Source organism: Ptychodera flava, chromosome 2 (genome assembly GCF_041260155.1).
Source record: "Ptychodera flava strain L36383 chromosome 2, AS_Pfla_20210202, whole genome shotgun sequence".
Classification (NCBI taxonomy): domain Eukaryota; kingdom Metazoa; phylum Hemichordata; class Enteropneusta; family Ptychoderidae; genus Ptychodera; species Ptychodera flava.
Genome location: NC_091929.1, coordinates 45,489,274 through 45,626,524, shown reverse-complemented (window position 1 = coordinate 45,626,524; position 137,251 = coordinate 45,489,274). Strand labels below are relative to the sequence as shown.

Sequence of the window (137,251 nt, the reverse complement as noted above, 5' to 3'; positions counted from 1 at the left end):
TTATCAATGATTGACCATGAAATGTCAAAGTCTTGTCCCATATTTCTTAAGTTCCATACATATTTTGATAACTCGGTGTCGTTTTTGTATCTCTCGTTGCGGAACGACTTCATGTGATTAGTGTAGCGCGTCTTGAAGGTGTTATCAGTGAGGCCGATGTAAACCCTCTCTCCGTTGCCCTCCGTTGATACGTTGGCCTTGTACACCACGCCTTTGACTTGACAGTTACCTTTCAAGGGGCATGCTGACTTAACCCTGCAATTGCAATCAGCTGGTTGGTCCTTACGCTGTTCTCCGGAGATTACCCTCTTATTGTGCGATTTGATTATACTTGCCATATTCCTCATACAGCTATAACTCACTTTAATTGTGTTTCTGTTGAAGATCTTGTGAAGTTTAGACCCCTTTGGAAAATATTTATCGACAAGTTGGAGAAATTTCCTGCCGATGTTTGTTTCCACGTTCTTGCTGAAAGGGGGGGTTGAACCACGTGATATGACGCTTCCTGTTATTGCTTCTCCTCGCTGATTGGTTGGTCTTGGTGAATTCAATTTGTTCGGTGTAGCCGCTTGCCTTTAGCGCTGTATTGTATCGCCCTTTATATTTATCAAAGATGCCCTTATCACTAGATATTGTTGAGATGCGTTTGCTTATTGCGTCAGGTATGTGATTAATAATGGTTGGCGGGTGATTAGACTGCTTATGGACATACATTGTTTGGTCGTTCGGTTTACGATACGGGTAGAACTTGCCGTCGTTCAGATTAAATGTCACATCCAAGAAGTTTGTAATCTTCTGGTTTGTCTCGATCGTGATTTTGATCGAAAATCACGATGCATGAAACTTAAGTAATAGATTTCATCACTTTGTACTTGAAGTAATCTGTTTATTTATAACGCTCTGCCTTTTGCATTGAGCACTGTAATTTCCCTCGAGGACATCTGTATACTTCAGTATATATATATATATATATATATATATATATATATATATATATATATATATATATATATATATATATATATATATATATATATGACCTACGCACTGAAACTTTCAAGCCTTTCACCAAACCAAACAACATCCCGCTATACGTCAACCACAGAAGCAACCACCCACCCTCCATAATCCGTAACATACCAGAATCCATCAACAAACGATTGACCAGCATATCATCAGACAAACAAACATTCAATTCAGCCATCACGCCATACCAAGATGCACTCAAAAAGAGCGGCTATGACCACCACTCACTTTCAAACCCGTACAACAACAGGAAAAACGCACAAGAACACGAAACATCATATGGTTCAACCCACCGTTTGACAATAGCGTCAACACCAACATCGGGCGCAAATTTCTACATTTAATCGACAAATGTTTCCGGCACGATCATCCACTCAGGAAGATATTCAACAGGAATACACTCAAACTAAGCTACAGCTGTATGCCGAACATGCAAAGTATTATCACTTCACATAACAAATCAGTACTTGCCAAAGAAATGGAAAACAAGAACACAACCGCCACCATCGCCAATAAAGAATGCAACTGCAGACAAAGAGCAAATGCCCATTGCCAGGAAAATGCCTCACCGAGGGCGTGGTTTACCAAGCAACGGTCACCAGAGAAGACAACAATACACACGCAACATACATCGGCTTGACGGAGACTCCATTCAAAACAAGATATAATAACCACATACTATCATTCCGCAACACAAAATACAGAAACAGCACCGAACTGAGCAAGCACATCTGGTCACTGAAAGATGCAAAGACAGAATACAGGATTGACTGGAAAATAATAAAGCAATGCAATCCATACTTCAACGTCACAAAAAAATGCAATCTGTGCCTCCACGAGAAATTCATACTCCTCAGATATCCAGAAATGTGCTCCCTCAACAATAGAAACGAATTAGTATCGACCAGCAGACACAGGAGAAAATTTCTCTTGTGCAGTCACTAATTATTCAACCTTTTGCAACAGGTGTCAACAAAAACAAACAATCGTTTCCCGCCCAAAGTTTCAGTCGATCACAGCCACCCGATGAGTGTAGGCGGCTCTGCAGCCTATACGAAACAAATTTGTAGTGGAAATGTAATATTTTAGATTATCCTGATCAACTCAGTTGTGTGTATATATATATATATATATATATATATATATATATATATATATATATATATATATATATATATATATATATATATATATATATATACAAATTCGTTGATTGCACATTTACCCTTACTGTTGTATTTGCGCCATTAATATACTGGTATGATATAATTTTATAATTTTGTCATAAGTTTATGCATTTCGCGAGTAAAAAAGCAAGGAAGCCTAGCAACAGGGCAGGAGCTACTGATGATAATGTTTTCAATATTCCTATACAATTTATCGAAAACATTTCTTAACTTGCTGTCTCCTTACAGCACGCTGAAATACACAATACTCAGTTAGTCGACAAAGCCTGTTTATATAAATATTAGACTAGTAACAATTAAGTCAGAGTCGGACTGAAAGTAATTTGTCAGTGAAAGAAAGCACAGGCTGCGTTGGCAAGCGGAATACTGGACAGTTAAACACGCTGTATGAATTGAACAATAATATTTTCGAAATTATCAAAGTTAATACAGCTACTGCCCTACTACGGGCAGTGTCACTGTCACTACACACCAGCAGTGACAGAGATAGCTCTGACTCTGATGTAGTTGAAGAAGAATTCGGGTGGGTAATATGACATGAAACATCTACTTGTACACAAGATCAGCCAGAGAGTAACACATAGAAGACTAGGGGACTAACAGTTACCATGGATTTTTGAATTCTGGCATATGAGAACAATCAAATATTAAAGGAAAATGGGGTCGGTTTTCTTGATTTTCTACAAATGTACCATAAAAGTCTCAGTTTCTCTCAAATCACTGCAAATCAATATATAAAACCATTTATTTCAAGTTCATGCAGTGAATGAAATTTTGACATCTCATCGTAAAGTAACACAAAAGTAAAACTTTGAATAGTAAAGACTCTAATTTTAGTTTAAAAAATATGAGACTGAATGGAATGAATATTTTATACCAAATTTTCCACTATTACACCCAAAATTGAGAGTTTGAGAAGTTTATTTGATGGAATATTTTAATGTTCCAGTATTGTCAATTTTGTAAAACTTTTTTATAGTAGCATCTTGGTCATATACATCTTGTAATTTTGAAAATAGTTTTGGTAGGTCACTGCGTTCAGTTTTTCACAATTTGGCAAAATGTACCCAGGAATTCACTTTTTGCGTATTTTCAAATGATCGTCATCTTGTGTGCTCTTCAGAAGGTGTCATTTACCTGTGAGAGGTGGATAAACTCAAGACGGATTAGATTGATAAATCCAAAAAATTCACTGACGCATTTAAAAATGATCATCTTTAAGAACTCCCCTTCGGAATATGGCTCTACAAACTGCTGCTAACAGGTAGTGTCGAACATCAGCGAGCAGAACTAAGCAATATATGTTTATTTTTTCTGTGCGTACATCTCTAATAAATACACGGCGATATGATAATTTGAAGAGGGGACTTCAAAAAGTTCGATAATATAGATGGGGGGACTTGAACATTTTCGATTATATTAAAGGGATGGGGTCTGAAAAAAATAAGATTTCGATCGCGATCCCTCCAGCCCCCCGCCCCGCAATCATTTGTGAACGCAGCATACATTGTTATATTGTTACCGATTTTGCAGATGTTCTTGCTCGAGAGCTGGTCTCCGCTTGAGACATCCTGGATTATTCCATTTAGTAGTTTTGAACCGCTGTCGTCATTTTTTAGCTTTATAATTTCTTGCCACTTTCGAATGATTGCTTAAAAGTGGAGTTTAGCTTTTGCAAATAGTTTCCAAAATCTCCATTTGTACAATGTATCATTCCATTCAGTATACACTAAGTATACATTCAGTATACACGTTTTTTTCTTTTACCAATCCTAGTCAATTCGGTGATGATGAAGAAGCAGAGGTTTGTTCCATCCATGTAAATTTCGTGATTTTTTAAAATTTGATTTCACACATACTATTCAATATTATAGATCATTTCTGCATGTGCGCAACAGCGATTGAGTCACGTCTCGAGTCAGAACATTTGTGCTATACGTCTTTAATACCTTGGCTTAAAAGAAACAGACATTGAATCAAAAGAAATTAAATAACGTCTGAAATGCACAAATGTTATCCTCTGTTATGGTTGATGACAAGTTCTAAGATTTAAACGATACTGAAGTGTTAGCTTTAAAAATCATTGTACGCTTCGAAACTCCGTCACAAGATGTTATGGTAACGGGCTATACTTGAAGGTGTTCAGAATACATAAAGTCTCAGCTTCTCACCAAGGTCTCCCGATGACTGCAAGATTTTTCATTTCTCTGAAAGAAAGCAGATTTTTAACATTTTACGGTAGATATCTCAACCCGTTAGCACATGTGCTGTAAAAAGAAGGAACGTGGCACAGCAACTTATGCATATCAACTCCTTACGCTAATATGATGTCAACACACATGCTACTGTGTCGTATTACATAAATGTACAAAGAAAAATCCATTTCCCTTGAAATTTAATGATTAGCTTGTGACAGTAGACCAGACAAGGCGAGGAATAAAGGGAACGGGGTGTAAGGCAGTTTTAGCTGTTGGGAAGGGGGAGCGAATATTGTGAATTGGAGGGAAAGCTTTTCAAAGCGTTCCAGGAGGCCATGAAAAGAGCTTTACTTCCACTTCCAACATGTTATCTTAAATTCTTTACATGTTATATTTATGTTTTGAAACAAAATATGAACCGTTGGTTATTTTTAAATAGGCTGGTGGTAGAACGCGCCTCGGGAAAAGTTATTCGGACTCTAAAACTTTTACAATACATTTTGGCCTACCACTTATTGGGGCTCAATTTGGAGCTTATTCAAATTAAGTTTCTATGTTCGTGTAAACTTAACATTCTATTTTTCAACATAGAGTTAACACGCGTACGACGGCCATCTTGCATTTTTAGTGTCGGGCCATACTGGTTAATTTATTTCTCTGGTACTACATTTTGCATGGTGATCCCTTGATTTCGATAGGGAGCGGTATAAAGTTTGCTTGAAGGAACTTTTGGACAAAAGTTTTAGTTTCGAACAGTGTACTGCCTTGAAGGGAAACGGTCGTCGGAACTGCGCCTGTGCAAGTTTCTTGTTTACAAACAATGTATTTCGTGCTTGATATCTAGATGCACCTCATTATCATAGCTGCAACATTTAAATTATACGATGTAGATTATAAGACACGTTTTAACTTATATCAATCACCATCGTACCTTTGACACAGTTTTTGCATTTGTCGTATGGTTCCCATACGATCGTTGAGTGCAGTTCCGACGACTGTAATTTTGTAAATTTGACATCTACACGTAACCCTAATCGCTGATACCTTCTAAAAATGGCTTACAAATTCTTTCATTATTTTTCCTCGGCGATCGATTAAAACCCCTGTCAAAGACTATCTCAGAGGTTCTCAAACAGAGCCGGGGCACATTGCTTGGATAGTATCGACAAAGACTGTTTTACGAAAAAGGTTTGGTCGGCAATCGAGGGCTCATATTTAATTAAACATGATTTCCTATGGGATAGTTTCAGTTATGGGAGAGGCAATGAATACGAGCATGAAAGTCATGGTAAAAGAAACAAAAAAGAAACAACAACGCAAATCGCTACATCTAATGATAATCAGATTGATAGAGAACGAAGGTATCTTTATTTTATACTGATGAGGGCAGTCTCTCACCTTCAGTCAGAAACCGATCTAGTATTTTTACTACACTGCCAATACCACAAACACATTCATCATCATCATTGCAGGCGTCATCGAGATCAACACAGCCATCTTCTACTTCAGCGCAAACAATTCCACCATCGCTACACACTGAAATACAATGAAGGAACGTGCATTTAACGGGGGAGTCTTCCTGCCAGTGTCTGTGCGTATGTGACCCACATAACGAGTATGTTGCTATGCACACCATATCCCGACATCCCTTGTGCATATCTAAAATTTTAAATTGGTCGAGGCTGTACTTAAATTGGTGACTATGGTCGAAGAAGCTCCATATAAACGAAGTGAAGAGACCAAAGTTCATTTGTTAAAGTCGTGGAGTAATTTGAAAGATACCGATCTGGTCATCAAGAGATGAATTTGCTTCACAGTGAGAAGGCATTCGTCGCCAATTTGTGGAAAGACGCAAAATATATCTTAAAGATAACCACGCAGCCGCAGACGAGACTACCCCCTCCCTTTAAATTGTTGAGTTGGATTTCTCGTAGTTGCAAGGTACATTAGGGTTCATGATTTTTTGACTCCCGTGTGGCTTTTAGGTTATGCAGTCGAACAGGAGATCTGAAAAATATTATTTTCATATTGACACAAAATTTTATACTGTTCAGAGTAAGATACAAAAATGAAATTACATCTTTTCAAGTTGAGCTTCTAGCTGAATTCGTGTTTTGTGTCAAAAAGATGTCAAAAAGATGAAACTTTGAGTCGAAAAGATGTCAAAAATTGATACACTTTTTCTATGTTCTTTCCTGAGTATTTATTTTGTCCTTAGTACAAATTTGTCAACAAAACAATATCAGTTGCATAAACATCTTAATGTGTTTTACAATGAGTTGTGATTTAGAGCACTATAGGTATTTACCGAAGCGTCTGGAGGCGTACAATTGTAGGAGTAACTATATCATTGATGTTATTTGTCTTTGGGTTTCGTGCATAAATGATTTATACAGCATCGGAGTTTGCCGTGTATCTGTACATAGTCTGTGATCGAAGGTGTTCGATTTGTTTGAACAAGGGTTCCGCTTGTCTTTATCTTTCCTTGCCATAGCAAAACGTGTTTCTCCAAAATGAGAGAAACTTTTCACGACAGAGATAAAGCGGTGTTGCCATCTACATGCAATACAAATGCTACAGTAAAGAACACTCGTATACTTGTCGTTGAGTTCTACTTACCATCAAAGCCCATGCTGAAGATTAAATTTGTGGCGACATATTTTTGGTATAGGCTTGCGCCCTTTAAATCAAGTGCACCTAGAATAAAAATTAAGAAATTTATCGGATTTAAGTGGTTCCAGTATTTGATAATTTGAATATAACATTTCAGAAAAATGCACTAGTGTATCGTATGTCAACGAAGCAGAGTTATAAACAACACGAACAGAAATAATCACTGTTGACTGAAACGAACTTGACACACTTTCTCCATAGTGTGTGAACGTTATTAATGTAGAATGCGCCTATTCGCAACCTCACCTTTTACACTATAATTTTGGTCCACTGCAAATGGGGTACTTTTTAAAGCTCTGAAGTAAATTAAGTTTTCACTTGTGTATTTTAGTGACAATAGAATATTTATTTTCTACAGAGATTGTGGTCATTTTGAATTTAATGAATCGGTAGATATCGCATAATGTTTCTTTGGTGCAGGTGTTTCTATGGTGACTTCTTACTGTCATTTTCCAAAGGAAAGTTTTAAAAGTTTCCTTGAAGAAAGCTTGAGCAAAAGATTGTTTTTCTATTACTATCTGAACATGTACTTAAGCATTATTTGCTAAAAAGTCATTTTTGTAAAGATTCGTTCAATGTTCATGTATTTGTTAACCAAAGATTAAATTATTGGTAGATTCACCTTTCAGCAAGACATGCTGTCGTCAAGTTGGTGCATATTAATGCAAATTTACGCAAATTATTCCGATTTCAAGGTTTCGTTTTTCTCCCGTTTTCAACATTTCAAACATATAACAGCATTCATGCTTGGTCACATTTCATTCCATAAATTCGTTTGGTAGGAAGAGTCATATGAATTTCCATTATCATGAAGTTTATAACTTTTTGGAATGCCTGGTTTTCAGTTCATGTCATTTCAAAAATTAGCATAGACAACGAAAAACAAACTGTGCTTTTGTTCTACATATTCTACTTTCAAATGAGATATTAAACCTTATGAAGTGGTGTCAAGTTTTTTTTAACTAAATTTATTTTTATTATCAACACCTAAAATGAGGCTTTCAGCCTGAAAATTTCTTCTCATCCTTTGAGTAAGCTAGTGCTACCTTACCGTGTAAAAGTTAAGATTCTCTGCTTTTTGAAAATATATAGTTCGAGGTTGTTGTCATGTCATCTTTAGAGAGACATTTTGCTTTGAAAAACTGTGAAGATAAACACATACAGTCACGTGTAAACTAAATATGCCCATATATGTTCAAAGGGCTTTCCTTGGTATTCAAAATGCCCATGTGAGGGCGTTTTTTTTTAAAAGCGGCCACCCGCTTAAAATCTGTGATTGGTTAGATTTTCTCTTTCCATGGTAACAGTGACAGTATACCTTTTTATGCCACGCAAACTTAGACATTACTTTCAATTTGAAACATGTAACATTTACATATGATTGAAACCTTACCTTTTTCCAGCACCTGCACTGTGGCATCCAAAGAGTTACAAACAGATGCAGCTCGGTCAGGATCGGAATCAATCGGTGTGCATTCGCTATTGCAAGTGCGCGTCCAGCACTCTTTGATCCCCATACAACCTGCTCCGCAGGACTCGGGTATTGAATCACAAAACATATGACCAGCGGTTGAACATCCTGAAAGAAAAGAATACATTCTTCATAAAAGTGCATTTGTATCCTTGCTTATGCCTTCATCATACGTTATATATGTCGATTTTGTATCGAAATGATTTGAAACAAATATAAAAATATGATACATTCTTTAGGAGACAATTACACATTTTCTTAAGCACATTTGGTTATAATTTGGTTATATACCATCATGTTGTGTTAGCAGTATCCATTCTATTTGCAAAAACAGCACACCTCTTAAGGTAGAACGCGCCTCGATGACAGATATTCGAACTTTCAAACTTTTTCAATTCTTTTCTGATCTACTATTTGTAAGGGTTCATTTTGAAGCCCTTTGAGAAAGAAACACTTTTACCGTCTTAGTTTTTTGAAAATAGAAAATTTTATTTTTCTTCATAGAGTTAACAAAGGGATGCAGCCATTTCGGTAAATCTTGGGTAATTTGTTTCTCTAGTACAAAAATTTGCACGATGACACCCCACCCCCCCCCCCCCCCGATTTTTATTCTTGATTTTGAAAGAGAATGGTTGAAAGATTCCTTGATGAGGAAAACTTAAGCGAAAGTTTAATTTGTATAATTTACTTTCGAGGCGCATACTACCTTAAGTTCACTGAGTACTCCTGTCTTGCACTCAACATGACGTATGCTCTAGATTAGCGTGGTATTGGAGGTTTAAACACAAATAGCCGACTTGTGAAACAATGCTATATTACAGTCCTTTACTTTCTAGTTTCTCAACAAATCCTAATGGCCTGAGTATAATCTAGTGTTTTAGATTTCAAACCAGAAGTCTGTACTGTCAATCTGAGGGAACGAAGCGTTTCATACTAAAAATGTGTGAAAATTGGTACATTACTTACTTTGATCCTCGCGCTGGAAACCTTGAATCATATTCGCCATTTCTGTTTCACTGATCTTGATGAGGTCCTTGGAGAAGTAAAAATTTGTATAAAATGAGATCAAATCTATACCGTGATAAAGAGCTGGTGCCTGGTTGAGTGATGTGTTCCCGACTACATTCCAAACTAAGCTGGGACCGTACAGAGGATTGCGATTTGTAATGTTCTTATATTACCATAAGATAATTTCCAGATTATTTCCGATAGTATCAACAATGCAGCCGAATTCTGGGGCAAACGTTACGGTTTGTAACCAGGAACGTGTAACAATTATGTATGAAGTAAAAATGCAAAATGAAAACGATCTAAAGACACAGAAACAAATGAAACTGTCTACATATACCGAACAACTTCACTACCTGTTCGCTAAATTTGAACACATGAGTTACCATGTCACATATGAATAAAAGTTGTGTCATAAAGTTTTCCATTGCTTATGAAGTACATCTTAGAACTACCAATATTTCAAAGTGTGCGAAAATAGCCGTTAGGTCTTTTCTTTAGAAAAACTAAGGAACTGGCTTACGTGCAGTACTTACAGCATTGATGCTAAACCCCATCGTGGCAAAAATGATGACGACTACTGCTAGACGAAACATGGTGACTGTTCTGACGGTTGCTCCCTTCAGATCTGTATGAAAGGTCCGTACGTATGATTTGGCATTTAAGGCAAAGGATGACATCTAATTGGTGTCATTGACTACTATCAGATGATCATTGGGTAAATTAAAATATTGAGTTCACCAATGACCGATAAAGAGCGGTAAATTTTCCCCTGTATAATTTGTATGAAAATTTTGTACCGGCTCTGGGAAATACAGAATGAAATTTTCGGTTGTAGTAAGAGAAAGAACGAGACATCGAAAAGAATTGCAAAATGTTATCGACATGTAAGCATTTTCTAAATACCAATTTTAGTGGGTCAATTTACGTGTGTGTTAACAGCTGTTTATTTGAAAGATATAAGCCTTGTCTATTTGTATCATAAATTCCTAACAGTTACCTTTTTTGTTGCATGCCATACCGAGTAATTAATTAACTACACAATTCTTTAGCTCTTGACACCACTGAGACTATAGTTACCTCTTTCAAATACACAGATATCTTCGCCTACAAAATATATCGTGTTTACATTTATTTTGTTCTATTTTGAGTATTTGTTGTTCATTAACCACCAACAAAGTCGATGCACCTATAGTTGAAAGAGTTTAAAATGACCAATGTCTGTGACAGCAAATGTTGCTCTTGTCAAATACAGAATACAGTAGACTCCTCAGGAAATGCATTTAGAGTTGCAATCTGCCGATGTATATGCCATATGTCAGGGTTTTTTTAAATTACCAGTCCCAGATTAAAACAATCAACAGATCAGGAAATAGAGTTTTAATGTTTTCATTAAAATGTCTACATGTTATATCCGACATGGCTTTCCCCAAATGAGCTATTTCGCTTTGATGCACAACTGATACGATGAAACATGATTAATGAGACACGTGTAATACAGAAATGTACACTGTTCGACAAATTGTTTCTCCAAAGTCAGACACATGTCAAATAACTTTCCATCTAATAAGGATTTATTTTGAGACTGTGATCTTGTCAAATACTAATATGCAATAAAAACTCTGTATTGAGAAGTGAAATGAGAGAGAGAGAAGTTATATAGACTTTTCCTGCCAGACAGTATCACTTCCCCACTAACCAAGTCAGTAAAAAGCGGTATTGAGCCAAAACATGACGTATTTTAACCCACTTGGCTTGGTCTATTCTAGCATCTTTAGTAAAAAAAAATCAAGTTTACAGTATTTATGTTTTCAACAGCCTTCAAATGTACAGTATTATGTTAAAATACACCATATGGAATATGTTGTGTTTCATTAATTTTAACCATCTTGACCTGGTGGTGAAATATGGACTTGGCAGGAAAAGGGTTAAGTTAGTATGCACCTCGAAAGTGAAAGACTTAAACTTTTGCTCAAACTTTCCACAATGAAATTTTCAACCATTCTCTCAACAAATCAACAGTAAAAATCGGGGGTCACCGTGCAAAGTTTTGAACTAGCGAAACAAATTACCCAACATTTTTGATATTTGAAGTTCAAAATGGCCGTTATTCCTGTGTTAAATATAAGGGTGAAATATTAAATTTTGGATTTTTGAGAACTAACACGGTGAAAGTCTTTTTTCTTCAAGGGCTTTAAAAAAGCCCCCACAAGTGGTAGATCGGAGAAGAATTGTAGAAATTTGAGAGGCCGATAGTCTGTCCCCGAGGTGCGAGCTACCTTAAAGATCTCACACAATGCACAGCTTGCATTTTAAGTTCAAGCCTTTAAGTTTTCTTGATGAGGTATGCAAGGCACTCTAGCAATTAAACCATGAGTTTGTGTCACAACCGTATACCCAAATGCAAACCGACTGGTACAAATCGAGACGTCCCTTGACGCATATTGGATCAAACTATGAGGAACACATTCAAGATTCTTTACGTTTCAACCTGCCCACATCTCGATAATCGGAGAAGCAATCGTGGTAGTGAACTGTGCTATCGTGTCGCCCAAAACTAAAACATTCCATTGTGTTTTATGCACTCTGCAATTATTTTAGATGTGGGGGAATTTTGATATATAGCAAACAGTCAAGCTTGTCACATTTGAGATTGCAACCCTAAATTTTGCATTTAGAGTAGCAATCTACTAAATATATGCCATATCTCAGGGTTTCTTAATACCAGACACAGATTATAATAATCAACAGATCAGGAAATTGAGTTTTAATATTTACAATAAAACGTCCACATGTTATATCCGACATGGCTGTCCCCAAATGAGCTCATTCACTTTAATGCATTACTATGATATATGATCTATGAAACATGTGATATACACTAATGTACACTGTTCGACTAATTGTTTTTCCAAGGTCAAACACATGTCACTTTTCATTTAATTAGGGTGTATTTTCAGACTGAGCGTGATCTTGTCCAATATTGATGTGTTATAAACACCCATTATTGTGAAGTGAAATGAGAGAGAGAGAGAGAGAGAGGAGAGAGAGAGAGATCTCACATTCATAGCTTGCATTTTAAGTTCAAGCCTTTAAGTTTTCCTTGATGAGGTTTCCAAGGCTCTCTTACAATTAGACCATGAGTTTGTGTCACACACGTGAGCCCAAATGCGAAGCGACTGGTACAAACCGAGATGTCCCGTGACGCATATTGGATTAAACTATGAGGAACACTTCAAGATTCTTTACGTTTCAACCTGTACACTCATCAATAATCGGAGAAGGAGCCATAGTATTAGTGAAGTATACTGTCGTGTCGCTTCCATAGTGTTTTATGTACTCTTCAATTATTTTACTTTCGGGGAATTTTGATAATAGCTAGCACTCAAGCTCGTAAAATAGTAGGCACAAAGAGATGTTTGCATTGACCGGTGGATTACACGACGGATATGTGCGGATAAATTGATTGAAGGATGGATGGTGTTGATAGATTAAAAGACTGATGATCTGATGAATGGATAAATGGATGGATTGATGAACACTTAATAACGGCATCAATCACTAAATCGGTGTTCCATGTGAAAATCATTGTAGTTTGAAAATTGTCAAAACACCTTTATCGGACATCTCCCATGATTTGGTTGTAATTATTTTATATAAGGTTCTTTCATTACCTTTATATGGTGTCGTTAAAATATTCTCCTCAAATATTGTATATCAAAAGTCTTTGAAATTTGCTGTATTGGACTCTGTGGACATATAAAACTAGCAATTCGGTAGTTAAGGAACGTTTTGCAAATACGATTGCCGATAAACGGACATGTGGTGTGAAAGTTTGAGGGATGTGATCATTCGAAGTTTTACTTTTGCTGAAACTCATAGGGACATTTGGTAACTTTTGTATTGTTGTTGTTTTTGCTGACACCGGTTGTACACTATGAGCTTGAAAATTCGTGGAAAGTTTAAAGGCTTCTCTCATTAATATTTGTTCAGATTATGACAAAACAGAGACACCTTGAGCATTCCGTCTTTAATTATTTTGGATTAATAATGACAATAGCATATGGCAAAGTTAAGATGTCCTCTTAAAATTAATGGTTGAGTATGATGAAGATCTGATGAGATTGAAGTAGAATGTCATTAATGACGTTGGTCAAATGTAAAGGCTGAGTATTAAAACATATGAGATCTGACCTAGCCAATATGTACATAAAGCATATGTCTGTCCATTTATGACTACGCTGCCGAGAATAGAATACACTTTGAAGTCCAAAGTTTTTTTCTATAAAACCCAGTCACGCTCATACGATCGATATATCATCGTCTCACTATTGTTTGTCCAAAAAAGGGAAGTAAACGTTCGGTTGAAGAACACAGATCTGCATTGTGGATCTTGTTTTACAGGTAGTGCCAGAAGCTTGGTAGCGGGGCCCAATGACATCACTCAAATCATAATCGCTTATGGAAGATGACTTTATTGCTATAAACTTCAAAGTAAATGGTGTGCACCAACGAAAGTGTTAACGAGACGAAAACCTTGGGACATTTATTAAAACTCCATAAGCTGTATCTTTTGCCTTTTTTCAGAACTTTTGTTTTGTGGTTTCCGTACACTTTCTGCATTGAATCTTCAAAATGTAATTTAATGCCAAGTATTTAGCATATCAACACAACCTATATGAGTATAATCTCAATTGTTCTTGTTGAAAATTGTGTTCAAGTCCGGACTAGAATTCATTTGTAAACAATAAACAATGATCACTACACACATACAAGCTGTGTTGACAAAAAGAATACTCGAAATTTCAGCATGACAAACGGATTAGGGTAAAGAAAATAGCACAAGCATTTGAAGATCGCTGCTCTTATATCATGAAAGTCTTTCCAATTTCAGAAACATTCGGTGCAGGACAGCATATACATCGGATGATGATGACCAGATTGACTGAGGAAATGTGGAATGGTAGCTGAACTCCAAATTTCCTTTACCTTTCAGTAAAACGGACCACCCTCTGCAAAACAAACAATAATGAAACATTTATACATGAACCATGTCATGCTGTATGATCACAGGATGACCCAAGTAATTCATAACATTAATGTTCTATATTTCCCTTCACAGAATATTATAAAATAGGCTTTTCTCTAGTTGTTCATTGTTTATGTGGCATATTGAATTTGTGTCGTTAAATTCGTACCGATGGAAACAATTCCTACATAATTAGCTGTATTTAAAGGCTACATACATAAATAAGAAATAAACCAAGATCTTGTTTGAAGAGGCTACCCCTTCAATACACAATATAATTTGTCCTCGAAAGCTTCTCACCTGGGGTCAAAAACAGTTTCATGGCAAATACGGTTTCCTGTAATCCACATACGCAGTCGTCCCCGTCATCATTGCAGGCGTCATCGAAGCCAACACATCCCCCTTTCACTTCATCGCAAACAATGCGACCATCACCGCACACTGAAATGCCAAGTGGAAAGGTTCAAGTATATTGGGGACAGGAGTACATAGTACAATCAAAATTTCCAGCAGCGTATGACTTAAAGCTAACTTTTCTACTTACCATCAAATTCATTAGTGAACAATATTGAAGTGGCAACGTACTTTTGGTACAGGGTGGCTCCGGTCACGTTAAAATCAATAACGCCTGTAAAATAAATAAAGTTAGGGTGTCTGGAAATCATTATAAATCCTATTACACACTATTAGGTATTATGAAAATAGGAATGATTTGATACAATTATCAGATAGTTGATTTCATGCGCAATGTTTTTGATCGTAGTACGTAGCTTGTAAATATTTCGAAAAAGTTTTTATACACAAATCTGGAATAATGTATACACGAGATGGATTGGAATCAACACAAATAAATTCAAAAATATCATTATTAGGTGAGTTAACTAAAATTAACAAGACCTTCTACTTAAGAGAGATTACGAATATTATATCTAGAGGGGTGACAATAAGAATACGGTGGTTTCAATCGTTACGTGCAGAGAAAACGAACAAAAGGGTGAACTCAGCAGTTAACGTTTAAACAAAATTTATTACGAAAATAAAACTAATTGCTAAGTTAGGGATAGAGTACAAGCTTTAAAGTGTACAGACTACTTATCTCAGCTGGGACGGCAAGCTCCAGTCTCAGAGTTGTAACAGTCAGTCGGATGAATGAACAGTCCTTTGGCTTGCAGGCTTGAAGCTGCACAAAGTCCACAGTATAAATCCAGCGTTGACAGTGAAGGTCTTGAAAAGTCTTGAGAATGACTACTGCTGGAGTTTAGTAACACACAGTGACACGATCCCAAAAGTCTGACTGGAAGCTGAGCACGTCCCTTTTATAAAGGCATATAAGAACAATCTAGAACTTTTATTGACATGCTAATTACTGTTCTAAAATTATCTCTCTTACACAACTAATCAACTTTCCAGAACATTCCAAACATGACTAATTGAATTCAAGGTTGTGAGGTCATTAAGGGCAGTGACCTTGAGAATGTTCTAGACTAATTGAACTCAGGTCATGATGAGTGTGGGGTAAATGACCTACATAACACACCCCTCTTCAAAAAAGAAAATTTTTCAAAGAAAAATCTTTCTTTTACAAATGTAATCTTGAAAAGGATTTAAGTACTCAAAATTTTTTTTTAAAGTAAAATTTCTTGAAAGTGAACAACAATAAAATTTCTTGAAAGTGAACAACAATAAACTCTAAATACGAGAGAGACAGTCTGCAATTAATTGTCTCTGCCTTTGATATGTCTAATTCAAGATTAAACTCCTGTAACATTAAACTCCATCTTAGCAATCTCTGATTTTTGCCTTTAAATTTCTGCAGAAAAACAAGAGGGTTGTGATCAATGTAAACCACTATTGGCTGATTTGAAGAAGTAACATAAACTTCAAAATGCTGTAAAGCTAATATCAAAGATAAACACTCTTTTTCAATTGTAGAGTAGTTTCTCTGGGATTTGTTAAATTTGCGTGAAAAATAGCAAACAGGATGATCTACACCATGACTATCCTCTTGCAATAAAACAGCACCAGCAGCCGTATCACTAGCATCCACAGCTAATTTGAATGGCAAAGTGAAATCTGGTGCAGACAACACTGGAGCACTTTGCAGTATGGCTTTAAGTGTATCAAATGCCTGTTGGCATTGCTCTGACCCAAACAAACTTTACTTTCTTTTTAAGTAAGTTAGTCAAAGGCTCAGTAATTGTGGAGAAATTTGGACAGAATTTTCTGTAGTAACCAGCCATACCGAGAAAGCGCATCAGTTGTCGTTTGCAGTTTGGTATGGGAAAACTTGAAATGGCACTGATTTTGGCATCAACAGGTTTTACCTCACCCTGTCCTACAGTATGTCCGAGGAAAGTCACCCTCGCCCAGCCAAACTCAGATTTGGCAAGGTTGACAGTCAACATTGCTTGCTCAGTCTCTCAAAGAACTTCCGCATGAGCTTGATGTGTTCCTCCCAGGTGTCACTATACAGGACGACGTCGTCAACGTAAGCTGCACATCCGTCTAGCCCGGATATGACGTCGTTGATCATCCGTTGGAACGTTGCCGGAGAGTTCTTCATTCCGAATGGCATCACCTTGTACTGGAACAATCCGTCTGGTGTAACAAAGGCGGATATTTCACGAGCACGATCCGTCAGAGGGACTTGCCAAAATCCCTTCAGTAGGTCAAATTTCGTCACATACTTGGCTTTTCCCACTCGGTCGATGCAGTCATCAATCCTCGGGATTGGGAAAGTGTCTGTCTTTGTTAAAGTGTTGACCTTCCTAAAGTCCGTGCACATACGATAACTGTGATCTGATTTGGGAACAAGTATGCACGGCGAACTCCAGTTACTTTTACTGGGTTCAATAAAGTCATTGTCCAGCAGGTATTTGACTTCTTCCTGGAGATATTTCGCTTTTGTTGGATTCAGTCTGTATGGATGTTGTTTTACAGGCTTACTGTCCCCAACATCAACGTCGTGATAGATGACGTTTGTCCTCGTTGGAACATCTTGAAACAGGTGTTTATATTCGTGGAGCAGTTCTTTCACCTGTTGTTGTTGTTCTGGCTGGAGGTGTGCCAACTTTGTAGACTCCAGCTTCTCCAGGATTTCTGAGTTCTGAAGCTTGACCGAGCCCAGCTTTGAGTTTAGAGTATTTTCACTCAAGTCAGTTTCAGTATCACTATCTTCATAATGGTTTGAACTGACTGCACTGACAGGCTGAGTTATAGTAGGATTATCCCTATCCAAATATGGCTTAAGCATATTTATGTGACATAGCTGTTTTTGTTTTCGCCTGTCAGGTGTTATTTGATGTAATTTAAATCACTCAATTTCTTATCAATTAGGTATGGCCCAAGTAACGAGCATGGAGTGGTTTGCCAGGAATTGGAAGTAGAACAAGAACTTTTTGACCTGGTTTAAACTTCCGTTTTGAGGTGCTTTTTCATATTTGGTTTTCATTGACTGCTGAGATGACTCAAGATTTTCTCTGGCTAATTCACATGCTTTAGAGAGTTTTGTACGAAAATCTGACACATATTGCAAAATATTCAGACAATCATCATCGTCTGATAGGAATTTCTCTTTAACGAGCTTAAGTGGGCCACGGACTGTATGTCCAAATACAAGCTCAAATGGGCTAAAACCAAGAGACTCCTGAATTGACTCTCTAACAGCAAAGAGCAAAAAATGAATTCCTTCATCCCACTGTTTCTCTGTGTCAAAACAGTAAGTCCTAATCATGTTTTTCAAAGTTTGATGAAATCGCTCAAGAGCACCCTGACTTTCTGGATGATAGGCGGATGACCTGTACTGTTTAATGCCTAGCTGATCCATTACTTGTTGAAAAATACCAGACATAAAGTTGGAGCCTTGATCGGATTGGACACATTTAGGGAGGCCAAATAAAGTGAAAAATTTGACTAAAGCTCTCACTATAGTCTTTGTCTTTATGTTTCTCAGTGGTATGGCTTCTGGGAACCGAGTTGATGTACACATAATTGTCAACATGTACTCATTTCCTGATCTTGTTTTTGGTAGGGGCCCAACACAGTCTATTAGAATCCTACTAAATGGTTCTTGAAATGCAGGAATTGGCTGTAAAGGGGCCTTTGGAATGGTTTGATTTGGCTTTCCTACCATTTGACATGTGTGACAAGTTTTACAGAAATGTGCTACATCCTGCCTGAGATTAGGCCAATAAAAGTGACTGAGAATTTTATGATAAGTTTTCCTGACTCCTAAGTGACCAGCCCAGGGGGTTTCATGGGCCAGGCGCAATATTTCAGCACGGTAGGGCTTTGGAACCACAATTTGATGTTTTATAGCCCAATCGTCATCAACCAAAACATCTGGAGGTCTCCATTTACGCATGAGAATACCAGATTTTGTATAATAGGAAACAGAGCTATCTGAAGTTTTATCTTCATCATCTACCCTGTCAAACAAAGACAAAATATCTGGGTCTTTGTGTTGTTCTGCAATGAGATTTGATCTAGAAAATGTCTGACTTTGGTCAGCAGAAGTTTTACTGGAAGTTTCAAATCCACGAGGGATAACGAAATGATCCGTGTCAAACACCTGACTGAGAAAGGTGTCATTTAAGTCAACATCTGTGACATTATTTTGAGAGTATCTTGATTCTCAGAAGTTTTCTTTGACATGGCTCGAGTAATGGCACATGAAGGAAATAAATCGGGTATCTCTTGTTCAATTGGCTCTGGATCCTGATCTAAACTAGGATTATCAGTCACAAGTGGATTAGTAATGACCTTGTCCCCAGCAAGGTCATTTCCAAGAAGAAGGTGAATTCCTTCAAAAGGCAAAAAAGGCCTAATACCTAAAGTCACAGGTCCAGAAACAAAGTCCGAAGACAAATAGACATTATGGAGAGGAACAGGAATGTAGTCATTACAATCTACCCCCTTAATAAGAACTTTAGAACTGAAAATGACTTTTCAGAAAACGGCAGGGTATCTGCCAACAAAAGAGACTTGGATGCCCCGGTATCTCTTAAAATTTTGACAGGGGTAGCGGAAGAGAAATCACCAGAAAGTGATATAAAACCATCATGAATAAATGGTTCGAAAATACCCATAATGCTATCTTGAGAAGAATTGACCTTGACCTCATTAATTGGGGATGAGAGGGGTTTAACCTCAGAAAATGTGTTACACACATTATTAGACTCTAATTGAGTTGATGAAGAAATAAAGCCGGTGGGCTTAGATCCACTTTGACCACTTTGACCTTCACGTTTTCTTTTCAATTTGAAACACTCTGACATTAAATGGCCGTCTTTCTTACAATAATTACAAGAAAGTGTACCGAACTGTTTGTCAGAAGGAGATTGAGACTTGGGATCTGATGATGTGGGAGTGTTACTTGAACTGTGTGAACTGCTGTCATTTGATTTCCTACTCTCCTTTGAGAAATTCTTGGATGGAAAGGAGGAGTTAAATTTACCTGCATTGTTTCTGTATGAAAAGGACTGGGATGGTTTGCTGAGAAATGAAGATTTGTGGGTCAATGAATACTCATCGGCCAAACGTGCAGCAACCTCTAATGTATCTGCCTTTTGTTCATTGATAAACGTCTTGATATCACTCCGGATGCACCTTTTAAATTCCTCAATCAAAACAAGCTGTCGTAATTTGTCATAATTCTGACTGACCTTTTCAGAAGAGCACCAACGATCAAACAGTTGTTCTTTTGTTCGAGCAAATTCAACATAGGTTTGATCTTTCACCTTCTCACAATCCCTAAATTTCTGACGGTAAGCTTCAGGCACCAACTCATAGCCCTTGAGAATTAATTCCTTCACAGAATCATAATTGAAGCCTGCTCTACTGACAACTGAATGTAAATTTCTCTGGCTTTACCCACCAAAGCACTCTGCAAAAGCATAGACCAGGACTCCTTAGGCCAATTCAGACTCTGAGCAATTTTCTCAAAATGAAGGAAATATTTATCAACATCCTTTTCTTGGAAAGGGGGAACTAACCTGAAATGCTTAGTGATGTCAAACTTGTCTGAAGGGAAGAATTTTCCTGACTGTCCAAGCTCTAAACGTTTTATTTCTACCTGTAATCGCTGTTCTTCTAATCGCAATTCTTTTTCTCTCTGTCTTTCTTCCATTTCTAATCTTTCCTGCCTATCTTTCTCTCTCTGTCTTTCTTCCATTTCTAATTGCATTTGTATTTTTTCTTTTTCTAATGCCTGTCTCTCTTTTTCCATTTGTAATTCTAGTTTCTTGATCTCCAAATTTGTCTGCATTTCTAATTCTAATTTTCTGAGTTCAGAGGTAGACTCGGGCTCATAATCTTTCAGGGTGGATTCCTCAAATTGGCCTAAATCAACTAGATGTTTGGCAATACGGTACTGTATTTCCCTCTTGCGCATAGATCTTTTGACTTCTACTTTGAGGAAATTGGCCAGTGCAATGAGGTCGTCTTTTCTGAGGGAATCAAATGTGTCCTGATCAAGGTCATCCATTTCCTCTGGTTTAAATTCCGCCATGATTAAATTTCGCTGAGTTCACAGTATACAGTAGTTTTGAAAAGGCTGTCAAAATGTTGTCAAACGGCTCAAAATATTCGTCTCCCGGACGAGCCCCCAATTTTGTTACGTGCAGAGAAAACGAACAAAAGGGTGAACTCAGCAGTTAACGTTTAAACAAAATTTATTACGAAAATAAACTAATTGCTAAGTTAGGGATAGAGTACAAGCTTTAAAAGTGTACAGACTACTTATCTCAGCTGGGACGGCAAAGCTCCAGTCTCAGAGTTGTAACAGTCAGTCGGATGAATGAACAGTCCTTTGGCTGCAGGCTTGAAGCTGCACAAAGTCCACAGTATAAATCCAGCGTTGACAGTGAAGGTCTTGAAAAGTCTTGAGAATGACTACTGCTGGAGTTTAGTAACACACAAGTGACACGATCCCAAAAGTCTGACTGGAAGCTGAGCACGTCCCTTTTATAAAGGCATATAAGAACAATCTAGAACTTTTATTGACATGCTAATTACTGTTCTAAAATTATCTCTCTTACACAACTAATCAACTTTCCAGAACATTCCAAACATGACTAATTGAATTCAAGGTTGTGAGGTCATTAAGGCAGTGACCTTGAGAATGTTCTAGACTAATTGAACTCAGGTCATGATGAGTGTGGGGTAAATGACCTACATAACACAATCGGGTTCGAATTCACGTACGGTACCCAGTCAACTAGCGAAGAAGCCACGCTCGGCCAAATCCCCAATCTCAAAAAAGATTGGTATAATAGCCGAGCTAAGTCGTTACAATTTTTCTGACTGCGACCCTTCCAAACGCTATAGAGTTTGAGAAGCACTCACGCTCGCATTCTCACTATCATACACAGCACCCAAACTTTATCGAAGCGAAGCAATGAATACAACGCTTAAACTGGGCGAAAGACAGCCTCTGGGACAATTCTGTCCACAAGCAGAGCTATCAACCCAGAGTAGAAAATACGGTGGTTTCAATCGGGTTCGAACTCACAACGTGCGATACCCAGTCACTTAATCGAGTTCGAACTCACAACGTGAGGTACCCAGTCACCTTTGTAAAAAAAAGTGATCACAGCATGAAAGTTCCTGGGGTGCTTTTGTAAATAATTTACATTAAAACACCCATTGCCACACGAACTTTACATTTCAAATTTAGCTTTGCGGAAAGAGTCATAAGTAATGAAAGCATTGTTATTTTGTACATCTCTGTTTCTAAAATGCTCGCCACACATATTATTTCTGGTTAAACTCGTCAGTGTAAGTTTACTTATTAAATAAAAAAGATATTGACTGATTATTGTGGTGATAACAAGGCGGAGTCACTACCTTTTCAAAGTTGATTTTTAGGGAAAAATACATTTGCAGTTTTTACTAAAAATCAATCGCGGTGATATGGTATTTGTTTTATATTTTCAAAGTCAACATCTGTCAAACGATCTTTTGAGATAATATTACAGGAAAATGACGATATGTCGATTTTAGTTTCTGGCATTTCTTTTCCAATCTTATGGACGGTGCAAATTCTATACTATCAATGGGTAGATCCCTTCTCTTTCTTTCAAGACATTTAATTTGGTTTACCGATAACATTTTGGCTGTATTTACCTAACCAAATGAGGACGAAGTAGACACTTTGGCATCTTTTTCACGTCTATTTCTATATAAGACAAAAACTAAGACCAAATTAGTATCATTACTTTTTCTGGTACTCTTCATAAGGTGTACTTTTCAGACTTTAATTTTCCTCAACTTCGTGAAACTTAAAACAAATTGATTCGACTACGTATAATACGACTCAGTCGTTAACTTACCAGTCTTCAGTATTTTCAGCGTGGCGTTAACAGACTTGCATATCGAGGCAGAAATCTCAGAATCTTGGTTGGGACATTTTGAGCAAAACACCTCCGAGCAAGCTTGAAAGCTCATACATCCTGCGGCAACTTCACAAGCTTCATCGGTTGGTGGTTCGCAAAAGAAGTGGCCAGATGTTGAACATTCTAGATACATAACAGCAACGATGCCTTTCTCAGTAACACATAACAGAACATCCACAATCAGATTAGCCGCTTCGCATTTAAGGTAGAATGCACCTCGGGCACAGACATTTGGACTCTCAAACTTTTACCATTCTCTTCTGATATACCACTTGTGAGGGTTCATTTTAAAGCTCTTGGCTTAGTTTCTCGAAATTCGAATTTTTTTATTTTTCTCCATAGAGTAAACAAAGGGATGGCGGTCATTTTGAATTTCTAATATCGGTAAATCTTGGGTAATTTATTTCTCTAGTACCAAAATTTGCAAGGTGACTCCCTGTTTTTATTCTTGATTTTGAAAGAGAATGATTGAAAGATTCCTTGGGGAAAGTTAGAGCAAAAGTTTAAGTCTTTCACTTTCGAGGTGCATACTACCTTAAGGAAGTCTGCGCCTCGAAAATGCAAGACACACTTTTGATCAAACTTTCCGCAAGCAAGCAGTCAACCATTCTCTTTCAAAATAAATACAAAGGTTGCGTTTCCTAGTGTTAATTTTGGTACTGCGAAGACAAATCACCAAATTTTACTGATATGTGAAATCTAAAGTGGTTGATTTTCACAAAACTAAGCTTGTGAAAACTTTCGATACTCCACCAGCTTCAGACTAATTCCCACAAGACTAGTGGTAAACCAAAAAAAAATCGTAAAATTTTGAGAGTTCGAATATCTGTCACCTTGGTGCATTCAACGTTAAGTTCATTTTTCTACCACCATAACATGAAGCGCTGGCCCATGACATCGAATGTCGACTGTGAAAAGTTCAACCATCTGATGAAATCGTGAATTCATAGCCATGTGTGTTACATTGCAATCTACATAGTTGAGTGCGTGACAAATTTATACACTTACGTTCACCTTCTGGTTGGAACTTCTGCACAATATCTGCAAGTTGTTTTACGTCGACATCGATCATTCCCTTGGAAAAAGCACAAATAGTTCTTGAATTATTCTGGTCTCTAACAATCATTTGGCAAATGGTAAGTATTGAGGAGAGTTATCGAGTCGCTGACAAACGAATGTCAACATTCTAATGACTTTTATCATATATATCAAAAGATTAGCATGACAAAATCACCAAAATGTTGCCTTTATTTTGACATATATCTCAGGCATTTTGTCTATCTGTTACATGGTTCGAAATTTGCCAAACAAACATGCCACTATTAGCATTATATCATCAGCAAAATATAATCTAAAACAAACACTCACCGCTTTGGTACCAAGAACTGCTGCGGCGAAGGAGATGAAGGCTACTGTTAGGCGAAGCATTCTCATACGCTATACCAACTACCACCTGTCCTGGTTGGTCCTATGGATTCTACTGGTAAAATATCATATAATACTTGGTCCAGGTTGGACTGTGAATAATTATTATAAACTCTGATGCAATAATTCGATGGCAATTTTAGTATAATGTTCACGAGTGACTGGAAATTTGTTGGTTATATATTTCATCCGAAATTTAATAGACGAAATTTGAGCCTGCAAGACTATTGAGTTGCAATGATTAATACAATTTTGTAAGTACACATCACTATCCAGGATGTGGAGCTAATAGAATATTTAATATGAAACTCAATGAAGAGCAAAGAAAATAAACAAATAAATACAAGCAATTAAACGAGCAATGATAACATAAAAAAAACCCATTTAAATAGCCAACAAGTCAAGTGATTGAAACTTACCAACCAATACACACCATGTCGAAAAACAAGGTGAAGGCTATTAACTGGATAAAAGAACTGCATCAATAAACAAGGTAAACAAAACTACTCAAAGATTGGGCGAGGGGTCTCCGCCACGTTTGGGGTGCAAACATGGGTTTGCAGACCTTTGGAGAGCCCAAAGTGAAAGTGGTTCTGCTTGGCCGGTGGTGTCCACCTACTTAAATGGGATAAATGTAACGACCGGCCCAAGAGGGAAACAATTGAGCAGACTGGACGGAGAGACCCCCATGAAAGTGTTTGGAGGAATACGCGTTTTAAAAGAAAGTATGAATAATGGTGACGCTCACAGGCTGAGTTGACTCGCTCAGCTGGAGAAGATGGGAACTGGTAGCGCACAATAGTCAAATTTCACTGGATCGGGCTGGAGATGATAAGATGGGAACTCATGGCCTGAGTGACGGCAGCACGGCTCAGGTGGAGTTATGATCTGAGTTGACACGTGTCCCTGTATGGCCCCAGCATGGAATGCTGTGAAATGGTGGTGTGTAAAAGTGACATGAGTGTCTGTTTGGTCCGAAAAAGTAATGACAATAATACCCATACATAACACTACGTCGAAATTCGCAATGCGTAATTAATTGTCTAACTGGCTTGGCCGGAATAAATGGGTGGTGACTATCATTGCCAGAGTTGACTCGCTCGGATGAAGAATAAATGGGAATACACGGTCCGAGTGACGGCAGCAGAGCTTGGATGGAGTCATGATCTGGGGTTACAGGTGTCCCTGGAATTCTCAGCATGGAATGGTGCGAAATCGGGTGTATCGAGCAGTGCCAATGTGAAATGGTGGTGAATTTGAATGTTTGGGCTCCTGGTTGGGTAGCATACAGCAGCAATGCACTGCCCTGCTGGAATTGGTGATCTGGGCTTACTGGTACCCTGTATGGACCCAGCACGGAATGTACCCAAATGGTTGTGTAAGGTGGGTGACCTCGGCCTAGGTGGCATGCAGCAGTGCATGACCTGGTTGGAGTTTGTGAACTGGGGTGACAGGTATCCCTGTACAGACCAAACGTTGAACGGTGCAAACTGGTGGACAAAAAGTCCGAAAGCATGGCCAAGAATGAATTAACCTGGAGACTAGGAGCCTGAAATAAAGGCTTGGTGACGCCAAGTGTCGTGTGCAATAGAAGGAAGATTAAATAGATTATGCATACCAAGATATCTACGTCAGCATGTGTAAGTGGCTTAAACAGCTGTATTTTGCGGGGGGCTAGCTCTGTGGACTTACAAACTATATATGTGTTATCACACAAATTTCTCTTTAGTTGAAGGTACACAATTTTTTAATTTGTATACCTTCGACTAAAGAGAGATTTGTGTGATTTGTACACCTTCGACTTCAAAGATATGTCAAAACCATAAGGGCGTCTTCCATTTAGATCAATGATAGACAGAATGGTTATCATATATGAAAATGTAAAGACAAGTACAGAACACCAGATGATATCCAAATTGTTTTATTTTTTATTTTCATCGATTTACTAGACTATTCCGTTTGTGCAGCCAAGGTGTTGCATTAGACCATTTTGTTATACTTCTTATTTTTCCCTCGAACTATAAAAAATCCTATGGTATGATCCAGCTTTAATGTCTTCAGTGTGACATTATAAGTATTCCGTCTCCATAATAACAGTATGTATTCTGATTATTCGCAAATTGGTTACAAATGCATAAGTGCTAACCGTCTGATAATGAATAGTCAATGTTTGTCTAATGTCAGTTTAACAACTATATGTATGTGACAGTTTAACATTTTCTACTAAACTAATTTTTCACTGCAAAAGAAAATACTGCTAATGTCAACGATAAAATTTTGTATTTCATCTGAAATTATATATTGATATAGGTAATAAAACTTTTCAGCCGCAAATCAAATCTCATCAAGTAAGTTTGTTTTGTGACATTCATTGCACATGAAATTGCAATACTCATGTCTTATATATCACATATATTGACATTGACTAGGGTTTTCAACAATGGTAAAAATACTAAAAGATATGGCCTGTAATTTCAATACCGTTACAGGTTAAAAAACACGGCACAATATTATCTGTATCATAGAAACAACTTTTAATAGAGCTAAAATTGTGCGTTGTTAACAGTGGCATGCAAAAATCCTTACCAATAACCATAAAATAGAACTTTATATAAAAGCAAATCTTTGCTGAACCCAGAAATATTCACAAAATTTGGGGAATAAATATTTGAAGAATACATACGCACTATATAAAACTGATTAACTCAGATAATTTAAATTTTAAAACGCTATCTGTACTTGAACGGAAAGGTAAATTTAAGAAAAGCTATGTTCATGAAATGTTCATAAACAAGCGAACTAGAAATAGAAATAGCCTACATGGTAAAAGCGCTAATCTTATACAATGCCAAAAGTGACTGTCAGGTAAGTGTTCGAAAGAAATATTTCTTTGAAATGCTACTTTCCACGATATTACGACATTGGATCCTCATTCGTACGCTTCAAAACATTTGCCAGGACAGCATATCTATACTTGTATCGGACGATTATGACTGTACAAGATAGATTCTGAAAATGTGGAATGGCTGCCGTGCGAGCCAAGTTCCATTGGGCTACATTATGTAAGGCACGCCATCTGTAAGAAAACAGTCATGAAACACATATATATATATATATATATATATATATTATATATTATATATATATATATATATATATATATATATATACAAAGTACTTCAAGAATAAAGTAATGATATCCGTTAATAAAGTTTCATGCATCCTGCGATCTTCAGACAGAAAAAAGTGTCTAAGGCTCTGTCTGATATCATTACTTTGTACTTGAAGTAATTTGTGTTATTGCTTGTTACGCTCTGCTTTAGCGTCGAGCATATACATTATACGTTATATATATATATACGTTATACGTTATATATATATATATATATATATATATATATATATATATATATATATATATATATATATATATATATATATATATGAACCATATGTTGGTGTATTATGACAGGATATTGTTATTAATTCATAACATCAGTGCACATTTCCTTTATTTCCTTTCAGTAAATATTGTAACATAGGGTGTTTTCCGGCTGTTCATTGTCTCAGGAAAATTGAATATGTCATTGAATTCGTATCGATGGAAAAAATCCTACATAATTAGTAACATGTAAACGTTACATACATCAATTAGAAATAACTAAATCGAGATCTTACTTTGAAAACGCTACCCCTTCAATACACAATATCAATGTGTCCTCGAAAGCTTCTCACCTTGGGTCAAGGTCCTTGTCATGACATTGATGGTGTTCTGTAATCCACATACGCAGTCCTTCCCGTCATCATTGCAGGCGTCATCGAAGTCAACGCATCCCCCTTTCACTTCATCGCAAACGATGCGACCATCACCGCACACTGAAATGCAGAGTGGAAAGGTTCAAATATATATGTAGGGTACAGGAAAAAACAGCGCACTAAAAACGTCTTCCAGATTTTGACTTAAAACTAACATTTCTACTTACCGTCAAATTCATCATAGACCAATTTTAAAGTGGCGATGTACTTCTGCGTCAGGGTGGCTCCCTCAACGTTAAAGTCAATAACGCCTAAAAGATAGCGAAAGATAAGATACAAATAAACCACTGTAAATCCTCTTTGTTATTATAAGGTATTACGAATGGAGAAATAATAAGATACAATCATCTGATAGTTGATTTCATACACAATGTTTTTCATCCGAATGCAGAGATATGGAAATCTTTCAAATGTGTTTTATACGTGAATTTTGAACAACACACAAACGAGACGGGAACTGACTGGATACAAGTGAATGCACAACTATCATTTCTACCTTTACAAGGTGGACTACCTAATATTAGAAAGTATTGTTATATTTCTTAGAAATTCTGAATGTTTTATCTAGAGAGGTGACGATAAGAAAATCGACCACAAAGTGAAAGTTGCCGAAGTACTTTTTTGAGATAATTTACATTGAATCGCCCCTCACCACACGAACTTGAACGTTTACAATTTGCTTTGTGGAAAATTTAACGCTTTCACACAGAAAGAGCCATTAGTTACGAATATAGCTGTTGCATATTGAATCTTCGTTTCGAAAATGCTTTGCACATGTACTTTTCCGGATAAAAACCAACAGTGAAAGATTACTTATCCAATAACGAAGATATTGACTGATTCTTGTGTACAAAAAAGTAAAAAATCGCGGAGTGATCACTTTTCTAACAGTGATTTTTTCTAAGGAGCAACAGATGTGTCGTTCTAATTAAAATCATGCGAGGTGACAGTGACTTTTGTTAAATTTTTAAAGACAATATCTTTCACCGGATCTTTTGTGAATATTGCAGGAAAATGAAAATATACCAACTGTATTTTCTACATACAATCGTAAAGATTGTGAAAATTGTCAGTACTCTCTATGGGTACGTAGACTCCCACAGAATATTCTCCCTTCAATATGTTAGTGTTTTCTTTTATTTACAGATAACATTATGCCTTCGCTTGTATTACTAAACTTTATGAGCATGACGTAGACAGTCTTGCATCTTTCTGAACTCTATTTTATATTAGGCCAAACTTTATATCAGGCCAAAAAACACCGAATTTGCATTTTTTTCTGAACCTCTTCATAAGAAGCACTTTGAGAACTAAATATTCAGCCACTTGTTGACACTTAAAAGCACAGTGGCTCCCCTATATACAAGTTTGTCGTTATCTTACCAGTCTTCAGTATTTTCTGTACGGCGTCAACGTACTTGCATATTCTGGCAGCGACGCCAGGATCCTTGTGGGGACATTTTGAGCAAACCACCTCCGAGCAAGCTTGAAGGTTCTTACATCCTGCGGCAACTTCACAATCTTCATCGGTTGGTGGATCACAAAAGAAATGGCCTGGTGTTGAACATTCTGGATACATAATAGTCACGATAACTTTCTCAATAACACATAATAAATAGATCATCGACAATCGCGTAAGTAGTTTGCCCCTCGAAAGTGTGAGACGTAAACGTTTGCTCAAAAATTAATTCCTAAAGCAAACTTTTAACCAATCTCAAAACTGAGAATAAAAATCGGGGTTTATCTAGCAATTTTTGATACTTGAGAGACAATTCCCCAATATTTCGTGATATATGAAATTCAAAATGGCTGTTGTATCTCTATAAACTAAGCTGGTGAAGGGGGCATTTACGACGTCAGCTTCAAAATGAGTTCCTACAATCGGTAGGCCAAAAGAATATTGTCAAATTTGGGAATCTGAATATCTGTCCCTGAGGCGCTTTCTACTTTAAATTAAATTAATTTTGATATTCCCAAAACAAAAAGGGCTGATCCTTGATTTCGAAAGTCTGATGTTCGAAATTCAACCACTTGAGAAAATAGTGAAATCTCAAATTTTTGTACAATTCGATTTCAACCGTTCAATGCGTGAAAAATTGATGTACTTACGTTCCTCTGGTTCTTGTAACTTCTGCACAATACTTGCAAGCCCTTTTTCATCGACGGTGATGATTCCCTTGGTTAAGCAAAAAATTCGTGAATTTTTCTGGTATCCCCAATCATTTAGCAATTGATAAGTAATTGAGGAGTAATGAGTCACTGACAAACAAACGTCAACTTGCTAATGACTATTATCGTATTTATTATAGTCAGAAGTTCAACCTGACCAAATTACCGAAATTTTGCCTTGATTTTGACGTATATTTCAGGCATTTGTCCATCTTCTGTGTGGTTTGAAATTTGTCAAAAAAACATGCCACTTTCAGCAACATATCAACAACAAACGACAACCTCAAACTAACACTCACAGCGTTGGTACCGACAACTGTTGCGGCAAAGGAGATGAAAGTTACCGTCAGGTGAAGCATTCTCATTGAGTATACCCTCTGCCACTGCCGCTGTACATGTGTGGCCTATGGATTCCACTGCATATAATACTTGGTCCAGGGTTGAGTGTGTATGATTATTATCTACTCTGATACAGTAATTCGATTACAAATTGCACGAGTGACGGGAAATTTGTAGATTACATTTCGCCCGAAATGTAATACACGAAATTGGAGCCTGTGAAACTGAGCCTCACTAATCACACGATTAAAACAATGTCAAAACCACATAGGCGTCTACCGTTTATATGAATGTATATCAATCTTCCACTCTGAGCTTATATATCCCAGATATTTCGAAGTGACTAAGAGCTTCTTCTTCATGGATCCACTACAGTTACTAATCTCGAACTGCCACTGTCAAGTTCAGAACTCAGAAAGAATGAAGAAGAAGGGCTGAGTCACTTCGAAATATCTGGGATACATAAACTTAGAGTGGAAGATTGATATACACTAGTAAATTATTCACGATTGAGTTTATATGAGTTGTAGACCGGATTTTTATCAAATATGAAAGAGTAAAACATATACAGAAGAACAGACACTTCACATTGTTTTATTTTAATTTTCATTGATTGGATTCACCATTCCGTTTGAACACGCAAAGATGTCAAAACAGACCCTTTTGTCGTATTGCTTCTTATTTTTCCAGACTTTTTTCACGTGGTATGCTAATTCCTTCAGTGTGCCATTTTAAGTGTTCCATCTCTATGTCAACAATATGTGGTCATTCTCGTAGGTTTGACCGCATCTCGACCAAAATTGACTCGGCCAAGACCACCACCTACTGAGATAAACTCCGCCAAATATCTCGTTCCATCTTTCATAGCTAAAGAGGGCCAACTTGGCCCAATTCCAATTTTAGATTACAACGGCAGAGTAAGACATAAATGTTAGCCGAGTTACTGGTGAGCATGCACATGACAACTTAGTTTAACATTTGGGGAGAATCCGTGTTGCATGACGTTGCGTCGGTTTATTTAACGAGACCAAAGATTTGGTTAGCTGGTTGGAAAGTTCATGACCTCTTGTCCTATTACACCTAGATTCACGTACCCATGTAAACCTATGGGAAAAGGCGCTCTTACAGGTGTGTAATAAGTTGCCGTATCACGCCCAGGCACACTTTGCCCAAATAAGGTAGTGTGCGCGCTTTTTCGAACTTTTTCGTTGTCGTTGCTACGCGCGTTGCTATCCACGTACATTCCATTCGAAAGCACGTCAGCGCGAGATTCGAACCCGTTTCTATGCGCTTCGCTCGTAGTTTTGAAGCAAATTGTAGACAGTTCGAATCTTATTCCGATCAAAATTGGTTTAAAACAAGTGCTTGATAGTCTCCTCTCAATGTTTTGCTGAGAAAGTGTATTTTAACGAGCAGGATCAACTACTCATCTGTGCTCATTCTGTAGTGACATTGGCGTTCGCATAGAACAAGCTCGTGACGCGTTCCACAACAGAACAAATGACAACATCGTACATAATATTATATAGGGCTCAGCCCTTGGTGTCGCGCCAGGGGTTATTAAAGATTGGCAATGTTATTTGTATTGATTCATGATAAACTGTAATTGTTACTTCATAAACGTTTATATGACAACTACCGGTATGCCCAGTTTCCCTCTGATGAAAGCAGTTCACGTACGGTACACGACGTCAAACCCTGCAGCAGGGCAGGTATAGATTTTCTGTAGCGTGTAAAAATTTTGGACAAAAATTGGCAATTTTTACAATGATAACAGCCTATTGCGATAAACAAGGGACGTATTATGCAATCATTATCATTGCAGTGGTAACCGCACTGCCCACCTTCCACTTGCAAGCTGAAAACTATAGCGTTCCGTCTAAAAACTGGCAATTTTTGAATCTAATTATTGACACAGGGGGCGCTCTTCTATAATTAAATCCCAGCATTCTTTGCGTATGCCCCCGTTCATATGCACGACAGTTTTCTCCCTTTATCTATATTAACGATATTTTGTATCAGCGACAAGGTGCATAATAACATTTACTGGCTAATAAAAGAGGTATATTTTATAAAAGGCATGTTATATAATGGTAATTTGTTTCGTTTTTGTTTATTTACGAGTACTCAAAAAAAAAACATGGCGGCGCCCATGAAAGAAGGGTACACTTCCGGTTACTCGCATAGTATATTATGAATAAGCGCATGCGTAGTCAGTAAGCCGCTGGCGCGACTAATATAGGGCTCAGCCCTTGGTGTCGCGCCAGGGGTTAAGATTGGCAATGTTATTTGTATTGATTCATGATGAACTGTAATTGTTACTTCATAAACGTTTATATGACAACTATGCCCAGTTTCCCTCTGATGAAAGCAGTTCACGTACGTACACGACGTCAAACCCTGCAGCAGGGCAGGTATAGATTTTCTGTAGCGTGTAAAAATTTTGGACAAAAATTGGCAATTTTTACAATGATAACAGCCTATGGCGTTAAACAAGGGACGTATTATGCAATAATTATCATTGCAATGGTAACTGCACTGCCCACCTTCCACTTGCAAGCTAAAAACTATAGCGTTCCGTCTAAATACTTGCAATTTTTGAATCTAATTATTGACACAGGGGGCGCTCTTCTATAATTCAATCCCAGCATTCTTTGCGTATGCCCCCGTTCATATGCACGACAGTTTTCTCCGTTTATCTATATCAACGATACTTTGTATCAGCGACAAGGTGTATAATAACATTTACTGGCTAATAAAAGAGGTATATTTTATAAAAGGCATGTTATATCATAATAATTTGTTTCGTATTTGTTTATTTACGAGTACTCAAAAAAAAAACATGGCGGCGCCCAATGAGAAAGAAGGGTACACTTCCGGTTACTCGCATAGTATATTATGAATAAGCGCATGCGTAGTCAGTAAGCCGCTGGCGCGACTATTAATCCGCAAAGTTGCGTGGCTCATGTTTTTTTAAATTTACGCCCATAACTTTAACAAAATTTTATTGATAAATACTGAAACATATCACAACCGTTGAATAAGGTATATGATAAAACCTTTACGGCCCAGATACGGGTTTTGCGGACCTCGGTTGTACGGCGTACGGGCCCTCGCACGCTCGGGCCCTTCCGCCGTACAACCTCGGTCCGCAAAACCCGTATCAGGGCCGTAAAGATTATTATTCCATGCTTGCTGCATCCCTACCATGTCCATAAACAATGCCTTATTCTAACATCACTATGACTCAAACTATGCATAAATCAATGCCAACGACCTGAGAGCGTATATATTACCGTTCTGATTTTCATTTTTTACCAGTAGTCAAATGTTCTTTTGGGATGAAGTTGGTTTACGACAATTGAATTATACGCCATTTCGATATTTGGCTGGTGGAAATTCGTACTGTCGGTTTTTTGGGTCAAGTTGATCAGGGCTTATTTGGATTTGTCAAGAATAGATATCATAAATTTCTACATTCGATTATTGTTTTTTTCTTAAAGTAATTTGGGATCGTTTCATTGTGATGTTCACTTACGTTACAAGAGACGTGCGTTCATGAAATATCGGCGTCACTCGAAATGTAATATTTATCATCGTAAAGGTACACTTAGGCCTACAAGGAAGCAATTGCCTGTGTGTTTTTAATGCAAGCAAACTGTATTCAGTATCAAAATCTAAGTAGATATCCTCGTTGAAGTTTATATATGTTAAAATAGGATAAGTACAAGAATATTGTAACGATTTTACATCTAAACTATTCCGAACGACTGTCTGTATGTCAGCAATGAAGCCTAACCGTACTTCCTGGTAAAACTAGAAGCTATACATGGGTAATGTTTGTTAAAGGCCTTTGAAAATCATACCATGTAAAGGGGTTGTCATCAATCCCCGGTGTGTCTCGTGATAATGATTGTTGACATTGACTGTTCATGTGATTTTAGTTCCTTGTTCTTTGAAAGTTGTGCACAGTTATGTAATTTGTTCAATGATAAAGCTTATAAAAAACCTACCCCTTTAACCAACTGATCCATTACCATAACAAATCATAACAAAGTAATGGCGTAAACTTAACACTACGTTGGGCACTGAAAAACCCCCTAAGTTACCCAAGTGTTCTATATCTCCCCCCCCAAAAAAAGACACCCTAACTTACCCAAGTGTGCTATACTGTCTCATGTACTACTCATGAGACAGTATAGCACACTTATTATAAGTCCTAGCTTTCTGCACATTAATTTAAGGTAAAACGCGTCTCGAGGACAGATATTGGGACTCTCGAACTCCTAAAATACTGTTGTCGCTACCACTTAACTTGGGAGGGGTCATTTGAATCCCATGTAGTGACTACGAGTTTCTACGAGCTCATGTTTGTGAAACAGAGGAAACGGCCGCAATTTTGCTTTTCAAATATCGGTTAAGTTAACGAGTTAATTTGCTTACATAGTACCAAAATTTGCACGGCGACCGAAGATTTTAATTCTTGATTTTGAAAGAGAACGGTTGAAAGTTTCGTTGAGGTAATTTTGAGCAAAGTTTTGATTCTGAGACGCACACTACGTTAAACATCCCATATTCTTGTACAATATACATAAGTTAGGGATTCCAGGCAAACGATTCTTTCGTTAAACCAGTTATTTTGAAGGGTTAGATGGGTGTCAGAAGTTAGCAAATTTCAATGTATTCAATCGTTTCACGATATCTGAACGTTGCATCCAACATGAAATTTACTTGAAAATTAAGGAGAAACTCGCAACTGTAGGGTCAACTTACAGCCATTCTGTCTGTCTTAAATGAGTTTACAGTCCCCCTCCCCCGAGTACCTTGCGAACAAATGTTCATACAATTACTAAAGGACGTTTAAAACCTAAAGCTAACTTAAATCATACATCAACCTTAATGTACACATTTCTCAAGCAGTCGATTCACATTATCAACTCTCAGAAGGTAGATAAGATTTTAGGCTTCCAGTTGTTTTCTGTTTTTAGCATAATTATGCAGTTTGTAGAATAAATTATATTAAATGTTGCCTTAATGTTTCATCCATTAGTGATTGTAAAACCAAGCCTCGTTCGGTTTAAGGTGGCAGCGGACTGTAGTGCCTTCAGATACTCTCAATGGTAACGTATTTGTAAAGTTTACACCTCTTTGTTTACTTAACTGTCTTTCAAAACAAACAAGTTCAATTTTAAATCTACAATACCCAGATGTATTTTCTCTGCTGTTGCACACAGAGGTCCATCGAACCATTCTCCAACCCTACGTTTTCGTTTGTTTTAATGCAACTAGCTGTAAGTACATAACACAAACCCGACGTACGACATAACTGTACTTGCAAGACTGGTGTTATTACCCGTACTTGCATCATATTCAGATTGACAGCCAATGACTCGCTCGCATCAAAAGAGTCAGGGAATCAATATTCTGGCAGGTACATATGTTCCACGTTTTAATAGCTCAGCTCAAAAGCATACAATGAGATAAATGAACAGCTTCATAATAAATTCTAAAATAATGTGTCATCTCAAACATGCACGTTTCTATTATCTTTCCGTATTGCTAGAATTTCAAAATTCCACGTTATTCATTCCTCATCTTGTTTAGGGAACTAATGTATTGCCTGTGGATTCTGGCATTTTCGTTTAAAAAACCTACTACGCCTTCAAACTTTATCTGGTAATTTTATGGGAGTAATTTTATGAAGTCGTAAAGAATAGATAAATCCCTAGCGTCTCTCCTAGGTCTCGTCGACCATCGTAGTATATTTCATTACCTGCAAGAGAGTGGAAAGGAATGGTTTAGGATTTGAAGTGCTGCCGGTTGTCAGAAGCTGTGTGGATAGATTTTCAACCGACTAATTACGCTGTTGACATTTTCATAGAAAGGGATGAAGGACAACTGTGGACAAAAAAAGAAAAGAAAATGAAAATTTCATAAAAAGAAGGTGTGTGTATATATATATATATATATATATATATATATATATATATATATATATATACACACGAAGTCAGGAATCTGAGGACTGAGAATAACGGGGGTTGACGGACAGTTTATTTTAGGCTGAAGGACCGGTATAACTAAACGATTTTTCTCTGCAAATATTTTTGTATTACGTGTAACACTTGGTAGTCTAAGAAGACGTGTACCAGAGGAGGTGCAACACTTGAAAGACACGAATGACGATCAGCGACGCCGTTTTCCTGTGGGATTATAGCTCACCTGGTGTCAGAAACATTCTTAGGGCAGATACTACATAGTCTAGACCACAGACGCAGTCGCCCGTCATCATTACAGGCGTCATCGAAATCAACACATCCACCTGCCACTTCATCGCAGACAATGCGACCATCATCACACACTGAAAGGCCGCAACGGAAAGTATGTTCAAACTGATTAACAATATCGCATTTACAAATTAACTTTGTGTGAAAGGTTATTAAGAGACCAGTGCTTTCTCTTGACCATCACATTTTAATGAAGAAATAGCAAGTGTAGAATCAAATATATAATCATTTTTGAAGGGAAACTACTTTAGGACAAATTATGTACAAATCAAATAGCCTTGCACACTAAGTTGATTTCACTGATTCATATGGTTTCTACAATGTTATCTTGCTTGTGTCCTTGTATCAAATTTAATACAAAGCACTTTCTTCACATTGTTAACGTATTGATTATTAACCCTGGTAACACGTTCTGTATTATTTTACAATTTGTAGGTGGTATATAGTTGTTACTTATTGAAACGTAGAGCATATATTTACAAAGAGCTTTAATAAAAGTGCTATGTGGTGTATATTTATGGGGCTGCAGGAATGATTTACAAAACAACTAAGAGTGCCAGTGTATATTCGTGCATGCATAGCTATTGCTGGCGTCCCCATTCTTGTCAAAGAATCGTTGATATAATGTCAAACTCCTACTAAGCTAACGAGTGGAATTAAAGGCTTGGTCTGCCATCATATCTGCTTATTGCATTGACAATAGTGCAACGAACAAAGCGGTTCATGGCAAAAGGTGTCCGTTAACAGTTTCCGGGGAACGGCGTGTATGTGTTTTTGTGTTTTGCTTCTAGTGGGCAATTAATATTTCTACTCAGTTATCAACCTGGAAAACAGTCTAGCAGATAGGCAGAATTTAGGGTTTCGTCATTGTTAGCATTGTGGATAGTGGGTTAAATCATGTAACCTAAAGAGTATGGTTGGGATTTTCTGCTTTTCGTAAAGGTTCAGTCAAAATTTTCCCGCTAGTTGCTGGGCGAGTTATGATAGTCGGCAAGGGGGGAAATAATTCTCAACGTAGTGGCAGCGCAGTTGTCACAAGTACAGTTGACATTCCTCTCCAAAATTTCACTTTTCATTATTTAAACTGATTTTTTTACTAGTAAGTAAGTATCAATTTACGTGTATGAACACCTCTGGCTCGTTTCTCGAGATCGGACCATTGTCAGCTCCTGATCGTTGCAAAAACCCACTCAAAGAAATTCAAGAAGTGTTACCGTTGTGTATTCCGAAAAAGTGTGTCAGAGAAAGCGACATTGTATTAACCACGACTTACCGTCAAAACCCATGACAAAGAGGTAGGTAGTAGCAGTGAACTTTTGGTAAAATGTTGTGTCCTTGAAATCAATTAAACCTAGAATGAAGACAAGAAGCAACACACTAAAGGAATCGAAGTTTCCAAGGGCCGTAACATGATAGATGAACACAGCGATTGAAAAAATTAGTTTCACTTTTCCAAATGCAGCAACGGTACAGACATATAAGTCGACTTTGCACATTTTTCTACGTACGATATTATGTATGTGATGTCGGTAGGCCTAATATGTCGACATTTGGATGAAACCGAAGTCAATTTATCTCTGTAGGAGTCATTGTCATTTAATCTTAATACGGCCACAAAAGTCCATGCGTCCATCGTCAGGTCTTTGTACCAAATATTGTTACAGAATGTCTATGTTAAGTTAACGTCGTTTGATACATCTTAGGCTCATGGAATTACAACCTATTCATCAAATTTGTTTCAGTTCGTCGATTGATTATTTTGATTTTGCATAATGAATAATTCTGATGTTAGACATCTGTACCTACGTGACGCATTGATATTCATGACATCAGCACTGAATATGAAGCACTTGTCACTTGCATGCTCATTTCAACCTTTTTGTAGAATCTGCGACTTTTATTTGGATTGCATACATAACAAGGGATGAAGAAAAGCTGAGCAATTTAGAGAAGAGTACATTCACTTTTAACCAAATTAAAATATATGTTAATGGCGTGCATTCATTAAGAGGGCTAATTAACATGACAGGTTGATAATATACCTTGCATAACATTTTGCGTGTCAAATGTTCGGTCATATATAAGTAGATGTTGGTTGGAATAAAGAGGACTTCCTAATTTGCATATCGAATTAGCAATACATTACACGACACTCGTCAACATGCTTCGGATTTGATGGAGCTTTGTGCAGACATTAAGGAAGTTCGCACCTCGAAAATAAAAGCCTTAAACTTTCGCTCAAATTTTCTCGGGTAAACTTTCAACCATTCTCTTTCAAAATCAAGAATATAAATCAGGGGTCACTGTGCAAATTTTGGTACTAAACAACAAATTGTACAGTGTGTTATTTCTATGGGAGAAATTAAGTTCCCGATTTTACAAAACTAAGCCGGTAAAATCCTTATTTAATCCATAAGCTTCAAATGAGCCCACACATGTGGTGGGCCAAAAAATATTGGATAAGTTATTTGAGAGTATCTATCACCGAGGCGTATTCTATCCCCACATATAATCACACAAAACGATCTATGCATGCTTTAGGAAGTTTCTGATGAATACACAACAGTCATTTATGCCACCTTAATCTCACTGTAATTTTAATTTCTGCGCTGCGTCATGCCTTACCTGTTTTGAGTACCTTTAACGTTGCAACTATTGATTGGCACACACTGGTAAGATCAGCTCCGCTGAAAGGTTTAGGATCTAAGCCCGGGCAAACCCCTGTGCACGTTAGCCGCCAACATTTTTCTATACTCATACAACCTACTTCGCAAGGCGGTGTTGGCGTATCACAAAATATTTCGCCCTGTTTTGAACATTCTGAAAATGATAATAAATAATGATAATGTGAATCATCTGATGTACATAAGCCATGTTTAGGTAGCATCGACTCCAAGGGCCGACTTCATGGAGATAATGCGTTTTCGGTGGCAACAGCATATGACAATACAAAGACAAGGACAACAAAATATTATAAACAGGCTGATACAGCCCGGGACCGTTCCTCAACACATTCAGTAGGCCTAAAGTCCATATCCCACGTATTAGGAGAGTCTTTGAAAATAAATTCTCCAGAACATTACTTCACGGCGTCAAGTTGTTTCTTAAAGTAGAATGAGCCTCGGGGACAGATATTCGAACTCAAATTTCTACAATTCTTTTCTGATCTACCACTTGTGGGGTCTCATTTTAAAGCTCTTCGCAAAAGGAAAACATTCATTGTCTTAGTTTTTCGAAAATCCAAAGTTTTATTTTTATCAAACAGAGTTAACACAGGAATGATGTCCATTTTGAATTTCAAATATCGCAAAATGTCGAGTAATTTGTTTCGCTTTTTCCAAATTTTGCACGGTGACCCCCGATTTGTGTTGTTGATTTGGTAAGAGAATGGTTAAAACTTTCATCGAGGAAAGTTTGAGCAAGAGTTTAAGTCTTTCATTTTCAAGGAGCATACTACCTTAAAGCCTGTTTTCCCTTATTAGTATCATTCTTGTCATTAATCACGGCTGACACAGAAAACGTGCTCCACAGATAAATCTCACTGAACTAGGTGGCATCATGGAGGTAGTTTCCTGTAAAGCGACAAAGTGCTCCATGTTTTACAGAAAACCATAATTTGGAAATCATATGGACACAAAGTCTGAGGCTGTTTTTGTTGTTGTAATCCAAATAAGCTGTATCTGTTCACCGAAGTGATAAATAAACTCCAGATTCTCACTTTCTTCGGGCTTGTGTGTTTGTCCGCTAGTGCTTCCTGAGTGAAGCCAAACGTGACGTATATATCATATATGATCATAAGAGAGTCTTGAAAAACTTTGATCTTATAGAGAAGGAATCGAAATTTTTGGGGGTGTTGAGGAGGAGTTTGAAAAAAAATCAATCACGATTTCTCCAGGCCCCCCTCCCCCCCCCCCATTATTTGTGAACGCACTCAGCAAATGAATGAATTAATCATTGTAAGATAACATTACTTACGGTAATCTTCACCTTGTAAAGGCTGTATCATGTTAACAAGGTCAATTTCGTCCACTGCAATGAGGTCCTTCAAGAAGTATAATGATCTTATAAACAAAATATTCTTTCGACAGTGCCTTCTGAGCTTATAGTTATAGGTCTGGTATTACGCAATCATAACTTTGCCAAGTTTGTGAAGCCGTCTGCAGTGCAAGTTTGGTTTTGCAAAATGTAACTGTAGCATGCCAGTAGATTGTCAATACTTTAAAAACATTCAATTGAATTCCGCGACACCAGAGAGTACTTACGATGTCCTTATTTGGTAACATTAACGGTCGTCGGAACTGCGCCTGTGCGAGTTTCTTGTTTACAAACAATGTATTTCGTGCACGATATCTAGATGCACCTCATCATCATAGCTGCAACATTTAAATTATACGATGTAGATTATGACAGACATGTTTTAACTTTCATCAATCACCATCGTACCTTGGATACAGTGTTTACATTGGTCGTATGGGTCCCATACGACCTTTGAGCGCAGTTCCGACGACTGTATCCCTTTAACCGTTTACATGTACAACAAATCCGAGACATTGGTCATTGTGCAAGAAAATCCACTGAAGCAATGAAACTAGTCACCGTTGGCGTTGATCTGTTCTGGAACTTTACAATCACTCGCGACAGAAATCGTACGTATTTCACTTTTGTGTGATTATCTCTTTTGTGAAAACAGATATTGCAGCCTTAAGCCTATACACTTTCTACGTAATGGCCAAATATATTTTTTGTTGTGTGTGACATATGCTGCTATCAACAGGAAAATGTAGTAGGTATAACAATCAAAAACATTTCTTTGAAATGGGTTTACTTTTGAGAGATATATGATATTACAACTTACAGCATTGATGCCGGCACCCATTACAACAAGTATGGTGAAAATTGCGGCTGAACGATACATGGCGATGGTTTGCTAGGCTGTAATCTTCATGTGGCGTGTATATATGATGGATTCTACATGACATGTATCGCATTTATAAAACACCTCGACACTGAATTTAGCATCATTAAGTTTAAGTAGGTGTCATTTTAGATAAATTAGAAACGGATATATTACAGAAAATATACCCTGTACGTCTATTATCATTGCCACGGAGCAAATCAAGACCGGTACCAACCTTAAAGAACGATAATTCATTTTTTTGACTAGCAAATAGCACAGCAACATGCTCCGTCCATGAATACTTTAAGAGGAATTATCAATCTGTACCTATAGTCAGGGGAAAATAACTTTAAGGGGAAAGCAAAATTGCGGTTAAAATAAGGTGAGACGTTGATTTTTTTTACGCCAAGAGTTTCAAAATAAAACACCCCCAAGCGGTAGACCTGAAAAATTTTGGAAAATTTGAGAGTCCGAATATCTGTCTCTGTAGGTGCTTTCCATCTTAAATATATGAAACGATTAGTGCCAGTACCCTTTATAAACCATGTTTTAATATTTTGGGGCGTCAGTCGAATAATAAATAAAATCAGCAAGGTATAGAAGCGACCAATATGCATTTTCGTCGATTTTACAGAGTTTTCTCTCGACTGCGCGATTGCGCACATTGCGCATTTCGAGCCGTTGCGTGCCCCGAAAAGTTACTGACAGTAAATTGCGCACAAAACACAGCAAGCAAAGACGTCCACATATACTGATATATGAGGGTGACCAAAGCGCATAGTGTAGCGAACTGTGTGTATCAATGCTGGAATTTGATAAAAATTCCAGCTTTAGTATTGTGTAGGCACGCATATCGCAATGCAACACAATTGTTTGATCGGAGATCGGTACATATTTCCATGGATTTAAACCCCCAAATTCGGACCGAATCGGGTCCAAGCGAACACATACGTCAAATTCTGAGTCGGGGAAACTTGTGGGTAACAAATCGACAGAAGACAGAGATTGGCCGAGCACATCACAAGCTGACAAACATCTTGATATCGGTGTTAGTATGGGTGCTGCATGCGACATAGACGACGCAACTGAACTGGATGACGATCGTAATGATATTGGGAAGCACTTCCTAGGAAGGCAAAATCAACGTCAAAAGTGACTGCCCCTAGATATCAAGTCTCCCCCCCTTAATGTTGACAATGGGCCAGAAAGTGCCCCTTTTAATGAACGTGCAGGGAAAACACTTTTTTATCTGCCTTACGAATGGTGCACGACCACCCCGTATAGTCCTTCAGTCGCCGTGATGAGAATCCGGCTATCGACGTTAAATTAAGGCTATGGTGAAATTAAACACCATAGTTGTCTCTCCTATATGCAATTTCACTTGTTAAGTTAATGCACGCCACTGAAAAACAGATAATAGGTACCATGATTGGAACTTATTATGGAGAATTGGATCTTTTAACAGTTTAAATTTCTCAAAAGTCTTAGGTACCCTATAGCTGAAAGTTGCAATATAACAAATAGCCCATAAAAACAAGTTAATTGCAGAAAAGAAAAGCAGATGAGCATACATTTACTGATTAAAGCAACACTACTACACCGTCTAATTATCCCAAATTATGTTCCAGGTGTGTTAGGGTATAGAAAAAATGTCATGCACCACGTCATTGGGATCTGGTCAACACATAATAATGTCTGTCGAGTTAAAAATTGATAGTGTACACTCTAAACGAAGATCTCTTCTAATAGTCGCCGTTGTTAACGCGAGGATAGCGGACAACTTATATCAAAGGAAGCAAATTATATATTTATGCTCAGATAGTTGTACGGCGGATAGAAGTTGCTTGCACACGCACGGTGCATGATATGGATCTAGGGGCCGTGAAGCATTGATGTATTTTTCTGACTGATACCCTCCACACGTTGTAGAGTTCAGAAGCACTCACGCTGGTACACTCACTATCACACAAACTACAGGGAAGCAATGTGTCATCATGGTTTCATTTTCGGAGTTTTGTGACATACACAAGTGTAGCATATGGTTCATTAGCGCTCGAGGCACAAAAACCTGGACTAGCGACAACCTTTCATACCAGTCTTTCACTTCGATAAAAATTCAAAATGACTTCGATGCATAATTACACACGTTGCAAGATAAAGACGTACCAATGTGGCTGCAGAACTTAACCATTCAATGGCACAAAGTTATATCCTATTAGCTAGTCTCGGTTTGTACCTAAACTGCTTTGCGGGGCTCTCTCCGGCCGCGCCGCCCCTACTGGGGCGACCGGAAGAGAGCCCGCAGAGCTTTCTGGGTAACCGAAACTACCTATTAGCAGGCTATAAGAATCAAGTGTGCACTTACGTAAATAATGTTGATAAATGATTTTGACAGCTAAATATAACTTCACTTACGGTTTACTGTTCGCCAACATTTGCAGTCTTGTCAAATCCGTTTACGTCAGATGCAAGAAATCGTAATTACCAGTTTGTTTTGATACTCTGTCTATAAAACATGTAGGGCCCGTTCAGCATGTTCCCGTATGCGAAAGTGTATCTTGTTTTCAATTAATAAAAATGGAAAAAAATAACGTTCGAAGGGAATGATTTCCTATTTAAGTATGATATTGATTGATGCCATTTCCTACTAACTACTCTGCAATCATATTCAAACGCGATTGTCTGTCTCCTGAATATTGATCAAGCTTCAAATTTCGGTGTAAATGATATCCTTGAATTCACCCACACGCTCAAACTGTACTGTTGATGTCAAATCATTTACTTTAATGGTATTCAGGCCGAAAAAAACTTCACAAGTCTCCACGAGTGCATTACAGTACATGTATACCTATATTAAACTAAAATGTTCCTCGGGAACAGAGATTCAGATGCAAATGTTCCTAATTCTTTTCTAATCTATCACTTGTGGAGACTCATTTAAAAGCTCTTGAAAACAAAATAAATTCAACATCTTATTTTTCTGAAAAATCGAAAATTTTTATTCCCCCTGGAGTAATAATAATGATAACGTTTAATAATAATTTATTCCAATTACTTCGATCGGCTGCCTTTTGGCTTATTCAATAGCTTTAGAGTAATGCTCGGTGGAATCAGTTGTCCAAACAATGATTGCATTTGAAATGATTAAAAAGCAAACAGCGATAAATGGCCTGAACGAAGGAAATGTAAAGACGACATGAGGTAGATGAACGGCAGATTAGTGGTTTAAGTTATACTTAGCCAAATGAGCATCTAACAAAGCTGAGCTAGCCAATCTATCGGTGAATTGTTGATGGTGGGATACATGTGCAATATCATGCAGGGAGGGGTTAATTTGCCGTAACAAATTGAGGAGTATTTAATTAATTTCGGCACTTCTTTAAACTGCAGACCTTTTTTTGCAGTTTTGATCCAGTCAATCTTAACGGCCGGTTTATGATGCATTCGTTGAATTCAAAGCAGATATATCAAAAGAATATTAATTAATTAAATGATGCCAGAATTTAATCGTAGACCAATAGAAATATGATCGGTCATTTAAAAAAGACTCTGATATTCACTTTGATAGGCTGAGGGTTAAATTGCAGCAACATCAGAAAGTAGCAGATGAGCACTCGGACACTCGGACCATGCTGGGACCGATTTCTTATTTCACAGCGCCCTCACCGACAAAGTCAGACGAAACAACATCGACGGAAAGATGGCGGCTATGACATACGTCAACTGTAGCTCCGTTCCAACTTTATTTACATCGTAAGTTACAATATATTTTTGCTCCTTCTTTCATATAAAAACTGCAGAACACCGGTTAGCAGAGCATAAATTTGATGTCAACAATTACTGAAGCCTGCAGCTCGCCAGACTTGCCTAATCCATAGACCTACTTTTCCCAGTATGTATATTGTACCTGTAGCTCGCGTGAGTGTAATATTCGAAACTAAAATGCTTGTCGTTTCATTGTCCATCACCTACAAGCATAGGCAGTAGAGGGGGGAAGACCTCTACTGTCCATGACCTACAAGTCATTTTAATAAGTATGTCGTGTTGATACGTGTCAATAAAAGTACAATGTAATTTCTTATTTTTTCCTTGAATTGAAACAATGTGTTCCAGGGACATATGCGGCTATTTGCAAATGATGTCATTATTTTCTCAATAGTAACGAAAAACATATTTATCCAAAAATGTGGATTATATTTTTGGAAATAGAACATACCAGACCTGATAAACTGCTTTGTTACCATAAACACAGGGGGGGGGGGGGGGGGGGGGGGAAGACAATAGACTCAGAAACAAAGCTGCAAACACTGAAACAGCCATACATGTCACACTGACAAAATTTTTCCAAATTTCTAGCAGCAGTGTCTGATGTTGTGTGCATGTAGCTATATTTAGTAACACCAAAAAAACCTGCAACCACAAACTGCTCAATTTACATAAACAAAATTGGTGTAATAGTTTAATAAGTGTGATAATGATACTTTGAATAAGTTTCACAATTTCACAATTTCCCAAAAAATGTTTACAGAGGAAGACATTCTCCCCATGTGAGAGAAATCCTGAGAAAATAGTAATTATTTAATTCATCCATTTATTTGCTCACTAGGTCTCTTCAGTTTGTGGTGACTCATCTGCCTCAGTACATCACCGAAGTTGAAAGTCTGCCCTCTAGAGTCAAGGATAGGTTACTGAATCTTCTGAGCAAACGGGGCCTTCTCACAGATGACAACATTTCTAAGGTAAGAAGATCACAAGTGGTCCATTTGAAATCGTCTTTTCTGTCTTGTTATGAAGTTTATGTCATTACAGGCAAAATTTTAACCCTTTGAGTGCTGTAATTTTTCCCTCCAAAATTTTAGTGCAACATTTTACCAAGTTTTATTAATTTTGTTGTAATTATTATGACCGTTTTAGACCAAATGGACATAACATTTCATAGGCTACAGTTGTTGGTCAAAATGTTGGGGAAAATCTGAAAAAATTGTCTTGTTCTGAAAAAAATTGCCTGCATTGATAATTAATACTATATATTATTGCCTGAATTCATGGGTTTATGTGCCCGAGAGCAGGTGACAATTTGCCCAACGCCAGGAGGGCAAATTGTCTCCTGTTGCGAGGGCATATAAACCCACGTATTCAGGCAATAATATTTTTATTACATGCCTCTTCACAGTTAATAATATATGACCTTTAGTAACATGCAGGGCCGTTTCAAACAATTTTACCATTATCGACCAGCATCAAACAGATTTTACCGAAAGTCAAAATAGCAGGGCGCATGGATATTTTACATCTAGCGTTAAGCGTCTACTTTAACGTCGAAAATGTCGAAGAGCTTCACTGGACAGGGTAACCATGGAAACCAGTCAGTACATCGTTCAACGGCCCGCTAACATCCCGGATGTTCCTATTCAAATCAATGCACTGATTTGCACTCACATCGAGGCATGTAATAAAAAGTCAACAAAAATTGACTTTGGCACCCAAAAGGTTAATGAGCATAGACATGGGGTACTGTAAACCTTCCAGCCAGAAGCTAATGTTTACCAATCAATATGAAAATAGTTGGAAGCATATTTGTTTATTTGTTTTTAAATATTTGAGTGTCAGAAAATCTGTTGGTGATGCGCACTGCACGTATGATAATGTAAAATTCTGCAATTTTTTGCAGGTTATCCATGATAGAGTAAAAGTACTTGACTTGAGTGAGTGTGACGTTACGGATGACGGACTCCAGGCTATAACGCTGTGCAAACAGTTGAGAAAACTAGATCTAAATGCTGCCAAAGAAAACAGAACCTCTATCACCACAAGAGGTATGTGATTTTTGGTCCCACCAAATGCAAAAAAGGATTTCCTCAAATCTAAAGTAGTTTTACCAACTTTCTGAAAACGTTAATAGTAGTCACTTTTCATAATCATGTGTTTTTTTAGCAAAAACAATGAGGCCAGAAAGAATGAATTGACGTGTCTACTGTAGCCAATTTGGATTTTTTTTTTGAAATTGTGGCACATACCATATATAGCACTTTTGTTGCACATATTTTACAGATTATCATTTTCTTCAGGAAGCATTCAGAAATGCTCTACATGTGTTCTGTCAACACTGCCTGTTTCTATAATGCCTTGATATTGTGGACAGTTTGTAAAATCTAGACTCCAAGTCATTAGTTACAGTGCAACTAGAGGGAAATTTTGCTGGTTTGTTAAAAAAATTCGCTCTCCGCCACTGTAGCTTTGTCCAAAATAATCTGATGAACAATAATTTGTTTTTACCTGGCCTTATGTGCAACATATTGCAGAAGCCTACTGGTACAGTGTAGTGAGTGGAAAATTTTTTAGTTTACAACAACTCCTTCCTACATTGAAGGGGGTATGCAATAGCGTTGATTGCGATTTCAAGTTTGTTTCTAAATATAGCTGCATGCGCGTGAGTTCGGACAACGCTGCCTAAAATTCGGAGAAATTTTGTTGTTGTATGCACGGCTGTTGTTGCTGCTTGTAGTCTGAGCCATAAATTCATATCAATTAGTGTGACTTAGTAGCCATTGTAACATAAGCAGGTTTTGTTTTCGTTGTTTATGCGGAAAATGTGGAGAAATATTTATTTATGCACATTAATGAGAGAAAAATTGACATCATTTGCGATCAGCGCTATTAAGAATGTACCTAATGCTTTGGTTGTACTTTTACAACACTGTAACCTGTGTGTTTCACATTTACTGTAAACAGGTCAACAATCCCCATCGATAACTATGGGTTTAGCAGTTACAAAGTTACCTAGAAATTTTATCGGTACTGCTCCTGAAATTTTGAAAGAGAAATCTTTCTGAGAAATTTGGGCACAATCTCTCACCTATGCAAATGTTTACTTTTCATCCTTTTCTGCCCAAGGAGTACAGCTTGTAGCCCAGTCCTGCCCAATATTGCAGACAGTATACCTGAGAAGATGTCTCAACATCACAGATGATGCAGTTATCTCCCTATCACAATGCTGCAGGCAGCTGATGCTGCTGAACATCGGCGGATGTCGTCAAATCACAGATGCGTCTTTAGAAGCTCTTGGCAAACATTGCAGAATGTTGAAAAGTGTCAATTTCTGCAAGACAAAGGTACCTATTACTATAGTATCAGTGTTTAAGGTACCGGTAGTCCCCACCTCAATTTTCAAAGATTCAACTTTTTGCTCAAACTTTCCTCGAGCAAACTTTCAACCATTATCTTTCAAAATCAAGGGTTGTTTGTGATATACTTCAAATTAAAGAATTTCTTTTCTTACGAATCTTGAGCTTTCCTGCTCTTTCTCTTTTATTGAATTCATGTAAACTTTTTCTCCTCTTTGTAACCAAGGTAACAGATGATGGTGTAATCAGTCTGGTGACTGGTTGTTGCAAGCAGTCCTTGACAGAGATTCACATGAACCATTGCATCCGTGTGACAGATGAATCCGTTGAAGCTGTCATGGAGTGTTGTCCAAGAATTTCAATTCTATTATTTGATGGATGTCCGCTCATAACAGGTATACTGCATCTTCATAGGTCATTTCTTATTAACCTTTGACTACAACCTTTGACCCTTATACCGACAATGTTTGTTTGTCTGCAGAAATTTGACATTCAAAGAAATTTGAATGTTGTAAGCGACAGATTTTCAAAACTTTTTACCATATTTTGAGTTCTGTGGTGACAATACGATTGCTAAAAAAGCTTTCCCTGGTCTGTGAGATGACATAAATGTTATGACAACACTAGCTTGTCCGTCCTTACAGAAACATATAATTCTGCATGCTTCATGATAGAAACCAATGAGAGAATGGCTAATGCTAAAAATTTAGTTATTACTTGCACAAAGCAGCAAGTATGATTCCGTATGTTAGATCCAAACTAGACTGGCAGATCTGACACTCATGGATGCTGTCATCTTCTTACATGGAAACATCCGACAGTGATGGAATCTTGTTCCATACAGCTTTTTCAGATAGTACAGTCTCATAGATCATTATGGATAAATTCTTGTGCAAGATAAAAGCAACTTGCAGTTTTGTAAATTGTGTTAATTGCAGCACAAAGACCATAGTGGGTCAGAAGTATGGTTATATTAATGAGTCTTTGTGTGTTCTCTCCTGCAGATCGGTCAAGACAAGCGTTAGAAGAATTGAGTGGTCCTCAAACACACATGAAACAAGTAACTTGGACGATCTATTGAATCCCTCACATTGGTTTTCATCAACTGGATTTAATGAGCATGTGTTATTTACAGAGGATATTCCATTGTAGGCCATTCGTCGACAACCAGTGTCAGATTCGTGTTTGCTGTTGTGAGATGAATTGTTTGGAATTTTAACCCCTTTACCACCATGGTTTGGCCCAAACCTATTGTTAACAATAGGAAACATGGACCTGTTTACAAGGAATAGGGATGAACACGTCAAGGCCTTCCAGTACCTTAATGGAGAGCTGATATTGTGTGTGCCAAAATGCAATTTTCAATTTGCCAACTTTTCATAAGATATTGATCCGTCCATTATGAGCAAACAAGAGTTGATAAGGTTTTCTCATAGGATACATAATACATTTAACCACCTACACGTAGCGTACCTTTAGTCTTTGAAGTTCACTTTGAAGTACTGTGTTTCATGTATAATACATTCCGTTTGGTGTTTTTGCACATGCTTGATACCGGTAGGTCTAGTAGATATCTTGTGTGGTTGTATAAAGTGCTATATATTTTAAAGCTACAATTACTAAGAAGTTGCCAACAATATTAGGACAGTACAATTTTCTGAAAATGGCTTTCAAAACTAGCTACAAGACTCAGTTACAAGTAGCATACTTTGAAATCATAAAATTAGATATAGATTGAAAAATGTTCAACTGTCCTTTTAGTATTTCAAAGTTTGTTATTTAATGTCTGGTACTGTCACAAATCATAATCTTATACATATTTGAAGCATTTAGAAAGATCAACTTTTACACGTGGATGCAAAGCATATCATACAACTGTAGCAGCGCCACCAAGTGGTGTAAGTGTGTGATATTGTATGCGAGAGGAACAAGAATGCTGGCTGGTAATCAGCGGCTTGGATGGTTATATCTGATTGGTAGACTGTCATTACCAAGAGCAACTTAGAGAGTCTGGAACTGGGGCTACTCTCTACCTGATTGGTTGTTTAGAATTAATTCAGTCTGGACAATGAGTTGCAGCCGACCATTCAGCTAAAGGCTTCCGAGAAGCTGCTTATTAGCACAATGCTTATATTCACTTTTTCAATTAAAAGGACAGTAGCTTTAACTTTCCATGATTTTTTTCACTTTTGTATGTAGTCTGCAGTTTTTTTGATGTGACCCCCAAAAGCATATTGAGAGACACATCCTGTACATGAGTACATCTAAAGTACATTGTTATTGTCAACAAGTGTATTTTGGTCCAGACTAAAATTTAAATGTAAACAATAACTGTAACAATTGACTTACAAAATAAATAGAGCAAAACATAGGGCCAAAGTCCCTGAAGCTACTATAGACATGGATACAAAATTAAGTATTTCCTGACTCTATGAAATTATCTCACTAAGGTCATCCTACGGACAAGTAAACTAAATATTAAAGCTGTCTGACCAGCGGTTTTGAAAGAACAAGCAACTCAACAGTTGACAGAGCTCTGTTGTGTTATGTAGAGAATAACCTTTTGTGACACATATATTGATGAAGAAGGTGGATATCTTTGATTAACATTGAGTTCTGTTTAATAAGTTGAGACTGTACATACTCAGAGAAAGCACACTGAAGAGACAAAGGTTTGAAACTTAAGAGTTCAAGTCATCAAAAGCATTATAAGGAATCATGTTACACTTTCATTGCACTGTTTACACAGATTGCATAATTGCTATAAATAGCACATGAGGAATCTTTATACAGCCCAGCTTTACCATAAAAACCCTATCACTTTGACCACTCTTTTAATTGACCACTCTATTTTTTTCCTCAAAAAGTAATTTTATTTTATCCTTACCAAGTCAACCATAAATGGAAATTAGAACTTTTCTATCTCTATCTCTATCTCTATCTCTATCTCTATTGACTATTTTGAGCAATTTCTTTTAGATAACATACAGGCACAATAAATGACGGTTCAGAATATGTCAAAGTTGGGATTCAGGAAAGTTGCCTTTACATGTTTTAATCCTCCAAGATGGTAAGCATTTCACTATGAACTGTCAAAAAAGTTGAACTTTCTGATAATTCTACACTAAAATTATTTTGGCTTTGATGATTTCCTAATTAATTCAATTATTTAAAATCATATTAATTATTTTTTTCTGGGTGAATTGATAGGGTTTATACAGTACAAGAATTACATACAATGTAAGTCAAATTTTGACCAAAAATGACAAAAAATTCCTTAAAAATACAGATTTGCATATTTCATCACAATTTGAACAAGTCTAAGTTGGGTTACCCCTAGGGACCTGTATACCAAATAACAAAGCTGTCTGACCAGCGGTTATGAAGAAGAAGATTTTTTACCAAAAACACCTTTTTTGGCATTAATTTGCCTATTTTCAACAATATCAAAAAATAAAAAAATAGTTTCTCAAAATCATATTTTTCATCTACACAACAAATATCAAATCAGTAAGTACTGCGGTTCTCAAGATATTTGAGTGGACGGACGCCTCACAAACGGACATACATACATACATACATACATACATACATACATACATACAGACTGACGACGGACGCCGGACGGATACCCATCCCAATAGCTTCTATAGACTATAGTCATAGTAGCAAAAAATCATCAAAATGTACAGCTACCGATTCTGTAGAGTAAACATAAATACTCACATTGTAATGATAAATAAAAAGTACAAAAAAAACTTTATTTACATAGTGTTCAACTTTTAAAAAATAAAACAAAAATTATAAATTTTCTGTTCATCTAGTCAAAAAGTAACTTTTTACATGTGAAATTTGATAAATCATACAACTGCACATTGTATGTTGACAAAAGCAAACTGAAGATTTCACTTTAACATAGACAATACATCTTAACCACTTCAGGCCTGTCTTTTTCTGCGAACATACCTGAATCACATCTATACATAATGGTTCAGGTGAGAGGGTTAAAGGGAGGGTGTTGTGGGAACTCTGCTGAAAGGTTGCCAGGGACTCATACGACCTCTGTATCTAGGGTATGTTGGCAATTGATGAAAGTTAAAACATGTTTGTTAACAATGCATGTCGTAAAATTTAAATGTTGCAGCTATGTTGACATGATGCATGTAGACATCATGCATGAAATACATTGTTTTTAAACAAGGAAATCGCACACGCACAGTTCCGACGACCCCCTCCCTTTAACCATTGATAAATAATAAATGATTGATTGGTTATCAAAGTACAATCCTGTTATGAACTCACTATCTTTGCAATATGAATTTCTAACTGAACACAAGAAACTTTGCAGACTTCACTTTTCCCTTACTTGATTCAAACCTGATATGAAGTACTGGCATGTGATTTCCACTGCAACTTTGGTACTTTCAATGAAAAAAGTATTGTTTTCAAAACCAAATTCATAATTGCTTTACTGTTTTTCAGGATAACTTACAACAGACGATACAGTTCCACAATGTATACATCTACCTTCGAGATCAATAGAATTTTGTGTGCACTAAAAGCTGTACAGAGCGTCTGTTCCAGAACATTTACGGTTTCAGTGCATCCCATCCCCTGCTGCTGTATCTGTGTGTGTTCACTGTTGAATGGTTTCAAGGGATTTGTTGGACAATTAACAGACCATGCGTTGGGCTCTGTATGTGTAGCGCACAGGCTATACAGAAGCACTTACAAAGATAGCGTTCGACACTGCACTTGCACTATAAATCGAAACAAAAATTGTTGAGATTGCATGAAAATGGTCAATAACTCGGCCCATTTGATACCCAAGTAACAAATGTAAGATGTACCATAATACCAGAAAGGATGCACTCGGACACTGGCGCCACCCATCGCCCTTTATGATACGCTGCGCCAATGTCCTCATGCAACCTTTGTGCTATTTTAGTAATAACCTCATAGTATTACAATGCAGGTAATGATCGGTATTCAAACATGAAATTTCATAATCAATAATCCAATTTTCTCAATACATATCATGTGCTGCTTTCTCACACACCTGCTTTCACATGTTCAGACACACTGTCATTTCATTCATTTCATTTGAACGTTGCGGTCATAAACGTCTCCGAGGAAAAAACCTGGAGTGTTATTTTAGTACAGGTGCTCAGATGAGAATCCTAGATAGCCTTGTCTTCATTTATATTCGTAGTTGTTGATCAAAGTCTTCTAAGTTGATTTACACTGGCTGAACAGCTAGCGTAAGTGTCAGAATCTGAAACAGAAAATGGAAGGAATTGGTGATGCAAAGGAGGTCAAATGTAGTGACCTTCATTTGCCATGTTGTATTTAACTATCCACAGTTCCTTACAGAAATGGAAGAGTGGGGCGTTGTGAGGAGCGCCTTCAATTGACACATTTGGATACAGGGTAGTGTGTGACGATCACGGCAGCATTTCAGTTCCAAGACAATGCCTGCAAACTGTAATTCATCGCGTCAGGGTACAACAAATACGGCAGTGCATGCACGTAAACATTACTGACAATATCCAAACTTTATTACACTTTACATTGTGGACTTTTAAATCCTGTACATCATAGCACACATGATGTCAAAATTGAGCATGACAGCCTACCGGTACACTTGAGCCTATGCATCCCTTTTTACCAAGTAGATAGTTTCACCCATACTACAGCCAACACCAGGGTTATACCAAACAGAGAGATTACGAGGGTGTATAAGAGAATACTTCACCTTTGTGTTTCTGTTGAACTGTGCTCCACTGTCATCTTGGTTGATGTCATACGGAAGATAGATATCTAAATGGTAAGTGTTTGGATGAGCATGTAAGAGTATTCTGTCTTCTCCAAGATCTAAGGTTAGAGTTTTTGCTGTTTTCTGGAAGAAATTATCATATGAATATCAGATGAAGATTGACATGCACTTCAGAAAAATACCATCAATGTTTCACAAGCTTTGTATCAATCACTAGCCTAATTTTTGTCATGAACACAATAGTTTTCTTTAGGGTAGTTCTAATAGCCTTTTGAACCAACTGGACCCCCTAGGTTTATATTGATTTGTAAAATGGTTCAGAGTGGGTCTAATCTTCTTAAGTCTTGCCAAATCAACATAGTGCCTTTTTCTGGTTTGAACACTCAACTTCATGTCTTCCTCTTTGCATCGTCTAGGAACACCAATAATAGTCATAACAGTATTCCTAACCCTTTCACCCCCAGTTCCCTGTATACAGGTCCAAGATCACCATTGATAACAATGGGTTTGGGTGAAACCATGGTGGTGAAAGGGTTAAAGGAAGAATACGCCTCAGGGACAGATTCAGACTCTTAAATTTTACAATATCCTTTGGTTTACCACTAATGATTGCTTGTTTCAAAGCTCATGGAGTAAATAAGTTTGAAATAGGTCAGTTTTATGAAAATCAAAAATTCTATTCCCTCCAAAGAGTTAACGTTACACAGGGATGGCCGCCATTTTGAATTTCAAATGTTGGGAAATATTGGGTAATTTGTTGCTCTAGTACCACATTTTGCATGGTGACCCCTGATTTGTATTCTCAATTCCCAAAATGAATGGTTTGATATTTTTTTTATGGAAAGTTTGAGCTAAAGTTTAGGGATGTCAATTTGAGGCACATACTCCCTTATGGGACAAATTATAAAGTTTTAATGAAGGACAAAACACACTATTCCTAAAATCAAATAACCTCACTGGTAGTTTTTTAATTTTATAGCAAGAAACGTACCAGTACAGCTAGATTGTAAACCAAAAATTGCAGGACTGGTACAACACCAACAGGAATACACTGAACATTTGTATACAACATGAAGAAGTTTTATGACCAGATGGTGTCTGTGTCAAAATCCAAATTCAAAAAGGAATTGAGGATATTCCTCATAAAGACTAACCACATTTGGAAGCATGATTTCTGCAACAAGGAATTCTGGGTGACCTTCCGGTGGCTCTCGTAATATTTGAAACTCTGGCTCGAGTCCTTTGCTTTCATTTTGTGATTCTTCAACTTCTGTAATCAGAGATTTCTTAGGTTTGCTTTCCGTCCCCTGAGAGTCATTGCTATCGATTTCCTGGATTCTTGGTTTGGACTTGGTCCTAATGTTCTGTTCTGGCAACGTGCCCAAAAATTTTCTGTTTTTCAAAATAACGTAATCTGTAATCGTAGAAGAAATGAATTTACATCAAGCTTGAAGGTAAAAAGGGATAAAAAAGGGAATTTACATCATCAAGCTTGATGGTGAAAAGGATAGATACAGAAGACTGTACATGTAGGTTTACTGGTTTATCATTTCCAGCACAGCTGAAACAAGTTACAAGGTATTATAGATGTTCAACAACAGAAATTATATCATACTGGTATATTATGGTCATAATATACGATCTGATTGGTTGAGACACGAAAAGAACCATGGTATATTAGCGATATACCATTGCTGGAATTCGCGCGAGCTCTCAACTTGAGCAAAAATCCGTTTATGACGTTCCATGCCAGAATTTCAATACACTGTTATGATATAATAGCAGTAAAGCACACCTAGCGATGGTATACCACGAGATTTTGACCAGTTCAATTCATATATGCACTTGCTATCGCTTGTGCATATATGTCGTGAACTGGTCAAAATCTCGTAGTATACCATCGCTGGGTGTGCTTTACACACATAAAGGATATCTATATTTAAAGCACACTGAAATGACAGCATTTTGATATTTGTCCCACTAAGATACTGACACCTTGCATGTTTTACCAGTCTTGCTGGGTTGAGTATATTTAAACAACTGATGAGTATATAGCAAGGGATTTTGACAAGTGCAAAGTACATAAATTGAGTGAACTTGTCAGAATCAAATGGTATACCTTTCGCTGAGGCGGTTATTGCTATTACATGTACATCACAATGGTATATTGGAAGTCTGGTATGGAACGTTAAACAAGGGATTTTTCTAAAACAAACCATTCGTGTGTGTTCTAACAGTGCTATATTACTGGTACGATATAATCACACAATAAAGTACCCCCTCACAGACCATAATGGACGAAATTAAACTTTGCACAACATAATGTACAACATTATGTACAATATAATGTACATTATGGAGTGCAAAGTTTGCTTGAGTTCATAATATGGGCCAGGAGGGGGTACCTTATTGCTATTATTCTATAGTTTTGGCAATGCAAGTGAATACATTGATGTAGAAAACATTCCGGGTCACAATGCTGGATAAGCAGATACATTATCAGTAACAGGTTGGGGGGAGGACGTCACAAAATTCACTAATATTGACAAAGCTGTAATATAATTGTCAGTACAAGTATAATGGTTATATGTTGAACAAGTCAAAACTGAACAAAATGTAGCCTGAGATGGAAGAGTGACCTTTCCACCATAAGAATTTGTACATCCCTTTTACCACTATGGTTTGGTCCGATCACATTCTTTTCTATGGCAATGTTTGACCTTTACAGATGGAAATGGGGTGAAGGCGTTTGTGAGGGTGGACCATTTCCAAAGAAACATGGTTGAAAGTGTTAAAAATACTACTTTTAGAAACTCACGTTTGTCGAGTGTCATGTCATATTTATCTTCCAGCCCTTCCATGCACACAGTGAGGAAAAATGCCTGGAACATCATATCTTCCTTGATTTTCTCAAAAAATGTGGAATTAATGACAATATCATATGCTGTACAGCCCTTGCCACCTGTGAAAGAAAATAAGATTAGATGGTGTAAACTCACTGGGTAGTTTGTAAAAAATTACAAAATTTGGCCATCATACAGCTAGGATCCGCTTGAAATATTAAACATTGTTTGAGGTACCGTCAACCTCATTATAAATTGCTAATAACACTGCTGTTACATTGTATCATCACACACAAGAAAACTGAACATAGTTGCTGGTGAGAAGATTGGTCAGATAATTTCATTACATAGTAATTTTGAGATTTACACTGCGCCTTTACTGTATCTTTGAAGGGGCACGAGTCTTCAAACTCTGGTTCTCGCTTGAGTTCCTGTTAACACCGCATATTCGCATAGTGTTAGCACTTTGTTTTTCATTGAAATTTTGATCAAGTTCATCGATTTGAATTTAGATGAAGCTGATAAATAGCCTTCTCCTCTGAAATATTTGGATTCCATTGGAGAGTAGACAGCCCTGAAACTGAATTCATTTTGGAGCAAATGTTTTCCAGATGACAATGCTGGCTTTTTTGTGAAAGGCATTAATAACACTTGGACCCTATTATTATGAAGGGAGGGGGTTCATTGGAACTGCGCTCCAAGGTCTTATGGGACCCATAAACCCAATGTAAACATTGTATCCAAGGTACATTGGCAATGCAGGAAAGTTGAAACATGTACGTTGTAAAATTTAAATGTTGGATCTATGTTGACACGATGCATCAAGATATTATGTTTGAGCATGACACTGTTTGTAAACAAGGAAGTGGCACAAGGGCTATTCCAACAACCCCTCTCCCTTTAAAATGTCACTTGAATATACTGTAATATATTTCAAAATGTTATGGTAACAGGAAGTAGGGTACATATGTTGAATTAATTGCCCTTCATCATAGTGCCTTGAACACACAAAATAAAAAAAAGACAATGAAAAATTATGCTCTTGTTCCAATTTACTACCCTTACTGAAAGCAGAATAGTGTAGTGAGTTATTAATCTTGTATACATGAGTTTTGGAATGGATAGATAGAACAACATGAAACTTGAGAAATATAATGGAAATGGTCTGATATCTGAATTCCCACAGTTCATAAAATAATCTACAGAAAAGCCCAGCTGTGTCAATGCATTCAGATATGGACATGCAGGAAATGAAAGAGAAACATAAGCTCTCTAGTGGCTTTTATTTCACCATTTGAAAATGTTCATCTGAGATCAACAATTCTGAACTATTTTTGTCAAGTGAGAAGTTACAGGGATCTCGTATACTGGCTGGGACATGCTAGACATACACAGTAGACTTGCTTAACCCTTTCACCACCATGGTTTGTCCCAACTCCATTGTTTTCTATGGTAAAGTTGGACATGTACACAGGGAACTGGGGTGAAAGGCTTAAAAGGCTATTAGCTGTAGCTTTTGATGATTTCGTCGCTATTTTTGTTTTTGTTATCAACTAAAATTGCTTAAAATTAGCTTAAAATTGCGTAGAGGATTTCAGAACACCTTTTATTTACCAGTAGCTTGTCAACAAAATATCTATACTTGTAAAACACTCTTATTGTTTACGTTTCAATTCTGATCCAGATCAGAAATTTACTCATCAACATTAACCCTTTCAGGCCTGACTTTCTGGTAAAATATTATCAGAACTACCCCTATATTATATAGGAGTTTATGCCTGAAAGGGTTAACAATGCAGTTTACATATGTGCAAGCTGAGTTGACTAGCTGAATACTGTTTTTCTCAACGTGCTTTGGTGAGCTGAACAAACTGTTGTTGACACTTAAAACCAAAAAATAGTGAAAGTTATGTACAGCTACTGGCCTTTAAGAATAAATTTTCTTGAATCGTTGCGTGATAAATTTGGTGTTCTGAGACCACACTGACAGAAGAAAATCTAAAGGACTGATTCATATTTATGTCAGTTCCACCATTAATATGCATTAAATAATCAATATTATAAAATTGATTACATTGATATTTTGCACAAATGTTGTTCTGACTGAAATCGTGCAAATCCCAAGCTACAGTTATAAAAGTAGGCCAACAAAGACAAAATCTTGACCAAAATTTCTGTTGGGAGCAACAAATGCCATGCCAGCATTGTTAATTTAGTTAGGTACCTATGATCACAATCAGTGACATTCCTATACAACAAACTGGAAAGACTCAACACTGTTCTCATTGATCCATCTCTGCTTCTTATTTCAAGAAGTTTTTTTTCAAATATCTGACATGCATTCTATTTGAAGAAATCAATATCACCATAACTGCAATACTTGAACAGGCTTGCATTGATCAATATCACTGAATTGAGCATTATGTTTCCTCAATGATAACTAGCTCTTACAATGCATATCTAAACCTACTTGTCCTAAATGTTATTTAATCATAAAAGCAAGAGACGTCATGTAGCGTTAAGGTAGTAATGCCTCAATATTGAAGGGCTTAACTGTTTACTCAAACTTTCCTCAGGACACTCTCACTCATTCTCTTTCAAAATCAAGAATAACAATAAGAGGTCACTTCACAAATTTGGGTACTAAAGAAATAAATTACCTAAAATTTACCGATATTTGAAATTCAACCACTTATTTTAATTTTAGGCTGTTTGCCGACGATACAAACATATTTAGATCTGTATGTGCCCAGCAAATAAATTTGAATGACGTCACTTTTCAACTTAATGAAATCGACAAATGGTGTAAGGGAAATAAATTAACTATAAATGCAGACAAAACAAACTATATGATTAGCAAAACACCCCAGAGAAGGGTTACTTTTGAGGGTAACTTGCGTATCGGTACTACAGTTATTAAAAAAGTTTCTTCAGCAGGTTATCTTGGTGTAAATATTGATTCTTCTTTTTCTTGGAAATCACACATTCAGAGAATTGTAAAAGCTATTACACCGAAAATTGGTATTTATCTTGTTCACATTGGCAACCCAACTGAAATTTGGGCCGACGCAAAATAATTGTCCTTTTGGGATTAAATTTGGTCCGTGTCCACACTTACCGGTACCAGAATTAGGGCCGACGTAACTTTACCTTCCTTTGTGACCTCTGACCTGTCAAAGTTCAAAATGGCGCATTTGAATATGGCACGCTGTTTCTACTGTTCATGATTTTCCTGTGTTTTTACGCACAAGAAGGGCAAATATGACTACCACTCACCCTTTTAATCATCGGAGAGATCTTCACCATTTATTGGATGAGCATATGGTATATATAAGACCGCGGTGGAGAAATAACTAGTGCGCGGCATTTTTGACATGCCTCTCTAGTCTATTACGTGCACTGTGGAATCGAATGACATGGTCTCGTTTGCGGAACAAAGGTTGGTGGGAAGTTCAGCGTACATGGGATGATATTAAAATGTAAAGACTGGATTGAAAACTTTCGATAGGTGTAAACTTTAGTTTCAAACGTCGTTTGTTTTGTGCGAATAGTGTGACTAGTTCAACTTCGATCCATAGCGAAGGCCTGGTCAACTGGGACCAGGGCCGACGTAACGTGTCCACACTGGCGATTTGCGTCGGACCAAATTTTGCATCGGCCCTGAGTCGGCCCTGAACCCCCCCTTCTAACCGGGACCAAACTGAGTCGGCCCAGGCCGACTCAGCGTGTCCACATTGGTTTTTTACGTCGGCCCCGGCCCTGGTCGGGACCTGGGCCGACGCAAAGTCGTCAGTCTGAACGTACTTAATATTTCAAAAATTCGACATTTTGTTCCAAAATCTGTTCTTCTTCATATTTACAACGCTTTTATTTTACCTCACTTATCCTACTGTATTGAAATTTGGGGAAACACCTATCAGACTTACCTTGAGCCAATTTTCCTTCTTCAGAAAAAGCTAGTTCGCTTAATCACCTTCTCCGATTTTCATGCTCATTCTGAGCCTTTGTTCCGAAATTTACGTATTTTGAATATTTACAAGTTAGTAAATATTACTCATGTATGTTTATTTTTGACTTAAAGCATAACAATTTACCCCATAGAATTGATCGTTATTTTGACCTTGTCTCCCATGATTATCTAACACGTTCAATTACCGACAATAATATTTGAGCCCCACATACAAGACTTAGAATTATTCAACATAACATGACGTATGCAGTTACCAAACATTGGAATTCTTTACCACTTTCATTAAAGAAACTAGAATCCAGAAGTTTATTCAAAACGGAATTGCATTCTTATTTACTAAATTAATTTTACAAACTCTAGTGTCATATTTATTTTAGTGTTATATTTATATATTTGTTGTTGCTGATTGACACTTTATTTTTTTTTATTACAATTACCGCTCATTTGCTGACACCTGTCTGTCTCATATACGTACGTATGATTGCTTTGTTATACTTTTTCTTTGGAGATTTGGGCCATGGACTAGATTAGTCTCTATGGACTATTTCCATGGTCCTCACCAGAAACATTGTAACGAGGTATACTTTGACATTTGTTTTTGTGTTGTAGTTATTTTTTTCTTTCTGGTGAAATAAATTTGATGATTGATGATTGATTTGAAATTCAAATGGCCGCCATCCCTGTGTTAACTCTATTTTTTACTGCTAGTTCTTACAGACTCCCATGGCGAGACCTTGCAAGCATACCGTACTCAGGGTATTTGCATTAGAGCTTGTGGTGTATTTTGCGGCCTGCACAAGGGATGGCAGAATACACCACAACCCTAAGTGAAAATATCCAAAGTACCTGGCATGCTAAGATTCTTGCCACAGGGTTGTTTGTTTTTACCTATGTAACAACACTCAAACATTCAGAAAGTAGTGTATGGTACTACTTGTTTCAACATTTAAAGTTCAGCAGAATCATACCGGTATGTAACAAGTTCCTCATTTTGTGATCAGGTTTGATGTACAACGTTATCATTGACTTCTCATAGTTAAGCAACACCCTTGGTTAGGCCAAGAAAAATGAAAAGTTTTGTTTCTCATCCTCGGCCACGTCAATTCAGACCTGCTTTTTCTGCTCATGAGGAAATAGAACAGCTGCAGACGACCATTTTCAGTTTGATCATACAAAAGTAGTTGACAATGTTCACGTACATGTACATAAGAAGTCTGGATTACAAGTCCTCATTAACATAACTTTGTGGCTTGATGTTTTTGGTATTTGCACTCTACCGTAGTGCAAATACTGATGGTATATGCTCATTCCAGTGCAAGTAAACAGTGGTATATAATAATGACAATTTCATTATTTTTACACTGTGCATTTTAAATCTAAAGAAAGATCAAATTTTCAATAAATTTACTTACCTTTGTCAATTTCAGCATGTGGTTCACCTATACTCATGGGAATTCTGTAATCTGAAGACTCTGAAGCCAATATTTCTCTCAAGTCATCTTCAGACACCTCCTTAGGGGCTGGCATCTGTCCGTTATTAGAGAGTTATTAGAGAGAAAATATGAACATTTTAGCAGTGCCAGCTCAAAATTTGCAATTGCTAATTATAATTCCTTAACATAATAGGTTTCCTTGTTTATAAGCAATGCTGCATTAAAACAACATTTTTGTTGAGGGAGTTGTAATATTTGCAGAATTTCAAGTAATTTGTACAGTGTATAAAGACACAGAAACAGTGACAGAAAGTAAATGTTTTTGACTTCATTGTGAGACATAGAAGTAATAATAGTAAAGTTCCCCAATGTCTATCGACACAATCATATTTGAGGACGTTGGAAATTGTTACCAGGGCTCCTAAAACAAACACCTTTGTTCCTAAACCTTTAAGCGAAAAAACTGTTGTGAACTAAATCTTTCCATCTATATAAATTTCTCCACAGTATGTGGTTTTAAGACTTACCCTATCAGTTTTGCATATATTGATGAATATTTTCTCTCCTTGGTCATTTTTCGTCTTCACACAGAAGCCCGCTTCAGGCACAATAGTGTTGTACATGGGTACTTTCTCAGGATCAATTCCTTGAAGTTCACTTGCCTGCAAGTTTGATCAAAATCTCTCTACTTTAGTAGTGATGAATCTAGCATTATTTTCCTGGATTCTAAAATGCAGCTGACTTTAACGTCGCGTCCAAACTGAGTTAAAGGTAAACTGTCACCTGTTCCAATTTTGCCACAGTTACCATGGAAAGAGAAAATCTAACCAATCACAGATTTTAAGCGGGTGGCCGCTTTTTAAAAACAGCGCCCTCACATGGGCATTTTGAATACCAAGAAACGCCCCTTTGACCATATATGGGCATATTTAGATTACAGGTGACTGTATACCTTTAAACCACCAAGAAACGCCCCTTTGACCATATGGGCATATTTAGATTACAGGTGACTGCATACCTTTAAACCACCGTCACTCCGTCAGCGTGATACGAACGAGTTGGAAATTGTTACAGCAAAATTTGTTGGTACGAGTGTGCAGTTTTTGTCTATTTTACACACAATGTATAGAGATATACATATGCTGATAATGGATTTTGTATTTCACGAGAAAGTGAATGCAATCATAACCTGGGCCATGGAGGTAGGTACTACCTCCATGGCCTGGCCAACCTCCCCTACTGGCTGAGAATCGCCGAATCTGATGCGTGCACCGGCCAAGTTCACGACTGGCCGACATCTCTGGATACCGTGGCAACCCCAGGACATGCAAGAGCTCGTTGACACTCCGATCAGCTGTACGCATACTGTATAGTATCCATAGACACTATGACTCGATGCAGTACACTCTAATCTACATATTCCGGCATAAATTCACAGCATAAACTACCCAGTTCACAGCACGCCTGTGGGACTCAGACTCGGAGTGTGGTAGTACACTGGTACTGGTGGTACTGTAGCAACTACACATGTGTCGAGGGCCGTTAAAATTTAAATAAAGTTACTGACGTCAGACAGTTTTTGAGAAAAATGATAGTGTACTATATGTTCACTTTAGTGGAACATCCCAGTATAAAATACCTGAAGTAGTAATTGTTGGTACAACGCTTCTCTTTCTTCGTCTCTTTCGGTTTCCAACAAACTTGCATCGGAGGACGCCATCTTGGTCATAACTGAGAGTAACGCCGTAGCTTATCGATATTTCTGCGCAACAGACACCCTAACTCTACGTTTATTGTTGTTGGACATGATCGCGAGCGAGAGAGATAGCAGTGAAGCGCGAGCGCAATGGCGAGTACTGCGATATAGCCAACAACGTGCCCAACATTTTTGTCGTTGTACACCTGAGTTTATTACCACTGCTTACGATTTGCATACGATTATTTTTACAGTTTGATTGAGAACAGTTTTCCAACGTGAACCCTGCTGAAGGATAGGCCATAAGCTAATTACAGTTCCCGATTTAATGTTGTGTAAGACCTTTGTGCGCTACCAAAATGATTTAGAAGCGTCAGATCTTAAATTGATGAAGTGCTTTGACATGATGGGCTAACTGAATAACAGGTGAAATTCGTCGCCAACATATAGGCCTATATCCTAAATGAAATGCATATAGCCTACTTTCACAGTTTTCTTTGTAAATTGCAAAGTATTTACTTCAATGTCAAATCGTACGTACATTTATTACATGAAAGGTCTTCACGAAATACATTCTTTACATTTTCTGCAAACTTTTAACATTTATTACATGAAAGGTCTGCACGAAATACATTCTTCACATTCAATACATTTTTTCAATTAATGTCCGGACGAAATACGACCAACTATTGGACTTCGTCAGGAGGGCCAATCGGACTTCATCGATCGGGAGTTTGGACCGATCTTGCACGAACATGAAAACATTTTACGATCGAGGCTAGGTCTAGATGGACTTGCACGAAATACATTCTTTACATTTAATACATGGATTACATTCTTTACATTTAATACATTTTTCAATTAAATGTCCGCATGAAATACACTTAACTATCGGGAATAGACTTGGTCGGGACGGACGATCGGACCTCATTGGGAGTTTAAGCGGGCCTCGCGTGAAATATAGTCTTTACAATTTTAATACATTTTTTCGTATCAAAATGTCCGCAAGAAATACACGTATGTTGTACACAGGGGCCGTGGTTTCAATATCTTGATTTCGACGTGATAGGGAGGAAGTGGTGGGGATGCTAAATAATAATAATGTATTATTAACACTTCGTCGCGTCAAACTTGTTCCAATCATCGCTCCGAGGTAAGCTTAATGTACGCTGCGCTATAGGACAGTTTTCGCCCAATTAGAACTTTTACAAGCCCATCTGGACCCAGCCTCGATCTTATAATGTAATTCGTGCAGACCTTTCATGTAATAAATGTAAAACATGTAAAAAATGTAATAAATGTAAAGAATGTATTTCGGGCAAGCCCATCTACACCCGGCCCCGATCTTATAATGTATTTCGTGCAGACCTTTCATGTATATATGTATATATATATATATATATATATATATATATATATATATATATATATATATATATATATATATATATATATATACACACACACACACTCACACACACATACACATACATACACAAGATCAGGGCAGAGAGCAACACATAAAAGACTAGGAGACTTAACAGTTACCATGGATTTTCGAATTCTGACATATGAAAATAATCAAATATTAGAGAAAAAAGATGGGTCACCATGCTTGATCGTATACAAATCTACGATTAAAAGTCATAGTTTTTCTCAAATCACTTAAAATCAATATATGGATTCAAGTTCATGCAGTGAATGAAGTTTTCACATCTCATCGTACAATAACACAAAATTAATTTACTTTGAACAGTAAAGACTCTAATGTAAATGAAAAAAATGTGTGACTAAATGGAATCATTTATTTTTACCAAATTTGCCATTATTACACCCAAAATTTCTGAGATTAAAACATTTATTTGATGGAATATTTTAACCTTCTTGTCAATTTTGTAAAACATAAGTAGCATCTAATTTGTATGTATCTTGTACTTTTGAAAAAAATATTCGGTAGGTCACTATACTGTGCTCATTTTTTCATAATTTGGCAAAATGTAGCCAGGAATTCACAATTTGCATACTGTCTCATGATTGTCATTTTGCGTGCTCTTCAGCTGGTGACATATATTGACCTGGCCAGAGTTGGACAAACTTAAGTCGGCTTAGATTGATAAATCCAAAAAGTCCACTGCGATGCATTTAAAAATGAATCAATTTAAGAATTTGCCCGAGATCTCCCGAGAGTACTGAACTTGAAGAAATCGCATTTTTCGTGAAAAATATGAATTTTTAGCATCTAATTTGTGCACCACGTGTTCTTGACCCTACAGAGAACGCGGGGGCAAAAAAAACCCCGCATTCTTCTGCCGTATTCGATAACGGCGGGCCGCAATATCTTAGGCGATAGTCTCTCTAAAATTTCAGACAAATTCTTATTTTTGCGTAGTTATAGTGATTAAACTCAGGAATCGGGGATAGTAACTGCACCCCTCATAAACTTTGAAAACAAAGGTTTATTTTCTATGTGTTATTGTTTGTTTGTCTTTTGCTTGTTTTTATCTATATTTTCGATGTTGCCGCAGATAGTTATCTTTCAATATGAACTTTAAATGGATGATGATAGATAGATAGATAGATAGATAGATAGATAGATAGATAGATAAATTAGATCAGACGCTTTTAACAAGTATTTAAGAAATGATATTGTTGTGATGATATTCGAATATCACAATCGATTTGACAGTGATTTGAAACAATACAATGACCCTGAAGTAATGAGAACTAGACCGAGGCTGCACGTATTTGACTTTGCCAGCCTTGATTCGACAAATCGATAATATTTGGAGGCTGTTGTCGAGTACGTTTCCTTTCCTGTCATCAATGTATTTTTCTGCACATTTGACGGTTATCCAAGGATTTGACTTCAATTACTTATTCTCCAATAAATATGATATCCTCAAAATGTCAATGTAAGTCAATAAGCTATCATTTGTTTTTGTGTATGTAAATTACGAAATGACGGTGACGTCACTAGTCAAAGGTCTGGAGCATAGCTCCTGGTTTGACCAATGACATAGTAGTACGCAAACCATGTGAACAGTGACAACCAATGAGCGCATTGCATTGAAGTCGCCATTGGAAATACCTGGAGGATCTTGAATCCGCTCAATTTCCGTATTTGTCGCCGATATCTGTTGACAAAAAATCAAATTTCTGGCTACCCCTTCGCCAACTCATATCTTTCTGTGTTGGAAACGACCAATATCGACCTTCTGACTGACTGTCAGTGTTTCGTTTAGACGAATAATGTATCATCGAGAAGATCTGTACAGGTAAGCGGTTAACGTCAGGGCTTTCTGTAATCCATTCTCAAGATGGCGATAGTATACCGCTCAAATATGTGTCTGTGGTGCTATCATGTAGAAGAAAGCAACACATGTTGGTAACATTTAACGAGGATCATTCGATTCGGCTTGTCAAGTGTAAAACGTCGTGTGAGATAAGCGTCGTGCCGTCTCCATCGGCGCGACCTTACACAGTTGCTATTTTGAAATTGTTTGTGTTCTGTGAAGCGCCTGCATGTTCGATTCAACGTTTAAAGTTTAAAAAGCCGAATATTGTCGCACGAAAACTGCATCCTGTGAAACACGTGCAATATTGACGTGAATTAAAGCTTACAAGCTGATCTCAAACCGTATTTATCAGCCTATGAATAATGCTCTCACCGCAAACATACAGTGTATGTTCAAGCCGGTGATATTGTCACCTTCCAACTCAAAACATCCGTACGGTCGGTAGAACGAGCTTGTTGACTTTAAACTCAACACATCGAGTCACTTGACTTATTTTCAAATTGCATAAGCACCAAGGTAGGGTGTGCCTGCCCTGACGGGTCATCACGCCATGGTTTTGCAACTTTTCAATTGTAAATCAACTCTGTTGAGAAGGGACTCTAATTTTTGCCCATGGTCATTTATAAAAATAGCTGTGTCACGACAGTAAACCATGAAGTAATAATGTCACAGACTACACTGGTGGTTTCCCAGGCAACAGGATATACACCATAGATCTCATATCTGTAAACTAAGCGTAATGACCTATATTCCCAGGTCAGGTCGAACCAGGATACAAATTGAGAATGCCAGACATTAACTGTTTCTGTAGCCCCAGATGCTCTGCATGGACAGTGAACTTGCCACAGTCCCTCTGTGAACTTGCCCTTAAAAAAATTCTGTTCAACAGAAAGTTATGAAGGCTGCAGAACAGTCCAGATGAACTCAGAGCATATCTTGTTGCTTATTTTGGCTGCTTTTTAAGGTAGAACAGTAAGGGCTAGTGGCAGGATGTGTCAGTTTGTAGTGTAACATTTAGTTTGTAGTTTGTTTACAAGTGATGGTCTACCATCACTGCCCTCATGATAAGCTATGAACTCTGGTAATGAATAATTTACAAAGGTGCCAGCATAGAGCTAGAAACGCCTAGCTCCATGGTGCAAGTGTTCAAAGATGGAAATGTATAGTTTCCTGTGAATATAACCTAAACCTTATGTAGTACAGATTATACATGTCAGTTGTGTTTAGACTGTCCAGGAATTAATTATGTCATAATGACAAAGATGTTGATTATTTTGGAAATTTAAGATGTTCAGAAACAGCACAAGAAGGATTCTGGAAGAACAGATTGCAGTAACAATTGTAACCTGTGCTTTAGTGATTTTAAGTGACACACACAGAGTGATCTTTCTGAAAAAAGTACAAAATCACTGCGAATGAACCCTCATCGTTTGTACACAGTGTTGGTTGTGACACCAAGGACTTTTAACCGCAGTTGCTGAATTAACCCTTTCACAACTATAATTTGGCCTGATCCCATTGTTATAAATGGTCATTGTGGACCTCTGGAAACTAGTGATGAATAGATTAAAACGTTAAGGAGAAAGACTGTGTATACTGAGTTAAAATGTGACAATAAATAAATTTCTCCATGATCACATACAGATAGGCATAATATTAGAGAGTCCATTGTCTTAATGAGCAAAGGTCATCAATGGGGCGTCAGGTAACTCGTTGTACAATACATGTACTGTATCACACACTCATGTCATACATTTGAATGCACATGCGGAATGTTTCAGTTTATATACCATTTATTGCAAGGTTTTCATCTATGCTCCAAATTCAGTTGTTTCATATTTTATCCCTTTTATTTGTCAGGCTCTTTTTTAGACCTTTCACAGTTTCACCTCCATTCACTGAAAATAAGTCCAGCCATCCCACTAAGATTATGTCTATAGTACCAAAATGAAATGGTCACAGAGTTAAACATTTTCATAAAACACTCCTTTAATTTCAAATTCCAGTTTCATTTGAAATGTGATAAATATTGAATGGCAATGTTTTTGATAATACATGAAACAAATATTTAGTTTAGGCAAATAGTATGACAATTGCTATTTACAAAGATGTTTTGAGTATTGATTCAATCAAAGTAAACAATGTTATTAATAAAATGAGGGATGATGCATGCATCTATATAACCCTGGAGCAAGATCCCCAGTTTCTATTGTTCATGCGTATTTTGTTTCTACGACACTGTATGAACTGGAGATCTTTCTGTGACACAAAATACATGTACACATGAACAATAGAAAGAAAGAAAGAAACAATTGAACATCTTATTGGTTAGTATTAAAAATATCTGAATTTAAAATATTCATGAAGTCTCTATGAAATTTATGATTACTGACATTTCTGTTCATCCTAACAACAGGTAGAACCCTTAACCCCTGCGTATTGTTTGTAGATGAACACGACCATGACATGTAAACAATGCGGTCTCAGTAGGTACAGGTAACAATTAGAATGGGCCAAACCGTACAGGTTGATACCATGAAAAATCACACTGATCATACAGAAATAAGTTTACCTGTGTATATCTGTAGGGGAAAATAAAAATTCTCTGTTTGTTATTATCATAATGACTTGAACAGCATCTAGGCCTGTACATTTATATCTTTGTGAGTCTCTCCTCTTTATTTGAAGGGTGTATGGAAGAGGGCTCCATACCTCATTCTTTTCATAGAAATTTGTTGATATGTTAAAATGTTTAGGTTCAGCACGTATGAATAATAAAATACATCTGAAGGGTACCTATTGGTTATTACAAGGAACGTTTGTTGTTTTTCGTAAACACTGAATGTTTTGATAATCCATAAACTTTGTTTCCAAACATGATGATGCATACATTATTAAGAGATCAATTAACACCTGGTTGTGACATTGAAAATTTATTTAACATTCACACAAGAAGAATATCAAAAATGAAATGGCAATTGCCTCTCAAAGTTGTTTTCTTTTCATAATGCATAAGAATAGTACAGCAATTATTGAAAATTTGTTCAACCCAGGTTTTACCACTTATTTGAGATACACTTGCAAATATGTATAATTGTTAAATGTTAAAATAATATTCTTGTTTGTGTATACAGAACAGCACTCTTGTCGAGCCAGACTCCGTGCGTCACTTTTTTGAAACGCATAGACCAAAGTGTACTAATATAAATACCTTACAGGGGTAACCATCATGTACCCAATTATGACCAATTATTATTCACAGCCATGCTATATCATGTATACCTTTTTACTGAGAAGTCAAAGCCCTTTATTTGGCTTCCATTGTAAACTTGTCTCCAATTTACTCTGAAATTAAAATGTAGCAAAGCAATTTAAATAATGTAAAGAACTAAGGTACATGTATTATTTCTCTAGACAGTTGAACTTAATCATTCCTGAAAAAATATGAAAGTCATAAAAATAAATATGATATAAATAATTTTCTTTTTTCTCTGTGACTCTTTTAAGTCAGGGAATAAGAAGAAACTGATGAATACAGAAAATTGCTATTTGATCAACTCAAGCTATGTACAGGTAATTTGAAAAATTGAAATTAAACTGACATTGTTTCTGTATGTTCTTGTGAGAAACACATTGTCACTTCATGGGGTAGACATGAAGTGACAAAGCTGAGACAGTGCAATGACAAATAATTGACACCAACAGAAGTTGTCAAAATTTAATAAATTAATTGATGAAAATAATCTGAGTATTCTGCACTTGCCAGCTACAGCGTAAACAACTGTTTATTGTCATTTTCAGCTTGCACAGAGTGAGATACAACATTCTCATCAGCAAACATCACTATGTAATTTACATGTACATGTAGGCTCCATAACAAAATTTTTTTGTTAGAGGGTGTCTCTCTCTTTTTGGTTTACAGTACAAGAAGCCTCTGCATTATTGTGTGAAATGTTATGTCTGATCAATTTAATCATCTCTGTATTTATAATACATGAATGACTGGTACATGTGGTATGGTTCAGTAGATGCAAGGATCGATCCATTAGCTATAATTTGTGATGTCTTTTACATTGTTTTTATTTAGTCTGTTAGGAGAACCATTGCTTGTTCTACTTCAAAAACCATATTGAAATGCCCATTGTTTGTTCATCTTGTACTGTATTACCATGCCCTGCCCGTCGCATTTTGATTGGTCGAGCTGAACCATGTGACTGACCACAAATACACAGTAATGGTTTGTTTACATGCCCGTGAAAATGAATAATAAGATACACAACTCAAAGTATCGTAACTTTACAGCTTAATGTAAATCATAATCAATCACAAAATAAAATGGAGCACTTGTAAGTTGTAGGGCAAGTTGGGGATACTTTTTCTGAAAACATCTCCAGATTTGCCAATTTTTACAGCGCGCCTGACAGTGCGTCGAGTATTGCTCAGTTTCTGGGGCCCAGTTGTCGTTCGCTCCTGAAATTTTCGGAAATTTTGACGGTTTTCTTTGGTTCGCTGTTAATATATGGAAATAACAGACTCCGCTCTGACCATTAACGTTTATTTGTGGACGCGGGCTCGAGGAAAGCCAAATTAACAGGCTCGGCAAGCCTCGCCCGTTAATGTTTGGCTTTCCTCTCGCCCTTGCCCATAAATAAACGTTAACCCTTTTCCTGCCAAGTCCATATTTCACCACCAGGTCAAGATGGTTAAAATTAATGAAACACAACGTATTCTATATGATGTATTTTAACATAATACTGTACATTTGAAGGCTGTTGAAAACATAATACTGTAAACTTGATTTTTTTTGGACAAAAGATGCTATAACATACCAAGCCAAGTGGGTGAAAATACGTCATGTTTTGGCTCAATACCGCTTTTTACTGACTTGGCTGATGGGGAAGTGATACAGTTATTACTGTCTGGCAGGAAAAGGGTTAATGGTCAGCGCGTCGCCCATTATTTCTATACTGTTGTACATTGTAGGTTCTAGCAGTGGTATACAGTGCCCACTCTCGTTGTTGACAACTGAATTTCAAGACTACCGTAGAATTCCATAATTAACAATAACAATAGATGTAAATTTTGTTTTGTTCACAAAGTGTGTTGACAAGGCGAATAATTTAGTATTTCATCATACATGTATGGTACTTAAGGATTGGGGAAAAAGGAAATTATCCTGTTTTCTGGAACAGAAATACCAGATGAAAATATTTTCAAAAGTTTTCAGCTTTCAATTAGAATGGAGAATCGTCTCAGTGCTTGTTTTCCTGGAATTAAAGATTGGAAATTCCTATGTACAGTACAGTAACACCTCTTCCATCATGTTGTGTAATAACCTTTAGAAAATATAGAAAATGATACTTATTAAGATAGTGGTTGTAAAATTTTAGGTTGATTAATGCTTTTCAAAGAAACACATAGAGCGAGATCGGTGCTCATTGGAGGTAGGTTTTATCGCTATCAATTATGACATGAGATCGAGGTAACCATGCCAACAGATGAAAGTGGCGAAGCAATAAAAGACTAAAATCAGTAAAGCGTGATAGAGCCTGTCACGCTGCCATTAGCAAGGTTATGAAAAATGTCATTTATCAATGCAGAACTTGTCAAGGTCTTAAAATATCATCATCGCTTTTCAAGCGTGAATTTAAGTCGCAATCGATTAATACTGAATGTATTCACATTTGATAACATTCTTAATATTTTGATAATTCCTGTTTCTCTGTACATTATATGTCTGATGGCAGTCACGATTGCTTGTTAGTGTGTTTGTTTGCCGATGTCATTCCTCTTCTTTATTTTTTCCCTCAGGGGAGACAAAAAAATCAATATGGTACATATCCAAATGTCAGCCAAAGAAACGATTTTCAGTCGGGTACATGTATCTATAACAATGATGCCCACATGCTTCCTAATCCTAGAGAAGTATTATGATAATTTGTTGACTAACATAAATCTATTGAAAGTGAAGGCAGTGTGATATTCATAGATAGTCTCTTTGCTACGGTTACTGTAACTGTTCTTTGAGTTTTGTCTCCTCTTGGTATAAATTTCAGTATTTTGAAATAGATAATGGTCTAGTCAGGATGTTCCAGGATGTTTTGGAGGTTGTCTCATTTCACAAGAAATCCATGGGACATTTATATTTTCAAAAAGTTTTTTTAACCTTTTCTTTGCCCTAAACGGATATTTTTTTTCAGTTATTTTATCAAGTGTATGCTTTATACACAGTACATACATGTCCCTATGACTTTTGAGAAAAAAATCTGTGCATTTCTATGGCTCTTTTGTTTGATAAGATGTTGGCATTTTCGATAAAAGATATCTATGTTATATAACAAAGACACAAAGCAACATCATGAAACTACAATGTAGTTTTTGTCTCTTTGTCCCCTATCATACCGGTATAACCCTGAAAATTTACATAAAACCTGAAAATGTACAGAGTACATACTGTACATGTACACATGATATAGATCACGGGTAAGGAACACAGTCCATGGTTTACTCATTGTCAGCTGACTAAAATGTTTTGCTTTTGCTTTCTCACTGCTTAGCTGCAGTGATGCATACTATATACATGTACTAATGTGAAACTATTGGGATGCGGCGTGGCAATCTATCAATCGCTATAAGGATATTTTTGTGGAATGTTCTCTGTTTTTTGCATTTTGGTACACACACTTATTAGTCATGTTCCCTTCTGACAGAATCATACCCGGTAGATATTTACTATATATATTTAAATTCTATGTGACGTACATGTACATATACATGTATGGTACTCAGACACTAACTTGACTGTTTTAAGTGTTTAAATAATACTTGTACACTGTAGAAAATTATTTTTGAAATTAGGTCTGTTGTTGCCAATAACAATTATACTCAAACTAAAATGAGGAAAATAATAGCGGTGTATATATAGCAACTGTGACCTTCCATTTATTTTGATGGAAAAAAATGAAAGTATCAATATACATGTACTGGTGTACAGAGTAATTGTATAATTGAAGTAATGTTGGCTCTCAAATGAGTGTGAGGATGTATGCATGGATGTCGTGTTAGTCCTCTTTTCTACCAGGCTCTATAGACAAACCATAGAAATAAACACAACTTGGGAGAAAGGGGATTTTAGGCTGTACAAGTATCAGTATTTTAGAGAGATCGAATAACGTGATTTGTAAACCAATGCAACCCAGCGAATATAACTTTTATTAGTAGCAAAAAAGCCAACTAGAATGTTTATAATAAATCAAAAATATAGTCACAGTATGTCAGTGTTGAGGTTCCAAAAATAGTTTTCATGGACTTACGGCCAAGATGTGGAGAGATTTTGCTCAATGACCTTGACATTTGGTAAAAGTGATGTGGCAATATGATTGTCTCTTTCAAATTTTTATACATTGCTTATTTCCGCAAACCAGACACGTAATACTACACCTGTTACTGTATGTGTTACTAACTTGATGGCAGCTCCACACATATGATTTTGTCAGAGTAGATTAATTTTACCAAGTAAATGACATTTTGTATACCTGGTATAGTACATACCGGTACATGTACAGTATACTGTAGTGTCGATGTATATTGTGAATCTTTGAGATACATGTACCGGTACTGTAGGTATGGCACTGTCCATTAAGAACAGTAACAAGTCTATAGTATTTTGTTGACAACACACTGACATCAAAGACAGCAGAAAAAACACATAATGCAAAGTTTTGAAGTGATGCAGGTGATAACTGAAATCAGTTCTAATTTGCTTCAACTGTGCACCTACATGTACATTTGAATGGCACAAGTACACACCATAGGGAAGATACCGGTACAGTACAGTACTGCTGGTATACATGTACATATACATCATGTCTTTGAATTTGATGGCATTTAGCCGTCGCTGTACTACCATATGCATTACTACCAGATATTATCTTGGTATGCATGCAGTGTCGCGGTATCCACAGAGAAAAATAACTTTCTTTTGAGTGCATTTACCTGAGAGGAGTTGATTAGCCACAGATGTGTGTTTGCCTTTCAGTGCCAAGATGATGAAATGATACGCTTCACATTCAAACACGGCACAGCTGTTTGGAGGGATGTGTCTATACTTATTGTCCAAATTATAGAGTTCATGCAGATGATAGCATCTATTGTACCGGTTTACGTGTGTGTCCTTTTGTGTTTCAACAAACGCTTTACTGTCTCAGAGAGGAAACTGTAAAACATTATGGTGATTGTCTAGTCTGCAGTGTTTGTGCATGGCTACCAGTAATATATAAAGAGGGTACCTGATAATAAGTGATAATATTGAGCAATAGATATGTAAAATATTTAAAATGTGAATATTGCAAGTCCTCCCTGTAATGATACAGTTAGCTTTGAGAACACAATGTTTCAATATTTTCTTGTAAATTAAAAAAAGGTAGTGTGAGAAAAAATGACCTCACACATACATGTACATTACTTCATATTTCAGCAAACAACACTTTTCCATCGCAAAAACAAAATTATAGCGTGAAAAATTGTGGTTCTTTCCAGTCAGTACGTCTATGTATAGATGATATGAAAAACAGTTATCCTTAGATAAGACAGAACTGTAGATGTTGGAATATTCAAGACAAGTTCTCTCCATAGAACATCTATGAGGGTGTGGTATTTTGACACTTTTGTGAGAGTACTCTTCACAGACATAAAAAAAGTGTGAAATCTCAAGTACAATATACAGCATGTACATGAATCATATCACAACAGGTTTCATACCATCAGGAAAAGCACATTTGTTTACTAAAATCTTGATGAAGAATTTTCTCAGCAAGATTGAGATTATTCTTACACTAATACTAATTTTGTGCACAGTCCATGTATGTGGTTAGGGAGAAGCAAAATTCTTGAAAATTTATGGAGATTTGGTCCACTGTTTTTTTTTCTGTGAATGTTCACGTACCAGGCATATGTGATATTAAAGTGCTTCAATGTGTTTGCCTGTTTCCTGGAAACTACAGCAGCTCCAGTATGTTTACCAGCATACTGGTACAAAACAGTCACTTTTGATGATTTTTTGGCAATTCTTGTTTTTAATGTTGACTACACTTTCTTGCTCTACTCTTCAAAATATATTGAGATACATGTACGTAGTATTCATCTTGTCAACTCAGTCTGTAGGTGTGAACTGCATTATTATCGTTAAAAAGTAAATTCTGATCTTGATTAGGATTCAAATATAAACAATAACATTGGATTAGATGGATAGATGCTAAGTTGGCAGGCTAAATAGTAGGTAATGGTACATGTATATTGTATTTTAACATGCTTGGAGTAGAACAAGTATTGGCATACAAAACAAAACCAGTGAAAAAGATCTTCAACAGTTACCGGTATATCTTCTTCTGGACCTTTAATTAAACATGTTATGGTGACATACATACAATACACATAATATGTGTACACACTTATGTACCATGCAGTGAAACTCCACAAGGCAGGTCATTATACTATATACCGGTATGTACAGTAACCAAGGAGAGTAACTCGATATTTAATTAATTTAATTGTCTAGAGTACAGGGTACAGTAGATTACTCACCATGTAATTCCATTTCTATTGATTCTATGACAATAATCTTAATGATGTTACCATTTAATTGCAATCTACTTAATGCATATCATTATCACCAGTGAACAATGAACAAATTGCAACATTGTTATGGTATTGCCATATTTTGATAAATTGCTCTTGAACATACATGTACATGTAATATTCTCATAGAAAGCGCTTTTTAAAGAACTGTTTCATACTTTCGCTTGAACTCAATAAAATTCTTGGGTTCAACATTTCTGAGGAATCAAACCTTTGATACAGGTATATATAATAATTTGCCAGCCTTGCATTTGTCTCTATTGATTTGAATAACATCTGAATAATATGCATAAATATTGAATATTTCCATGGAATAATGTCCAGTATTCCATGGCACTTCTTGGTATAATACCAGTACATCTAATCTGACAACAATATATACCATTACCCATTCTATTTGTATAGCTGTTAGTGGGAAGCGACCGTCAGAAATTATCTTTGTACCCATTCTTTTCAGTAGCAGTAAGTAGTACAATAAGGTTTTGTAATTTCATAAAAATGCGATTTTACCTTTACCATAAAGCAGACATTGTGATTCTGTAATGAAATAAATGTGCCATGCAAATATATGACTGACATGATATTACACATGTACCTGTAGTGTGATTGAAAAAAAGGGACAGTCACCATCTTTGGTATTGTTTTGGTTATTTTTGTTTCTTTTGAAAAGATGGATTTTATAAGCTTGCCTAAAAAGTGTGTGATAAACATCCCAGTCTGTACGTACATGTAATCATGTGATGTACACTGCACAGATCATCAGATGTTATGTCAATTTGTAGTACGCAACATTTGCAGAAGCCTACAGTCTTAGTGAATGAGCGGGGTTTTAAAAAGAAGTACATGTACCATTAGTTACACATTTAAGAATAAATGCCAAAGTTTTGGTTCTACTTTTACAATCCACTCTAAACTCTCCACCTTCAAAATCAACAATAATAACTGTATGATAAGTCGTCTTGCAAATTTTTGGATGAAGACCCTAAACATCCTCAAATTTAGCAATATTTGGTGTCCAATCTCTAGGCTAAGGCATGGAAAAAATAAAGACCTCAATTTTGTTGCCAGTCTGATCACAACAACCCAGATTTCTTTTCAAAAATTGAAGTTTGCATTATTAAAACTTTCAAAGTGACTTGAAGGAAATTTTTGTTGAAAATTTTATTTTACCCTGAGGTGCGCTCAACCAAACATGTACATGTACGTCAGAAGGCAATCATGATGGTAGATCCATGTACATCATACGAAATACAGATAACCAAAGAAATATCAAGTGGTTGAGTGTACCATATAAAGGTGATGACATCTTAGGGATGTTGAAAATTTGGTTTCATGCATGGGTGGCAAATAAAAGTATACAGGTGGGAGTGTGTGAGCACACAAAGTTTATGCAAAATGTCCTGATTTGTTACTAAACCTAATAATTTTCACTGCTGGTAAATTTTAGCTGACGACCGTTTGTTCTTGTCGGCTGCCAGCTATTTTCTACACCTCAGTATGACCCAACAGTATATCAGTACATAGCTGTTGAATTATCGCAAGGGCTGTAGCGTAGAAACTGTGCTCACATTGTCTTGCATGTGAATGTTAATGTTGATGTCCTGTGTTTTATATCTACATGTATAGAACAGTAAGACAGATCTAGAATATCTTTCCTGTGTGTACTAAATATGGCTAGTAGAAAGAAGAGCAGGTAGGTGAAGTGTGTATGTGTTGCGTGTCGTGTCGTGTCATGAGCGAAAACCCACTACTACTACCTACAGAAGCACACTTTATTTCTGTTGTCAGTCAAGTGCATATACTAACACTCTAAACACCATACTCATGTGTACATAAATTAATAACTGTAAATTTTGTATTATTAACCCATCAGGTAGAGTAAAACACACTGGTAGTGTTTTTCAATGTCCAATTTTGTTGCTACTTGTAGGAGCTCACAGAATTATTTAATTAATATAATATTTCAAATTTGAAACTAAAACTGCAAACATCTGAAAAATGTTATCGTCACTTTCAATACTCTGTGTTCTATTTCAACAAATAATCTTTGTATAAGTAGAGTGCATCTTGGGGGCAGAAATTCAAACTCAAATTTTTACAATTCTTTTCTGATCTCGCACTTGTGGAAAACCTACAATTTTATTTTCTCCATAGTGTTAACACAGGAGTGGTGGTTGTTTTGAATTTTAAATATCACTAAAACGTTAGTTCATTTGTTTCTCTAGTGCCAAACTTTATACAGCAGCCTCAGATTTTTAGTCTTTGTTTTGTAAGAGAATGGTTGAAAGTTTCATTGAGGAAAGTGTGAGCAAAATTAAGTCTTTCACTTTCAAGGTGTATACTACATGTACATGTACCTCTAAAAAGTACTATAAATACTGGTATAGTGAGAATTGACTCAGTTAATAATTGTAAAACTTTTTCTAATCAGTGTTATTTATCTGATCATGAACAAACTCTTTGTAATGCTTTTTTTTCCATGATAACGTTATTTAATTGGCAAATGCTGTCTCTTGGGAAAAGTTTCAGTATTTTTGTCATAGAAAACGGGTACCAGTTATGTTTTATTGCCCCAAAGTACACTGTACAGTGTACATTTACTAGCAAAGCTGTACCCTGGTAAATGTTATCAGGGTTTCCCTTGGTACTGGTATTTCAATGCAATCAGATTTAGGGGACAGCAGAAATGTTACTGGGGTTCCCAAATCATTTACCAATATTCAAGAACCTTACGAAAAAACACTGAAATGTACAATGTCATTGTTAACAAACAAAGTCTAGTTCTGACTGAAACAAGTTGTTAATAATATCATTGACATTACACCTGTATCAACTTTGATGATGAGATGATCACTTCGCATTTCAATACATGATTTGGGAGTAGATTAAAAAAGTGCAATATTTTACAAACCGAAAAAAAACTACAAAATGGAAAATACAGCATACCCGTACAATATACATCAAAAGTTGGAGCTACATGTACATGTAATAATCCTTTAATACCATCCTTGAACAGAGTCTCTCTAGGGATTTGTCAACAAGCATTTGCAGTATAAAATGGGTACCTCCCTCTTTTAATATGAAATTATGCTTGTCTACGTCAAGTTGCATGAAATTATGTTGTGTAACAAGCCGTGATGTCATCACCTTTCAATGCATAGCTCTTGAATTTATGATTGTACACGCACCACAAAAAAGTTCAAAGCTATACCACAATAATGATGTGATTATTTTTTAATATAAAGTACCATAAGCCGCTGATTGATTTCTGTAAAATGGCTGAAAGCATTAATTTACGTGAAGTATTAAGGTGGTATATTGTACAGACCTTGGGACTGAAATGAAAACTGAAATGTTTGCTCAAACTTTCCTTATATGGAAAGTTTTAACCATACTCTTACCAAATCAAAAATAAAATTAGGGGTCATTGAACAAATTTGGTTCTATAAAAAGCAAAATAACTGTATGGGAAAATTAAATTTTCTACTGTCGCAAAACTAAGACTGTGAAAATATAACATACCCCAAGAACTTCTAAATGAGCCACCATGTGAGATAGACCAGAAAAACAATTGTACAAATTTGAGAGTCCCAATATCTGTTCCTGAGGTGAGTAAATTTTGTCCCTACATCTGTATACATACATTCTGAAACCGTTAAAACCTTACAAAAGGTGTAAAAACTTCATCCGTGCAAGTGTGAAAGAGAAAAGTATCCCGCAATTAGGCCTCGTTTCTGTCAAAGAAATATGAGGAGAGCACACGTATGTCAGACACTTGCCTAACACAGCCATAATTTCAGTAGTAAAGATACGCCAAGTGGGACAAATAACCGTTGGCAAGACACCAACTTTGGAATGTTTATGATGTACTTCTGGCCTGTCAACTGTTTCAGCTTGTCAAAATGGACTGCTGCTTGGAGCAGTCTATGATGAACAGAAATGGATGTGCATTTTGCTGAAAGTCTTGTACTGGGGCTCCCTAGGTGGCAGTACCGGTTTGCTTTGAGATTTCATGGCATTTTGTCCACTTAAACGGATAATGACGTACAGTATTGTGTGGTAACACAATTAAAAAATATATGACAGTTATTATGGAGTTAACTAAGATTGACTGCTGTAATGGTTTAGCACCTGCTACACACAAACAGATTGCTTGAATACTTGTGTTTAACGTGAATGTTACAAATTGTTGGATGGTCCCACTGAGCAGTCTGTAATCCACTACAGTAATCTTTTGTGACACTGACAGAAATTGCAAGTTGAATTATAACAGTTACAAGCTGTGCTTTGCACACATAATGTTGAAAATTTAGGAATAGAAATTAGAAGTTTGAAGCTGTGCAAAAATTCTTGGCAATGCCGTCATTCTTGAATTCACAAACCATTCTCCTTCCAAACTGCACCCAATTAACATTGTATACATATATCAGCATATGGCACTGTTTGTGAACCGCAACTTTTGCTTAATTTAATCTGTTGAATTATTCCAGAGATATGGACCAAACCATATTTTTCCCTCCATAGTTGCAATGTTTGTACCGTACATGTACATTTACCCAAGTTGATGATACCTGTCATAATTGGGATTTGTCTGTGAACCAATGTTTTACATGTTAAATATCATGACATTTTGGCTTCAATATTGTGTTGTGACTTGTCAAATAAAAAGTGACAGTTGCCTAACAGTTGATGATTAAGACAGCATGTGTATACCTTTAAGGTGGTATTTCCAACTCTGATAAGTTGTAATTTTGTCCCTTTGAGATGGAGATGTTTCATCGGTCATATTGATTAATACCACCGCATTGAAACCTATGATGAACGTTATGACATTTCATTTCAGTTCTATTAAGCTTTTGTACAGCCTTGTGTAGAGTGAAAAACAAAGATGATGTACGTCATTGCACATACCAGCGATGACCAAGAAGTACTTGTATGATTTTCATCGTGACTCTAAGTTCTTTTTAATCATTTTAATATCAGCCTTGATAAATGCACATACATGTACATGTAGAGGTTCATGCAGGCACCATGCAGTCGGTTTGCAATCATTAACATACAATCTGCCATCTGAAACTAGATGTGTTTAGGTATTAACAGTATGAGATCTTGGGAGGAGAGGAATCAAAAATAAAAAAAAAATCTGCAAAGTAAAATGTGCTAAGAAATTTTTTGAGAAAGAAAATATTCATGTAAAAAAGTGTTAAATTTGTGCGTGTGTAAAATACAGCAAAATATCAAAGGTTTATAAGAAATTTGCATGTTGGTGTTGTGAACACCCCTCCAATGATGTAATGGTCCATCTGTTTGTATATATGGTATATACAGGTATACAACATTGTATACCAATGTACCATACACTATGTCCTGGGATACAGTACATGTACAGGTATTAACAAAATTGTATCAATGTTCAGACTGTTTATTGGCATCCGACAGATGACAAATGAAATCAAATAGAACTTCTAGAATACAGCTTAAGGTAGCACACACCTTGAAAGTGAAAGACTTAAACTTTGGCCCAAACTTTCCTCAATGAAACTTTCATCAATCCCTTCACCAATTCAAGAATAAAAATCAGGGATCACCATGCAGAGTTTGTTGTTACTGGAGGAAACTAATTACCTAACATTTACTGATTTGTGAAATTCAAAATGGCCACCATCTGTGTATTAATTCGATCGGGAAAAAAATTTAATTTGCGATTGTTGAAAAACTACTACAGTGAAAATTTTTCTTACCCCAAGTTTAAAATGAGCTCCCACCAGTGGTAGATCAGAAAAGAGTTGTAAATACTGGTACAAGTATTTGATTTGTACCCGAGGTGCATTCAACCTTACATTTGCAACGTTTATCAAAAATTGAGCATATCAGTACTTTCAAGTACATTCAAGTTTTGGTCCATCAACTGTGAGCCGTATGGTAGACCTCTGGAAGAAAAGATTCAGCCTAAAGGTATATTTAGAAAGACCTTGTTCTGTGCAAATTGGCTGTTTCTTTTAGCTAGTGTGAAACCTGTTACAAAAAAATACCGTTCATAGAGAGCACATGCGTTGTAATTTATGACAGCTCAGTTTGCATGGAGGCTGTAAAGTGAGTGCACTGATTGAAATAGATAATATATTGCCTGGTATGTTCAACATACCAGCAGTTCCAGGAGACTGCGAAATCATTGTATCCTTTCTGTACAAAAATTTTCAAAAATGTTGTGGGAGTGCTGCATTTGCTAAAAAAACTAACTTTGTATGCCCTGCTAATTAGTTTGCTTGTTGAAAAATGTAAGGCCAAGGACAATTTCTTGGGGTCATGGGATGGCGAAGTGTATAATTTCAGGTCTTTATTGAAAGTTCAAATCGGTGACATCAACTCTTCTTTGGATTCCGTGGCATGATTGCGTGCTTTGAATTACTGCATTCGATACAGGGTATCCAATACAGCATGCTAAATGAAATTGAATCCGATTTTCCCATTATTCAGGTTAAAGATCTCAATGGTATAACTTTTCGTGTGTTCCATTCGGGTCAGTCACAATCAGGGTGCGCTAGATGATTTTCATTCGTTATGGACATATATCTGCTATTCAGACTGATATTATATTGCTTATTTGTTTCTAATAAATAGTAATAGTTGTATCTAACTTGGTCACATAAAGAAATATTGCATATATTGTGCAGGTTTGGTTGTACATCCACAAAAATGCCTTTAAAAACTGTAAAAAGTAGCGTTATGCTGTTTCACTTCAAAATGTACTTAATTTCAAAATGTTTTTTGGAACACAGTGTTAAAATTGTGGAATTTTTAGCTTACATATGTTATTGCAGAATACCTAATCTTTCTTTCACAAGTTATTTCATGTGATTATGTGCATCGGAACAGAAACTGTGGTATTTTTACCAAAACTGTAACATCGTTATGTTTTTTGTGTTTTGTGACCATAAGTACATATACCTTTAGTTTATATGTAGAAAAATGGGTAAAATATTGTAATATTGAATTTAATTCCAACCTCAACATCCATGGCAAGCATTTTATACACCAAAATTAAAATAAATTGCATATTGTATTGTTTTGTGAATAAATGAAAATGGAGATCGTTGTGGTCGGAATTTCTTGTAGCGTCCGTGACACACTCATATCTTAAGGACAACAGGAGTTATAAAAGATCTGATGTCACAGGCCTAAGTGTCAATAGGTGCCTACCTTAAATAAACAAATTATATAATTACTGTCCCTTGTGTTCACTATTAATATTCCTAAAATATGGAAATGTAGCATCCGTGACGGTGTAGCGTCCGTGACGGTGTTTACTACATAGTCATAATTAATAACTATTTAAAACATTTTAAAGCAGTTAATCCACTGAAACATATAAATACTAGTGTGTATTGTGTGTACATACATGGAGTTGGGTTACAAAATGTCTTCAAGGCATAAAATTGTAAATTTGCACAAAATTGATTTTTTTAAAAGTAATAAAACACTCAAAAAGTTATGTTGAGCCTCAACTGTAACACTTAGATTGGTGTTTTTTAAGAATGCAGTAATTATATTGAATATGTTATTAGAATTCTAGTGAAAAGAACAATGAATTCTGTGCTGTATATGCATTTATTATTGTGTATTCCATTTCAATTCATTATGTCACGGATGCTACAATAAAATGCAAACATTGTTTTTCAGATTATAAGCCAATCTAAATGTGAAATAACCACCACATTTTATTGTTTTGTTATCACATTTTGAATTTTAAAAAATCAAGGGGGTAAGAAATAACATTTGTGTTAACTCTGTCTCCACCACTTTCACATATATATGAAGGCAGAGAGTACGAACGTAAAGTCGGCGTCATCCTCATCCTCATCCTCGTCCTCAGGTGGCCTTTCTAGCTGACACTAAAATGACGCTACTCAGCATCAGCTTCAGCGGCGTATCCAAAGATTGCGGAGGATACGCTACCCGATGATGGATAAATGATAAAATTCGCCCATAACTTAAGAAAATAACAACTCCATTCTTTCTCAACTTTCTTTTGAATCCTAAAACTGGTTCGCATTTTATCGTTAGAATATCTCATATGGACTAGTTTTTTTGAAATGTTCGTAATTTTCAGTCCATGGATTAGCGGATGTGTTTGTTGGTATCCTCTTAACTCTTGCGTTAAGATTTTCCAAAAATTGGTGCAAAAAAAGTATACATGGTCCGAAATGTGTAAAAATCGCCACCATGAGAGGTGATATGACAGCCCTAATTATTCAAAGGACATATAAAACAATTAACCTGTATAACTATGACTTGAGGCCTGAAAAGTCAAGGTATTATACATATAACCTTTGAACTTTAAGGAAAATAAGGGCTAAGAATGTTGCGTTATAACTATAACGTGAGAAACGGGTATTGAGAGGAGAGGTAACTAAATTTTATGAAATGCAAATACCACTGTGTTTTAATTAACATTTACAGTGATATGAAACTTGGAGCACATTTTTAAAGTCGTTTTTACAATTATCATTCCATCAGACGCATTCGGGAATAATCAGATCTGACGCCAGTGAAGCTGACGCTGTAGCGTCATCCTCATTTTCATTTTCGCGTGACCTCTGAGGCTGAGGATGAGTATGACGCCAACTTAACGCTCGTCAGAGAGTACAGATATATTATAGAACAGAGGTCAAAGGTTGGGCAGACTACGTCTCTGATCTCCAGCCTCACCTAGGTGTGTGCGCGCCCCATCCTGACAGGTGTTAGAACAGCTGCAAGCCATTTGGATTTCTTGGGTGGTGTGTCAGATACATTGTAGCAAATTTTATTGTGGGACCACAGGTCAAAGTTTAACAACCTGTCGCTCTAGCCTGATCTGGGTGTCTAGTTTTATCTTGGTTTTACACTTTAAGTAAGGCAAAACAATGTTAACTGTGTTTTTTGACATATTGAAGTTTATTACTGGTATCGACATTTTTCACATACTCCAACTGATTTTTGCAGCAGTCGCCATAGCTTTCTTGTTCAATTTAAGGAAATTGTCAATGTTTTGACACAGTTTTCACAATTTAAATGTTAGATAGAGAAAGGTTTTGGAGAAAAGAAAAAGAAAAAACCAGATTGTTAATTGCTTTTTATATTTCAAGTTGACCTAACTTTCAAGTTTGATTTTGGTAGCGTCCGTGACAAAATTACATGTCATACTGAACAGAAAATATTTTAAAAAGAAGTTCATTTTGATTACACTGAATGGCATTAATATTGTTGCTATAGCATGGTTAATTCATGACAATAAAATCTTTAAGTACAGCATACCAGCGGAAGGACATAGAGAAGTTGAAAGTTCTATTAAAAAATATGATCAATATTGTTGTATTTCTCACTAAACTTGAGGTTGTGTTTATTCATGGAAAAATTAAGTAAATCATACCAAGTATAGCTTATTTTAATGCCAATATGCATCTTTTATATTGTAATAACATAAGAAAGCATTAACAAATCATTGTTTAAAATTTTATTATGACATTTGTGTTTCATGTTCAACATTTCTGTAGCGTCCGTGACACTGTGTCGACCATATAAAACAATGTGCACTGTGGTAAAACAAAATGACGTTTGCTTCACCAAATTTTAGGAAGATATGCCCCATACCATAACCTTTCAACATATTATTTAACTGGACAGTTATCATGAACTTGAAATTTTGACCTAAGTGACACACTCTAGCGCACCCTGATTGTGACTGACCCGATTATTTGCCTATGTCAGGTGGCGTAACGGTTCTTGCCAAGTTCATCAGTCACCAAGAGGTCAAATTCAATAGAAAAGAAGTTTATATCCCAGTATCTTGTACTTGCTAACAGTCTACAATGTATATCATTAGATACTTTGTGGTTTGTGTCATTCTGATGTACGGACCTTGAATTTTATGCTGATATTTGAATTTGTAACTTGACCTTAAAGCTATCAAAGGTCGTCGGGTCAAATCTATAGGTTTACAGTATCTACTAAACTGCCATTTTCATCTTTACAGATGAACACAGCTTTTAAGGCTTCATCAGTGATCAAAGTTTAAAGATTCAAAGTCAATGTACAAAAGTAGACAGAGTCTGATCTTGCAGATGTACATGTAATATATTTGCTGGTTGTAGTATAATTGGCCCTTGAATGATCTTTTGGGTAATTGCCGAGATTCAATGTACAGCTCATAAACTTGCATATGTGCTTAAATTTATTTCATTGTGTGTCTTATAAAAGTCATAATTTAAGTGGATGAACTGTGAATTTCCAAAAATTGATCATATTCGGTGCTGCAGATAATTTCTATATATAAACGGTACACTATGGAATATTATAATACATGCGTATGCTTTCCACAGTGGCTACATAAATATTATTAACAGTGACATAGAAAGAATCATAAACTTACATGTAGGACAGCATAACTGTGTTTTAAATTTTTTTGTCTCTCAATTTAAAGATAAATACATGTACTACTGTACCGGTACATGTATATACTGGTACTTTTGGCCAATTTTGCCCAATTTCTGCATAGATTCATTCTTTTTAAAAGCATAACAACTTGTTATACATTATATTTATTAACATGAGTTAAAGTTGTTTCTCTGCAGCAACTTTCAAATCTCTTCTTACAATGTTATTTAATTGACATGGTAGTACAGATTTTAAAACAAGAGAATGGCATGTTAAATTTTTGGTCAGATAATGAAAGATCACTGAAATTATTATTATCTTTGTCAGCACTACGTGGTTGTCAACGAAACAGACTGGTGTATGTTCAGTACAGCTGATCAAAATTACAGTAGATTTTTGACTGGGTAGCCAGCCCCAGGCTGACGCTGAGTTTTTTTCATCGCACCAAGGTCTGGCTTGATAATCATCCTTGTCAAACACAAACCTCTTACTGTAACTTACATATAGCAGCAATGACTAGAGGGGTAGATTTGATTTTTTTTTTAAGTGTCAAGGAATGAAATAATATGGTTCTAGGCCGACACTCATTACTACAGAACAACATGAACAATACCAGATGACGTACATGTATTCTACCATATGTAAAACAGTCTGAATTGGATTTGTTGATTGGCTTAGTTCAGCACTCTTGTTCGCATGATGCCAGCTTTTTCGCAAAACGGGAATAAGTGTAGCGCTTGGCAATGAGCTCAATTTTATGTCTAAACAAATTATGTGTGTTGCCATTAACGCGCCTTTCCAGAAACTTTTTCAATTTCTAAAATCAGGATTTCTGCGTTATGCAAGAAGTTAAAAAATTTGAACAAGAAAGAACTTAAGGGTCAGAGTGTTTTAAATAGGGTAGGGAGGGGCAACTGCAATATTGTATTGCTGTACCGATGTACATGAACCGGGAAAACTCCTGGCAGGCACATTGCTTGTTTTTCAGAAAACTGATAACCCTGAAGACTTAAAGAATTGAAATTCATCTGGTTGCCCCGGCAACAAATCAAATATTAAAAGCTTTTGAAGTTTTCTCTTTTCTGCCGTATACTGTAGATGGATTCAGAATGTTTTTCAGGTGCTTCCCTGCCAAATTAATCATGATTATGATAGGTTGCCAGAGCAATAATCTCCCTTCCATTGAATACATTGTGTAGATGTATGATTTGGTGTCTCTTTAGAGTCTTCTTGGTTTAAAAATTAACATTAATCAAACTTTTTATCAATAATAAGACTCAGAAGTTAATCAAATATAATTTACTTGTATTAATCTGTCATAAAATTGTATAAATGGTGAAGATACATCATTGATGTACCAGTATTGCACAACCAATATAATGTTATTTGTATCATACAGTGTGAATTGCATTATTTTGGTATGGATGTCATTTATGGTGCATTTACAAATTTAAATTACCGGTACACATACATAACATGCACATAGATGAATAGTACTTTACAGGAAGGGTGAAATGCCCATTTATTTACCAATAGTTGCCATATCTTTGCGTATAGTACAGAATATGGTGTTTCGAATCAGTATTCAAATTCAGTGACAGATTTATGTTACCTAGACTCTACAAAACGACACTGTTACTCATCGACTCTATTCTACAATTTTGCTTGATATAAATACATGTATCGTTATATCACATCTCTGTAACATATCAATACAAGGTTACATGAGCTTACTTAACTGTGAATATTTTCAATGATAATTTTAATATTCATATTATTTACTCTAAATAATACATTTTTCAAATTATTGATAATGAAATACATGTAGTTAAAATATTTTACAAATGAATCTGTTTGTTGTCACAGGGCAGGGGTTGGTTATAATCATGTCAACGCCTGTATTCCTGTAAAGAAGTCCCATTTGCCACAGAAGAGCATTTGGAATGTACCAAAAGGCTGCTAGACAATAAAATGCTAATCCCAACATCAATTATGAGATTGAAAATGCAAATCTAATTGGATAAAATTCATTGTCATTGCTTTGGTACAGCTGATGTGGTAATGGAACTTTTTTAAAAGCATATGTGTATATTATTACATGTCCCGCATATTGAATGTCATGCACTTAGCAAAAGATTCAATGCAACTTTATCGATGACGTCACTGGCCAAATGCACATTGAAGTGGAACTACCATAATTTCAACTTGACAACTTAGAATTTAAAAACCTTTAAATTACATATTTTACATAGGAAATCTGTGTTTTAGAAACGTGTGCAATTGATAAACAGCATAACAGTGATTTAAATGTATCAGTGTGCTATTCAACAATGAAAATCATTCTATTTTTTGATGATTTTTTTTCTAACATGGCGGTAGAGCATATGATTGTCATTAGTAATAAACCTAAACGATTGGAGTGAAAGCTATGTAAGAGAGGCATGAAATAAACACTACCGGTATATAGCCCAAACACAGGACACCATTTGCTCTCCTTGTGTTGGGCAAATGGTCACCTACGTGTACCCTCAGGCACACACACGTAATCCCTTGTTTGGGTTAAAATATATAAAAATACAGTGTATAATATGTACCGGTAGTTGATTGTCATACTGGTATGTGTACCCGTAGTAATTGCACAGCATTTTGATGCAAAGTACCAGTGAGACATACACTGTACCTTGAAACAGAAAGATTTCAACTTTGCTGAATTTTTACTAAAGAAAAATTTAAACTATTCTCTTTCATAACATACAAAAAAAATCAGGATCAATGTAGAAAGTTTAGGATTTAGAAAAAACAAATTACCTTTACATTGATTCATCTAGTACTGGTATATTATTTGAAATGTTACTTGGCCACTATACCAGTACCTTGTGTAAACTCAATAGGGAAAAATTAAATTTTCAACTTTCACAAAACCAAGGTGAGGGGAAAACTGAAGTTAAACATTAATTTTAATCCCAGGGTAGTGTAATTTTCAATCCACAGTGCTTTGATTTGGTTTCAGTGGCCGCCGTGATTATAACTGTAAGAAGAGATATGTATATTGGTTGAGTATGTATCAGTGCTGTCACCATGGCAATGATTTGTGATTTGAAATACAACCTTTGTTTATCATATCAAAACAAAACAAAGAAAAATTTTCAGGGTTGAAAAAAATCAATGTTGTTCAAAATTTCTGATCTAGAGCAATCTATAATTCACTGAACTTTTAACTTAATGGTTCAACAATATGTTGCAATATACATGTATTCAACCAACATACATGTACGGTATATCAGTTAATGTTATCGGTAACGTGTTCAGTGTTCAGTTATACCACTTGCAATAATGTTTTTGTTGTCAATACATTATTGATTCTGCTGTCTAACAGAGCATCTAGTGAAAGACTAACAAATCAGATGATTAGAAACTTAACAAATGTAGTTTCAATGAATGAGTGACAACACCATCAGAAATACAATGTACATGTGCATTGACTAATATAGTGAAAGGCTTGCAACTTGCAATGCGGTAGTTAAGTTGTGAGGAAAACAGATAGCGTCTTTTCAATTGTCACATGACATTTACATGTACATGTACATTCAAAATGGCAGTGTCAATGTCATGGCTGTTGATCCTACAAGTGCAATTCATGCATTTAAATGTATGCCAGTGCAATGAAAGAATGCATTGCTCAGTGCATGGATTTGTGTATTCTGTATCACAGCAAATGTACTTGTACAATACTGTACCCATCACAAGGCAACTCTCCGCACATTGTACAGTGCATACCAGTGGATGCTGGGCATATTCACGTACCCGGGTTCAATAACCATTCCTGGACACTTTCCATACATTCCTGATATAACTGCCATCAGAGCAGAAAGGTGAAAAGTTGAAGCAACGACACTGACAAAATTACTCTCTTTCCCAGGAGCTCTGAGTAATAATTTATCTTGCAAGTGATAATTAAGTAGCTCAGGGAAGGTCTCCCCTGCACCGGTATGTTATCTCCAAAGCCATCAATTCAAATGTTGATTCATCAGTGATGTTGCCACGCAAGTAGCTTGTTGCTTAGTTACCATACATGTTGAATGTAACAATTCACTGTACAAGGGCATTACCCAGTAGCCACAATCAAACATTGTTATAATTTTCCAATGAACAGATCTGTGCCAGCTACATGAACACACTGGTGGCTATTTATGAGTTAAAAATTAGTTTCATTGACAATATTTTGGTTTCTAGTGAATAGTGAAGAGTCTTGTGCAGAAATATTGTTTTCAAACTCCATCAGCTGCTTTTTACGTTGTTTCCAGTATTAAGTATAGTTTCTTGTTCAACTTGCACGCATACCCTGTTCACCCCTAATTTCCCAGTGAACATGTCCACACGTACCATTGATAATAATGGGTTTGGGCCAAACCATGATGGTTAAGGGGTTAAATCATTTCAAAATGCTGGGTGTTCAACTTGTCAACACCAACCTGTGTGTGAATAATGCCCAATGAAATCGTTGACAAATGGATTTTTGTGTGAATTAGAATTTATTTGTCAGCAATACCATTGCACACAGTATTCAGTGTTAATTGTGTCTGCAACATGCAAGTCAAATACTGTGTATTTGAAGATACTTCAAGGAGTAAAAGATAAATAAAAGTATACAAAAATGTAAATTTTGAGTAAAAAATATTGAAATATATAAAATATATAATTTTTCTATAACAAAAATAAAAAAAATATTGTCAAAAGTTACAGCTATTTGCTAGATGTAAATACTCATGTAGTAAATGCTTGTGAGAAAGATGCGAAAGTGTTGTCTCATGCAGTACTGTAATTTTCCATCAATGCTCTTCTCATTCCATTATAACATCCATAATAATTCTGATGTATTCTAGTCGGCTCCAACACACTTGCAAGTTTATACATATCAGTCGATCAGACATCAAGAAACTAATAACTTTGTATCAATTCTCCATCAGCGTCATCATTTAGCATAATTGGGGTCACAGTGTCACGTAAGCAGTGTATCAGTAATGGTGTTTTCAAATTGATTTATTACAGGGAAGGGATTCTTTCCAGAGTCCAGAGTGTCCATTAGTAACAAACATATTCTTGCAAATTAATTTGGACATTTGGGAGGATAAACATATCAAAATCCTTTGAATTGAGTTGAATTTAGCTTGTGCGTTGATTTAGAAAAGTCTGAAATATTGCCTCTGTGCTTGAATTTAATTTTCCAAATTCTCCCTTGTGATAATTTTATTAAAATGCTCCGTACAACTTGCTAGAGTGATTGTGCTATTGAGAATAGAGCGTAAAACAGTCATTCAGGAATTCTGAATTTCATGCAATTTCAGTTCATAATTGTATTTATTGTGGACAATCAAATCTGACATACAATGAGTTTATTTACTTCACTGATGCTGAAATTTGTTTTTGTGCAGAGAACTGCGTGGTAAATGTCATGTAACATTTCCCCAACGTGTGATTCCCATGGAATTATCAAAACTCTCTCCTGACTTTGTGAAACTATATTCCTTTAAGCAATGTGGAGAATAACTGGATTTGCCAACAATCCAGGTACTCTACACAAATAATTTGATATGCATTATTTATGTGCTTTTCCATGTCTGTTGAAGATAAAACCAAAACAATTCTATGAATCTCTATCATCAGAAAAATCTACTACTTGGAAATTGTTAGATAAAAATGAATGGGAGTTTATCAGTGACTATACCGGTATAAATCTTGCAATGCACTGGCATAGAGAAATTTTATCTGATTGAACAAAATACTGAATGAAAGAAATTAAACCATTTAATGAAATGAATTATATAATAATGACTAAATTCTATTTCAGCCAAAACACGTCTCAGTAGATTAATTATTGGCCATTATTTTATGGCTGTAATAAATTGTCTGCTTTAATAATTGTGAAGCTATTCCATGTACCATTAACAAATAACCAATAAATGTTGTACAGCAGAAAAGGCATACTGACAGTATACCGGTAGAGGAGATGTATTTCACCTGTGAATACACAGTACATGTATACCGGTACTGTACATGTAGCATACATGTAGGTGATATACGAATTGATGCATATGGGTACAGTGATACATGTATGTCTACATTACTTGTAGCCACTGTCATTGTTACTGTCATTTTAATTTGAAATCTGGAAGTGAGCATTCCATTTTGGGGAAATCAACCTTCCAGGTTACAATGTACATACATACATTATAACCAGATAAACAAACCTGTAAACAAACAAACAGAAACTGTTCTCATTAGTTGAAAATCTTTCCAGGATTTTAATCTTGAGAATAGGATGTGAAGTATTTGAATATCACAGTGTACCCTTAACCTTTATGCACATCAATAGCGATTCATACAGTACAATTCTGTGGCCTCCTGCTGACAGTTCATATGCTATGGTATACTGTATACTGGTACACAGCCTCCAGATGTCGAGAATGTGTGTCTACTTACACATGAATTTAGTGACAAATGCATATCCTTCCATAGAGAGGGTTTAACTTCTGTGTGTTAATTTATTGAAAATAGAAGTGAGAGTTAATCTTGCTTCTCTGTGGTGTCCTCTCATGGACCAGAAAATTGAAAATAGTTTTAAACATGAATTTAGTGTGTACATGTACATACATACGGTAATTCCATACTTTTGACAAAGTGTGATTGCCCAGGATACAATGGGATAGTGACTGTAGCTTATTGAAAACATTTCAATCTCTCCACCCCATCCCCTGTGAAGAGATCCACAATCACAAATCACCATCAATAACAATGAATTTGGGCCAAACCAGTCTGGTGAAAGGGTTAAATGAGAATAATGGAAAAATTCTTTAATCCTTTCAGAACTCTGTCCCTGCAGTACTGAATGAAATCTATTCAAAATTGAATGGTTAATCTGCAACCCTGTTAACAGTACCTTGATTTAACCTACCGGTACATGTAATCATTTGACTAATGAAGTAAGATTATCCTAATATTAGAAGGAGCTTTTACACTTTCAAGGAGTGTGTTTCCAAATTCTAGCCCCTCATATAATTTAAATGCCAATTGTTAAACACACCACTTCATACACACTCTTCAATCTCAAAGCCATATTATGGAGAGATTATTTCTGCTTTATCACTGTTTTGATAACCTACAGCAATTTTAATGCCATACCTGAGTACATGTACCAGGTTAAATATTGTATGGCACTGTAGCCCCATGCAGTGTACCGTACATATACATTTACAATGCTATTAAAATTACAGTGTAATGAAACCAACTTTTCAGAGGTCTCTTACACTGTCAGGGCTCACTCCCATACACTGGCAGTATAATATGGTTGACACCGTATACAAGGCAAATGTTTGGGAAGATACTGGTACCGGTGGGTAAATGGTTCAGGTCCTTGGGATCTGTGTATTATACAGTATCCAGTGCTCTCCCAAGCCTTGAAAACAATAAATGCGACCAATTTACATAACAATGCATAATTTGCATATTCTTTTCAAAATATATTCCTTTGTACAGTTATTAACATATTGCTAGATTGTTCCAAAAACAGAGGGTCGGTCCACCCCTGATAATCCCCTTTTGGTGGTATCCAACCGTAAGTTCCTACTGCAAAAAAAAATCCCAAAACAGTTTAATAAAACAACAAGTAACCTGGGAACGTTCACTATCTAACCCTGCACATAATCACCACATACTAATACACATGTACATGTATGTTTTGCCAAGTCTGTCCTAATGTTTCATGTGATAACAGTAGTTCTTCCAAACAGTACGTACATGTACATTGGAAGACTTTCTCACTGTGTGTATGATGGCCATTGGTTTCAAACTCTAGTCTCAGACAAAAGTACAGTGATGATTAGTGGAGGGACAGTGATAGGGTACATGTATATCCGTGTACAGGACAGAATGATCACAAATTTATGTGCAACCAGTGTTTTTACCAAGTTCCAGAGACACAGACACATAGTGGTTATTACTGTACACCAACACTTATACTGACCCCAATATGACCCCCTTGGTAACATTAACCCCCACTGTGTACTGTAGGAAAGGACAACATTTTCCTCCAAACCCTAACCCGATAATACACATGTACATGATGAAATATCAAGAAAGCCCTGGTACACAATGTATGTACCAGAATGACAGGAAGGCCCTGGTAAAACTACCCTCAACAACAACCATGCAACAAAAAATAGTCTAGACTTTAGTCTATTTACATGTGCATTTGTATGTATATCGGTCTTTTGTTTTTTTGTACAGTACATGTACCCGTACATGTAGCGCGTTTCAAAATTTGAGCAGATTTGAGGGGCGTTATTGACATACCAGTATTTAACTAAATCACGTTCATTTTCAACGCTGGCTTTGCAATTTACTGGTATGTTTACGGACTCTCCTGTGTTGGACATGTGAGAGTTACCCCCAAAATTGAAGGATGCTTTTGCAATATACAACTACTGGGTACCACTGTAACTGCATAAGGAATACACCATAGTTAGGATGAGATCTTATTTATTCATTGTTTGTGAGTTTCACTGTTCATTTTATCTCTACAGTAATCGATCCAGTTCACAGAGTGGCTGGACATCTGCCCCGCCGGGAATCGTCGACAATGAAGGCTCAAGCTCGCCAGGAAGTCTCCGACAACAGAAACTCGAAAAACAGCGTGCCTTACTTGAGAAGAAACAGAAAGAGAAGCGCATGACGCCTGGCATGGTGTTAGCCAATGAGGAAGTGCGTGCCTCTTCCGGAGGCAGGTCTCGCCGCAACCGCCAAGAAGAAGCCCGTCCATTGGTTGATGTTGGCAGCAAGAATAGCAGTGTCTATCATGGGGATGATTTTGGAGGTGGGTTTCATAGCTGACGATGTGATATGTCATGCAGACAGATACACTGTGTTTACAGTTCAGGTCATGAAAGTGCTATAAGTGAAGTGAAACTGAGAATTTTACTGGTACAGTATCAATGTGTGAATAGCTGTACAGTATGGCTGTGCATGATAAATGTCTATACCGGTATATTGAATGTATCAGGGGTTTACATCAATATGCAGATGCCATGTAGCATGGGAAATGTAGACTTTCAGTTTCATTAGCTGTAACTTTTGGTGTATTTTCCATTATCTAGTCGTATTTGTAAAATGCAGCTTCTAGTCCAAAATCACTTTGAAGTCCCAGTATTCATCTTGTCAGCTACTATGCATTTCAGCTTATACATATACCAGTACATGTTGGTATGTGTCGTAATAATGATAACTTAAGAAGTCTGGTTCATCTGATGAATCTGATACATGTACCAAGATGCCATTATTAACCCTGTGAGTGCTGCTTTTTCCTGCCAAAATTTTAGTTCAAAATTTTACCAATTTTTATGAAGTTTTTTTAATTTTTTAAACAGTTTTGCACTGAATGGATATCACTTTTTATTACCTACAGTTTTTGATCAAAACTTTGGAAAAAATCTGAAAAAAATTGTCTGGGCTACATTTTATGACGGTGACAAAAATTGACTGCGGCACTCAAAAGCAATATTTCCGGTTATGAGTCTAAAGTTCACCACTACCAAAATATGAAAGTAAAAGACCATAAAAAGAAGCCATGAATAGCATGTTGGCTGTTCTGTATATCATCTACACCCCATTTGATGTAAGTCAAAACTGAATGAACAGCTTTAATATTTTTATCATTTCTGAAGGGGTAATAGCAACCAAAAACAACAGCATACTGAAACTTTTGTGTATTTGGTTGCATTTATTTAGGTATGGTCAAGTTTTTATTGCAAAAATTTCCGCATGTTTGTGTAGCTTTTGAGAGATGCACACAAGTTCAAAATGTACAGGATGATTTGTACTACTACCATATATACATGTATAAGGATCAAAACAAATGACCAGGATTGAGTTGGTGAAGTTGTTTTTAGTCCCCATGGACACCGTCCGGGGGACTTATAGGTTTGGTCATGTCCGTGCGTGTGTGCGTGCGTCCGTGCGTGCGTGCGTGCGTCCGTGCGTCCGTGCGTCTGTCCGTTCACGCAGATATCTCAGAGATGCCTGAAGCGATTTCATTCAAACTTGGTACAAGGATTACTTCATATGTCATACAGATGCACGTCGATTTGTTTTGTGATACGATCCAATATGGCTGCCAGGCGGCCATTTTATTACGATTTTTTCATGTACAGAGCCATAATTCAGGCATGTTTCAACTGATTTTATTCAAAGTTGGTACAAGGACATTGACCAATCTCATAGATATGCATGTCAATTTGTTTTGTGATACGATCCAATATGGCCGCCGTGCGGCCATTTTGTTAAGATTTTTTCATGTACAGAGCCATAACTCAGGCATATCTCAACCGATTTTATTCAAAATTGGTACAAGGACATTGACTTATGTCATACATATGCACGTCGATTTGTTTTGTGATACGATCCAATATGGCTGCCAGGCGGCCATTTTATTACGATTTTTTCATGTACAGAGCCATTACTCAGGCATGTTTCTACAGATTTTATTCAAAGTTGATACAAGGACATTGACCAATGTCATAGCTATGCACATCAATTTGTTTGGTGATACGATCCAATATGGCCGCCGCGTGGCCATTTTGTTACGATTTTTTCATGGACAGAGCCATAACTCAGGCATATCTCAACCAATTTTATTCAAACTTGGTACAAGGACATCGACCTATGTCATACACATGCACATTGACTTGTTTTGTGATGCAATCCAATATGGCCGCCGTGTGGCCGTTTTATTACGTTTTTTCATGTCCAGAACCATAACTCAGACAGGTATCAAGCAAATTTATTCAAAGTTGGTACAAGGAGATTGACCAATGTCATACATATGCATGTAAATTTGTTTTGTGATACGATCCAATATGGCTGCTGTGCGGCCATTTTGTTATGATTTTTTCATGTACAAAGCCATAACTCAGGCATATTTCAACCGATTTTAATCAAAGTTGGTACAAGGACATTGACCTATGTCATACATATGCACATTGATTTGTTTTGTGATTCGATCCAATATGGCCACCATGTGACCATTTTATTACGATATTTTCATGTCCTGAACTACAACTCAGACATGTATCAAGTGAATTTATTCAAAAGTATTTTTATCACAGACCTAATGAAGAGGACTCTATCCTCTCTGAGGACCTGTAATCAAAGCACCCATTAACAAGTGGGACTGTGTCATCAACGATGACTTGTTTTTGTTTTTACCTTTTACACGAGCTATTTACAGTGTGTCCTGTGTCCATACCCGGTACAATCTACAGCAAATACATATACCGATACATTACATTGTATGAATTCATTGTACAAAAGATGTCTGCATATTACACATGTTCTAAAAACGGAAACAATATAAAGGAGAAACTGTTTTTGATATTTAGAGCATCACATTTCTTTCTCAGAATATTCTTTCAAAAGGGAATCATAATTGTGGTTATACTAAAGGAGATTCTGAGAAAAGAGTGCAGAAGAAATCGATTTTGGAAAGTTTCATTTGTAAAGCCTCATTAAATGGATTTGTTGCATGTATCACAGTAGGCATGGCTGGCGGCTAAAATGAAAACATAACAATGAGATTGCTATTTGCCACACATCGCACAGCGGTGTGATGTAAAGGAAGGGAATTGTCATGCTGGAAGTACGGTACTCTGTGTATTTGAAGAGATCGGTTTGACAGCGGACACATCCAGCTGAACTTCAGAAATGTTGTAGAAACGTCATTGAAACGGGATTCAAAACATGCATGGCAGTTCTGAAGCAGTATTACTGATGTTTCAGAGAAAAGAACACAGGAATAGATAAACTGAAAATGTACTTTACATTTACTTTACATTTATGAAGTGAAGGTTTTCTTTCTATGCCCACAGAACTTTTTATATTTCTCCAGTATGGCCCCTTCCCCTAAATAAATAAATAAATTGAGAAGTGACCTTTGATGATACAGGTGTACAAATTTACACCAATACAGAAATGTTAAGGTACTGTTCTTAAAGAAATGAATAGTCTCTCTGTGTTATGATAGCAATATGTTTTCTTTTGTTTTTGTGTATGTAACTTTTACATGCACTGTATACAGGTTTGGGGTGGGATGGGGTTAGGTTTAGTGGGTGAGTTGGTGGGTGGGGGAATGGAGGGATGGTGGTTAGGGACTCTGGGAGTACATAAATTCCAGTATGTTTGCCTGGACTTGTACTGTACTGGTTCAGTAAGTGCAAATACCTTAGCTACTGATTATGTTGCAGTGAGTCTCAAACATTTTATAACAAGAGATTACATGTCATTTAAAAGGACAAAGTCGGCCATTTTTCATGAATTTTGTTTGATACGAGATACTACTTATATTGTTTGACATTTTGAAAGATACTGAATAAATGGGTGACCATGCATATATTCGATCCTGGTTTTAGACAAGTTAAATGAAACCATTGCGAAAATGAATTAATGGCAGTATCTTGTATCAAAAAAAATTCATGAAAAATGGCCGACTTTGTCCCTTTAATGCAATGATGTGGTACATATATAGTTTGCTTGTCTATATCAAACAATGACATTTTTTGAAGTTCGATATTTATCATACGTGATGTACATGTACACAGTGTAAAGCAGTGATATCGTCTTTGTGAGGGTGACATTCAGACAATGATTTGGCCAGATGAGATTGCACATTATTATTTGTGATTCCCTGTAGTTCAGTAATGATGACATTTTTGGTGAAAAATTCTTGAATCAGACTTCACACTGACTAAAATTGGAAATTTTTCAGATTAATGATTGACAGGTATTAAAAGTAATGGCACATGTAACATAACTGGGGTACTTTTCTGACATTTTAAGGCAGTAATGAACATGCAGGCTTGCTGGTACTCATTGTAATGGTCCACAGGTGTTTAATTTGCGCTGTGACATTCACAGTGTTGATGCTCTGATTCAGCTTTCTCTCGGCTTTCAGTGAAATAATTCTGACCTTTCCCAATGATGCCCTTTATACAGAGACACTGTACATTGTATATCTTTCATGGCCAGACATTTGATCGTTTTCAATCACGTAACCTCTGTGTCAATAAATGCAAATAGTGGGCAGTTTTCATGGGTAGAGAGATAGAGGCCTGATTGGAAGACATTTCCACAGAGGTGAAAGTTCATCAAAAATAATTCAAAATTTTTCATTAAATTGCACAACATATGTCTGGCATTGGTACCGGTAGTGTTTGGTCATCCCATTAAATATCAAAGTTGAAAGGATCTTGTTACTGTCAGTGATTCAGGCCTGTGAAAAGAGAGAATTGGGTGATATTTCTAATTAGTACTTTGAAGATTGCTGCAAAGGAAAGCTGATAAATTCTATATTTTCCTGTCGCTTTATGGGGCATATGAATGCAACCATACATGTGTACATGTATAGAATCAACAGCAACGTTACAATAGGATCGTGACGCACCACTACGTCATCTGAGTTCTGAAACCTCTACAAATGAACGCAGCCAGTCCACTCAGGTCTATGATAGACCCACATTCCCATATAAATGTAACTGATACCCTAGTTCCTTGAACATCAGCTCAGCTACAATATTGTGTTAAAGCAATACCATAGGATTGTACCCAGATTTCACCATTAGATAGACCAGGTCCAGTCTGATTACTACCGGTCAGTACCATAGGACCACATTCAGCATTGATAATCAGCTGGACCATGGTGGTGATAGGGTGACAATCAGATATTGAAATGCAAACTTGTCCCGTTTGCTTCTCCTCGGCTCTGCTATTTCCACATCCGGTCATACTGTACATGTACGGTACATGGATAAATGAATTCTTGTTACAACACACTGTAATATTAAAACTGGAGGAGTTTGGTATTCCCGTATATTGACACAAAACTCCACTTTTGCATTGTGTGAAAAAACATGTACCAGATGAGTGATGTAGTAAAAACAAACTTCCATTATTAAATTTCTCACTTCGTCAATCACAGACTACCAAGATACTGTCCAGACATGCTGCATTGCATGTGCATAAATTTCTGCTTTATTAGGGTTTACCAGCGACAGATACTTTGATATACTGGTGTAAATATTTTATTCACGTACTGCTCTCACATAAAGTAAACTCCATGAAAATTTCGTAACAGGAAAGTAATTTAATGCAACCACACTTTGCATGAAATTGTTCACAGCAGAAAAGAAATAGTGAAAATTTAAAAGTATCTCCTCCATTGCCTATATTCATTTTGGCAGCTACAGTTGTCAACATTTAGCCAGCGTATAATGAACTCTTCCGAATTGTAATACTCTGAAAAACTGTATGAGAAAAGACATTATGAACTATACTAACATGGAGAATGAGCTGACGGCACTATGTAAGCTAGCCACAGGCAAACTACCATTCATTTGAATTCCAAAAGAATTCACACCTGAAATTGTAATAGCCAGTAACGTGAAGGGTTTTCACAATGTACCTCTTCTTGAAAAAACTGTAAACAGAGCAGTAACTTGAAGGGTCCTCATGAAAACGCTCCTTGAAAAATACTATACCATCTAGTCACTTTAAGGATTTTCATGAAACTGCTTTTTGAAAAGACTTTAAAGCTCATAATGTACCGGTATTGCCATTGGGTCGATTTTACAACCATACTGGTACAGATTGCCGGTAGATGTACTTATGTTTGAATTGTATTCCAACTCCTGCAACAAAATTCTGGCATAGTTTAGTGTTTAAGCTGCACAATAATGTAAAGAGAACGCTGAAAATTCAAAATTTAGCAGTATAGAATTTCACCATTGGCTGCAGACTAGGTAACCCCAAAAGCATATCTGAAACCCATGGCTACATTCTAGACTCAACAAAGTGTATCGGTATGTTTAATTTCACTCACGTGAGTGCAATGCGGAGTGTAAAGTTTCGATACATGTAAACTTCATTCAGTTTACAACTTGCCATGCCTGATACGAAACCAGATGATGGTGTGATATTTGAATCTGAAAACTTGCGTGTTCTAGTCCGATTCCTTCCTGCCAAACGTTTTATGTTCTTCAATGTAAAAAACTTTAGTTATCAATGTTGAAGTTTTACATGTACCGTACCTGTAATTTGATAATTGAATAATTTGGGATGCTTCAAATTGTGGTAGTGAAAAGGTTTAAGAAAATTTGTATTGTTGATATCTTCTCTTTGGTCAGTGAGGGTGAATCATAAACTATATCAATAGAAATGATACATTAATTTTATTTACATGTAACAGGTGGTTAGGTCACAACTCCTTTTCAAGCGCAAGCTTTTGTTCAGTGCTATCGTTGTCAATATTGTGGTTGGAAAAATTAATACCTGCATGCAAAATAATAATACTATTAAGAGATTGAAACAAAAGGCTTTCAACAATAAACTTCTGTCTTTTGCCTAGTTAAAGTGATGTGCTTTGATAAAGTTTACTGTGCAATAGTTAGTGTGTATGTGTGAGTGCTTCATGAACTCTACAGCATGTGGGCCAGGTCACAGTCAAAAAATATTTAATAACTTAATAGCTTGGTTATTGAACCTCTCTTTTTTAAGGGTTGGGATTTAACAGCAGTTTCAGTGTGAACAGTGTGATGCCTTCGCTAAGTGACTGGATGCCATAGGTTGAGTCAGTTGTGAGTTCAAATCCAATCAAGAATTTACTGAAGTTTCACAGTTGTAGAACAGTACATGAGAAGTTTCTCAAGCAAAGTACAAGAGTTATACCCTTTTGGAAATGTGTGCAATGCAATTTCCTGCTGTTTTGACACCCTTGAAGCAATGCAAAGTTAACTGCTGTTCGTGAGCAGACTTGCTACTCTTAATGAGGACTTTTACCTCTTCTGGTGATTTTCATGCACTTCTCAACAAGTCTGTGAAGTGATTTAACCAATTGAATGTTCACCTGGACAATGTTCTTAAAAACTAACCCTGCGTAGGTGTGGATGGCAGCTTTGAGGATCACGGTAATGGGTTTACCATTCCTTGACTCGTGATCATTAGAGTTTGGATAGAAAGGCTGCTATTTAAGCCCGGAGAGAATTCCATGTTTTGCATGGATCATTAGCTCATCCGGGATATTAATGATCTGACGTATACATTGAGTTGCATAGAGTACCGGAAGCACAGTATAGTTTATTGATGGAGCCTTCAGAGAATTGTCAATAAACTTAAACTCCATAAAATCAATGCTACTGCCATAAATCTATAGACATATAGGTCTGAATAACAAAAATTTGTTTTGAAATTTGAAAATCATGAAAATGATTATGTGACAAACAGGAAACTGCAGTAAAATGTCTTGTACAAACCAAGGTCAAGTTTGTTAAATCAGTGAGAGATAGCGTGTCCTACTGTATATGTTGTACATTTATAAAGACTTCAATATTTTTAAAAATATTTTTTTATATATTTTAATAAATTCATAGGCAGGTAATTCCTCCACTGTCTACAGTATGTGAAAACATACAACAATATGATTTTTACTGACTGCTATAACATACATTTCATGCTAACATATAGTTTGGTGCAATACCCTTTTGTAGTCTGTAGAGCAGATGGGGAAATGATAGGCCCTGGCAGGATAATGCTTAATGGATGTTTTATCATCATCACCCTTAAGTGTTAGTGTGGTTTGAAGCTGTGTCCACAGCAATCATCATTGAATAGTTATTCAGACTGACAGCTGTGAATCTTTTTACAAAATTTAGTCCATTAGCTGAGAATAGGCAGCCCACAATATAACAGATGTTATCTTTTTTTGGTCAAGAAAGAAAGAAATAAGAAAGAAAGAAATTATCACAAGAGAACGCACAGCTGCTAAGATTTTTTAAAGAGAAGGCATGCACACAATGAATGTGTCAGATTTGAAGATGTACATTTCTTTATGATCAAAAATGATTGTAGATAGTTTTGATAAAAGCAAACGGTTCATTAAAGGATTTTTTCCGTTTCTTAGCATTGAAATGTTGCCATTTAGAACTAAATAGAGCATCTTAACCCATTTACTGGTACAAAAAACCTCCAATTGCTAAATCTGTTAGTGTTAAGGAATTGACTCAATATGTAAATGACCTTTGACCTTAATCAGGGTTGCCTGCCTTTATGCATGACAATCTGTAATTGCTTTTGCTGGTACTCAATTGGACCCAACAGAGATCAGCTCAAAGGTCAAATGTTTTTTATATCTGAATGCATGGGACACAAATTTCCATTCAGTTTTCAAAAGATTTTGTTTCATTTCATGTATCAAATCATAACATTAGTAAATAGAGAATTCTTTGACAATATCACAATTTGCAATTTTGAGAAATTAGGTGACTTTGCACTTTAAAAAGGTATAATCTATGCACATTGTCCAGCATTTATTTTTGTTAGAACTAAAAAGAAAACTACCGGTATTGGCAGTATGCTTACATTTTGGTCTTGCATGTACCGGTACAGATTGCAGCGTGCTGACTAAGCAAAATTGAAACACTGCTTACATGTAAGAAAGTCCTCTGTGATGCAAGAAAACTTGATGTCCTAGTATTCCTACATAACATTTATAGAAGGCCCATGCAAAGAACTTTTCCAAAAATTCTTAATTTGACTCAGAGTGCATAAATATCTCAATTATAGTACATTCGGAGGAATTGTTGGAAATTTCATAGAACTTTAATACAAGTTGCATACAGTGTTTTACATGACGCGCATTTCTGCGTCCTTTACGCATAAAACCGGACGCAGGACCCCTCAAAAACTAAACCACGCGTCCCTTGGGACGCAGCAATATCTGTTGCTGGTGTACACGTAAAACACATCCCAGTAAACCTTACCGACCCCGTACTTTAATGGAATGCTCCATAGTGCATTGGCCTCCACTGTTTCATAACCAATGGTAACCGCGGAAACAAATTCTATTGCTGTAAAAAGTTACTTTCAAAATGTAAACTGATTCTTAATTGGTCGATTTCTTGTTTGTGTCGATTAACACATGCATCAGGGCGGGTCGTGTCAAAACAGGCCGATCTGCGAAAGTTTTTCGGCGGCCGCAGCAACCAGCACCATGCAGGTTTGGTCGAGGCCGAAACGGCAGCTACGCCATGCGATACTGATACATCAGGTCCCCCGACCAAGTCAGCAAAATTACGAACATTCAACAGAAGTTGACTCAATAGATTTACTATAAATGGCTTCGATATTCTGAAGTCATGGAGTGCGGTGTATGTTTGAAAGCAAATGTTACATGCCCGTTCATGGAAGGTTTTTGTAATTTTCAACATTCAACTCTCACTCGTCATCAGGACTCGAAAAGTCGTCTCACAAGCGTTTAAAATCCTAAGCATGAGGACCGGCAGTTGCAGGGTAAGAGCACAGTTACGAGTGGAGTGATACGTAGCGGTAAGAGTAACGAACTCGAGGCGGGTCCTACTAAAAACTGCCCGGCAATGCCCAGCACTGCCCGGCGACACACAGGGCACTGCCCGGCACGAAATAAGCGCGTCAGTTATCACAAGAAGTCGATATCTACATACCACAGACCACTAACTCTTATTAAAAACCTAAAAAACGATAGTTCAAGCCCCCAAAACGTCGATTTACTGGTTTATAGTTACGGCGTTCGTAACCTTACGCTGGGCCAGCCCTCAGAATTATACATCGATAACATCAAAAGTAAAAAAAAAAAAGAACTGGGAATCTGGAACTATAAATGCAATATGCAAGCACTTGCTTTCGGACACCCCAGCAAGACTTCAAAGTACAAGGCGAAGTTTGGTTTAAATTTCGATAGGCTACTACCCCTTCTCTCAGTAAATAGTATGGTCCTGTAAACAAGATGGTGGAGGGCCGCCGGCCGGGCCCATCTCGGCCCAGCGTAAGGTTACGAACGCCGTAACTATAGACCAGACGTTTTGGGGGCTTGAACTATCGTTTTTTAGGTTTTTAATAAGAGTTAGTGGTCTGTGGTATGTAGATATCGACTTCTTGTGATAACAAGATGGTGGAGGGCCGCCGGCCGGGCCCATCTCGGCCCAGCGTAAGGTTACGAACGCCGTAACTATAGACCAGACGTTTTGGGGGCTTGAACTATCGTTTTTTAGGTTTTTAATAAGAGTTAGTGGTCTGTGGTATGTAGATATCGACTTCTGTGATAACTGACGCGCTTATTTCGTGCCGGGCAGTGCCCTGTGTGTCACCGGGCAGTGCCGGGCAATGCCGGGCAGTTTTTAGTAGGACCGCTCGAGGCATACGCTGCACAATTACGTACTGTTTTACCTGATCGCTAAACGTGACCTTCCATGCGATGTATTCACTGACATCATTCATCTGCAGAATCTGAACGGCTTAGACATTGAATATTACAAACGTCCTCAGATAGTTATGGAGTTTGAAGAGTGTATTCAACGTGCGATCGAGAAGTCCCTGATTGATAGCATACATGCAAGTGACGTCATCGGTATAATGTTGGATGAGACTTGTGTTGTGACATTTCATTCATAAGAACTTGCAATATATGTTCGATATATTCAGAATGGCGAGGCGAATGTTTCTTTCCTCTGTAACCAGTAAATTACAGATGCCACTGCTGCAGAGATCGAAAACGCCTTGATTGAATTTTTGACTAGGAAAGAAATCTGTGACGCAGCCGTGAACAAAATATATGGACTAGGAACAGACGAGGCGGCCGTAATGACCGGCCGTTTGAACGGGTTGGGTGCAAAATTAAAAGCCAGAAATCCCAACCTTGTTCAAGTGCATTGTGTTGCACATCGATTGAATCTTGCTGCTTCCCAAGCAGGCAGAGATATTGAATATTGCAAAGAATATCATAATATAATCCATTCATTGTATAAATACTTCATTGACTCTAGTGTGAGATATGACAAATTCAAACTCTGTTGAATGGGAAAGCAAAACGAATTACTGAGGCTACATCTGTTCGCTGGCTGTCGGTCGAATCAGCTGTCAAGATGGTTTTCATCAGTTTTGAGCCAATTGCCTTGGCACTTGCAAGTGACAAAAAAGGGGGAAAGGCTGATGAGCTGTTGAAATTTATCTCTAATTCATTGTGTCTGCTATTCACTGCCTTATTGATTGATGTTCTTACTGTCATTGGAATTTTGAGCCTTACATTTCAGAAAGATTCTGTCACCTCTTATATCAAAAAAAGTGTTCAGTCTACTAGGGACGCATAGAATGACTAATGATTCACACACTGTCAGAGACGTCTTTAATGATTTGGGTGATGTTCCTGGCAATGGTCAGAAAAACACTTACAAAAACATTCAAAATACTGACAATCAGCCACTCAAACAGAGGTTCTGTGATGCAAGAGCAAATTATATCAACAAACTGCTGCAGAATTTAGATAGCAGATTTCCAGATGATGAGATGAATATTCTGGAGTGTTTTGATGTGATTCTCAACCCACACAGATATCCTGAAAATGTGGCCAACCTACCTGACTATGGGGTCAACCAGCTTGATCAACTGTTGAATCATTATAACAATACACCAGGTATTGATGCTGATAGAGCTAGGGCACACTTCCTTGTTACAAACACTTCACAAGATCTCATAGGGAGGCACTGAATTTTGATACGAATATCAAGCTGTTGCTAACTGATTTTACAGAGGAGTATCCTGATCATCCTAGCTAAAATTGCTGTTGTCATACCAGTGTCCTCTGCCCCATGTGAAAGGGGCTTTTCAGTACAAAATGCCATCAAACAGAGGGCACGAAATAGACTCAATCCTCAAAGGCTTAATAGACTAATGTTCATCAAACTGGTTGGCCCCATCATAGATGATTTTGACTTCATGAACACTGCTAGGTTATTTGCTGAAGGAGCTGCTGGCAGAGTGTGAACTCAAACCTACTGGACTTGCTAGGTGTATGCCATTTCAGAGTATGAAATTACTTACCTTCTTGTCAATTTGACAAATTTGAATACTTGTTCAAATTTCACGTTGTGAACTTGTCATTAAAGTTATGAGATAATATCATGAATGATCAATGAGGGCCCTCAGTATGAACTAGAATTTTCATGTAGGAATTATTTTAAGAAATATGCAACTATTTGCTGTGTGTTTTAATACTAATTGAACACAGTGAAGACCATGGCATTGATAAACTATAAAACATTTTTGTGAAATAAATTGGGACCCCCATATTTTGATGTAGGACCCCCATTTTCTAACACCAGGAGTCCCAGGGACTCTCAAAAGTAAAAAGTGATGTAAACCCTGTTGTATACCAGTACTAGTACCAGAATTTTTATAGGTATAAACTGTAAGCAATACACCTACCCTGAATGTTTTATAGATTATTTATAATTGTAGTTTATTCATAATCATTGTCTAGTTTTAATTGAAAAGCAAGAATCCTAGACCTTCAAAGAGAAAATATCAATGTTCTTTCTCTCTGTTTCTGTATTTGCTGGTTGTGTGAATACAATCAAGCCAGACCAGTTTTTGTTTCACATGTAAGCCAAGCATACCGGTACAGTGTCTCTCCTATGACTCTATAGTACACAGAAGAATAAATTTGGAACTTTTGCAAGGCATCAGTATTATTGTAAGAGAGGAGAAAATGAGATGGATTTATCCCGCATTGCCAATCTCCCACATCATGCATGTAGGATTTTTACTTTCAAGCAACACCCCTGATCTCACAGACAATGTTTACATCACGTCACTTGTTAATTAGTATACATAAATGCATACCAGTACAATGGACATGTTTTGCATGTACTTTCTGTAAAACAACAGCCAACCATTACTGTGTCTATAATTTTGATTTACATTGAACATGTTACATGTACATGTAGCTGTCAAAGCTGTTAGTAGAATAGCCATGCAGCCATTCATACACTGCACATGCTGTACCGGTATGGTGGTCCTGAGCGGTTATATTGACTGATAGTATACGGTATACATGTAGAAACATGTACCGATAGAATTTTGTATCTAGAGTGATCTCTCCATTCAATTGCATAAATGGAAATGCAGGCCCTTGGCTAGAAAGGTGATATTTGCCAGGCATAGCAAACATGTAGTCAAAGAGTACAGTATCTCCTTCCAAGAACGTCATATCTGCAAATTTCTATGTTAGAAAAACATTGTGTCCATCATACTGGTACATGTAATTATAAAGTAAATGTGATTCAAGTATGTACAATGGTTACACACAGATGTTGATTTGTTTAAATTTTATTCTTAAACATACATGTATTATTTGAAGTCATTTTCAGAAGAAAAAAAATATCAGTTATGACCTTCTTACACTGACATGGCAATACGTCCTGTGATATCAACCATTGAATCCTGTATTGTTTCTACACACAGGGTATGATGGACCAGCGTCATCTGTTCATGCAAGCGCTGATCGCAGCACCACAGTGCAAGTATTGACAGTGGGTGGTATGACACCGGATGATGAAGAGCCAACCATCAAAACCACCACAGGTAGTATTGTACACTTCACTACCCTGGTAAATACCGGTACATGTAATTCTGGAATACCGGTACGGCAGATAGATGCATATTGTTAGCCTGTTTTACATTTCTACCTGGAGTGGAATACACACTAAACTGGATACCTGTTTGTCTTTAAACCTCAAGACAGTTTTGCACTTCGCAATTACCCAAAAATTTGCTAAAATGTTGGTAAGTGTAAAGTGGAAAGAAAAAGAAAAACTACTTTTTATGATGAAAAACTGGTCATGCAAAAAAATTATGTGATTCTGTAGGAAGCATAAATATACATCTGGCAAACACAGGTATACATAAATGACTAAAATTAACTTCAAGGGTCAGGCCAGCAGAAATTACACACTCCAAAAATATTTGTCAAAAAATTTGTTTGGGATGCTTACATCTAGTGCCATTGTATTCTCATTCATGTATAACAACCATGTGTGACAGTCTTGTAGATGTTGTGATTATCTTGTGTTTGTCTTACTTTGAACAGAAACTGAGAGGATACTAGCCGCTCGAAAGATTCCAACAAGCGTCGACTACCATGTCGATGACGATGAAGACACAATACAGACAGGCAGTGCACCCGTAGGGGTGTCCCCGCCCTCGTACAGTTCAGTGACGTCCCCTCCAGCACCCGCCCAAGCATCATCAACACAGCGCAAGAAAAACAATGTAAGAAAGCATTTGTATGTTTCATAGGTTCTGGGACAGACACCCCCTGGACATTGCCTCAGCTAACACCTACCCCTAACCTATCCTAATATCCCTAGGCTTAACGGGTTGGTGGGAAATGTACCCGTTGTAGTTATCCAGGGGTACCCATCCTAATACACTCACATATGTAACTTTCAATCCTGGTAGTGTGGATAAATGGTGTTACTACCTAGCAGTGCTCTGATTGTTCCATGCTTGTGATTTAGAGAACCAATTGTGCTCTTTCTGAACAATGTCAGTGTACATGTATACAGTGCGAATCAGAACGCTTATCCTGGCAAGTTTATATGTCACCATCAGGGCAAGTTGGTTAAAACCAGTAAAATTTTCTATTTTCAAAAACTAAGGTGGTGACATTTTTTCTTACCCCAAGAGATTTTAAACTGAGTTCCACTAAGCGGTAAATCAGAAAAGAATTGTTAAAACGTGTAAACCTGAAAGAACCTCTGTCCCTCAGGCACACTGTACCTTAACAGTTGTCATCTACCAATATTACATCACAGCAAACATCTATTGACATGCTTCTTTCAGGAATCCCCTCCGGGTGGTGCTAGTAATGTGCTGGAAGTGGAAGACCTGGATAAGTTTGTCCTGGCGCCGGCACCACAAGGAGTTACCATCAAATGCAGGATTACACGAGACAAAAAGGGAATGGACAGGGGAATGTTCCCAACGTACTACCTTCACATGGAAAGGGATGACGGAAGAAAGGTTAGTGGAATATTCCATGCATCTCTGTTTGTATTCTTCTGAGATGAACCGGTACAGTATAGTCACGTACCGCTGTACACTCATTATTGATATTTGAAAAATATATAATAATGTTCAAGGTGTTTTTAAACATCAACATATCACCACTTTACTTTTTTTGAGTAGCAATTTCTTTTATTTGTAAACGGAGAATTTTCCAAACTCCTAATAAAATGATACCTTTTAAACATAAGTACCCAAGTACCATACTCGTTTTCATGTGGAATTATTTTATGAGCTTGTTTATTCCAGTATACACACTTGAAAGATTTTCACATAGTCTATTTTTGTGTCAGTTATTGATGTGAGAATTGTGTAGTATGTCTTCCCTGAAAGAAAGATTTTAAACTACTAAACTCTACTAACATTTCCTACTTTGTTTGGATTGCCTTTTGGAAAATATTTGAGCCGATGGTTCAGTCAGTGGGTTTTAGTCAGTCATGAAAATGTTGTGTGTGAACAAAGACAGGACAAAAACCAACATGTGTCTACTCACCTTTATGTCTGCCAGTGTGCATGTATTTCCAGTGATACCAAAAAGAATCAATGTGAACGGTTCTACAGTGGGTGTTTATCGGATTTCAGAGCACATTTCTTATCCATAAACATCTGCTCTTTTCTTCCTACCCACTCTTAGGTATTTCTACTCGCTGGCAGAAAACGCAAAAAGAGTAAAACAGCTAATTATTTAATTTCAACCGATGCCACTGATCTGTCGAGAGATGGTGAAAGTTTTGGTGGAAAACTAAGGTGGGTAACAGATGATATACTGAAACCATTGTTCAAAGGGTCACTTGCAAAGACTTCATTCCACGTTTGTTTACATTTGATATTTTCTCAGTCAAATTGTGTCAACCTTCTTGTCCAGTATGCTGGTGTTTATTTCCCATTTCTCTGGAACTGGAACAATCTTTTTCTTGAAGTTTTCCTTTCCCCAAACCTATTCCTGTTAAATGTAGACTCAGACAAGCCCTTATACTGGTATACACCCTGCCTTTTAAGAGTCATTTTCCTTAACTTTTCATTTTCAATACTAGTACACCTTTACTTTGGTCATAGTCTTGACTTTATTACATGCCTCGAGATGAATGCAAATCAGTGCATTGATTTGAATAGGAACATCCGGGATGTTAGCGGGCCGGTGAACGATGTACTGACCGGTTTCCATGGTTACCCGGGCCAGTGAAGCCTTTCGATGTTTTCAACGTCAAAGTAGACGCTTAACGCTAGATGTAAAATATCCATGCGCGCACTGCTATTTTGATTTTCGTTAAAATCTGTTTGATGCTGGTCGATAATGGTAAAATTGTTTGAAAATGCCTTGCATGTAACTAAATGTCATATAGCATTAACTGTGAAGAGGCATGTAATAAAAATATTATTGCCTGAATACATGGGTTTATGTGCCCTCGCAGCAGGAGACAATTTGCCCTCCTGGCGTCGGGCAAATTGTCACCTGCTCTCGGGCACCTAAACCCATGTATTCAGGCAATAATATATAGTATTACCTTTTATTTTTATTTTTCATTTTGAAGCCTTTATCACTCATGGAATATTTTATTTTCCCATTTTTGTAATATTTACACAGCTTTGATCACTTTTAATAGTAAATGTAAACACCACATCAGTACATTAGTGTACACATGGGAATATGACATATTCAACCCCGTCCCCCCCCTACCCCTCCCCTCCCTGTGAACAGGTCCACAATCACCATTGATAACAATAGGTTTTGGCCAAACTGTGGTGGTGAGAAGATGAAACCAAAATATGAAAGTTGAAAGGTCAAATAAGTTTCAGCATCTAGTGAATCAATTATATTTTTGAAGACTGCAGCAAAATTTTCCAAAAGTTTTTGTAAATGAGGAAATGGCTATTTAGATTTCATCTTATAAATATTAATTGTGATGACAATACAATATACAAAGCCACTTTCTCACTGACAATGAGCAATGCTGCTACCATTGACATTGAGCGGTGGTTTATTTCAGGTCCAATTTCCTAGGAACACATTTTACTATCTACGACAACGGTATCAACCCAGGCAAGCCAGGTGCACTGTCAGATGGCTCTAATATAAGACAAGAACTCGCTGCCGCTATTTACGTAAGTGTCATGTACTCACCAACATTACTCCTTGAAGTGATTTGTGTTGGAAGAGTGAATCTCCTTGACATATTCAAGAAAGCTGTAATATTGCGCTTTAAAAACTGCAAGAAAGGCCGGTTCTTTAGATAAGTGGTTCATTAGCAGTGTCCTTGAAAGACACTGCCAGCTCTGTTGGATTCTTAAAAGTGTGCTAAAAACATGTGATAGGCAATGTAAAAATTGGGATGTGGGCGTACGTTGGTGACAAGTCTTGCCACATGGCGATGTTATAGCGTCAGATAAAAAAAGATGAGTAATAATAATTGAAACAGTCAAACTGTCTGCTTGAATGTATGGTGTGTTGTGTCTTTGTTGGGGCAGTTTCTCTTATCCTAGATGAAATAGTTTATGAATCTTTTAAAGAGATGGCAGACTTTAAATATTTTAGATTCATATTAATTGCCATGTAAGATGTAATATATTGCATTCTGCCGGCTGAAGTAATATCTATCATTGGCCTTCAGAACACTGCCCTCACTCTACACAGGTAGCTGCTACCGGTATCGCTTAGAATTTGAATGGAGTAAATCTGTGACACACACAAACTCACACACACTGGGAAAACTGCTTTAGTTTAGTGCAACTTGACGAACCAACAAATGAAGAGTTTCTGTAAGCAGCGGAGGCTATGTAACAACAACATAATTTTTTTAATTTTTTTGAGCGTTTTTTTTTGAAGTAAAATTCTTCAAGTTCGATGTCTAATCGCGATATCGATGCGTTGCTTAACCTTATTTTATAAATTCAACTGTGCACGCGCGGGCGTGTTCTGAAACGTTCTTTTTTAGAGTTTGTGTGAGGCTGGGTTTTTAGCCACCTGTTCAAGTTTCATTGTTTCACCAAGATGATGTCTGATTTATCAATTCACAGGAAACAAACGTATTAGGTTTCAAGGGACCGCGTAAGATGACAGTAGTTATACCTGGTATGAACATTGACCACGAGAGGGTGCAAGTGAAGCCGAGAAATGTAAGTCTTCTCTATTTATTCTAAATTTTTTTGAATTGAAAGATATCTTATGCAGCTGAATGTACTGTTTTATTAACTGTTGACTTCATACACAGGTAATGTAATCTGTTCACCCCCATTCCCTGTTGACAGGTCCACAATCACCATTGGCAACAGTGGGTTTGGGACAAACCATTGTAGTGAAGGGGTTAAAGTGTGTGTACTAAGATGTTGCAATTGAGCCATACCAGTTTGTACACTGGTCAGCTGCGTTTCTTTGACTAATAAACTTCATAACTGAAGTACGGTAGTTGTCTGCAAAATTTTAAAACATAAAGTCTGGATATTTTTTGATAAGTAACATCATCAGTTCTTATCGTTCAAAACATCATTGTGATTGTTTTTGATACTAAGAAATGTTATAGTATACAGAAAATTTTCAAATTGCTTGATGCTATATTTCTCAAGTCGCACATTGATGTTTTCTGGTAGATAGTGATATTTTGTGTTTCACATTGTACTGTGTATTTAGGAACACGAGTCATTAGTGGAGAGGTGGAAGAAGAAAGCTATGGAAAATCTCTTAGAACTGCACAATAAAACACCGGTTTGGAACGATGGTAAGGATTGTGCCGCTAAAACTTTACAAAGATTGAGTTCTTGTAACAAGTTCAAGAAAATAACAAAAATTAAGGGGGTAAAAGAGATGGTATTTCATGTGCTGAATTCAATGGGTCCCAACTGTTATAACAAACTTCAGCATTGTTCTGTACACAACTTTCCAATGACAAGCACAAATTTTTTTTAATCCTACCATAGAGGGCGCCCTATATGACAAACGTTTTGAATGAAGATTTGTGACATGCATCATTCACAACTGACATAACATGTTTTCTGAAAGATTGAGCATGTCGTACTCCGGAGTGTTTCAGAGGTACTTCAAGATTTATAAACTGTAGGCCGCAGTAGGAGCAAATCGCGTTCTCCTCACAAAAAGGTCAATACAAAGCTACTATGGGAGATTGCTTCTCCAATTGCAATTGAGCTAGCAGTGCTTGGTTTTGAGTGTTGACAGACAAGTAGGTAAAATCAGTGCAGTGAAGCAGCATGACATTTTACAGCAAGGTTAACACTCATCTTGTGAGTCAACACATCTGTTAACTGTTCTACCAACTCACTGATCAGTCTGTGTGAATTGGTTGCTGTTGGCTTCTGTCTCCATGCCAAGCATGGTAAATAGGTTTTCATCTGCCTGAAACATAAAATTATGTGGTTAAAGGTTCATTAGATAGCATGCCATTATGCAGACAGATTTAACACTTTGATAGGATCTTATACAACCACCCCTCTTTCCTCAGAGATAATATGTATACAGACTGGTCAAAATATATCATAGGTGTTTCTCATGCATCCAAGTGCTATCAAAGAAGAGCAGTAGAATATTGGGTCAGTGGGAATGATTGTTATTTTAATTTTTTCATGTACCGTGATACTAGTTGCAGAATACCGGTATTACATCAAGATTGTTTTTAACATCATTTCAGAGTCATGATATTTCACATACTCAATGTTTTGACTTCCTTGCAGATACCCAATCATATGTATTAAATTTCCATGGGCGTGTGACGCAGGCTTCAGTCAAGAATTTTCAGATTGTACATGACAATGATGGTGAGTAGAACAAGTCCGCCTGTTCATTTTGTCCATCTCTTGACCTTTTGCATTCAATTCCAGCATAAAACTGAATAAGAGCTACAGTTTGTTAGTGTCTGCGAAAACTGCTGCATAGAAGATTTCAGAAATTAGACACTGCAGCTGATAATGCTTGTCTTCTTATTAAGGTACTATGTGCCTCAATATTGAAAGACTTACAGATTTGCTCAAACTTTCCATAAAGTAACTTTAAACTATTTCCTTTCAACTTCAAGAAAAAAAATTGGATCACTGTGCAAAAGTTTTTGATCAAGAAACAAATGACCTAATATTTACTGATGCTTGAAATTCAAAATGGCTGCCATCCCTGTGTTAAGGCTACAGTGAAACATTAAATTTTCAATTTTTGCAAATATAAGCCAGTTAAAACATGATATGTGAAAATATGAAATTGATTTTGTGGGAGATAATCTATCTGTTAAAGGGAAATATTTTGTGTGAATTAGTTTTCCCAGACCGTATCATATAATTCTGACTCAGATATTTTCTTGTGTCCTCTTCCAGTTGACTACATTGTAATGCAATTTGGACGGGTTGCTGAAGACGTTTTCACAATGGATTTCAACTACCCGATGTGTGCGCTCCAGGCATTTGGCATCGCCCTCAGTAGCTTTGACAGCAAGCTAGCATGTGAATAGACGAGACAAAAAACACCAGCGGTCCAACCACTCAGTTTTTTAGCAATATTTAAAATGATACACAAAAGGACAAAATTTGCAAAAATGTATTTTACAGAATTTATTTTGGTGAAAAAGATGAGAAATAGTGTGGAGATTTCTGTCCAAAGTGGTCGATGTTGCATTTTCAGTTGTTTTCAGTTCACTTGCAGTCGTATCATCCCACACGTCTCGTGAAATAGACCGTCCCATGAAAATTTAATCACATTACATGTTGCAGCAAATATTTAGTGCTAGACTACAGTAAGACTTTTGCAAAGAAACAGTAAATGATAGTTTACTAGGTGACATAAAACTCAAAAAGAACCATCGCTTTTTTTGGAAGAATATAGTTATTATCTGACCTTAAAATGTAGTACACTTTTTAAAAAACCATGTGGCTTCTTTTCAACTCATTGTCCATGATACTTAATAGCACTTTTTATTTGTGAAAGTTTTGTTTTGTCTTTTTATTGTCATGCAGTCTTTTTAAGAGGTAAATTTGTATCGGCTAAAAAGGAATATGAAACTGTATTAATAGTTTTTCCCCTGTCTATGTGAAACAGTTGTTTCAAAATATATTTGCAGCAGTTGATGAGTAATTCATAAATGCTACAAAAAGTCATAGAAGCTTTGTGATGGAAAAATTACAAATGAGATGTTCAAAATTAGAGTTTCAGAGACTTTATTAGGAGAGAACAGTAAGATAAACTTGTCTATCTTCATACTTCGGTATATACCACAAATACAGTAGCCATCAAGAAAAATGATTGAGAAACGACAGTAGTTTGGAATTTTTTTAAAAGGATGGATAACTTCGAAACGGGAATGAATATTTGACCGCTGGGGACAGATTTCTGGGAACTATGAAAGTGTGCATTTACTGAAACTCTAAATATCAGTTACAAAACTCTGAAATTAACAGGATACATAGAAGATTTCGTTTTAGAATAAGCCTGTCGCAGCTTTTTAAAAATTTTGTGAAGGCACCTTGATTGTTACAGACACCTTTAGATATTGGAACTCATGAGCTGATTTGCTTTCATCCCCACCTTTCAGTGGACCGGTCCAAGTTTACAATGAGAGACAATGGGTGAAAGTACTCTACCACACGTTGGAAAGGGTTGGTGGCTCGTTACTGCGCCATACGAATTGCATTGCACAGATTTTATATACTCATGCCATCCACCGGGCAGACGCCAATTCACAGGACTAGCTACCCATTATGATGCAATAATTTGAATGAGGAGTGAACAGACTTGCTCAAGGGCACAACACCATTCTCAAGTATTGAACTTTCCATCCTCCGTGACAATACAGTGAAACCGGTTCTAGTCCAACACTGAATTTTGACAAACCAGCCAGTCCAAGTTGCCCATGTGTGTACATTTTAGCAGAAGTTGGCAAATAACATTTGTATGAGAAACATATAAAATGATTTCTTTCCAATTAGCTTCTCTTCAGAAGCCAAAACATGCTTTGGAAGATTTTGTCCACAATTTGCAGCTTTCCCTTTCAGAACAATGGGGGCGCTAATCACAAATGGCACAGACCACTCTAAGCATATAGCATACCAGCATTGTTTATCTCTTAGATTCAAAAAACAACCATGAAACAACTACCAGTAGTGAAAATATTGTCATCTGTGGACATCTGGTTTGGTTACGGTAAATTTTACAGACCTGTACACTGGGCAGCAGGGATAAAAGAATGAATCCTCTGAACTCTGAACCCTGACCCCGTGGTAACCTATGACACCATGTGGAGATTTTAATCCAAGTAGGACACAAAGGTTATTGGAATGTATTTACATTGATGTGTTTGCTTGTTCCATGGTAAAGAATATTAATATATATGCTGCATATAGCTTGTATTAATACTAATGAATTGTATAAAAAGTTAATTATATTTTTACTGATGAAAGCTGTGTAATATGCATAGATACAGAGCAAGACAATACTAGAGTGAATGTGGACAGGTTTGGATTTTGTAACGCAGTGTAATATGGATTCTGAATGAACTACTTAATACTATCCATGGACAAGTCATTGCAATGTAAACCACAATTTCTGTGGATGATTTGGTTAGAGGAATATTTCCAATACTTTTATAAGGCACAGTTGCTTTGTACATGTATGGAGTGTTGCCTCATTTTATGAGTCACTTTCTATTTTGTTCTGGTTGTAAAGTGAGGACACTGAGGGGTTGTAAGTTGAATTGTCATCCTGCCACCCCTATTTTTTCAATGTGTAGTCAACCACACCATAGGCAAAGCCAATGCAGGTCATATCAAACTATGGTTGCAGAATGGGGTGGACAACATCACTGTCTGTGATATGCTTTTGGTGCGCAAAGTAACATTGTTCTGTCTTCATTTTGAAGGGCAATAGTAATGTTTGCTCTCTTGATTAGCAATTTTAAGCAGAGGCATGTCCAGAACCACTGCATACTTTTTGGTGATGTAGAACCAAAACTTGTGCTTGACGTCATGCTCAGATTTTCAGTGATAAGCTATGTCATAAACTTGCTCGTTTGACTGTGGAAGGACTCCTGCCAAGAAACATGACATCACTCGCATTCCCTCAAAGTGACAGTCAAATTTAATCCTCTAGTTACTGGTATTGTATGCCCATACAGTTGTTTATATACATACCAGGGATGTGTACTACAGCTCTCAAAGGGTTAATAACTAAAACCAGAACATTTGTTTTGGGATACTGCCCCAAAAACTACACAGAAAAAAGCCAAGGTTCTAAGTTGCCACTAAACCAAATTGAACCCGAACACACAAACCTCACGTTGTCCAAAAGTACTGAACATTATTGCCACAACTGCTCACTGAAATGAACACCTCCATCAAAAGCCAGGCTCTACAGTTTCTGTCAAACAATCTTTAGGCAAATACAGTCAACCACTTCTAGTAGATCAGCTCAATTCTCATGTAAACTAACATTGTGTAAATACTATATCATAATGAAATGTTAAAAAAAGGTACTTGATAGAAAAAAATGCTCACAATTAAATATTTTGCAATATCAAAATGACCGTATTTATTGGAAGTTTAATATTTCTCCTCAGTGATAGATTTTAATCCCTTTATGGCTTTGTGAGACTCGTTTTTTTTAATATTGTTATTGTTGTATATTTCATGTTCAATTTTCGCTGTTTCCACGGAGACATGATTCTGTCCATTTTATAATTGCCAAAGATAGAGATTTTTAACATGGTAGTATTTGACACGGCGGTTAGAGAGATACCTTGAACACTGTCATGTGTGTAGTCACGTCAGTTTCACCACGGTCGCTCCTTTTGTGGAGTGACGATGGTTTCACATACACTGTAGCAGGGTACAGACTCCAATTTAGATCACAAATGTGATATCACTCTCATTTGCATTGTAACATTTTCATGTCTTGCAGACATTTTTTCTTGTGAAGTTAAAAGAAGAGTTTGTCGATTATTAAACAGCTGATAGCAATGAAATCTACTTTGTCTTGTCTGTTCTGATGCCCCGACAACATCCACTGGTATGAAAACATAATATCCAAGGACAATATACATCCCTGCTCACCACCAAATTTTGAAAGAACCCCGTTGTTTTGTATTCATCGTTAGACCTCTAAACAGTGAAATAGTGTTGATAGAGAGAATTTTGAATTTGAATTGTTTCTTCCCCCCCCCCCCCCCCCCCCAAACATTTCCTTACCTTACCATTGTGATTGTCTTGAAGTGGAAGTTTGTCAGTGATTCATAAAACAGCAGTCAGGCACCAGTTTAGACGGACCAAGGAGTCGGTTCGAAATAAGTAACAAACACAACATTTGATATTTTTTATTTGCGATATAGCCAATATTATTTTGAAAGCACTAAAGACACAGGATCCAAATTTGTCCTTGGTAGTCTCACTCAGTTTTTATCCATTGGTCATTAGTTTTTAACCCTTTGAGCACCAAAGTCAATTTTTATCGTCTCGATAACATATACCCCAGTCAGATTTCAGAGTTTTGAGTGTAGCAACCTTTATGAACTAACATTTCTGCTTCTAGCATTGTGTGCATCAAAACAGAGAAACATGTTATTGCAGAAACCCAGCTGTATTTACCAAAAGGAACTTAAAAAATGATGGGTCTGTCCACTATTTTGCAGGGTGAGCAGGGGTCATTTGCAAAACAGCACAATGGTGAAGCCAAATGTTTCATGATTTACTCAAACCAACATTACAAAATGGAATGTTTTTGATGAGAAAAACAGTTTCTGTGTCGCAGTTAACAAAACAGGATTTTAATATGGTGGTTATTTTCAACTGAATTGGTCATATGTTATAGGTTCCTCTAATGAGAATGCAAATACTGGCATGACATGATCTGTCCCCGTCAGGGTCCAGCAATTGAAGACCAGTTCATGACAACATGGCTTTATGTAGAATGGGCCTCAGGGACAGATCCATGTATTCGGACACAAATTTTTCCATGACTTTTCTGGTTTCCTTCTTGTGGGTGCTCATTTTAAAACTCTTTAAGTAGGAAAAAGTTTCAGTCTTAGTTTTTTTGAAACTCAGAAATTTTATTTTTCCCCATAGGGTAGAGTTAAAACAAGAATCGGGGGCCATTTCGAATTTCAAATATCGGTAAATCTTTGGTAATTTGTTTCTCTTGTACCAAACTTTGCATGGTGACCCCTAATTTTTATTCCTTGCTTGGTAAGAGAATGATTGAAAATTTCATTGAGGAAAGTTTGGACAAAAATCTGTCTTTCAGTTTTAAGCACATACTACCTTATAACATAGTAGAATTGAAAATGTAAAGCAGTTCTACCAAACGCCCTGTAAATCCACATTCCTTTCAATAACAAAGGATTTGGGCCAAACCATGCTGGTCAGAGAAAGGGTTAAAGTTCGTGACATATAAAACTGTAGACGAAAGCCAAAACTAAAATATCGATGAGAATATTTAATCATTTATTATACAGACACATTCACCTGATAAATTGTTTCCTCTGTCACTTTTATTAGAGTGTTCACTGATTTTCAGACAGTCCATTTGTCTGTTAATCATTTTATGTGTCATTACGGGAAGGCTCCATTAACTTAGGAATACTCTACCGGTACTTCTCTATGAGGATCAATTTCACAGACCTGCCTCCCCTACAATGGCACTACAATGGCACCAGCTGGATTAGATAAACATAACAATGGAGCATTCACACCTTGGGGATTAAAAGTCTTCTGTTTGTCACCGAGTTGGTCAGGCAAGGACTCGGGTTTCAGGTACCATGCAAGTTAATGCAGTCTTCCCCTAATGTGACTGTGTTTGTGACAGTATTTAAATGTTTATGTGAAAGCACCTTCACTGTCTTTATGTAAGATACGATGTAAAAAGTTCAATAAAAACTACATCCTCTGAATGAAATGCAAATGTTGTGTGTTTTTGCATACTATACAGACATTTCCACAATATGAGAAATTTATCTTCACAGCATCTTCGTATGGTGAGTGTAATTTTATATTTATTAAAGTGTATCTACTGTGGTCAGACTGCTGATTGACATTGAACGTGTGTCTTTTCAAATGAAATGCAACTCGTGGAAGATTTCTCTACTCCGAGAGAAATGTGTGTCTGCTTGTTAGTACAAGAAGTATGTGAATAATTAGGAGGTCAAGTAGCTAGCTTATTCCTACAATACTCTGGCCGCTATTGATTTGGACATTATACAGTTGTATTCATGAAAAGTGAAAATGTTACAAGATTATAACTGACTTTTGTTATTCATTCACCCTAACACTGCCGTACAGTTTACTTCTTTGGGAAGCTATTATGACAGCCTATTAATTCTGGTTTGCAGTGATGAGGGCGCTATTCAAACTGTGCTTTGAATTTGAATGTGAAAAACCATTTCCATCGTGGACATTGATACCAGAGTGGGAATATGGTTGACATATATCATCACTGGGATGTGACTCTAGTGTTAAGGTAGAATGTGTCTCACGGACAGCTATTAGGACAATTCTTTTCTAATCTACCACTTGTGGGAGCTCACTTTAAAGCTCTTGTAGTAAAAAGAAACTTTACAATCTTAGTTTTTCAAAAATTGAAAATTTAATTTTTCCCCATAGAGTTTAGGTAGGAATGGTGGTCATTTTGAATTTCAAATATCAGTAAATGTTAGGTAATTTGTTTCTCTACTACCAAAATTTGCATGTTGACCCCTGAATTTTAAGTTTGATTTGGTAAAAGAATAGTCGAAAGTTCGAGGAAAGTTTGAGCAAAAGTTTAAGTCTTTCACTTTTGAGGCCCATACTATCTTTTACATGTGATGAGGGCACTATTCAAAGTCTGCTTTGAATTTGAATGTGAATAATCATTGTATTGTGGACATTGATACCAGAGTGGGAATATGGTTGACATATCAAGTCATAAAGAAACAGTGAGAGGAATATTGAATGATATCCTATGAAAGGAAAAAAGTGTATAGCACCACTGGGACTTAGGCAAACTTTAGTAGCTTCATTTTCACTACAAAACACACTACTCGGAGCTAACAGAGTGATGAAATATGGTTTCATTGATTTTCTTTAAAGTAGGCACAGATGGCAAATGGATAAATTTACTACATTGTAAATACGGCAAATGGATACATGTAAGGTTTAGTTTCAAAAAAGTAACTCTATCTTCCATCGTTCTTATTTACTTGACTCCATCAAGCACTGTGCCATGTAAAAATGTAAAATGCTCCGTAGTTGTACGAAAACAAAGGACTTACAATTGTTTGAATTGAGGGCGCTATTTGGAGCTGAGCATGCTCGATCACTCATGTGCAATATCCATGCAGTCACAGATTTCATTTTAAAGCACAAATCCAATACTTTAATCGAGCACTGTTATGGTTCAGAGAAGAACATTTTGTCAGCATTGATTAAAATCTCTGGTCTATTATATGCTATGTAAATTTGAAGTGGTTTTGAAGATAGGACTCATACTGCTACATATCAAGACCTAGAGGAGTTGCTCTTCAACCATGAAAACTTAAAGGGCCGAGTAGACAGATGACGGCAGACAATTCCACCTCTCATTTCTGAAACCTTTAACCCTTAGAGTACAAAGTCAATTTTTATCTTCTTTACAAAATATACCAATTCATATTTTCGGATTGTGTACAAATTTAGCAAAAAAAACTATTGCCAATGAAATGTGATGTCCATGGTCCAAATTGTAAAAGAAATTACAGAAAAGTTCATAAAAATTGGTAAAATGTTGCACTAAAAGTTTGATGGGTCAAAAATTGCAGCACTCAAAGGGTTAAACTCAAAATTTATTTTTCTGAAAGTTTCTTGGCATTGTCATCTACCAGTATATGAGACTTATAAAACCTATTTCACCTGAAGGAGAGTTGTCTCAGAGGGCCATTACTAGTAGTTGCAACTTTTGATTTTGTCAGTTTTCTTTTTGTTTTAAATATCATCTGCAGTTTCTTGTTCAACTCCCAGAAGTAAGTTGAAACAGGGAGGTCCACTACAAGCTCCACGGTTGAAACACCTGCTATTTAGCTTGTCTGTAAAGCACATAAAATTGCCTTGTCATCACTTTCGTTGTAATTCTAGTCAGGACCAGAATTTACTTGTCACCAGTAAGTGCAGACTATACACATGTACAGATCAGGCTGAGTAGCAGAGCAAGAAATGTAGCTGCCATTACAAACAAAAATGTTGAAGAAAAAAATGTTACAGGTACAGGCTCTTTTAAGTTTTCTTGCTTAAAGAGTACGTTTGCTTAACCCTTTGAGTGACAAAGTAAATTTTTGTCGCCTTTAGAAAATTAATCCTGGTCAATTCTTTTCTAATTTTTGCCACAATTTTGATAAAATACCGCAATTATACGGTGTCGCTCACATTTGATCAGAATTGGTACATACCAGTATGGGTACCAAAGATCAACAATAAATGTTGTTTCTACCTGTTCAGTGCAGGAAAATTCTACGTTGATGTTATGACAATGATTTCTGCCCAGTACAACCAGAAAACAACAAGAAATATTTAAACCAGAAAAACAAGTTGACAAAAGTTGGACACGCTGCTACACAGAAATAGATGTTTTGATCAAAAAAAGGGCAAAATTGTCCTAAAAACACAAATAATATTGAAATTTCACCACATTTTTTGCAAACAGCTTCTCAGCTTGTCAAAAGATGATCTGCAACATTTCGCGAAATCTATCAGCAATATAAATTACTGGGCCATATGTATGTTATAGTTACAGCACGCAATCTTATTTGCACTAGTGATACGGATGTACATTGTATCCTCAACAGCGTCGAACTAAAATAATCTGAAAATTTACTCAGAAAAAAAAATTAGCACAGCTTTTCTCATTTGGGAAAAAAATTTTATAGAAATTTACAATTGTAAAAAAATGTTCACAATTTCATTGTGACCACCCCCTTCCCAAGATCTAATGGTCCGTCCTTTTGTTTGAGCAGGTCTGTTAATATGTAACAGTTCATAAACAATGACAGGAAATGACTCAAGCTCAGTGGAGTAGCATGCTGGCATGTCACCACTCCTACATTTGCAGAATTTCCCTTTTTCTTACCTCATTTGCACATTTTTGACACTGATGTGTTCATTTGAACAAATTCACATCTCAACCCCTACATCTACCTGTACACCAAATAATGAGACCGTAGCTTTGGCGGTATGGGAGCCTTTGTGTGTGACGGACATACATCCGCACATACCCACAAATATACAGACACAGACGCCACTCAGACTCATCATATAAGCTCTTTTTGGTATTTATATATAAAACCAAATGTGAGCTTAAAATGTGTAGCCAATGAAGTGTGATGTCCATTTGGACAAAAATTATCACAAAAATAACAGAAAAATTCATAAAAATTGGAGAAATGTTGCACTAAAATTTTGGCGGGGAAAATAAGAGCACTCAAAGGGTTATGACAATGACACATCACCTTGGCTAATACCAGAAACACTGGCTGAGAGCGCAATGGATTTTTCCAACTTGAAATTGGAAGACACATCAAAATGAGCAACACAGGGCAGGATATGCTTGTCAAAATATTATTTATTACATGCTCTGATGTACATACAATGTATCGATTTGAATATGTCACATCTGGTTCTGTGATGCAGAGAACCACGCATAGATTTGTTTCCTTGGTTACCATCTGCCAACATCAAGCATATTACAGAAGCCAAATTACTATTTCTGCGCACAAACTACATAATTTTAGAGCACAACTGGATTATGTAAAGTTAGAAAGCTGTCAAGAACTAAGTGGCGATACAATTCGAAGTATAATTTAGTTGTAATGAAAATAACTTAGCCAAACCTTACCAATTCTGTACCTTACAGACAGAGGACAATGAAGAGCTGTTTGCGTCATATCAGATGCCAGACTTGATTGCATATAGACTCCAATATGTGGATAATCACATACATGATTTGTTAGGCAACTGTTACCACATAAAACATGGTTCTAGGCAAATTTGAATAAGCTGTCAATTTTATATGAAAGGAGTTTCGATGTGTAGATATTAAAATGGTTGTAAAACTTCCAATCTCAGACTAGCAAATAACACCAACGATAGATGCTTTGTAAACAATGTAATGAAATCTATTGCTGATCAAAGGTGCACATTTCATGCAGTAAATAAACTGAAAAAGGCCATGTTTATTGCAAAATCTTGGTACAGCCCATTGTCTGCGGAGTATAGATTGTGACTATTTACATAGAAATAGGGTTGATATGGGTGAAAGGTTACGGTAGTTTATTGTAAACACTCACAGGCCAGTAGACGTAATTTTGATAATATTTTTCCCTAGTTTTGTTTTCATGTCAACTACAGTTTCTTGTTCTACTCCATACAGCATGTTGAGATCTAGAGCATTCAGCTGGTCAACTCAGCGTTTAAATGTGTAAATTGCATTGTTATTGCTGCTAAGTATATTCTCGTCTGGTCTAGAACTCAAAAGTAAACAACAATAGTGCATTTTATATACATAGACGCTGTCTTGGAAAGCTGTATAGTGGGTGTTTCAACATACTTTGGGAGTTGAAAATGAACTTGCAATTGACAAAGAAGACAAATACAGTGAATCAAAATCCTCAAAAATTACTGTAACGCGTAGACCCTACACATCTATGTTTGCAGCCACTGGCCCTTTAATGAGTTTGCTAATTCCAAAATAATTAGTATCACGTTTTCTGATATGTATGCAACATACGTCTGACAGATCTGACTGGACGTAAAATTACAAAAGAACCAGATATAGATGGCAGTAAGAACAGAAGAGAGCTAAACCCTTGAATAAATATTGTGGAATGTTATAAAACAGACATACCCTGTATCTAAGATAATAATACCATTATCACCACAGTCAATTGAAATGAATTTCATAAAATGTCAGCAAGAGTGTTTTGGAAGGCGCATTCTTCTATTTCATAATTTACACAAAGCATCAGTGCAACATGGTTGTATCTGGAAATTTTTGCATTTGTCATGAGCACCAAATAAACCAAATTCTGTGAAAATAGCTGTCATAATAATAATGTGAAACATGTACCGGTAGTGATAAAAATTCAATGCTTCTTTTATACACGAGTTGTACTTTAACTAATTTTAATGTAATGAAACCAGTCCCTCTAAGACAATTCCATTTGGAGAGAGATTTTGACAAAAATATCAGTTACAACCATTTTACACAGACACAATGATAGAATACTTTCACTATAGTTCATCAATAACAGTACGGTATTAGTTCATACATAATAGAAAATAAAACTTGTATCCACTTGTTTGCTGAAATAGCATGTGACCAAATTTTGCTACTTTCTTTCATATTCATCTACCGGTACCTTCTTATCTTTCTTACTAGTTATTATTTTGCACTCGATTCATTTTTATTTGTCAATACATCAGCTGACATCTGGTACAGCACCAAAGACAATAAGTAGCATGCTACTTCTCTTTGATAAAGTCTTGATTCACTGAAAGCATATCAGTCTGTAAAAAGTCAACATAAAAAGTCCCGAGAACTGGAGTAAAACCAATAGTTCTAGTAGGCGCCCTCTGGAGTTGAGAACTGGCAAGACTGAGGATTACAGGGCCCACACTAAATAATATAAAAAATTGCCATAATCCTAAAGGGTCATTTCTCCATACAGCAAGGACGGCTACCCTAAGAAAATACTATTGTTTCCAAAATGAAGATTGGTCCAAGTGCAGTGGTTCTCAGGTGCGCAAAATAAATCGCCAAGCAACGCAATCACAGTCCCTCCGCCATGTGTCTGGAAATGCTCATCGTTTGACCCTTTAACCACAATGGTTTGGCTTAAACCCATTGTTATCAGTGGTCATTGTGGACCTGTTTACAGGAAATTGGGGTGACGAGGCTTGATACAGATCGGTTTTTGGATTTATCACCAACCTTTCCTCAACATCAATAAATAAACAACTTGTTAAACTTTGATAAATTGATGATTCATAGTTTTAAAAATGTAACTAAGTATTCTTTACTCAGCTAAGTGAAAAATGTCAAATTTAAAATGGAGAAATCTTTAAGCACTCTCATTTCCTATTTGATTCATATCTTTTTACCATGATCTCAATCCAGCAACTTTGTCACCCTTATATTATGCTGTGTACATGTAGAAGCAGTCCACACAAAACATGAAAAATTTCAAAGATAGAAGTCTGTTGAAATGTGAATACTGCAACAGGCACCACATCAACTAAGGTATCAATTGTTGTTGATCCATAGCAAGCCTTGTCACAGAGAAACAAGCGCCATTTCCAGACTGATGATGGAGGGACTGTGATACAATTAGAGTGAATTTCACAAAACCAGGATCAAATACGCACACTCCCTTTACGAAACTATTCCTAACACCAATGGTATTTTCAGTTTCAAGTGTTATTAAATGAAACAAAATAATAGTAAGGTCCACTCTGTGAGTGGTTTGTCAGTTTTTGTGCAACCCAGGATTCAACAATGATACCGTGAATCAGTGTACCAGTATTTATGTGTGAAAATTCCCTGACCAGTTATTTGCGAGCTGTGTCGTAGTTTTCGATGAACCAATCAACGGTTTCCTTGATGGCTGAAAAATACAAGAAGAATAACAATGATAGAAAGGGCAACACAACAATTACAACATACAGATAGAGTATTGTTATGAGCTGGTGCTTTCCTCTTTGATAGTTCTCAAATTTTTCTTAAATAAAATGAGCAGCAAAATTGTAATAGACAGGTGGCTATGGGATGAAGGAAGGTAGAGAATGTGCTCTCCCATATCATCCTTCCTTGTCCTATTCAATGGATGAGGAAATAATTCATGGGAAAACAGCTGGCAAAAATGGGTGAAATCCAGACAATATGTCCAGTGTAAAGTTCACGCTACATGTAGCTGTCGTAATAATGCTGATACTGCTGTACATGATTCTGCCATCATTAACATCTCCCTGACTAAAAACACTACAGTACTAAAGCTCTATATTTTTTATCTTTTTGACCCTGATACAAGTTTTGCAGACCAAGGGTACATAGTAGAGGGGCCTGTACACCTTACCAAGGTCTGTGAATTATAGTACAAGGTATCAAAATTATGAAAATATTCAATTAAAAGTTGTATTATCTCTTTAGGTAAAGTTTGCAACAATTCTGCAATATATCACCATGTATGCCAATTTGAAGGTAAGCAACAGCTGATGGCTTGACTCATCTACCATCATCCTATGATAGCATTGCAGTAGAAATGAGATTGACAGAATAAAAGTTGTACGGCAGGTTTTTACCTTTGTACACATCCCACCCATTACTACTCACCTTGTTTGATTGGAGTAAATTGGAAATCAGGTAGGTACTTTCTCAGTTTCCCATTATTCGCTGTCTTCTTGAACTGTCCATCAGACTTGCTGGTGTCCAACTATCATTGGTGTTAGGGAGAATATGAATTATGTATTTCAAACTCATTGAACTATGACCCCCTTGTGACCTACGACATCATAGAAATGGTCAAATGGTTGAAACTTTAACCATGCTGGTGACCTATGGCATCATAATTGTTGACCCTTGAACCCTGCTGCTGACCTATAACATCATAATTGTTGAACTTTGACTTTATGGTGACCGATGACATACACGGTTTACAGATTTGACCTTATATCATAAGAAATAACAGAATCTGAGAAAATCCTCTTTAAAAATTGAAGAACCAGCACTTAACAGATGTTGAGATACTTTCAGTCTTAAAATGGTTCCCATGTTACATTATAAACATATGTACCACATTTGCTCTTCCAACTTCTTACTATAAACTTACAATTTCCCAACTAAATTTGTTCCAAACTTATCTTCCAAATAATGCCAGCATACCTGTGAGTAAGTTTCACCTGTTCATATTATGAAGAGAAATTGTTTATTGTTCAAATACCGGTACAAACGTATTGGACAACATATAATAGTACATATACATCTTGCTGATTACTATACCCTGCAATCACTATATCTTCAGTAGAACCCAAGACAGATTTTCACAATGGACAGAAAAAATATTTCAAAACATGAAAATGAGGATGCTGATTACAGTCAAAATGACAAAGCATTATTTGCAAGTCTTATGGATATTTTGTTTTTAACTTTTCAATGAAGTGATTACAGTGAAAAGTGGGTTTGGCTAATGGAAGGTTCTGGTTTAGAAAATAAATTTTGGGCACTTCAAGCCTAAGTTTTCATATATTTTGAAAATGAATTTATCAATTGGTTGATTGACTGACCTACTGCCTAATGGTGATGTAGCAGGTTGTCCCATTTAACAGACATACATACATACATACATACATAATTACCAGTACATACGTACATACATTCATACAGACCAACGTATGTATGTGGTACATACTGGTACACACTAGTACGTATGTACGTACATACATACGCATGCATGCATGCACGAATGCATGCATGCATGCATGCGCATGCACACGAGCGCGCACACACACGAACACACACACATACATATGTACTGGTACAGAGGACAGAAACCATGCAATTAAACAAGCTCCTATTGCCTTATACCGTATAACCAAACGGCAATGACAGCTAAAAAAGATAACTAAGATAAGGATACCACTACTTCTCCTTTGAATTCATGGGCTTCAACCACCATCTCAGCAGCCTCCTTGATAGACACTTCATCTTCCTCACCAACAGAGAGGATGATGGGAGATATTTCATCATACTCACGCAGGACCCACATGAACAGTCTGGCTAAGTCTAGAGAGTAGATGAATTGACGACGAGGGGATCCTGTGCCCCAGATGACGAATGGCTTGTTTTCCTCTGTAATAGACATTACCATGGAAACTTGTTAGTTTATCAAGTTAGCATTGATTATCAGGAGTAGATATTGTTGGTGTTCTTCTCATCCAAATAATATGCAAAACAAAAAATAACAGCACAAATCTTTGATTTTTGCATAAGGAGATTAAACAAATTCTCTCTCTCTCTCTCTCTCTCTCTCTCTCTCTCTCTCTCTCTCTCCCTCTCTCTCTCTCTCTCTCTCTCTCTCTCTCTCTCTCTCTCTCTCTCTCTCTCTCTCTCTCTCTCTCTCATACAAAACAAGTACGGTACAACAATACTCACTTTTGGAACAGTATACTTTATTTATCAATCCAGGAATAACGTGGCCTTCTTCTAGATTAAAGTTATCATATGGTCCAAAGACATTTGTTGGTATGACTGAGGTAAACTTACAGTTGTGTTGTATATTGTACCCTCTGAAATCAGAAAATGTATCAGCATGTTTAATAGTGTAATATGCAGCTCCAAAATGAAAGTTTTGTTTCTGTGCAGAACATGGAAAATGAACCTTTTATTGCCGTAGTTTGGCCAAAACCAATTATTATCATTGTTGGTTGTGAATCTGTAACTGGATATCGAGGTGAAGAGGTTAATTACTCAAAAATCAAACAATTGACTGTTTAAGCACAAAGTTTGCGGGGATGAGATAAATGAAGTATTGGGAAATCCAAAACGGCTGTTTTTCTCAGCATAAACTCTGTGGGAAAATTCCTACCAGTAGTAAAAGAACACAAAACTCCTCGATTTTCTTTCATGTTTTTAAAGAAATGCAAAATAGAGAATAATTTTTGTTCCTTGGTACACAATGCAAAAATGAAAATAATGAAACATTATATGCAATTAAAACACAAAATATGTCCATAACTACATAAATTATGTATATACCATATGGAATATTTAACAGAATATGCCAATGAATAATACGCTATGTAAATGGATGAAATACATACAGAAAATTAAAAAGTCACAAATCAGATATGCAAACATGTTTCGCTTGTATCCTATATATTGATAGAACATAAAATATGTACATAAAACATTGAACATGCAAATAATATATCAAATATGCAAATAAACCACTCACTTGTTCATTACGTCAATCATTCTTTTGGCATAAGAGTAACCAAAGTTGGAGTCATGGGGTGGACCATTGTGTATCATGGTTTCATCAATAGGGTATGTGGTCTTGTCAGGAAATATGCACGTTGAAAGGCAAGATACGCATTTCTCAACCTTGTACTTGTAACAGCTGTATAAAACATTGTCATTTATTTTCATGTTGCTGCGCTGTTTAACAAAAAAAACAAAATTGTGAGTAAGATGCTTACTCTGTTAGTGGAAGAGCAATTGAATGAATGAATGAACGAATACATGAATGAATGAATGAATGAATGAATGAATGAATGAATGAATGAATGAACGAATAAATGAATGAATGAATGAATGAATGAATGAATGAATGAATGAATGAATGAATGAATGAATGAATGAATGAATGAATGAATGAACGAATACATGAATGAATGAATGAATGAATGAATGAATGAATGAATGAATGAATGAATGAACAAATAAATGAATCAATCAATCAATCAATTATAATTGACCAAAGAATTAATCAATGCTTTCACTGACCAATTAATTTTACTAACTTATTCATTTATCGATATATTGATTTATATGGCTGGTCATTTTTGTCACTTTAAAAATTATTTGTTGACTTATTTCCATACAAAGTAAATTATTTTACTGAGTGTGATATATTCAGCTACATGTAACCTTACTTAATATCACTAGTGTCTTATTCTCCATATCATGAATTATTATCATCAAGAATAGTCACTGTATTTTTTTCAATTGCAGTAAAAAATGGAACAATATTGACATGCTATTTGGGGTGATGGCCTGACAGCTAATCTCATTTACAGCATTTTACTGTTGAGATACGACAATGGAATCATGTTTAAATTTGAAACAAAAACATGAAATATACTGGCACCTTGGTGTAGCGCCTATTTGTTTCCATACATTTTATTTCCAAAGGGATGATATTTTCATCAGTTTTGTTCAAATATTGTTAATTTTCCCCTAAAGTATCCTGAAATTCAAAATATTAGTGTTGCAAACACGACACTTTGTGTTGACAAATGAATTCAGACATGGTTACGGTGACATCATCAACAACCTATTACACTTGGTATTAGGACAAAATTTTAGAGTACAACAAAATAATTGTATTTTTTTAGACAGAATAAAAAACTGGATAATACAATGCCAGAGCTGAAGACCTAAACATACATCTGTTTATTGCTGCTCATTCTAAGATGATGAATTTAAGCTTCCAGAATAATCAATCACTTGATGATGCTATTTCTTTTTTTTTACTCATCCAAGAGGCGAACCCAATTACAGGATGAGGTACCCATCACCCACTAACCCCCAATGGAGCACTGAGGAGTAAAGTGCCTTGCTCAGGGGCACAACACCGTGCTAGAGTCTTGAACTCACCGTCCACCGACAGTGAGTCCATTACTCTGGGCCTACCGGGTCTTGAACTCACCATCCCCTGATAGTGAGTCCAGTAAACCTCAGTGCCTCCCTATTATAGTACTTTTCATCAGAAAATGTGTTTTTCCAGGTTCCTGAACATACAGTGTATGTACCAGTAGATCTAACCATACAGGGGTAGACAATAGGGTTGTACAATAGAGTGGGTGAAAACAAAACCTATTTAAAAGGTCACAGTATCAATTTAAGATTGCGTGACACTTTTCAGTTTCCATGTTTTGTGTGCAGACTACTGGCATATTTGTTGGGCATTCCACATGGAAGGACATTTGCATAATATGAGATCTACAGAAGTGGTGTTGTCTGATCAGAAAGAAACCATGAAAGTTTGGCGGCCATTTTAATCAAAATTACCCTTAATACTAAAGGCCCATGATCTGCAACTCTGCAAAATTTGTCCAAACTCAAGGTACCTCCAATTTCCTCAGATGTTCATTGCAATCTACAAATTGAACGATATAGTCATTAACTATGCCTCAACATTTGCTTGTGGCAGAATAGGCAAGAAATTGAACAGATTTTTGTTCATTTTAACTTTCCCGCCCTTTTCAAAATCTTTCCATATTAGGTGAAAAAGGGAGAATTTTTTGTCAAAATGGAGTGAATCCTTTTCTGTCCTTTCAGTGGGTTGCACCATGTTATATTTGTAACGATTCAAATGTGCACATGCACCATTTCCGCTGTTTATCGTGTAGTTGCATGGAGGCGGCCATATTTGGGTGCGGCACCCGTTTATTATTCGTTTTATTGAAACCTCCTGATGCAATCCCACTCAGTGGACAATTATACCTGAGAAAGCATCTCTGAGTAAGAACGTTTATATGAACTAATTTTAATCTAAATATAAAATCATAAAAATAATGCCAAAAGTTGCAGCTCATATACCTTTAATCTTATATCAATATTAATATTATTAATCACTATTGGATTGTACACCAAAGTCCTACTGATAGAATGGCACAGCATCTAGTAAAGTTCATGCATTATATTTATAACAATTCATAGAAATACTGCTACATTTTGATTCCAAGCTTCCCTTGGGTCAGAGGTCTCTATGGATGTGCAAGATTACTTACTGAAAACTCTAATTTTGCTCAGCAATAATAAATATTTCAAAGTGGATTATGATAACATATCCAGCTGTTTCCCTTTGTTTATTGGAACTTGTGTGTAGGATCTCATATTTCACAGCAGCTGTAACACAGCATTTCAGTCAGTTAAAGCAGACTGCACCCCGGGGACAGATATTCAATTTTTTATAATACTTTTCTGATTTACCATTTGTGTGTGTGTAGGATTGTCTTGAGGCTCTTGGAATGACCAAATCAACTTTCCATTGTCTCATTTTTTGTGAAAATTGAAAATTTAATTTTTCCAATAGAGTTAACACAGGGATGACGGCCATTTTGAATTTCAAATATCAATAAATTTATGGTAATTTGTTTCTCTGGCACCAAAATTTGCAACGCGTCCCTTGGACTTTATTCATGATTTAGAAAGAGAATGGTGGAAAGTTTCCTTGAAAGTACCGGTAAGTTTGAGCAAAAGTTTGCATTTCACTCTTGTGACACACACTACCTTAATGGTATTATGTGTTCTCTGCAGCTTGAAATACACAGGGTCAATTTACATGACAATGTATAATTTGCATATTCTTTTGTTGTGTAAATGCATGCTTTTCTATTGCGATTAAGATAAGAAAAAAATTACTCAAAAAACAGAGGGGTGGCTTATCCCACAAAATTCCCTTGTGTAAAACCCTGCGTTTATCCCTACAGTTATCGAAAATGCTTTATGCTGACAAGAAAGAAGGTAGTTTCTGGTCATCCCATAATCACTTGAAAGCCACTGAGAACTGTTTTTCTATTTCTGAGGAGGAGAGATCAACATCCCCCCAAAAAACATGAAGTATGAGAGTGACAAAATGATGTGCTTTATTTATACAAACTACCTCTTTCTATGCATTAAAACAACCAGAATTCAATACATCACATGAAACCTCACTGTTTGGAAAGTAGACCAACTGACCAGCACTTAAGAAAATAAATAACAATTTTAAAAAGTATTTCATTGCCCAACACTTGGTAAAGACTTGTAACCAGAAACGCTTCCTATATTAATTTTTTATAATATGGTACATGTACATTCAATATTATGAATAACAAAGCCAGGAGATATACATATAGACAGTGTAGTAGGGTTTATCTGTATCCGAGGATGACGTCAAAACAACGATATAGCTAGTAAAAAGCTGTTAGATGAAGTACTACGCAAGCTGTCAATATCAGTCCATATCAAAGGTTACTACACATAGCCGTGTGTGAGTACAGTAAAACCAACAGCTTGCCGAACCAATCCTTCATCTGCATAAGCCGCTATGAATTCCAATTTACATCACTGATGTGGAGCAAGAAGACAAGGCAATTCAAAAATAATTTGCAGTGAGAATGGAAAATCCTGCTTCCAAATGTGGCATAGTGTTTTATTACAGTATTTTGTCATTTGATCTAATACTAGCACTTTTCTACAATTTACAGAGTTCTAAAACTTAACCTTTTAAATGATGGCATGTAAATCATGAAAACAAACATCAAATCTATGTGCCTGTCAACAACAAATTCCAAAACAGTGTAAAAGCATTAATAATTCACTGGAATGTAATTTTCACTATTTTCGCTAAAATATAAAATCTCTTAAATTAAATCACACTGAAAATATTTAACAGTAGAATCAACTGTTTAACTGGCAAAACCAGAACTTAAATCCCA

At 36.6% G+C, this 137,251-nt stretch overlaps 8 protein-coding genes across 9 annotated transcripts in view; 2 read left to right on the top strand and 6 right to left on the bottom strand.

Moving 5' to 3' along the window:
* Positions 1-4,134: 4,134 nt before the first annotated feature.
* On the bottom strand, positions 4,135-10,233 carry LOC139148768 (uncharacterized). The gene is made up of 6 exons (XM_070720226.1): positions 10,100-10,233; positions 9,522-9,588; positions 8,478-8,663; positions 7,031-7,108; positions 5,810-5,947; positions 4,135-4,420 (listed from the first exon to the last, which is right to left on the bottom strand). Exons 1-6 carry the CDS (start codon positions 10,157-10,159, stop codon positions 4,413-4,415), a joined length of 537 nt encoding a protein of 178 aa, XP_070576327.1. The 5' UTR covers positions 10,160-10,233; the 3' UTR covers positions 4,135-4,412.
* Positions 10,234-14,018: 3,785 nt separating this feature from the next.
* LOC139122145 (uncharacterized) lies at positions 14,019-24,487 on the bottom strand. The gene is made up of 6 exons (XM_070687568.1): positions 24,354-24,487; positions 23,994-24,060; positions 22,923-23,108; positions 15,137-15,220; positions 14,893-15,033; positions 14,019-14,575 (listed from the first exon to the last, which is right to left on the bottom strand). Exons 1-6 carry the CDS (start codon positions 24,417-24,419, stop codon positions 14,556-14,558), a joined length of 564 nt encoding a protein of 187 aa, XP_070543669.1. The 5' UTR covers positions 24,420-24,487; the 3' UTR covers positions 14,019-14,555.
* Positions 24,488-26,922: 2,435 nt separating this feature from the next.
* LOC139122140 (uncharacterized) lies at positions 26,923-30,814 on the bottom strand. Its single transcript, XM_070687557.1, has 6 exons — positions 30,695-30,814; positions 30,336-30,402; positions 29,610-29,795; positions 28,394-28,477; positions 28,146-28,286; positions 26,923-27,486 (listed from the first exon to the last, which is right to left on the bottom strand). Exons 1-6 carry the CDS (start codon positions 30,758-30,760, stop codon positions 27,464-27,466), a joined length of 567 nt encoding a protein of 188 aa, XP_070543658.1. The 5' UTR covers positions 30,761-30,814; the 3' UTR covers positions 26,923-27,463.
* Positions 30,815-36,156: 5,342 nt separating this feature from the next.
* LOC139148756 (uncharacterized) lies at positions 36,157-41,993 on the bottom strand. Its single transcript, XM_070720219.1, has 6 exons — positions 41,877-41,993; positions 40,997-41,063; positions 39,647-39,841; positions 38,295-38,372; positions 36,957-37,095; positions 36,157-36,507 (listed from the first exon to the last, which is right to left on the bottom strand). Exons 1-6 carry the CDS (start codon positions 41,934-41,936, stop codon positions 36,504-36,506), a joined length of 543 nt encoding a protein of 180 aa, XP_070576320.1. The 5' UTR covers positions 41,937-41,993; the 3' UTR covers positions 36,157-36,503.
* Positions 41,994-45,607: 3,614 nt separating this feature from the next.
* Positions 45,608-51,412, top strand: LOC139122133 (protein AMN1 homolog). Its single transcript, XM_070687544.1, has 6 exons — positions 45,608-45,671; positions 46,525-46,657; positions 47,590-47,734; positions 48,813-49,030; positions 49,269-49,437; positions 50,047-51,412. The coding sequence occupies exons 1-6, from the start codon at positions 45,619-45,621 to the stop codon at positions 50,121-50,123; spliced, it is 795 nt and encodes a 264-aa protein (XP_070543645.1). The 5' UTR covers positions 45,608-45,618; the 3' UTR covers positions 50,124-51,412.
* A 1,372-nt stretch (positions 51,413-52,784) lies between these two features.
* Positions 52,785-64,829, bottom strand: LOC139122127 (PIH1 domain-containing protein 1-like). Its single transcript, XM_070687535.1, has 7 exons — positions 64,704-64,829; positions 63,592-63,726; positions 63,044-63,158; positions 57,637-57,780; positions 55,973-56,232; positions 54,798-54,941; positions 52,785-54,317 (listed from the first exon to the last, which is right to left on the bottom strand). The coding sequence occupies exons 1-7, from the start codon at positions 64,791-64,793 to the stop codon at positions 54,282-54,284; spliced, it is 924 nt and encodes a 307-aa protein (XP_070543636.1). The 5' UTR covers positions 64,794-64,829; the 3' UTR covers positions 52,785-54,281.
* A 2,989-nt stretch (positions 64,830-67,818) lies between these two features.
* On the top strand, positions 67,819-121,020 carry LOC139122399 (tubby-related protein 3-like). 2 transcript variants are annotated; one of them, XM_070687788.1, is made up of 12 exons: positions 67,855-68,035; positions 79,319-79,385; positions 96,685-96,974; positions 110,474-110,593; positions 111,099-111,280; positions 111,854-112,033; positions 112,710-112,822; positions 114,064-114,178; positions 115,091-115,189; positions 115,701-115,788; positions 116,756-116,839; positions 117,386-121,020. In XM_070687788.1, exons 2-12 carry the CDS (start codon positions 79,363-79,365, stop codon positions 117,517-117,519), a joined length of 1,428 nt encoding a protein of 475 aa, XP_070543889.1. In that variant the 5' UTR covers positions 67,855-68,035; positions 79,319-79,362; the 3' UTR covers positions 117,520-121,020. The 2 variants fall into 2 exon arrangements, with proteins under 2 accessions (XP_070543885.1, XP_070543889.1); XM_070687784.1 differs by lacking the exon at positions 79,319-79,385 and having other exon boundaries at positions 67,819-68,035.
* A 5,576-nt stretch (positions 121,021-126,596) lies between these two features.
* LOC139122086 (GDP-L-fucose synthase-like) overlaps positions 126,597-137,251 on the bottom strand; it is a 25,517-nt gene continuing 14,862 nt past the window's right edge. The window contains exons 4-8 of the mRNA XM_070687470.1: positions 133,000-133,202; positions 132,198-132,331; positions 131,683-131,894; positions 130,380-130,479; positions 126,597-129,654 (exon numbers count right to left, since the gene is read on the bottom strand). Coding sequence (XP_070543571.1) covers positions 129,599-129,654; positions 130,380-130,479; positions 131,683-131,894; positions 132,198-132,331; positions 133,000-133,202 — 705 coding nt within the window. The 3' untranslated portion in view covers positions 126,597-129,598. The remainder of the gene's footprint in view (positions 129,655-130,379; positions 130,480-131,682; positions 131,895-132,197; positions 132,332-132,999; positions 133,203-137,251) is intronic.

Excerpts from the sequence above, each read along its gene's own strand:
- LOC139148768 (XM_070720226.1), bottom strand. The coding sequence starts at position 10,159 with ATGTTTCGTCTAGCAGTAGTCGTCATCATTTTTGCCACGATGGGGTTT. Across the intron at positions 8,664-9,521 it reads TTTCCAGCGCGAGGATCAAA|GATGTTCAACCGCTGGTCAT; the intron begins GTAAGTAATGTA and ends CTTTTCTTTCAG. Across the intron at positions 5,948-7,030 it reads CTTCAGCATGGGCTTTGATG|TGTGTAGCGATGGTGGAATT; the intron begins GTAAGTAGAACT and ends ATTGTATTTCAG.
- LOC139122145 (XM_070687568.1), bottom strand. The coding sequence starts at position 24,419 with ATGAGAATGCTTCGCCTAACAGTAGCCTTCATCTCCTTCGCCGCAGCA. Across the intron at positions 23,109-23,993 it reads GTTCCAACCAGAAGGTGAAC|AATGTTCAACATCTGGCCAC; the intron begins GTAAGTGTATAA and ends TTATGTATCTAG. Across the intron at positions 15,034-15,136 it reads GTTCACTAATGAATTTGATG|TGTGCGGTGATGGTCGCATT; the intron begins GTAAGTAGAAAA and ends TTGGCATTTCAG.
- LOC139122140 (XM_070687557.1), bottom strand. The coding sequence starts at position 30,760 with ATGAGAATGCTTCACCTGACGGTAACTTTCATCTCCTTTGCCGCAACA. Across the intron at positions 28,478-29,609 it reads ACAGAAAATACTGAAGACTG|GCGTTATTGACTTTAACGTT; the intron begins GTAAGATAACGA and ends GCTATCTTTTAG. Across the intron at positions 28,287-28,393 it reads GGTCTATGATGAATTTGACG|TGTGCGGTGATGGTCGCATC; the intron begins GTAAGTAGAAAT and ends TCTGCATTTCAG.
- LOC139148756 (XM_070720219.1), bottom strand. The coding sequence starts at position 41,936 with ATGTATCGTTCAGCCGCAATTTTCACCATACTTGTTGTAATGGGTGCC. Across the intron at positions 41,064-41,876 it reads TGGGTGCCGGCATCAATGCT|GACCTCATTGCAGTGGACGA; the intron begins GTAAGTTGTAAT and ends TACTTCTTGAAG. Across the intron at positions 37,096-38,294 it reads CTTTGTCATGGGTTTTGACG|TGTGTGATGATGGTCGCATT; the intron begins GTAAGTCGTGGT and ends GCGGCCTTTCAG.
- LOC139122133 (XM_070687544.1), top strand. The coding sequence starts at position 45,619 with ATGGCGGCTATGACATACGTCAACTGTAGCTCCGTTCCAACTTTATTT. Across the intron at positions 47,735-48,812 it reads AACCTCTATCACCACAAGAG|GAGTACAGCTTGTAGCCCAG; the intron begins GTATGTGATTTT and ends TTTCTGCCCAAG. Across the intron at positions 49,438-50,046 it reads TGGATGTCCGCTCATAACAG|ATCGGTCAAGACAAGCGTTA; the intron begins GTATACTGCATC and ends TCTCTCCTGCAG.
- LOC139122127 (XM_070687535.1), bottom strand. The coding sequence starts at position 64,793 with ATGACCAAGATGGCGTCCTCCGATGCAAGTTTGTTGGAAACCGAAAGA. Across the intron at positions 63,727-64,703 it reads ACCAACAATTACTACTTCAG|GCAAGTGAACTTCAAGGAAT; the intron begins GTATTTTATACT and ends TCAAACTTGCAG. Across the intron at positions 54,942-55,972 it reads AAATCATGCTTCCAAATGTG|AAAACAGCAAAAACTCTAAC; the intron begins GTTAGTCTTTAT and ends AATTTCTTCCAG.
- LOC139122399 (XM_070687784.1), top strand. The coding sequence starts at position 68,010 with ATGTATCATCGAGAAGATCTGTACAG. Across the intron at positions 115,190-115,700 it reads TGCAAGTGAAGCCGAGAAAT|GAACACGAGTCATTAGTGGA; the intron begins GTAAGTCTTCTC and ends CTGTGTATTTAG. Across the intron at positions 116,840-117,385 it reads GATTGTACATGACAATGATG|TTGACTACATTGTAATGCAA; the intron begins GTGAGTAGAACA and ends GTCCTCTTCCAG.